The sequence below is a fragment of the Lepidochelys kempii genome, chromosome 24 (assembly GCF_965140285.1).
Source record: "Lepidochelys kempii isolate rLepKem1 chromosome 24, rLepKem1.hap1, whole genome shotgun sequence".
Classification (NCBI taxonomy): domain Eukaryota; kingdom Metazoa; phylum Chordata; order Testudines; family Cheloniidae; genus Lepidochelys; species Lepidochelys kempii.
Genome location: NC_136403.1, coordinates 13048759 through 13187885, shown reverse-complemented (window position 1 = coordinate 13187885; position 139127 = coordinate 13048759). Strand labels below are relative to the sequence as shown.

The window sequence follows — 139127 nt, the reverse complement described above, 5'->3', positions numbered from 1 at the left end:
TCTTCACTGTGGAGGGTGTGAGTGAGATTCCAACACCTGAGCCATTCTTTTAGGTGACAAATTTGAGAACTGCCCCAGACTGAAGTGTCAATAGAGGAGGTTTTGGAACAAACTGATAAAAGTCACCAGGATCTGACAGGATTCACCCAAGAGTTCTGAAGGAACTCCAATATGAAATTGCAGAACGAATAACTGTGGTATGTAACCTATTGCTTAAATCAGCCTCTGTACAAGATGACTGGCGGATAGCTAATGTAACGCTGATTTAAAAGGCTTCAGAGACAACCCTGGCATTTACAGGTAGATAAGCCTGACTTCAGTAGCAGGCAAATTGGTTGAAACTACAGCAAGAACAGAATTGTCAGACACGTAGATGAACACAATTTGTTGTGGGAGAGCCAACATGGCTTTTGTAAAGGGAAATCATGCCTCACCAATATACTGGAATTCTTTGAGGGGGCCCACAAATGTGTGGACAAGGGTGATCCAGTGGATATAGTGTACTTGGATTTTCAGAGAGCCTTTAACAAGGTCCCTCACTAAAAAGGCTCTTAAGCAAAGTAAGGAGTCATGGGATAAGGGGTCCTCTCATGTATCAGAAATAGGTTAAAAAAAGACAGGAAACAAAGGATAGGAATAAATGGTCAGTGTTCAGTATAGAAAGAGGTAAATACTGGTGTCTCCCACCAGGGGTCTGTTCTGGGACCAGTACTGTTCAACATCCATAAATGATCTGGAAAAAGGATTAAACAGTGAGGTGGTCAAGTTTGAAGATGATACAAAATTACTCAAGATCATTAAGTCCCAGGAAGACTGCAAAGAGCTACAGAAGGATCTCTCAAAATTGGGTGACTGGGCAACAAAATGGCAGGTGAAATTCAATGTTGATAAATGCAAAGTAATGCGCAATGGAAAACATAATCCCAACTCTACATATACAATGATGGGGTCTAAATTAGCTGTAACCACTCAAGAAAGATCTTGGAGTCATTGTGGATAGTTCTCTGAAAACATCTACTCAATGTGCAGCAACAGCCAAAAGAACTAAAAGCATGTTAGGAAGAAAAGGAAAGTAAATATCAAAATGCCACTATATAAATCCATGGCACGCCCACACCTGGAATTCTCTTTGCAGTTCTGGTCACCTCCATCTCAGAAAAGATATATTAGAAGTCAAATTGGAAAAAGTTCAGAGAAGGGCAGCGGAAATGAGGAGTTTGAAACAGCTTCCATATGAAGAAAGATTAATAAGACTAGGACTTTTCAGTTTGGAAAAGTGACGACTAAGGGGGGATATGATTGAGGTCTATAAAATCACGAATGGTGTGGCGAAAGTAAATAAGGAAGTGTTATTTATTTGCGTCTTCATGTAACACAAGAACTGGGGTCACCTGATGAAATTACTAGGCAGGAGGTTTAACACAAACAAAAGGAAGTATTTCTTAACACAATGCACAATCGGTTGAGGGGGGAGCAGGGGAATGCAACCTAGGCAGCAGTGACCATGAGATGGTTGAATTCAGGATCCTGACAAAGGGAAGAAAGGAGAGTAGCAAAATATGGACCCTGAACTTCAGAAAAGCAGACTTAGACTCCCTTAGGGAACTGATGGGCAGGATCCCCTGAGAGGCTAATATGAGGGGGCAAGGAGTCCAGGAGAGCTGGCTGTATTTTAAAGAAGCCTTATTGAGGGTGCAGGAACAACCCATCTCTAAGTACAGAAAGAATAGCAAATATGGCAGGCGACCAGCTTGGCTTAACAGTGAAAACTTTGGTGAGCTTAAACTCAAAAAGGAAGCTCACAAGAAGTGGAAATTTGGACAGATGACTAGGGAGGAGTATAAAAATATTGCTCAAGCATGCCGGGGTGTAATCAGGAAAGCCAAGGCACACGGTTTTATTCAATATCTTCATAAATGATCTGGAGGATGGTGTGGATTGCACCCTCAGCAAGTTTGCAGACGACACTAAACTAGGAGGAGTGGTAGATACGCTGGAGTGTAGGGATAGGATACAGAGGGACCGAGACAAATTGGAGGATTGGGCCAAAAGAAATCTGATGAGGTTCAACAAGGACAAGTGCAGAGTCCTGCACTTAGGACGGAAGAATCCCATGCACCGCTACAGACTAGGGACCAAATGGCTTGGCAGCAGTTCTGTAGAAAAGGACCTAGGGGTGACAGTGGACAAGAAGCTGGATATTAGTCAACAGTGTGCCCTTGTTGCCAAGAAGGCCAATGGCATTTTGGGAAGTATAAGTAGGGGCATTGCCAGCAGATCGAGGGACGTGATCGTTCCCCTCTATTCGACATTGGTGAGGCCTCATCTGGAGTACTGTGTTCAGTTTTGGGCCCCACACTACAAGAAGGATGTGGAAAAATTGGAAAGAGTCCAGCGGAGGGCAACAAAAATTATTAGGGGACTGGAACACATGACTTATGAGGCGAGGCTGAGGGAACTGGGATTGTTTAGTCTGCAGAAGAGAAGAATGAGGGGGGATTTGATAGCTTCTTTCAGCTACCTGAAAGGGGGTTCCAAAGAGGATGGCTCTAGACTGTTCTCAGTGGTAGCAGATGACAGAACAAGGAGTAATGGTCTCAAGTTCCAGTGGGGGAGATTTAGGTTGGATATTAGGAAAAACTTGTTCACTAGGAGGGTGGTGAAACACTGGAATGCGTTACCTAGGGAGGTGGTGGAATCTTCTTAATTAGAAGTTTTTAAGGTCAGGCTTGACAAAGCCCTGGCTGAGATGATTTAGTCGGGGATCGGTCCTGCTTTGAGCAGGGGGTTGGACTAGATGACCTCCTAAGGTCCCTTCCAACCCTGATATTCTATGATTCTATGAACTGGAGTTGCAGCTAGCAAGGGTAACAAGAAGGGTTTCTACAGGTATGCTAGCAACAAACAGAAGGTCAGTGAAAGTCTGGGCCCCTTACTGAATGAGGGAGGCAACGTAGTGACAGATGTGGAAAAATCTGGAGTACTCAGTGCTTTTTTTGCCTCGGTCTTCACAGACAAGGTCAGCTCCCAGACTGCTGCACTGGGCAACACAGTAGGTTGAGTAGGGTGAGCAGCCCTCTGTGGTGAAAGAACAGGTTAAGGACTATTTAGAAAAGCTGGACATGCACAAGTCCATGGGTCCAGATCTAATGCATCTGAGGGTGCTGAGGGAGTTGGCTGATGTGATTGCAGAGCCATTGGCCATTATCTTTGAAAATCCGTGGCGATCAGGGAGGTCCCGGACGATTGGAAAAAGGCAAATCTAGTACCCATATTTTTAAAAGGGAAGAACGAACCTGGGGAACTACAGGCCGGTCAGCCTCACTTCAGTTTCTGGCAAAATCATGGAGCAAGTCCTCAAGGAATCCATTTTGAAGCACTTGGAGGAGAGGAAGGTGATCAGGAACAGTCAACATGGATTCACCAAGGGCAGCTCATGCCTGACCAACCTGATTGCCTTCTCTGATGAGATAACTGGCCCTGTGGATATGGGGAAAGCAGTGGATGTGACATATCTTGACTTTAGCAAAGCTTTTGATACTGTCTCCCACAGTATCCTTGCCAGCAAGTTAAAGAAGTGTGGATTGGATGAATGGACTATTAGGTGGAGAGAAAGCTGGCTAGATCGTTGGGCTCAACAGGTAGTGATCAACAGGTCGATGTCTAGTTGGGAGCCAGTATCAAGCGGAGTGCCCAGGGGTCCGTCCTGGGGCTGGTTTTGTTCAACATCTTTATTAATGATCTGGATGATGGGATGAATTGCACCCTCAGCAAGTTCACAGATGACACTAAACTGCGGGGAGAGGTAGATATGCTGGAGGGTAGAGAGAAGGTCCAGAGTGACCTGGACAAATTAGAGGATTGGGCCAAAAGAAATCTTTTGAGGGTCAACAAGGACAAGTGCAGAGTCCTGCACTTAGGACGGAAGAATCCCATGCACCGCTGTAGGCTGGGGACCGACTGGCTAAGCAGCAGTTCTGCAGAAAAGGACCTGGGGATTACAGTGGATGAGAAACTGGATATGAGTCAGCAATGTGCCCTTGTTGCCAAGAAGGCCAACAGCATATTGGGCTGTATTAGTAGGGGTATTGCCAGCAGATCAAGGGAAGTGATTAATCCCCTCTATTCGGCACTGGTGAGGCCACATCTGGAATATTCCGTCCACCCACTACAGAAGGGATGTGGACAAATTGGAGAGTCCAGAAGCGGGCAACGAAAAGGATTAGGGGGCTGGGGCACATGACTTACGAGGAGAGGCTGAGGGAACTGAGGTTATTTAGTCTGCAGAAGAGAAGAATGAGGGGGAATTTGAGAGCAGCCTTCAACTACCTGAAGGGGGGGGTTCCAAAGAGGATGGAGCTTGGCTGTTCTCAGTGGTGGCAGGCAACAGAATAAGAAGTAATGGTCTCAAGTTGCAGTGGGGGAGTGTGACGTTCCCCTCTGATGTTGTCTGGATCTCTCCAATCCTTGACTCTGGGAGCCAGCCTTACCCTGCTCTGCTGTGAGAACCCCACTCCTGGGCTGTTCACGCACAGCCTCTAGCATGTAAGCTGCTCCCAGCTACTTGCAAGTGAATGGCACTAGCCAATATCTCCAGTCCCAGAAACAACCCTAGGAACCTCCGTCTTGCAGTGTCCAGTTATGCCCGCTGGACACTGCAAACTTATATGAGTTCATCAATTTAACAAAGAAATTGATATGTACCAGGTTTGTTCTCCCAAGGGGAGTCTCTGACACACTGAAAACAAAATGCACTGCTTCAGGTAGAATAAACAAACAGATTTATTTACTAGAAAGGTAGATTTAAGTGATTATATGTCAAAGCATAACAAGTCAGATTTCGTCAAATGAAATAAAAGCAAAACACATTCTAAGCTGATCTGAACACTTGCAATGTCCTTAAAAACTTAGATGCTTCTCACCAGTCTGGCTTTTCAGCCAGGCTCTCCCCTTTGATCAGCTTTTCAGTCATGTGGTGGTGGTTGTGGTGTCTGTAGATGTAGGTGAAAAAGAGTGAGCATGGCAAAATGTCTCTCCCTTTTATCATGTCCTTTCCTCCCCCCCTTTGACCCCCCTTCAGAGACAGGGGAGCATTACCTCATCGCAGTCCCAAACTGACCAAAGGAATGGGGGTGACTCTCTCTAGGGTCTAACACAGGCCTGCACAACTCGTAAAGCGGCGAGGGCCATATTACTCCAAAGAAAACAGCTGAGGGCCAAAACCCCCTGGCCCCGCCAAAATAATACTGCCCCCCTCAGCGCAGCCTGCCCCGCAGAAACAAACCCTCCTTCCCCAGTGCCACCCCACTGGATATGAGGGGGTGCAGGGGGGTCAGGGGTCTGGGAGTGTGTGGGGGGGGTGCAAGGGGCTGGGGAGGTGTGAGGGGGGTGCAGGGGTCAGGGTGGCCCCTGCACACTTCTCACATACACCCCTCCCCCTGCCCTGACCCCTGCACCCCCTCACGCACCCCCTCACACACTCCCAGCCCCCTGCACCCCCCACACCTCCCCTACCCTGACTCCTGAACCCCCCTCACACACACCCAGCCCCCTGCCCTGACCTCTGCACCTCCTCACACCTCTCCAGCCCCCTGCACCCCTCTCACAGATCCCCATCCCACTGCCCTGCCCTGCCCCCTGCACCCCCTCATACCTAGCCGGGTGGCGCTGGGGAAGGAGGGTTTGTTTCCACAGGGCGGGTGGCGCTGGGGGGTTGTGTTGTTTCGGCGGGGCCAGTGCGTTTCGGTCCTCAGCTGTTTTCTTTGGAGTAATATGGCCCTCGCCGCTTTACGAGTTGTGCAGGCCTGCTTTAAGCCATGAGGATACATTTTCAGCCTCATAACTATATACATGAAATTATAACCTATCACCTCACTATAACATTACTATAACATCCTATAACACCCATGCTCAGTGCATTATGAGCCTTCCGAAGACACCCAACATAACAAACTTTGCATTGGATACCACACAATCATATTATAAAGATGAACATGGGGGTGTAGGGTATTCCCCCAAGGTACAGAGCATCACAGGGAGGGCTAGGGCTAGGTTGGATATTAGAAACACTATTTCACTAGGAGGGTGGTGAAGCACTGGAATGCGTTACCTAGGGAAGTGGTGGAATCTCCATCCTAAGAGGTTTTTAAGGTCAGGCTTGACAAAGCCCTGGCTGGGATGATTTAGTTGGAGATTAGTCCTGCTTTGAGGAGGGGGTTGGACTAGATGACCTCCTGAGGTCCCTTCCAACCCTGATATTCTATGACTCTATAATGAGACTGCCCACAATGGCATGTCTACGAGTGGTAGCAGCAATGTCTCCAACAGCCAGTGTTGGGACACGCGATGGGGAGGGCTCTGAGTTACTACAGAGAATTCTTTCCCAGGTGTCTGGCTGGTGAGTCTCGGTGTGTTACATATTGGAGTTAAGGCTGCATTTTAGTCAGGGATATTTTTAGTAAAAATCAGGGGCAGGTCATGGGCAGTAAACAAAAACTCACAACCCGTGACCTGTTCATGACTTTTACTATATACCCCTAAATAAAACCTGGGCCAGGGGGCCGTGGGTGCTGGGCAGGGGTAGCCCGGGACCCCTGCTGGTGCTGGGGGGAAGAAGAGCAGCAGCACATGACCCGGGACCCCCACTGGTGCTGGGGGGGCAGGTGGTGGTGCGCGACCCAGGACTCCTGCTGGCGCTGGGGGAAGAGGGGTCTCAGGGCTGGGGCAGGGTGTTGGGGCGGGGGTGATGCTTACCTGAGGGAGGGAGCTCCCTGGCTCCTAATTATGGCCCTGAAGCTCCTAGGAGGAAGGGAAGCCAGGGGGGCTCCGCATGCTGCTCCTGCCACAAGCGCCGGTTCCGCAGCTCCCATTGGCCAGGAATCGCAGCCAATAGGAGCTCCGAGGGCAGCACTTGTGGGTGTGAGCAGTGCATGGAGCCCCTCCACCTAGGAGCTGCAGGGACATGCCAGTGGGAGCCAGGGGGCTTCCCCCCCACCCCAGGTAAGCGCCGCCCTGCATCCCAACACCCTGCTCCAGCCCTGGCCTAGAGGTTGCCTGGCTCAGGAAGTCCCTTAGCCAGCCACACTGGCTGCAGAAGTCGCAGAGGTCACAGAAAGTCATGAAATCCGTGACTTCCATGCATGGGCGGTGGGTGAAGCAGTGGCTTGCAGAGGCTAGCCCCCAGCCTGGCCCACCCCTTCCGACTGAGGCCCGTCCCTCCCTCCCCCTTTCCCCCTAAGCCCAGACACACCTCCTGCAGCCCCGAGCCCTGGATCACGGGACGGGTGGATGGCCCAGAGCCCCAGAACACTGGGCAGGCATGCACACCCCACAACCCCAAAGCATCAGGCCATCGGCCTACCCCCCACCCCAGCCTCAGAGCACCAGACACCGCGCAGAGCACCAGACATGCAGGTGGCATGTGGTCCCCCTGGTCCCCTCCCAGCCCTGGAGCACTGGGTGGTGCAGCCCCTGTGCCGGGGGCCCTGCCAGCACTGGGCAGCCCCAGCTACTCCAAGTCCCAGCCGCCCTAGCCCCAGCCCCAGCAGGCTTCCCTTCCCAGAAGAGGAGCAGCCTGCCTGGGCTGGGGCCAACTAGCAGCAAGAAGGGACCTCTGGACAGAACGTGGGCAGGATCATTCGGGGATGTTTGGGGAGGCACAGCCTTCCCCTGCCTGTTAGATGCACCACCCATGCTCCCTGACCTCTGTGACAGACACACAGTCTTAATTAGAGTCAAACAATGGGCACAGGTGCAGGCTGACTATGTGCAGTGCCATAGATGGCTGGCCCAGGTGGGTCCCTGTGCCGTCCTGCCTCACATTGCTGTTTTTAGGAGCCAGCTTCATTTCCAGCTCCCGCTAGCTACCACCCAAGTGGTAGGTTTTGCCATGAGCATGAGTGATTCTTCCACGGTGGCCTTTTCAATTAATTGTGTGTATTTTTCTTCCTCAGCTGCTGATCCCGAGCATCCCAAGCACCCAGATCCCTGCAGCGGAGTGCAGTGCCGAAGGGGGTACCAGTGCATCGACAAGAATGGAGAGCCAGATTGCATCCCTGACTTTCGAACCTGCAACTCAGTGTACTGCAAAGAAGGAACTACTTGCAATATTGTACACGGCTGGCCCAGATGCGTCCCCAACCCACCATCCTGCCATCACATCAAATGCAAACAGGGGACTGTGTGCAAACTTCAGAATGGCTGGCCCAGCTGTGTCCCTGTGCCATCCTGCCAGAACACCCATTGCAAGGACGGGACCTTTTGTCAGATGGCAGACAGTGGGCCCAAGTGCATCCCTGTACCATCCTGCCAGAACACCCACTGCAAGGAGGGGACCATGTGCCAGGTCATAGATGGCTGGCCCAAATGCGTCCCTGTGCCATCCTGCCAGAACACCCATTGCAAGGACGGGACCTTTTGCCAAATGGCAGACAGTGGGCCCAAATGCGTCCCTGTGCCATCCTGCCAGAACACCCACTGCAAGGAGGGGACCATGTGCCAGGTCACAGATGGCTGGCCCAAGTGCGTCCCTGTGCCATCCTGCCAGAACACCCACTGCAAAAAAGGAACTGTGTGCAAAGATATAGATGGCTGGCCCAAGTGCGTTCCTGTGCCGTCCTGCCAGAACACCCATTGTAAATCGGGCACTGTGTGCAAAGATATAGACGGCTGGCCCAAGTGCGTCCCTGTGCCATCCTGCCAGAACACCCACTGCAAGGAGGGGACCATGTGCCAGGTCATAGATGGCTGGCCCAAATGCGTCCCTGTGCCATCCTGCCAAAACACCCACTGCAAGGAAGGGACCATGTGCCAGGTCATAGATGGCTGGCCCAAGTGCGTCCCTGTGCCGTCCTGCCAGAACACCCACTGCAAAAAAGGAACTGTGTGCAAAGATATAGATGGTTGGCCCAAGTGCGTCCCAGTGCCGTCCTGCCAGAACACCCATTGTAAAAAGGGCACTGTGTGCAAAGATATAGACGGCTGGCCCAAGTGCGTCCCTGTGCCATCCTGCCAGAACACCCATTGCAAAAAGGGCACTGTGTGCAAAGATATAGACGGCTGGCCCAAGTGCGTCCCTGTGCCATCCTGCCAGAACACCCATTGTAAAAAGGGCACTGTGTGCAAAGATATAGACGGCTGGCCCAAGTGCGTCCCTGTGCCATCCTGCCAGAACACCCATTGCAAAAAGGGCACTGTGTGCAAAGATATAGACGGCTGGCCCAAGTGCGTCCCTGTGCCATCCTGCCAGAACACCCATTGCAAAAAGGGCACTGTGTGCAAAGATATAGACGGCTGGCCCAAGTGCGTCCCTGTTCCGTCCTGCCAGAACACCCATTGTAAAAAGGGCACTGTGTGCAAAGATATAGACGGCTGGCCCAAGTGCGTCCCTGTGCCATCCTGCCAGAACACCCACTGCAAGGAGGGGACCATGTGCCAGGTCATAGATGGCTGGCCCAAATGTGTCCCTGTGCCATCCTGCCAGAACACCCACTGCAAGGAAGGGACCATGTGCCAGGTCATAGATGGCTGGCCCAAGTGCGTCCCTGTGCCGTCCTGCCAGAACACCCACTGCAAAAAAGGAACTGTGTGCAAAGATATAGATGGTTGGCCCAAGTGCGTCCCTGTGCCATCCTGCCAGAACACCCATTGCAAAAAGGGCACTGTGTGCAAAGATATAGACGGCTGGCCCAAGTGCGTCCCTGTGCCATCCTGCCAGAACACCCATTGTAAAAAGGGCACTGTGTGCAAAGATATAGACGGCTGGCCCAAGTGCGTCCCTGTGCCATCCTGCCAGAACACCCATTGCAAAAAGGGCACTGTGTGCAAAGATATAGACGGCTGGCCCAAGTGCGTCCCTGTGCCATCCTGCCAGAACACCCATTGCAAAAAGGGCACTGTGTGCAAAGATATAGACGGCTGGCCCAAGTGCGTCCCTGTTCCGTCCTGCCAGAACACCCATTGTAAAAAGGGCACTGTGTGCAAAGATATAGACGGCTGGCCCAAGTGCGTCCCTGTGCCATCCTGCCAGAACACCCACTGCAAGGAGGGGACCATGTGCCAGGTCATAGATGGCTGGCCCAAATGTGTCCCTGTGCCATCCTGCCAGAACACCCACTGCAAGGAAGGGACCATGTGCCAGGTCATAGATGGCTGGCCCAAGTGCGTCCCTGTGCCGTCCTGCCAGAACACCCACTGCAAAAAAGGAACTGTGTGCAAAGATATAGATGGTTGGCCCAAGTGCGTCCCTGTGCCATCCTGCCAGAACACCCATTGTAAAAAGGGCACTGTGTGCAAAGATATAGATGGCTGGCCCAAGTGCGTCCCTGTGCCGTCCTGCCAGAACATCCATTGTAAAAAGGGCACTGTGTGCAAAGATATAGATGGCTGGCCCAAGTGTGTCCCTGTGCCATCCTGCCAGAACACCCACTGCAAAAAGGGCACTGTATGCCACATGATATATGGCTGGCCCAAGTGTGTCCCTGTGCCATCCTGCCATGACACACTCTGCAAAGAGGGCACTGTGTGCCAGATCATAGATGGCTGGCCCAAGTGTGTCCCTGTGCCATCCTGCCAGAACACTCATTGCAAAAAGGGTACCATATGCCAAATCATAGATGGCTGGCCCAAGTGCATCCCTGTGCCATCCTGTCAGAACATGCATTGCAAAGAGGGGACTGTGTGCCAGGTCGTAGATGGCTGGCCCAAGTGCGTCACTGTGCCATCCTGTCAGAACACGCATTGCAAAAAGGGCACTGTGTGCAAAGATATAGATGGCTGGCCCAAGTGTGTCCCTGTGCCATCCTGCCAGAACACTCATTGCAAAAAGGGTACCATATGCCAAATCATAGATGGCTGGCCCAAGTGCATCCCTGTGCCATCCTGTCAGAACATGCATTGCAAAGAGGGGACTGTGTGCCAGATCGTAGATGGCTGGCCTAAGTGTGTCCCTGTGCCATCCTGCCAGAACACCCAATGCAAAAAGGGCACTGTGTGCCAGATCATAGATGGCTGGCCTAAGTGTGCCCCTGTGCCATCCTGCCAGAACACCCACTGCAAAAAGGGCACTGTGTGCCAGATCGTAGATGGTTGGCCTAAGTGCATTCCTTTGCCGTCCTGCCATAACACCCATTGCAAAAAGGGGACTTTTTGCAGCATAGTAGATGGCTGGCCTAAGTGTGTCCCTGTGCCATCCTGCCAGAACACCCAATGCAAAAAGGGCACTGTGTGCCAGATCATAGATGGCTGGCCCAAGTGTGTTTCTGTGCCATCCTGCCAGAACACCCACTGCAAAAAGGGCACTGTGTGCCAGATCATAGATGGCTGGCCTAAGTGTGTCCCTGTGCCATCCTGCCAGAACACCCATTGCAAAAAGGGAACTTTTTGCAGCATAGTAGATGGCTCACCTAGGTGTGTCCCTGTGCCATCCTGCCAGAACACCCAATGCAAAAAGGGCACTGTGTGCCAGATCATAGATGGCTGGCCCAAGTGTGTCTCTGTGCCATCCTGCCAGAACACCCAATGCAAAAAGAGCACTGTGTGCCAGATCATAGATGGCTGGCCTAAGTGCGTCCCTTTGCCATCCTGCCAGAACACCCACTGCAAAAAGGGCACTGTGTGCCAGATCATAGATGGCTGGCCTAAGTGCGTCCCTTTGCCGTCCTGCCAGAACACCCATTGCAGAAAGGGGACTTTTTGCAGCATAGTAGATGGCTCACCTAGGTGTGTCCCTGTGCCATCCTGCCAGAACACCCAATGCAAAAAGGGCACTGTGTGCCAGATCATAGATGGCTGGCCTAAGTGTGTCCCTGTGCCATCCTGCCAGAACACCCACTGCAAAAAGGGCACTGTGTGCCAGATCGTAGATGGTTGGCCTAAGTGCATTCCTTTGCCGTCCTGCCATAACACCCATTGCAAAAAGGGGACTTTTTGCAGCATAGTAGATGGCTGGCCCAGGTGTGTCCCTGTGCCGTCTTGCCAGAACATCCAATGCAAAAAGGGGACCAGGTGCCAGATCATAGATGGCTGGCCCAAGTGTATCCCTGTGCCATCCTGCCAAAACACCCACTGCAAAAAGGGGACTTTTTGCAGCGTAGTAGATGGCTCACCTAGGTGTGTCCCTGTGCCGTCCTGCCAAAACACCCACTGCAAAAAGGGCACTGTGTGCAAAGATACAGATGGCTGGCCCAGGTGTGTCCCTGTGCCATCCTGCCAGAACACACAGTGCAAAAAGGGTACTTTTTGCAGCAAAGTAGATGGTTTGCCTAGGTGTGTCCCTGTGCCATCCTGCCAGAACACACAGTGCAAAAAGGGGACTGTGTGCAAGGTTGAAGATGGTTGGCCAAAATGTGTCTCTGTGCCATCCTGCCAGAATACCCATTGCAAAGAGGGGACCCTCTGCCAGGAGGAAGATGGCTGGCCCAAGTGTGTCCCTGTGCCATCCTGCCTGAACACCCGCTGCAAAGAGGGGACTGTGTGCAAGATTGATGATGGTTGGCCCAAGTGTGTTCACATCCCACCATCCTGCAAAGAAATCCAATGCAAAGATGGAACAACGTGCAAGATGGTAAACGGCTGGCCCAACTGCCTCCCTGTGCCATCCTGTCAGAACACCCTTTGTAAAGAGGGCATGGTGTGCGAGATGCTTCAGGGGTGGCCCATGTGTGTCTCCTCTCCACCTTCATCATGTGCTGCCTTTTTGTGCCAAGAAGGGACCATGTGCGAGATGGGGAAGGATGGCCCCAGGTGTGTTCCCGTGCCACCATCCTGCCTGAATTTCCAGTGCCCACCAGGGACTGTGTGCGAGATCATTCACAGCTGGCCAAATTGTGTCCCAGTGCCATCCTGCCACCACTTCAAGTGCAAAGAGGGCACTGTGTGCAAACTGGTGAATGGCCAGCCAGAGTGTGTGCACACCCCACCGGCCTGCGATGGAGTACATTGCAAGGAAGGGACTGTGTGTAAGGCCATAGATGGCTGGCCCAAGTGTATGCGATTTTTCAGAGCTGCCCCACTGTCTCCTCCATCTTGTGCTGAAACTGCCTGCAAACTGGGCACCGTGTGCCAGATGGTGAACGGCTGGCCCAAATGCGTGCCAAAGAAGCCCTCCTGTGACGGCATCCATTGCAAACCAGGTACCATGTGCCGGATGCTGGACGGCTGGCCCAAGTGCGTGCTAAAGAAACCCTCCTGTGACAGCATCCTTTGTAAACCAGATACTTTGTGTCAGATGGTGGACGGTTGGCCCCAGTGCGTGCCAAAGAAACCCTCCTGTGATGGCATCCATTGCAAACCGGGTACCATGTGCCGGATGGTGGGAGGCTGGCCCAAGTGCGTGCCAAAGAAACCCTCCTGTGACAGTGTGCATTGCAAACTGGGCACCGTGTGTCAGATGGTGGACGGCTGGCCTCTGTGTGTGCCAAAGAAGCTCTCCTGCGACAGCATCCATTGCAAACCAGGTACTGTGTGCCATATTGTGAATGGCTGGCCCCAATGTGTGGCAAAGAAACCCTCCTGTGAAACCATCCTCTGCAAACAGGATACCTTGTGTCAGATGGTGGATGGTTGGCCCCAGTGTGTGCCAAGGAAACCCTCCTGTGCCAGCATCCATTGCAAACCAGGTACTGTGTGCCAGATGGTGGATGGATGGCCCAAGTGCATGCCAAAGAAACCCTCTTGTAATGGTGTGCATTGCAAACCAGGCACCTTGTGCCAGGTAGTGAACGGCTGGCCCAAGTGCGTGCCAACCCACAAGTCCTGCGACACTGTCCAGTGCAGCAAAGGGATGGTGTGCGAGGTGGCAGGTGGTTGGCCCCAGTGCGTCCCAGCATCACGCTCCCAGCCCATCTGCTGGGCCTCAGGCCACCCCCACTACCACACCTTCGATGGGCACAGCTATGACTTCCATGGCACCTGCAGCTACACCGTGGTCAAGATCTGCAGCCATAAACCCAAGCTCCCTGCCTTCCACATCATCACCAAGAGCCAGAAGCGCGGCAACACACAGGTCTCCTTCGTCAGCCAGGTCACCATCAAGGTCTACCACTACAACATCACCATGGTCAAGTACGAGTACGGGCTCGCCAGGGTAAGGACTCAGCACAACCCACAGCCATGCCATTGGAGTCAATGGAGCCAAGTCCCCTCTCACTCACCTGGTGTAAATCCGGAGTGACTCCACTGGGGCTAATGGAGTTACACCTTTGTGTGTGAGAGGAGAAGCAGGTTCCATTGACTATAACAGAGTGGATCAGATGCATCCAGGGGCCACCCTTTTTTGCCGGGCACTGCCCAGACAGAGCGAAACCCAATTCCTGCCCCAGTTGAGATTGGAGCCCTGTTGTGTCAGGCACTGCCCAGACAGAGCAAGACACAGTCCCTGACCCACCTGAGATCAGGGCCCTGTTGTGCCAGGCACTGCCCAGACACACAACGAGAGACACTGCCTGTCCCCAAGACCTCACAATTTAACTCCAGTAGCTGAACAGGAGTGGGAGGACGTTGCAGCGCTAGCCTACAAGGTAGGAGACCTTAGTTTACAATTCCCTCCTGTGCCACAGATTCTCTGTTTGATCCCTGTATTCTGTGGATAATGGCCCTGCTCTCCCTCCCAGGGGTTGTGAAGTTAAATCCGTTAATACTTGTGAAGGGCCTAGATGCTCCAGTGGAGGAGGTCCCAGCACTGGGAGATTATGGCTGTGTTCTGCCAGGTAGGCTGCCTGGTTCCCAAGGGAAATTGGCATCCAGATCCCTTGCAAAGGGTGGTGGGGAAAAAATCCCACCCTAGTACAAGGAGTCTGGGACAGAGAAAGGAATCAACACTGCTGAGGCCTAGCCCAGCCCCCAAGCCAATGCTGAGAGAGAGCCCTAGTGGCACAGGTGGGACTTGAACTCAGGTCTCCAGAGACCCCAGCCAAGGCCTTAGCCACAAGGCTGCTCTTCCCCTCAGCCTGGTGTTCAGCATTTAGCCTGATGGAGGCTGTTCCCTTAACCCTCCCCAGGTGAACGGCCAGCGGACCCGCCTGCCCGTCTCCCTGTACGACGGGAAGCTCTGGCTCCACCAACGGGGAGGCCAGCTGGTCGTGGAGGCCGAGTTCGGCCTGAAGGTCTACTACGACTGGAACTACTACCTGGTGGTCAAGGTCACCAAGGCCTTCCTGGGCAGGCTGTGTGGCCTGTGCGGCAACTACAACGGAGACCCCAGTGATGACTTCCTCACCCCCTCGCGGCATCTGGCCACCAGTGCCATAGAGTTTGGCAAGAGCTGGAAGGTGGAGGACGGTGACAGACAGTGCAGGCATGGCTGCAAGGGGAAGTGCGGGGGCTGCTCACCCGAGTTGGTGAGGCGCTACCACGGAGAGGCCTACTGTGGTCTGATCACCAAGACAGCCCAAAATGGCCCCTTCCGACATTGCCATGTCCTGATCAACCCCAAGGCCTTCCTAGATGACTGCGTTGCCGACCTCTGCACTTATGATGGCTACAAGCAGATCCTGTGCCGGGCGCTCAAGACTTATGCGGATGCCTGCCAGCGGGAGGGCACAGTGGTGAAAGACTGGAGGAAGCAGGCCGGCTGTCGTGAGTAATGAGAGGAGATGGGGCCATGGGCAGCCATATCATTGAGTGCTGGGAGTGTGGGGAAGGGCTAGGACATGGGTGTTGTGTCCAGTGGGTACAGTTTGCTGGGTTGCAACCAGCATGGGGCTCTGGGTCCCAATATGATGGAATGTGGTGTAAATGTCTGGATGGAAGGATACCTATAGGTCCTGAAGAAGAGTGGATAGACAGAGTAGATTCATATATGGACAGACACATCTGTTAGATGGATGGGTGAATACCATGGATGGATGGAGAGGTGAACAGATAGATAGAGACAAATGGAAGATAGATGGATAGACTGAGGGATGGATGATAGATACCACAAATGGATGGAGAGATAGAGACAGATGGAAGATGGATGAATAGATATTGCAGAATAGAATAGAATATCAGGGTTGGAAGGGACCTCAGGAGGTCATCTAGTCCAACCCCCTGCTCAAAGCAGGACCAATCCCCAATTTTTGCCCCAGTTCCCTAAATGGGCCCCTCAAGGATTGAACTCACAACCCTAGGTTTAGCAGGCCAATGCTCAAACCATTGAGCTATCCCTCCCCCCAAAAATATAAAAGAAAGCAGGGCCAATCCCCAATTTTTGCCCCGATCCCTAAATGGCCCCCTCAAGGATTGAACTCACAACCCTGGGTTTAGCAGACCAATGCTCAAACCACTGAGCTATCCCTCCCCCTAAAGGCAGTTAGATGTATGCTGTAGATGGAGATGGACTGTAATTGGATGGATGGATAAATATTCTGTCTGCAGTGTGCATGTGTATAATAACTACCACCTCCCGCAGGATGTGTTGCACCTGGTCTCTGTGTGTGTGTGTGTGTGTGTGTGTGTGTGTGACCGCACCCACTGCTGGATGGAATCAGACTTGAACAGCTGTGTGTCATACCCCCCATACTGCTGTCAAAAGAGAGCGGTTCCCCTTTAGCTCAGGAGGCCCAGGCCTGTGTTTGCACAGCAGGAGGATCTGAGTGCCTCTGATGTGTGATAGAGACCCCGGGGCACCCTTATAATGTAGCAGAGATTCTGGTGGCCATGGCTTTGTTAGGAAACAGTAAACACTGATGCTGATGTCCTGTCCCTTTGACAGCTCTGCCCTGCCCAGAGAACAGCCAGTACCAGCTCTGTGGCTCTGCCTGCCCTTCCACATGCAATGACTTTGCAACCCTGAACAAGTGCCGCTTGCCCTGCATGGAGACCTGCCAGTGCAAGAAGGGCTACATGCTGGACGGGGGTCAGTGCATCCCCAAGGGGCGCTGCGGCTGCATCCACAAGGGGCGTCTCTACGCACCTGGAGAGCATTTCTGGGGGGACAAGAAGTGCCGGCAGAAGTGCCAGTGCAACCTGCACAGCAGGAAGGTCACCTGCCAGATCTCCCGGTGCCAGCCGGGCGAGGAGTGCCGGGTGGCCAACGGTGTCCGGAGCTGCTATCCCACCCTCTACGGAACCTGCTCCGCCCTGGGGGAGTCGCACTACATCACCTTCGACGGGCTTCGCTACGACTTCCGCGGCACTTGTGTCTACCTCCTGGCTGGCTTGTGCCACAAGAACTCCAGCCTGGTGAAGTTCCAGGTCCTGGTGCAGTACCAGAGGAAGGGCAGCAAGAGTGGCTCTGGCACCAAGGTGGTAGAGATCCAGGTCTACGGAGTGAAGCTTGTCATTATCCACGGAAAGATCCGGGTAAGTGTGCAGTCACTTCATGCAGCTGCACAGATGCAGGTGCCTTCCTTTGACATCAAGGAGTACTATCCAGTAAAGAGTGAGTAAATTCAGAATAAAGAATGAGTAAAGAGAAACTACTGAGTAAGGAATGAGTAAGAAGTTATTAGCAAGTAGCTAATAAGTATTGAATAAGTAGTGGGTAAGGAATATGTAACGAGTAGCTACTAAATAAGGAAGAAGCGTTGAGTAAGGAGTGAGAAAGTGAATAAATACTGACTAAGGATCAAGAAATGAATTTACTACTGAGCAACTCGTAGGGAATGAGTAAGTCATGAATAATGAATGAGTAAATAACAAGTAAATACTGAGAAAGAATGAGTAAGTACTGAATAAGGAGAAAGGAAGTAGTAACTACAGAGTAAGAGGTGAGTAAGTACAGAGTAAGGCATAAACATTAATGAAGGCATAACTTCTTAGTAAGTAGTGAATACCGAGTAAGGAATTCATAAGGCACAAATATTAAGGAGCAAGGAATTTATAACTTCTTAGTAGGTAATGAATAACTACTGAGTAAGGAGTGAGTAATCAACAGACAGCTCCATAATGTAATTTTCTAACACCGCATTGTTCAACGGAATTATTTTAATAGTGTTGATTTTGAAACAAACTTGTGTTGTTAACATAAGGAAGTGTTGTTTACTACTTCTCATAACACAAGAACTACGGGTCGCCAAATGAAATTAATAGGCAGCAGGTTTAAACCAAACAAAAGGAAGTATTTTTTCACAAAACGCACAGTCAACCTGTGGAACTCCTTGCCAGAGGATGTTGTGAAGGCCAAGACCATAACAGGGTTCAAAAAAGAAATAGATAAATTAATGGAGGATAGGTCCATCAATGGCTATTAGCCAGGATGGGCAGGAATGATGTCCCTAGCCTCTGTTTGCCAGAAGCCGGGAATAAGTGACAGGGGATGGATCACTTGATAACTACCTGTTCTGTTCATTCCCTCTGGGTGGCATTGGCCACTGTCAGAAAACACAATACTGGGCTAGATGGACCTTTGGTCTGACCCAGTAGGGCCGTTCTTATGTTCTTATGTCCCTGTTTGAACATGAATTGTTAGTTTTGTGAGCATTCATGGCCCGCCATACAATTTCCATACCCAGATGTGGCCCTCAGGCCAAAAAATTTGCCCACCCCTTAGTTACTAAGGGGTAAGGAATAAGTAAGTAGTGAGTAGGGAATGAGTAACTCCTGAGTAAGGAATGAATCATGAGTAAGTCATGAGTAATTAATAAATACTACTGACTAAATACTAAGGACTCAGGATTAGGCTCTGTGGTCAAAGATGTACAAGATGTTCCAGGCTCGGTCCTGTCCCCAATGAGTGGGATCTGTATTCACCTAGACACCGATGGGTGTTTTCTCCTGGGCTAAAGACGTTTCCATGGCCAAAGGTCAGTTTTAATCTTGCAGTATTCTCTCTCCCCTTGTATCCCACTGCTGCCCTCCACAGCTGAACGGCCTGCAGATCAACCTCCCCTACAATATCGACTATGACAAGATCTCGGCCTACCACCGGGGCTGGGACATAGTAGTGAAGACAGCCTTTGGCCTAACAGTGACCTTTGACGGCCAGAACCACATCCGGGTGAAGGTGCCAGCCACCTATGGCCGCTCAGTGTGTGGCCTGTGTGGCAATTTTGATGGGGAAGATGACAACGACATGACCATGAGCAACCTGCTGCCAGCGCCCACCCCATCAGACTTTGGGAGGAGCTGGAAGGCCCGGGACATCCCAGGCTGCATGGAGATGGAGAAGGAAGACTGCATGGACATAGCGAGAGTGGAGAAGCAGCATAGGAAGGACAAGAAGGAGTGCGGGCTCCTCCTGGACAGGGACGGCCCATTCAAGAAGTGCCACAACAAGGTGAACCCAGAGGGGTACTTCAAAGACTGCATCTTTGACCGCTGCTCCCACAAGGACAACCAGACTGTGGTCTGCCACATCCTCGCCTGCTATGGCGCAGCCTGCCAAGCAGCTGGTGCCAAGGTCTATGAGTGGAGGACCAACAAATTCTGCCGTGAGTGTGCTCACTGCATGGTGTGTCATCTCTTCCCGCCCCGCACCCCCAGGGCTCATGCTTTTAGATCCAAGGGACTCAGATTTGATTCCCACTGGGCACTCTGTATAAATACATTCCCACAGACAAGCCAGCTGGTGACACTTCCACTGTCCCAGCCGTCCAGGGATGGGGTGGGATCCAAGGGGCAGGTCCTCTCTCCAGTCTCTGGTTGGGTGGGAGAGGGGCAGGGGCACACGGGAGGAGGGGTTGGGTTGTTGGGGGATGGAGAAGAGGGGAAGGGGGTTTGAGAGCATAGAGGGGATGGGGAGAGGATCACGGAAATAGGGGTCAGGGTCAGCACTAGGAAGCTGGGACATCCACATCCCTCTGATGTTTCCCCATAGGGCCACCCTGCCCCCAGAACAGCCACTACGAGATGTGCTCCAGCAGCTGTCCGGCCACCTGCCGCAGCCTCTACACCCCGTCCCGCTGTCCCAGCAAGTGCCGGGAGGGCTGCGTGTGCGACGAAGGCTTTGTGCTGAGCAGTGATCAGTGCGTCCCCCTCTCCCAGTGCGGCTGTGTCCACCGGGGCTTCTACTACAAGCCGGGCGAGACCTTCTACCCCAATGGCTTCTGCAAGCAGAGGTGTTCATGCCAGGCAGGGGGGATCGTGGAGTGCCACCACTTCTCCTGCGGCCACAACGAGGAGTGCCGGGTAGTGGACGGCATCCAGAAGTGCCACCCAGTGGTGCCCAGGACTGGCACGTGCCATGCCGCTGGTGACCCCCACTACCTGACCTTCGACGGCTTCCCCTTTGATTTTCAAGGCAACTGCACCTATGTACTTGCCAAGAGCTGTGTCCGAAAGGGCTACCTGCCCTCCTTTGCCATCCACGTGAAGAATGAACGGCTGGGCAGAAGCAAGGCTGCTGTCACCAACACTGTGTCCATCATCGTCTACAGACGCACTTTCACCCTGGTGCGGAACAGGAACGGTGTTGTCCTGGTAAGAGCGCACACAGGGCTTTTGGGAAGCCTCTGTCTCTGATTGGCTGCCGAAGGTGGCAGGGCATGGGGGAAAGGCGGGATGGGGAAGAGGGGTGGAAGGATGCAGGAGGGTGGTAGGTGGAAGGATAAGGGGATGCTGAGAGAAGGGTGGAGAGATAGATACTAGACTGGTGAATAGGTGAATTAATAGGTGGATAAAGAGTTGCATAGATGGATATTAGTGGTTGAATGTATATAGCTCATTAGGTGGGTGGATACTGGTGGATGGATGGATGGATGGATGGATGGATGGATGGATGGATGGAAGGGAGTGTGTGTGGATGGATGGATGGATAAAGTGAGTGGGTGAATTGGTGGCAAGATGGATAAGGAGGATGGGTGGGTGGTTGGATCAGAGGGATGGATGGATAAGGTGAGTGGGTGGACACACAAGGGGGATGGTTGGATGGATGGATGGATGGATGGATGGATGGATGGATGGATGGATGGATGGATGGATGGATGGATGGATGGACAAGGGGAATGAGATGGAGAAGATAGATGGCTGAACAGACAAGGGGGATGGATGGATGGAAAAGGTGAATGGAATGGGATGGAGAAGGTAGATGGCTGGACACACAAGGGGGGTGGATGGATGGATAAGGTGTGCGGATGGATGCATGGATAGATGGACAAGGTGGATGGATGGATGGATGGATGGATGGATGGATGGATGGATGGATGGATGGATGGATGGATGGATGGATGGATGGGTAAGGTGGGAGGATGGAAGCATATGTAAGAGGGCCTATTATAGGCAGTAGCTACCTTACACAGTAAATGCCACAGTTCCTATTAAACCCACTCTCTCCCCTCCCCTGCCCCAGGTGGATGGCATCTCCTACTACCTTCCCTTCCAGCTGGAGAATGGCTTGGTGCGTGTCTACTACCATGGTGCCAATGTGGTGTTGCACACCAAATTTGGCCTGCACCTCTCCTTTGACCTGAACTACTATTTGGCCATCACTGTGCCTAAGAGCTACCATAGCCAGACCTGCGGCCTGTGCGGCAACTACAATGGCAAACCACATGATGATCTCCTGCGGCCTAATGGCCACCTAGCCCGAGACCTGCGGGACTTGGGTGTCTCCTGGAGGGTGAGAGTCCCCGGGGCAGTATGTGACCATGGCTGTGCCAGCCTGGTCTGCCCCGCCTGCCAGGAGTCCCGGAAGGCAAGCTACGTCCACAACAACTACTGCGGCATCATCCGGGCGCCCTACGGGCCCTTCAGCACCTGCTACTCTACCCTCAACCCCACCGTCTTCTTCAACAACTGTGTGCACGACTTGTGTAAGGCCGGGGGAAACCGGAGGCTGATGTGCAGGTCCATCCACAGTTACGTCACTGCCTGCCAGGCTGCTGGTGTCAAGATCAAGCCCTGGAGGACCAAGAAGTTCTGCCGTAAGTGTTGCCCATGGCTGAAACCAATCCATCCCTCCTCGATATCCCTCTGCTTGTGTCACAGACTCACAGGTCGTGCACACTCTTGGCCCCATACGGTCCCTGGGGGGAACCCCCTTCAGTGTGACAGCCCTTCTCGGGGGTCCACTCTCGGGGGTTAAGCCCCTCTGCCTCCTGGAACCACACCTCTCTGAGCCTTTAGCACACCTGTCTCTCATCGTGGGCCCTCTCAGGGAGTCCACTCACTCACCCAGAGCCCCCCGCTTTACAGCTGGGCATCCAATATCACCGGCCTCAACAGCTCCTCCCCGGTCCTTTGTCTTCCGTACCAAGTCTGATACTGGGTTGGATGGGCCCATTGATCTGATCTGAGGTTTGTCCAAGTCTGGGTTTACCAGCATCAGTCCCTGGGTTAGAGCCTCCTCCCTGGCACTGCTCGTTCCAGACCCCCTTGTCTGGCTTGTCCAACTTACCAATCTTCATAATGGGAGCTAAGGTGGGGTACAAACCTTCAGTGGTACCCGGCCATCCCATTAGAGGCCTGGGCTTGCGTCTTGGTTTGAGGAATGGGCCAATCTCTGGTTACCTTCACCTTGGCTGGCTCTGGCTTTAGGCAGCCGCTTCCCACCGTGTGGTCCAGGTACGACACCTCTGCCATCCTCATCTTACCCTTTCCAGCCTCTATTATCCATCCTGCAACCTGGAGGCATCCCAGCCCCCTCTTCACTGGGACACACGGTTCTCTCAGGTCGGGCTGAAGACACGGATATCGTGAACGTATGCCAGACACAGTCCTCCACCCCCCTCAGTAACTGATCCCCTGGCACTGGGGGCTGGCAGGCGCTCCCTTGAGAGCAAAAGGTAGGACCAGGAACTCAGAGCCCTATAGGGGTGATGGGAGCAGATTTCAACCTGGCAACTGGGTCCAAAGGCACCTGCCAGTAGCCTCTGGTGAGATTCACAGTAGTGAGGTAATGCTCCCCACCCTCATGTCTAGGATTTTGTTAGTCCTGGGCTTGGGGCAGGCATCAAACATGGTGACTGTACTGAGCTTCCAATAGTGCACATCGGATCTAATCGACTCATCTTACTTGGGGTCCAGCCCCACGGGTGAGTCCCAGGGGCTGGAGGGTGGCTAGATCACCCTAACGCCAGCATGTCACTACCCTCTCTTTCCGGATCCCAGGCTGTTTTCCCGGCGACTGTGAATGGGGAACACCTCCCCTCCCCGCAGAGACAGCTAGATTAGTGAGCCCAGGCCAGCTGGCGTCCGGCTGCGGGTACGAACGCAGCCCCTCTGATCTCAGCTGGCAGGGAGATGTTAGCTGGTCAGAGTGGGAAGTTATTCCAGCAGGAGGTCAGCTCTGGGTCAGGAGATATATTCCCTTTCCCCTTCTTCCCCTGCCCACACACAAGGCCACACTAACAGTCTCCCTGTCAAAGTACAGCTTCATTACGTCGACATGGTACAACTGCCCAATTGGGCATCTCCAGCACATGCATCTCCTCCTTCAGCTGGTTGCTGATTTCACAGGGCTCTCCCCAGGCGCTCTCCACACTGAGCTGAGACCCCTCTTCTGGTCCCCGATCAGGCACATTGTCATACCAGCCCTTTTGCAGTTCCTGGACCCCGGCTAGGTTCTTCCTGGCCAAACCCATGAGCTCAGTGAGCTTTCCCCAGAACGATAGTTCAGAATCCATCACCGAGTTCCCCTTTCTTTCTCATCAAGTCCAGGGGTCCCCTCCTTCTCCTTCCACACACCAACTCACAAGGGTGGACCTCTGTGAATTTCTGGGGCAGTAAACATTCTGCAGCAGCTCTCGCCGGGTGCGCTGAACCCCCTGATGTTTAGAAGACAGGACATCCCCCCAGTGGTACTTCTGGGGGACCACCTGACACCCCAAGTTCAGTTTTCCCTCAGGGAGCCCTTTCCTGGTACCGGGTCCCTTCTCTCACCTGGATCCTTCCCCAGGATCTCGCAAAACTGGGGCCCACAAGGCCCCTGCTTCTTCCAGAAGGGATCCTTCTGCGGCTAGGTCTAGAATTCAGCGGCTGGGTTTGGGGCCCAGCCCTCATTGCTGTGCCTTAGTTTTCCCATGTTAGGACAAGGCCTAGGTCTCAGCCCTGTTAAGTCCTGTCCCTGGCAACTCACTTCCCCGCACTGGAGGTTCCACGCCCCCCTACAGGGTGGATTGTCGGTGCTAGGCCAAGTGGCTCTCCCTGACCTCAGCCACAGGCAAGGACCAGGACACCGTCTGGCCAGTTCTTCAGTCCATCCCCCATCTGCACCTCTGCAGGTAGCTGATCATGCACCCCAACCTCTTTGGAGCCCCCATTCAGATGTGTCCTTACTACAGGATCTTAACTCGGGGTCCGACCACCCCCAGCACCCGTGTCCCAGTGAGGGTAGGGAGCAAGCCCACTGCTTTGGTTGCCGCATCAGAGCCAGTGTGAGCCACCTCTCCCCTGTGCAGGGCTGTTGTCCCACTCAGCTCCAGGGCCTGGCTACAGACAGGCAGGAAACCAGAGCTTCTCAGTTCTTCCCTTGTGCTACTTGCCAGGGGGAAAAGTACCCCCCTCCCTGCCAGCCAGGCCATTTATGGGCCATTCACGTGCTCACTGGCTCCTGCCCTCTGCACCGTCCGATCTCTGGGTTCAGCTCTTTGGCCGTTACAGTCACTTCCCAAGAGTACATCAAAGCTGATGTGCTGAAGGACCCCAACTAACAGCCCTGCACCCCAATCCTTCCTGTGTCTACACAGGAACCCTGGGTGAATGGCTGCCATCTGGGAGCCTTCCCCCAAGTTGTACAGCCCCATAGCAGCTGGTGCAGTTGCATCACACCCACAAGAGTCTCATCCCAGAATCGCTTCACTCCGTGAATGTCTCCCCACTGCCCCCCACTTGCCACTCCCACTGGGGATCAGGGGCCTGAGCCCGGGGGTCACAAGCAGACATATCTGCTGGGCTTGGAGGGGAAGCCCATCTGCCTTCCCCCTTCCCCTGGCCAGCTCTGCCCCAGGAGCCAGCTGGGTGACAGGTTCCCAGGTCACTCTCTCAGCCTCTGTTACAGGCTGTCTCCCCTTCGCCCGTTAACCCTTTGAGGGTTCTCTTGGGCGAAAATATCCTGTGTCTTTGGGCGTGACACCACCTTGGGTCCTTTTTAGCCACATTAATTACATTTCAGGTCCCTCAAGTCCCACGAGGGGCGTCGGCCCATCCTGGCCTTCATGGGCACCCCTGAGTTGGGCTTCCTGGAGTCTCACCTTTGAAAGGTCTCTGGGTGACTCCCCTTCTGAGTCCCCGATGTGGGTCTCCTGCCTGCCCCCAGTCTGCTGTCCACAACTCATCCTCCAGTGCCCCCGCACAGTGCAGATCTTTAGGCTTCCAGTTCACTAACCACACCTTAAGGTCTGGAGGGCAGATGTCATACAGCTGCTCCAACCCCACCAGGTTATACATGTCCTTGACAGTAGTGTCCCCTGTGCCCTTTCCCCACTTGCAGAGAGATGTTCCCCCAGTAGGTTGGTGACCCCCTTGTAGGTGATGCCTTATGTCTTGCATACACCCCAGAATTGTTTCCTGTACGCCTCGGGGGTCAGTTCAAACTTCAGCACCAAAGCCTGTTTGAACAGGTCATAGTCCCCCATCTCAATACCATCCATTTGGCTGACGGCATCTATGGCCTTGGGATCCAGCAGGGGGGTCAGACAGCGGAGCCTGTCTGCGGGGTCAGTCTGGTTCAGATCACAAGCCTTCTCAAAGGATGTGAGGTAGACATCAAAATCCCCCCCTTAAACTGGGGTAGCAGTTTGATGTCTAGATTCCCTGCAGAACTGGCGTCTCGGGGCCCTTCCCCACTTACCCCCCGGCAGGCCCTCTTGGCCCGCCGCTCCTCCAACTCCAGCTCATGTTGTCTCTGCTCCGAGCGGCCAGCTAGCCTCCGCTCCTCCAGCTCCTTCACTTCCAACTCCAGTTCCCATCTCTTCACACGCACTGGGAGGAACCCAGGTGGGAAGCCCCGATCCTGGCTGGGGAATTGGGTCCAGTGGACCCCCTGCCACTACCCCAACTACGCCCTGCTACTCCCAGGCTCTCCGGGCATCCCGGAAGCCCTGCTGGGATCTGGAACTTGGCCCTTGGACTGGTCAATCTCTACTAGCCAGGCAACCAGCTGCTCCTGGGTGAGCCTCCCAATGCTCAACACTCTTTCCCTGCCCTGATGTCCCAGGTCCCTCTTACAGAGCTGGTTATAGGCCATTTCCGCGCTGGTTCCTTTAATCCCCTCGTTTTATCACAGGCAGCCACTCACTGCAAAGCGCCTACACTCAGAGCTAACTGTCCACAGGGTGCATCCACAAACCATCCTCTGCCCACTCTTGGCCCCGTATGGTCCCTGGGGCGAACCCCCTTCAGTGCGACAGCCCTTCTCGGGAGTTATCTCTTGGGGGTTAAGTCCCTCTGCCTCCTGGAACTGCACCTCTCTGAGCCTTAGTACACCTGTCTCTTGCCGTGGGCCCCCTCAGCTAGTCCACTCACTCTGGACCCCTGGGGCCTCCACTCCCAGAGGGAATAATGTCCCCTGTTCTCTAGACCAGAGCAACTCTCAGCCAGCGTAAAACAGGAGGGTTTATTGAGTGTCTGAACCCAGCACAGGAAACTCTCAGGGCCTCAGGCCTGGCCTCCCTCAGCACAGCACATCTATGTCTCTCCTGCATCCAGATGGGCTCTGCCTGCTCTCTCTCTCCAGTCCAGAGACCATGCGCTTTCCAGCTGGGCAACGGATATCACCCGGCTCCAACAGCTCCTCCCCTGTCCTTTGTCTTCCATCCCAAGTAAACAGGTCGCTGGGGCCCTTTCTCTTCCGTCCTTTGTTCCCCTCCGGCTGGAACTGCCTGGTCAGGTCACCGGGGCCCTCTCTCCTCAGCCCTTTGTCCTCCCGCTGGCCAGAACCAGCTAACAGCCAGGCTTAGTCTCCAGGTCACCAGTTGTTAGGGTTCCCCATCTCCAGGCCGTTGTCTGGGAATCCCAGCTGCTAGGCGAGGTCACACCTGGTCCTCTGCAACAACAAACCCTCTCCCACCACCTTGTTAAACATGCAGCACACAGGGAAACTGAGGCGCGCACATGCTATTTATGTAAAACACTACAAAAATCCCCAACTTCATCACAGCTTGTCTCTGCATCCCTCCATCCACTTCTTTCTTGGTCCATCCATTCACAGCATCCACCTCTCTTCAGAATCTATTTCTCTCTCTTTCCACTCCACAGCATTCATCTATTAACAATATCTATATCTCTACCCAACTGTCCATCCATCCTTCTTCAGTATCCTTCCCTCTACATTCATCCATCCATCAGTTTGAAATCTCTCTCAGTCCCTCCATCCCTGGTCAGGATCTATCTCTCCACAGATCCGTCCATCCACAGTATTTATCCACCCATCAGTTCACAGTATCTATTCCACCATCCATGATATCTCTCTCCTCTCCTTTCATGCATTTGCAGTATACATCCAGCTAGCCACCCACAATAGCTTTCTTTCCATCTATCCACCAATTCATCCATCTATCCCTTTATTTGCAATATCTCTGTCCATCCAACCATCCATCCACAGTATCTGTCCATCCATTCATCCCTCCACCTATCCATCTGCAGTCTCTGTCCATCCGTCCATCTATCCACAGTATCTGTTCATCCGTCCATCCATCCATCAGCAGTATCTGCATCCACACATCCATCCATCCACAGTATCTCCATCTAAACATCAGCAGTATCTCTGTCTATCCATCCACCTATCCCTTCCTCCATCCATCTTAGTATTTGTCCATCTATCCATCAATCTACAGTATCTGTCATTCCTTCATCAGCAGTATCTCTGTTTAGCCATCCATCCCTCCATCCAGCAGCAATATTTGTGTCCATCCATCCATCAGCAGTATCTCTATCCATCCATTCATTCCTTCCTCCATCCATCAGCAGTATCTCTATCCATCCATTCATCCCTTCCTCCATTCATTCATCTGCAGTATCTCCACTGCTCCTTTCCTCCATCCATCCATCCTCAGTATCTCCATCCATCCCTGCCTCCATCCTTCCATCCATCAGCAGTATCTGTCCATCCATCCACCCATTCATCCAAGAGTAGCTGAAAGAGGACACTTATAAAACCCCTTCTTCCCCCTCCTGCTGCTCCATTTCCTCCCCACCCGTCCTCTATGTACTAACCCTCTCCATTCCCCTCTCTTCCCCTCTAGCCATGACCTGCCCAGCCAACAGCCATTACAAACTCTGTGCCAATCCCTGCTCCAGCGGCTGCAAAGGGGTGGCCAACATCACCAAGTGCCCCAAGATCTGTGCTGAAGGGTGCCAGTGCAACAAAGGCTATTTCTGGGCTGGCAGCGAGTGCGTCTCCATTCGGCACTGCCACTGCTTCCACAAGGGCAGGTACTACAAGGTGAGCCCTCGCCCGATAGGGCCAGCCCAGTGCGGTCGGCATCTGGAGGCAGAGAAGGACCCAAATGAGAATCCACAGCTGCCCCACACAGAGCTGGGGAACCAGGGGTTCAGCACAGGACTGATGTGTGAGGGGGGAACAGAGAGAGATAGGGGGCTGTGGGGAGACGGATAGATGGATGGAGGGGTGTGAATGGGGATGGATAGCTCAAAATACCCTAACATTGGAATCATCCAGTCTGAAGCTGCTACTATGAAATCAGAAAGGATGTAACATTCCTTTCTGGATATTCCCAGAGCTGTGGTTAGAACCCAGGAGTCCTGACTCCCAGTCTCCCTGGTCTAACCCACTGGACCCCACTCCCCTCCCAGAACCCAGGGCTCCTGGCTCCCAGCCCCTTCTCCCCCACTCTAAGCACCAGCCCCCACCCTGCTCCCAGATCTGGAGATAGAACCCTGGAGTCTGCTCTCTCGCCAACCATGTGCCTGTCTCTCCTGGCAGCCAGGTGCGCGGGTGCTCACGCCAAGGTGCCGGCAGCGGTGCAGGTGCATCCCGAGAGCGGGGGTGGTGTGCCAGTCATTCCAGTGCCCGGCAGGGGAGCTCTGTGAGCTGAGCCAAGGCCGATGGGGCTGCATGAGACGGGACGGGAACTGCACCATCACCCGAGGAGACGTCTTCACCTCCTACGATGGGGTCTCAGGGAAGGTGCCCCTGGACGGCACCTATGAGATCTCCTCGCTCATCGACACTAGGGCCGCCAGCTGGTTCCGAGTGGTGGTAGAGTTCCAGACCTGCAAAAAGTGCCGTGCACCCAGAGTCACGGCCATCACCATCTACTTTCACAAGCTCACCATCCTGGTCAACCGCAACGGCAGAGTCTTGGTAAGGGGCAAAGGTGGGGAGGTGCCACTGGGAGGCCTGTCGGTCTGTCTTCCTATTGCCCCTACAGTGTCTGTCCATCCGTCTGCCCATCCATGTCACGTACATTGTCCATCCATCAATCCATCAATAGAATCTGTCCGTCCATCTAACCCTCCATCTATTGTATCTCCCATCCATCCATGCCACCTACCATGTCCACCCACCCTTCCATCCATCCATAGCACCTAGCATCCATCCATCCATAACATTTATAGCATCTGTCTATCCATCTAACCATCCGTCTGTCTATTGTACCTGGAGTATCCATCCACCCATCCATCCCTTGCACTTACAGTGTCCATCCATCCATCCATGCCATCTGCAATGTCTGTCCATCCCTCCATCCCTGGCACTTACAGTGTCTGTCTCTGTACCCACCCAACACAGACCCTCTCTCCTCAGTCTGAAGTGTTTCTCTATCCCCTCTCTTTGTCTCTCTGGTGTCTCTGGCTGTGACCTCTCCATTTGTACATTCCAGGTGAATGGACGCCCAGTGCGACTCCCGGCCAGGCCCTCCAGAGTCGTGTCAGTGAGCCGGGCAGGAAACGTGGTGACCGTGGCCCAGGGCTCAGCACTGCAGGTTCTCTTCAGCACCAGTGGGGACGTGACTGTGAGAATTGATGGGAAGCTAGCCAGGAAGGTGCAAGCCGCCTGTGGGAACTACAACGGGAACAGTGCCGATGACCTGCGCCTGCCTGATGGGACGGTCCTGGACAACATCGGCGAGGTCCTCAGCTACTGGAGATTCTCCGAAAACCCCCAGGAAGGTACGTGGAGCAGAGCAGAACCAAGAGCCTGTGTCCGAGGGAGCTATGGGGCCAGTGTCCGAGATTGGTATCCCCTGCCCCAGACCAGATCAATGGGCCCATCTAACCTGGTATCCCGCCTCCACCCTGCCATCCAGGAGCCCATCTACCCTGGTATTGTTCCCCCAGCCCCCATCACCACCCCAAATCAAATCAATGGGCCCATCCAACCCAGTATTCCCACACTACGGCCCCATTTCAGACCCATGGGCCCATCTAGCCCTGTATTTTTGGAATAACAGAATTTTGACTCTCAAATGAAGAGGAAGTTAAGTGATTGCTTTTTTTTTGAACCCTCCCTCCTTTTTTTTTTGTTGTTGTTGTTTTAGAATATGACTGAAATACGAATTTCTGAAGCCCTCTAAGGATTCGGGTCACCCTCTGGAAATCCACCAGGCTCTGAGACACAACGGATCCCAGCTTAGCACAAGCACTAAATTCCCTTCCCTAGATCCCTGTGCAGAGCATCTGACTTTGTGGATTGCTTGCAATGCAGAGATGCTGTTTAAACGCTATGGCAGTGGATGTCCTCAGCTGCTGTCAATCAGCGTAGATCCAGCAATGGATTTCCACCAGCGGAAGATCTTAGTCTAGATTGCAAATTAATGCCTGATTTCAAAACTCTCCGTGTTTTTTACTTAATATTTCCAAGCCCTTTTTGTCTCAAAGTGTTATGCTAATTATTTATGTTGAGGTCACTTTACCTGCCACTGAGATGCAGCCACCTCTGGGGAGGCAGCTGGCGAACAGCCACACAGTGACGCTTCACAGGGATGATTCGCCCAGCACTGAGATGAAGCCACTTCTGGGGCGGGGCAGCTGGGGAACAGCCGCACAGGGATGGCTCACCCAGCTCTGAGATGCAGCCTCCTCTGGGGTGGGGTGCAACAGGTATTTAACACACAGATGCACAGCAACACTTTGGGACAGGAAGTGAAGGAGAATCCTGAATTCAACTGAAAGCTCTCTAAGAATCTATGAATCAATAAACGCTTCTGGCAAAGGCTTTGGATTTGCTTCTGTGCCGTTATTTTTCTCCCACCTACATCTTAGTTAGTTAGCCATTTCTCTTTGCACGTGGCTAAATAGACAAACAATCTCCTTCTGAGCCCCCGCTGCCCTGCTCCCAATAGCACAGTGCTCCCTACTCAGTCCCTGTCCTGCTCTCTGCACCCCAGTGCCCCCTACTCAGCCCCCATCCTGCTCTCTGCAGCCGGCGCCCCTACTTAGCCCCCACCCACGACACCCCCCACTGCGCCCCCTACTCAGCCCCCGTCCTGCTCTCTGCAGCCCGGCGCCCCCTACTAAGCCCCCGTCCTGCTCTCTATAGTCCGTCACCCCTTACTCAGCCCCCCCCACGACACCCCCTACTGCGCCCCCTACTCAGCCCCCGTCCTGCTCTCTGCACCCCGGTGCCCCCTACTCAGCCCCCATCCTGCTCTCTGCAGCCCAGTGCCCCCTACTCAGCCCCCACCCACGACACCCCCTACTGCACCCCCTACTCAGCCGCCATCCTGCTCTCTGCAGTCCAGCACCCCCTACTCAGCCCCCGTCCTGCTCTCTGCAGCCCGGCACACCCTACTCAAACCCCCCCCACGACACCCCCTACTGCGCCCCCTACTCAGCCCCCGTCCTGCTCTCTGCACCCCAGTGCCCCCTACTCAGCCCCCGTCCTGCTCTCTGCACCCCAGCACCCCCTACTGAGTCTCTGGATAGATAAATAGAGAGAGAGGGAGAGGAAGAGAGAGTAGTGGATGGTGGATGGAACAATAGGTTGATGCACCAAAGGATGCAGTGATAGATAGACTGGTGAAAAGCAATATCACACTGACCCCTGGGCAACACAGAAGGAAATTCAGGGAAATGCATCAAATAAGTGGGGAAAGCTTGTGCCAGGAGGCAGATTCATACTGTCACGAAGTCCAAGGCCAGAAGGGAGCATTGTGACCTTCTCGTCTGACCTCCTGGATAACACAGGCCAGAGACCTGCCCCACAATAAACCCTTGAGCAGATCTGTTTATAAAGCATCCAGCTGGGAGCTCAAAATGGCTAGTGATGGAGAATCCACCACACCCCTGGGGAAATGGTGTCAATGATTCATTCCCCTCAAGGTTGAAAATGTACACCTCAGTTCCAGTCTGACCTCATGAAGCTTCTTCCACTTCCAGCCATCAGATGGTGTTAGACCTTCCTCTGCTCAATGGAAGAGCCCATTACTAAATATTTGCTCCCCACTGGAGGAGTGTTTAGAGCACCAGCAGCCAGGGCACAAAGCAGAAACTTGGGAAAAGGCATTGTAGCAGGTGATCCAGAGCAGTTGTGGAATGGTTGCCCATGAGAGTTCAAGGTGGACACTCTGTATAAAGAACGTGCCACAGTGGTGGAGGCAACCGAATTGGCCAGTGTGCTGGAGAGCCATAGGGAGGCATCAGGGAGCAAGGAGCTGTTAATTCCTTGGAAAAGAGATTCAGGGTGACTGGGTCAAGAGAGGAAAGCCCAGGGAAAGTTGTCCCAAAGGAGAGCAGGATGGTAGGAAGGCAGACGGGAAATATGCAGCTATAGAAAAGAGATCAGGTTGGTTTGGCACGACCGACCTTATAAGAAAGAGTTTCCTCCCAGATCAGATTGGCAGAGATCCGGGGGGGCTTTTGCTTTCCTCTTAACAGGCCATTTGCTGGAGTAAATGGTGGAGTCCCACTAACTTGAAGTCCTTAAATCAAGATTTGAGGACTTCAATCCCTCAGTCAGAGGTTCCCGGGTGGGTGGGTGACATTCTGTGACCTGCAATGTGCAGGTGGGATGCAAACAAAGGTGTGGTGGATGGCGGGTACGTCACTGCTCCCAAGTTACAGAGAAACTCTCTCCCTTTAAATACATTTATACATCTCATTGCAATCACTACACATTGCATCACACAGTCTTGGCTTGGCTTAGTTACTTTGCAGGAACCAATCCCTGTGCAGCGTGCTCTGGGTACATATTGTCCATGTTCAACCTACTCTTTACCTCATCTCTACATTCCTAACTTATTGTGAATTTGTTCACAGTAAATATTTCCCTGGGAGTTCTCCCGCTTCTCTTAGCTAGCTCAGACATTCTGTCTTTTTGCTTACTGACAGATTTACTTACCTTGGTTAGCACAAACATTTGGTTTCCAGCCTGATGATTTATTTACCTCCCTAATCCTATCATCCAAAGACTGAGGCATCGCCCCACGTGTTTAATTTCACATGTCAGGCCAGGCAACCTCAGGCATGCCTCAGCCTTATAGCCCTATTCTAGGGGAAGCAATTTAACTCTTATAGACACCGTAGGTAACAGCACAAAGTTCGTGGTTAGGTACAGGGTCATACACATTGGTCATAAACATGGACAAGTAATAATGGGCTTAATCTGCAGCAAGGGAGATTGAGGTTAGACATCAGGAAAAACTTTTCAACTCTATTCTATCTCTGGGATAGGCTTCCAAGGGAGGTTGTGGGATCCCTGTCACTGGAGGTTTTTAACAACAGGTTGGACAAACACCTTGTCAGGGCTGGTCTGGGTTTACCTGGTTGTGCCTCAGCGCAGGGGGATGGACTTGAAAACTTCTCAAGGTCCCTTTCAGTTCAGCATTTCTTTGATACCATACTACAGAAATCTGTGATTCACACACACATAGAGGTTGATAGAAAGGACCTGTGGGGGTGGAGAAACGCCGGGTCTCGGTTTATCATGGTTCAGTCCAATTTCATAGAATCATAGAATATTAGGGTTGGAAGGGACCTCAGGAGGTCATCTAGTCCAACCCCCTGCTCAAAGCAGGACCAAACCCCAATTTTTGCCCCAGATCCCTAAATGGCCCCCTCAAGGATTGAACTCACAACCCTGGGTTTAGCAGGCCAATGCTCAAACCACTAAATTTAATAGAGCTAAAGATAGTTCTCCCCTGCAGGGGGATGTCTCTGACCGGCATTGAGTACACATTGTCCGTGGTCCCTCTGTCTCGTGTAGACATGGAATGGCCTGGGGATTCAAGTCTGGTTGAAGTTGAGTCGTCAGACACAATGAGTGTAGGTATTCTTGGGGGTAATGGTTTGACAATAGATCAGGGATGGGCAAACTTTTTGGCCCAAGGGCCACATATGGGTATGGAAATTGTATGGTGGGCCATGAATGCTCACAAAATTGGGGGTGGGGCCAGAAATGAGGAGTTCAGGGTGTGGGAGGAGGCTCCGGACTGGGCCAGGGGGGTCGGGGTGCGGGGGGGGTGAGGGCTCCAGCTGGCGGTGCGGGCTCTGGGATGGGGCTGGGGATGAGGGGTTGGGGGTGCAGGAGGGTGCTCTGGGCTGGGACCGAGGGGCTCAGAGGGCAAAAGGGGGATCAGGGCTAGGGCGGGGGGTTGGGGCACAGGACTGGGTCAGGGGTGCAGGCTCCAGGCAGCACTTAACTCAAGCAGCTCCTGGAAGCAGTGGCATGTTCGCCCTCCAGCTCCTACGCAGAGGTGTGGCCAGGCAGCTCTGCGCACTGCCCCATCTTCAGGCGCCACGCCTACAGTTCCCACTGGCTGCAGTTCCCAGCCAATTGGTGCTGCGGGGGCGGCACTTGGGGTGGGGGCAGTGTGCAGAGCCCCCTGGTTGCCCCTAAGCATAGGAGCCAGAGGGGGGACATGCCACTGCTTCCAGGAGCCACGCAGAGCCATGGCATGTTCGGAGAGGGGCAAGCCCCAGACCCCACTTCCCAGCGGGAGCTCGAGGGCTGGATTAGAATGTCTGAAGGGCCAGATGTGGCCTCCAGGCCGTAGTTTGCCCACCCCTGCAATAGATGCCAATATTGATTTTATGGTCACACACAACCAAAGGGAAAAGCTGGCTGCAAATCAGCAGAAAAATGAGCTCATGGTCGTTGTGACGTTGTATGGAATTGTGAGACACGTTGTATTAATTATTATTATTAGTATTAATACCAATATTATAAAATTGCAATGAATCATGCTAGATATGCCATGTAAGGTGTGAGTGAAAATGTTATGAACTGCCAAGTATGATAAACTTGTTTATATGTTTGTATCACCTTTGTATTATGAGTTATAGATATGTAGGATATATCTGTATTTCAAACTTATGCTGTGTTTCTGGGTGACACCCCAGACAGATTGGCATCAGCACTGCCTAGCCTGTTTGATGGCCAAGGGTCATCAACTGTACAATGAACCCATTGAAAGGAGCCAGGGGATACATTTAAGAGTTAGCAAGGCATGTAGGGGCAGGCCTGTGGACAGAGAACTCTAAGGCTTTTCTATGCCATGTGCTGTGAAGCTTGTGCCTGGGACACAGGAAGTACGAGCCACATGGCAAAAGGAATATAAAGGGCAGCTGAATCAGCTCCATTTTGTCTTCAATCCTGCTTCTTACCTCTGGAGTGACTTTTCTACAAACAAAGCTCTAAACAAAGAACTGAATGACCCACCCAAGCTATGGATGTGTTCCAGAGGGACTTTCAAGCCAGCAAACTCACCAGCACTGCTAAGAATCTGTTATATGGACTCTGAAGTCTCTGTATGTATGTGATTGCTTTACCATTTACCAACTCTCTTCTTCTTCTTTCTTTTTTCTTTATAATAAACCTTTAGTTTTCTACACTAAAGGATTGGCTGGCAGTGTGGTATTTTGGGTAAGATCCAAACTAATATTGACCTGGTAGGCCCTTTGGGGTTCAGAAGAATATTTTGTATAGTGAGCAAGAGTTTTTTAAATAACTTCTTACTGTACTGGACCTAGGTGCTGATTGGGAGCCAGAGAACTGGAATGCAATGAAGGGGGCTGTGTAATTTCTTTTTTTAGCTTCTCAGTAACCAGTGGTGGGATCAGGAGCACAGTCTGTGACTGGCTGGGGAGTTTAATTTCAGTGTGACCCACCTGTCTTGGGAGAATCTGCTCTCCTTTTTGCAGTCTGCCCTGTCATTGACATTTTCAGTGAGGGCTGCCCCAGGCACATAGGTGCACAGTCACGAAGCAATGTGATATGGCCTGCGATAGTAAATACATGTCCTAAAGGGAGCAGTGATTGAAAACCTCCCTTATAGTGATGGACTCAACACGCTCACTCTAGTTAGCGTAACAAAGAGAAGGCTAAGGGGTGACTCAATCGCAATACCTACACAGGGAACAAATATTTAGTAGTGGGCTCTTCAGTCTAACATGATCCAATGGCTGGAAGTTGAAGCTCAACAAATACAGACTGGAACTAAGGTGGAAATTTGTAACGATGAGAGTAATTAGCCATTGGAACAATTTCCCAAGGGTGATGGTGGATTCACCATCAGTGACAATTTTTAACTCAAGGTAGGTGGTGTTTCTGAAAGACCTGCTCTAGGGGTTATCTGGGGGTAGTTCTCTGGCCTGTGCTGTACAAGAGGTCGGCCTAGATGACCACAGTGGACCCTTCTGACCATGGACTCTATGAATCTGTGACGGGAACGATGTGACTTCTGAATGCTTTGAGGCTGAAGCGCAGAAAGATGAAGGGTGAAGCCCCAGCTCTGAAACAACCCCTTGAAGCGTTGGAGCACAGCGAGGAATTTAGAAAAGAATCATAGACTCGTAGAAGATTGGGGTTGGAAGAGACCTCAGGAGGTCATCTAGTCCAACCCCTGCTCAATGCAGGACCAGCCCCAACTAAATCATCCCAGCCAGGGCTTTGTCAAGCCAGGTCTTAAAAACCTCTAAGGATGGAGATTCCACCACCTCCCTAGGTAACCCGTTCCAGTGCTTCACCATCCTCCTAGTGAAATAGTGTTTCCTAATATCCTAGACCACCCCCACTGCAACTTGAGACCAGCAGAGGGATAGATCTCAGGCCCAATTCAGGGAACTAGCCACTGGGAAAGTGAATGTTCTCTCCCTGACAGCTGTAGGTGTCATGCTTTGGGGTGCTGTGACACACAGTCCGCACACAACAGCCAGTAGACAAGCATGCCAGTATCCTGAGTGCCCATGTTGTATGCTGCCCTGATTCAGCACTCGTGACCCCAGCAGCCTGCTGACAACACGACAGCCCCACCCTGCTTTCCACCAGCTTTGCGGGTGATCCCACCACCCTTCCAGTCCCGAATTCTTCTCAGCCCAATCATCCCCAAAGTGGCCAACCCCCTCCTGGGCCACTCAGAGAAATAACGAGGTTGGTTTGCTCCTTTAAAGAGACAATCCCCAGCAGCTTGCCATGTTGACTGGAATTAACAATCACTCCCATTCCAAGGCAGCACTGGGTTGGTTTAGACTAAAATATGACAAGTTGATTAACAAAAGGACATAGGTTCAGTGACACCGAGGAAACCCAAATGAAGGGGGAGATGGTGACAAAAAAATAAAAGTGAAAACGTGCACCGAAATGTCTAAAACTTACTCTAGCAAGGCCCGGCTGTTAGGGGGCTTATTCCTTCACCCACTTACTTCCCTGGTCCTTCTCGCATGAACAGAGAGCAACAATACCCGAAGTCCAAAGGTGCAAACAATTTGATGTTTATTGGGGTGAACGTCCAGCAAGCATGATTCCAGTTTCCTTCCTTAGTGTCCCCCTTCCCAGCTCTGACACCACAGAGCCTTACACCTGTGTCCCTGTTCCCATTCCTGCCCTTAGCCAAACATGATTCCAATTTCCCCACCCCCATTCCCTGTTCCCATCCCCCCCACACCCACCCACTCACTTCCTGATTGACTGCAGACTATATAGTAAAACTTGAGTTCTGCTTAGCTATACCTTAACCAATCATTTTCCTGAAATTTAACTAACCAATCCTAACATATTGTAACATGATTATTTAACCAATTATATCCCACCACCTTAATTAGTTTACACCCAGCAAAATTAATTATACAGTAGACAGGAACAATCACAGAACCAGACAGAGATTATACAGACAAACAATAGGAAAATGGGGACTACAGTGATAGAACAATACAGAAGTGAGGATTTCACATCCCAGCTATTGATAAGTGAGTTCTTACCAGACAGGATGCTATCAAACTAAGTTTCCTTTTACATTTTCGAGGCACTTCTCTTTCTCTGGAGGCGATCGGCATTATCAGGACAGGATTGTATTCCTAACAGCCCAATAGCACCTTATTTCAATGTGACTAGTTTGGAATGTGAGGAGGTGACTGTTCGCTTCCCATCTTATGGCTGCCTCTGCTGCTTAGCCAAAGGCCTTAGCCTAAGAACAGGGCCTCAGACTGTCACAGTAAGAGAAGGCCCTTACACCGGCAGACAGTGATTTTGATTCTTTCTTTTATACTTCTATAACTAGCTAAGTGATAAGAATACACCTAAATTCTTAGAGTATAGGCTTTTACAAACAGGCCTGAATATCTATATCCTAACACCGGCCTTTGGTTAAGATGGTTTGACTCACCAGTTACTCTTGGTCCATCATGGGTGACTGTCTGTCAGGTAGGGCCTTGCAGGGAAGTACGAGGCACTGGGTTTCCCTTATCTTCTTAGGTGAAAGGTAAAGCCAGAGTCTCTGTTCCGTCTATTCCCAGAGAATTGTCTTTGTTCTCAAAGTCAGGAAGGCCTCATGGGGATTGTGTTTCCTGTGTCTCTTGGGATGCAGGAGCCAGGTTAATTCTCTAGACTTGTCTATACTTACAATGCTACAGCAGCCGATGGGAGTTTTCCCGCCAGTGTATGTAATCCACTTCCCTGAGAGGCCGTAGCTAGGTCAAAGGCAGAATTCTTCCATCAACCTAGGGCTGTCTATACAGGGACTTCGGTCAGCTTAACTATGCTGCTCAGGAGCGTGGACACAGTTGGGTCGACCTCATTTTCTGCTGTAGATCAGCCCTCTGTCTCTCAAGTGAAAACTCAAGACAACCCACGCTGGTTTGCCTGATAGCTTGGCTTCTGGCTACTCGGTAAATTGAGGCAGACCCATATTCGGATAGCTTGGCTTCTGGCTACTCGGTAAATTGAGGCAGACCCATATTCCTTTGCCTCGGACAGCCCTGGTGGAGTAATTACTTCATAACTTCACATATGGGGCTAACGCTCACATTTTACAATGATATTCGTGACCAGGGTGCTATTAGTTTTCCAGGGGTGCCTTCCAAGGAATACTCAGGACAAATATCATTGCAGTAGCATGTAGTGTGAATACTGGGGGGCCCCGGTGGGCAAAGAGTGGTCTGGGATAAAAATCTGTTGTTTAGAGAATGGGTCTCTTAGAAGGCCAGGGCAGTATGAGGGGGCAAAGGTGGCTAAGAAATGGGCTAATTAACCTAGCAGCATCTGGGGGGAGATTTAGGCTGGATTGACAAGGACTAATTGAAGATGGAACCCATCTGTGGGAGGGCTCCTTGTATGAAGCCAGGAAATGACCACAGAGGCGGGAGTAGGAAGAAGCCCAGGGAAACGCCAGCAAGGTTTGGAACAGTGCAGACCTGGGGTGGGCTGGAACCCAGAGGAGTGGGCGGTCCCTGGTTCCCCTGCCAGCCAATGGGAAAGTGGCACACTCTTGAATCAGAAGACTGCCTGGGATGGCACCCAGATAGCTGGTCCAGTGAGACTTTGATACCCTGGCAGGGGAAACCTGTGTAGTGACTAAACCACGAAGAGGAAGGGCCAAGCCACAAAGAGGAAGCACTGCGACTCCTAGAGATCAAGAGGGGCCGCACCACGAGCTAAGTAGGGGGCATTGGACCCAGCAGAGCTAATCCCCAGACTCAGCCACCAGGAGAAGCTCCAGTGATGCACGTGTCACAGGCAGTCAGAAGGAAGCTTGTAATTCCCACGAAACCGAGGGAGCAGGCATTGCCAATAGCTACCTTTGGGGGACATATACTGACGACAAAGCTATTTACAGCAAAATGGGAGACTCTCCTCTCCCACATGTGCAAGCTGGCTTAACAACTAAAGTGGTAAGATCCAAACTGGGTCTGACCAAGTAACCAAGTAACGTATCTCAGATACTGAGAAGGAAATGAAGTTGTGAGGCAGGAGCGTAGTAAGGTAGAAGACATAACAGGCCAGTCTCCTCCCAAGACTCGTGGAGAATCGTGGACTCCCAAGAATCGAAGACTCGTCGAATCGTGGAAGTCAACGAATGGCTATGCAGATGGTGTCGGAGAGAAGGCTTTGGTTTCTTTGACCATGGGATGGTGTTCCATGAAGGAGGAGTGCTGGGTAGAGACGGGCTCCATCTTACGAAGAGAGGGAAGAGCATCTTTGCCAGCAGGCTGGCTAACCTAGTGAGGAGGGCTTTAAACTAGGTTCACCGGGGGAAGGAGACCAAAGCCCTGAGGTAAGTGGGAAAGCGGGATACCGGGAGGAAGCACAGGCAGCAATGTCTGTGAGGGGAGGGCTCCTGCCTCATACTGGCAATGAGGGGCGATCAACAGGTTATCTCAAGTGCTTATATACAAATGCACAAAGCCTTGGAAACAAGCAGGGAGAACTGGAGGTCCTGGTGATGTCAAGGAACTATGACGTGATCGGAATAACAGAGACTTGGTGGGATAACTCGTATGACTGGAGTACTGTCATGGATGGTTATAAACTGTTCAGGAAGGACAGGCAGGGCAGAAAAGGTGGGGGAGTAGCACTGTATGTAAGGGAGCAGTATGACTGCTCAGAGCTCCGGTACGAAACTGCAGAAAAACCTGAGTGTCTCTGGATTAAGTTTAGAAGTGTGTGCAACAAGAGTGATGTAGTGGTGGGAGTCTGCTATAGACCACCGGACCAGGGGGATGAGGTGGATGAGGCTTTCTTCCGGCAGCTCACGGAAGCTACTAGATCGCATGCCCTGATTCTCATGGGTGACTTTAATTTTCCTGATATCTGCTGGGAGAGCAATACAGCGGTGCATAGACAATCCAGGAAGTTTTTGGAAAGCGTAGGGGACAATTTCCTGGCGCAAGTGCTAGAGGAGCCAACTAGGGGGGGTGCTTTTCTTGACCTGCTGCTCACAAACCGGGTAGAATTAGTGGGGGAAGCAAAAGTGGATGGGAATCTGGGAGGCAGTGACCATGAGTTGGTTGAGTTCAGGATCCTGACGCAGGGAACAAAGGTAAGCAGCAGGATACGGACCCTGGACTTCAGGAAAGCAGACTTCGACTCCCTCAGGGAACGGATGGCCAGGATCCCCTGGGGGACTAACTTGAAGGGGAAAGGAGTCCAGGAGAGCTGGCTGTATTTCAAGGAATCCCTGTTGAGGTTACAGGGACAAACCATCCCGATGAGTCGAAAGAATAGTAAATATGGCAGGCGACCAACTTGGCTTAATGGTGAAATCCTAGCGGATCTTAAACATAAAAAAGAAGCTTACAAGAAGTGGAAGGTTGGACATATGACCAGGGAAGAGTATAAAAATATTGCTCGGGCATGTAGGAATGTTATCAGGAGGGCCAAATCGCACCTGGAGCTGCAGCTAGCCAGAGATGTCAAGAGTAACAAGAAGGGTTTCTTCAGGTATGTTGGCAACAAGAAGAAAGCCAAGGAATGTGTGGGCCCCTTACTGAATGAGGGAGGCAACCTAGTGACAGAGGATGTGGAAAAAGCTAATGTACTCAATGCTTTTTTTGCCTCTGTTTTCACTAACAAGGTCAGCTCTCAGACTGCTGCGCTGGGCATCACAAAATGCGGAAGAGATGGCCAGCCCTCTGTGGAGATAGAGGCGGTTAGGGACTATTTAGAAAAGCTGGACATGCACAAGTCCATGGGGCCGGACGAGTTGCATCCGAGAGTGCTGAAGGAATTGGCGGCTGTGATTGCAGAGCCACTGGCCATTATCTTTGAAAACTCGTGGCGAACCGGGGAAGTCCCGGATGACTGGAAAAAGGCTAATGTAGTGCCAATCTTTAAAAAAGGGAAGAAGGAAGATCCTGGGAACTACAGGCCAGTCAGCCTCACCTCAGTTCCTGGAAAAATCATGGAGCAGGTCCTCAAAGAATCAATCCTGAAGCACTTGCATGAGAGGAAAGTGATCAGGAACAGCCAGCATGGATTCACCAAGGGAAGGTCATGTCTGACTAATCTAATCACCTTTTATGATGAGATTACTGGTTCTGTGGATGAAGGGAAAGCAGTGGATGTATTGTTTCTTGACTTTAGCAAAGCTTTTGACACGGTCTCCCATAGTATTCTTGTCACCAAGTTAAGGAAGTATGGGCTGGATGAATGCACTATAAGGTGGGTAGAAAGCTGGCTAGATTGTCGGGCTCAACGGGTAGTGATCAATGGCTCCATGTCTAGTTGGCAGCCGGTATCAAGTGGAGTGCCCCAAGGGTCGGTCCTGGGGCCGGTTTTATTCAATATCTTCATAAATGATCTGGAGGATGGTGTGGATTGCACTCTCAGCAAATTTGCAGATGATACTAAACTGGGAGGAGTGGTAGATACGCTGGAGGGGAGGGATAGGATACAGAAGGACCTAGACCAATTGGAAGATTGGGCCAAAAGGAATCTGATGAGGTTCAATAAGGATAAGTGCAGGGTCCTGCACTTAGGACGGAAGAACCCAATGCACAGCTACAGACTAGGGACCGAATGGCTAGGCAGCAGTTCTGCGGAAAAGGACCTAGGGGTGACAGTGGACGAGAAGCTGGATATGAGTCAGCAGTGTGCCCTTGTTGCCAAGAAGGCCAATGGCATTTTGGGATGTATAAGTAGGGGCATAGCGAGCAGATCGAGGGACGTGATCGTTCCCCTCTATTCGACATTGGTGAGGCCTCATCTGGAGTACTGTGTCCAGTTTTGGGCCCCACACTTCAAGAAGGATGTGGATAAATTGGAGAGAGTCCAGCGAAGGGCAACAAAAATGATTAGGGGACTGGAACACATGAGTTATGAGGAGAGGCTGAGGGAGCTGGGATTGTTTAGCCTGCAGAAGAGAAGAATGAGGGGGGATTTGATAGCTGCTTTCAACTACCTGAAAGGGGGTTCCAAAGAGGATGGCTCTAGACTGTTCTCAATGGTAGCAGATGACAGAATGAGGAGTAATGGTCTCAAGTTGCAGTGGGGGAGGTTTAGATTGGATATTAGGAAAAACTTTTTCACTAAGAGGGTGGTGAAACACTGGAATGCGTTACCTAGGGAGGTGGTAGAATCTCCTTCCTTAGAGGTTTTTAAGGTCAGGCTTGACAAAGCCCTGGCTGGGATGATTTAACTGGGAATTGGTCCTGCTTTGAGCAGGGGGTTGGACTAGATGACCTTCTGGGGTCCCTTCCAACCCTGATATTCTATGATTCTATGATTCTAAGACCAAGAATCAGGCATCATTGTTCACAGGGCCAGCAGAATATTATGGACAATTTATTCCAAATTTCAGACCTGAAGAAGAGCTCTGTGTAGCTTGAAAGCTTGTCTCTCTCTCACCAACAGAAGTTGGTCCAATCAAAGATATTCCCTCACCCACCTTGTCTCTCTCATATCCTGGGACCCACTCAGCTATAGCAACAATGCAAAGTACACTGGGACACCAAGATGGGGTCCCTTCCCTATTCTTTGCAAACAACTTTCAGACCTAACAAATTCATTACACCAAACACGAGTTGCAGTACATTTATCCATAAAGAGTAAGCATTTTCAGGGGTTTTTTGTAAAAAAATTTGGAAACCTTTCAGTGTTTATTTTCCAAGCATTAAAACCAGGATTAAATCAGGTTAAAAATAAAAAATTAAAAAATTGGGAAAAATCGGGGGAAAAGAAAAACAAAAGAACATTTATAATATATACATTTTACTACAGTATAATTGGGAAAAAATGTAATGTACAAAGGTATACTTTCTCTCTCTCAGAGCTAGTAGCGTTTCCAGAAATCCTGATTTGCAAACGCTCACATAATTTTCTTCAGAGTATTCTCCCTCACGTTGAGCCTCTTGCTGTCTTGGAGGTAGTCCAGCTTTGAAAATAAGTGCTTTGCATCAACAGACCAAGGGAGTACACTCAAAGCTCACCATGCCCCTTTGCTGAAGTTGGAAAGTGTGTCTTGATGACTTCCAAAATTATGGGGAGTGGCTGGAGAGAGGCCTTGATCTGGTCTTGGGGCTTTCCGATCCTCTGGCACACCTCACCAGATCGGACGTAGGTAGAAACATTCTTGCCCATTCCCTCCCAGTGAAATGACTTCCCTGAATGGTCTTTGGTTCAGTTCATCCCAGAATGGCCACTAGGGTGATCGTGGGCTAAGCTCAGGAGATTTACCCTATACTTAGTTGGAATTACCATCTGTCTCTGAGGATGCCAGTCCTTCTTGTTCCCACCAAAAAGGGTTTCCTTGGATAAGAGTCCTCCTTCAACAACAAACCTGGACCTATTGGAAGAGCTGAGAGGCGGTGGGTTGTTCCGTGCCGCTGTCTAAGCTCAGGCTTTCATCTGCTTCCTGCTCTGCCTGGAACTGCTCCCTTGATGCTGGAGACATCAGTTCCTCTTGGGTTGTGGACTTGGGTGTGACGTCGCACTCCATATGTTTTATGGTGTGGAAGTGGAAAAAGGGATAAAGGGAATTTGAACACAGACATCTTAGTTTTCTTAGGAATAGAGCAAGAGTCAGGCTAACTCTAACTCTAATAAAGCAAGATGTTAAGGCAGGGCCTGGGCGAGTAGAAAGCGAGTGGGAAAACTGTAAGAGATGCTGTTTTGACCTTGTGTCAGATAAGAATGGAACGCAGACTGTAGCAGGAACTGCTGAGAAAAGTAAGATATCAGGAAGGAATATGTATAAACAAGATGCAGCTGTTGATCATTATTATGCAACAAAAGGTATAAATGCTTGCCCTAATTCTTTATCTGGCGGAGACCTGCTGAGGAAGGGGGAATCCCTGTCCGTGCGCACTCTCCCCCTTGCCATTGCTTGAGAATAAACTGTCTCTGATTTGTTGCAAACAAGCTAAGAGTGAAGACTGCATTTTTCTTCCGCAATTGAAATATGCTAATCATAGAATCATAGAATATCAGGGTTGGAAGGGACCTCAGGAGGTCATCTAGTCCAACCCCCTGCTCAAAGCAGGACCAATCCCCAACTAAATCATCCCAGCCAGGGCTTTGTCAAGCCTGACCTTAAAAACTTCTAAGGAAGGAGATTCCACCACCTCCCTAGGTAACCCATTCCAGTGCTTCACCACCCTCCGAGTGAAAAAGTTTTTCCTAATATCCAACCTAAACCTCCCCCACTGCAACTTGAGACCATTACTCCTCGTTCTGTCATTTGCTATCACTGAGAACAGTCTAGATCGATCCTCTTTGGAACCCCATTTCAGGTAGTTGAAAGCAGCTATCAAATCCCCCCTCATTCTTCTCTTCTGCAGATTAAACAATCCCAGTTCCCTCAGCCTCTCCTCATAAGTCATGTGCTCCAGTCCCCTAATCATTTTTGTTACCCTCCGCTTGATGTCTTCCAATTTTTCCACATCCTTCTTGTAGTGTGGGGCCCAAAACTGGACACAGTACTCCAGATGAGGCCTCACCAATGTCGAATAGAGGGGAACGATCACGTCCCTCGATCTGCTGGCAATGCCCCTACTTATACATCCCAAAATGCCATTGGCCTTCTTGGCAACAACGGCACACTATTGACTCATATCCAGCTTCTCGTCCACTGTAACCCCTAGGTCCTTTTCTACAGAACTGCTGCCAAGCCATTCGGTCCCTGTCACCGAGTCCCCGGGCGATGCTCTGGAACTGCTCCCTATGAAGCCAGGCAGGACTCTGGTGAGGTCTCCTCTCTGAGAGCAGACTATCTCCAGGACACACAGCTCACACAGCTTCCACCTTCCTGGGTCTGACCTCGCAGCATTCAGCATCCTCTGTCCCTCCATGCGCTTCCCACAGTTAGTCCACTCAGGCTGGGTCCTGGGGAAGCCAGAGGGTCCTGCCCCCAACTTCGCAGTCAGACGTGACTCTTAGCCAGCCAGTAAAACAGAGGTTTATTAGACGACAGGAACATTGTCTAAAATAGAGCTTGTAGGTGCGGAGAACAGGACCCCTCAGCTGGGTCCATTTTGGGGGGCAATGTTGAATTTCATCAGATTTCTTTTGGCCCAATACTCTAATTTGTCTCGGTCTCTCTGTATCCTATCCCTACACTTCCAGCGTATCTACCTCTCCTCCCAGTTTAGTGTCATCTGCAAACTTCCTGAAGGTGTAATCCACACCATCCTCCAGATCATTAATGAAGATATTGAACAAAACTGGCCTGAGGACCAACCCTTGGGGCACTCCACTTGATACCGACTGCCAACTAGACATGGAGCCATTGATCACTACCCACTGAGCCCGACAATCTAGCCAGCATTCTATCCACCTAATCGTCCATTCATCCAGCCCATACTTCTTGAACTTACTGGCAAAAATACTGTGGGAGACTTTGTCAAAAGCTTTGCTAAAGTCAAGGAACAACACGTCCACTGCTTTCCCCTCATCCACAGAGCCAGTTATCTCGTCATAGAAGGCAATTAGATTAGTCAGGCATGACTTGCCCTTGGTGAATCCATGCTGACTGTTCCTGATCATTTTCCTCTCCTCTAAGTGCTTCAGAATTGGTTCCTTGAGGACCTGCTGCATGATTTTTCCGGGGACTGAGGTGAGGCTGACTGGCCTGTAGTTCCCAGGATCCTCCATCTTCCCTTTTTAAAGATGGGCACTACATTAGCCTTTCTCCAGTCATCCGGGACCTCCCCCGATCACCATGAGTTTTCAAAGACAATGGCCAATGGCTCTGCAATCACATCCGCCAACTCCTTTAGCACTCTCGGATGCAGCACATCCGGCCCCATAGACTTGTGCTCGTCCAGCTTTTCTAAATAGTCCCGAACCACTTCTTTCTCCACAGAGGGCTGGTCACCTCCTCCCCATGCCGTGCTGCCCAGTGAGCTGACCTTGAGCTGACCTTGTTCGTGAAGACAGAGGCAAAAAAAGCATTGAGTACATTAGCTTTTTCCACATCCTCTGTCACTAGGTAGCATCCCTCATTCAGTAAGGGGCCCACACTTTTCTTGACTTTCTTCTTGTTGCTAACATACCTGAAGAAACCCTTCTTGTTACTCTTAACATCTCTTGCTAGCTGCAACTCCAGGTGTGATTTGGCCTTCCTGATTTCACTCCTGCATCCCCGAGCAATATTTTTATACTTCTCCCTGGTCATTTGTCCAATCTTCCACTTCTTGTAAGCTTCTTCTTTGTGTTTAAGATCAGCAAGGATTCATTCTTAAGCCAAGCTGGTCGCCTGCCATATTTAGTATCCTTTCTACACATTGGATGGTTTGTCCCTATAACCTCAATAAGGATTCTTTAAAATACAGCCAGCAATCCTGGACTCCTTTCCCCTTCATGTTATTCTCCCAGGGGATCCTGCCCATCAGTTCCCTGAGGTTGTCAAAGTCTGCTTTTCTGAAGTCCAGGGTCCATATTCTGCTGCTCTCCTTTCTTCCCTGTGTCAGGATCCTGAACTCGACTATCTCATGGTCACTGCCTCCCAGGTTCCCATCCACTTTTGCTTCCCCTACTAATTCTTCCCGGTTTGTGAGCAGCAGGTCAAGAAGAGCTCTGCCCCTAGTTGGTTCCTGCAGCACTTACACCAGGAAATTGTCCCCTACACTTTCCAAAAACTTCCTGGATTGTCTGTGCACAGCTGTATTGCTCTCCTAGCAGATATCAGGGTGATTGAAGTCCCACATGAGAACCAGGGCCTACGATCTAGTAACTTCTGTTAGTTGCCTGAAGAAAGCTTTAGGTGTTACTTGTAACAAGAGCAGGTACAAAATTTTTAGGCAGACAATCAGGTAGCCCTAACAGTCCTTCTCCGGGTACAGCTCCCCATTCCAAGAAATTCCCCACTTACAAGGTAGGCAATGATAAAGAGGCCTTCTTAGACAATTTCAAAAGGGTCTGCCTTAGGTACAGCATCCCTGCAGACCAGTATATGGTGGAGCTGAGGCCACAAATCAGTGGATCCTTAGCAAGGTGGCAGCTGAAGTGCCTAAAGAACACATGAACGAGCACAAACTTTTTAAACAAAAGGCCAGAATTCGGATGGGGCTAACACCCGAGTAGGCCTGTCAGTGGTTCAGAGGCCTACAATGGAAACCAGACGTGGCATTTCCCCGACATGCCGACCACATTGTGAAAAATTGGGATGTCTGGATATCAGGAGCACATGTTGAGTCTCGGGAAGATCGGTCTCTCCTAATGCAAACGGAGCCGTTCTCAGAGGGTGTTCCTGAGGAAATAGAAAGGTTCATCCTCAATGGGAAGCCCAAAACTGTAACTGAGGCAGGGGAGAGATCGGAACCAAACGGGTGGAGGTGGTGGAGAAAGAGAAAGCTAGTAGCAGTTGGAGCAGATACCAGAAGGGGCAATCCGAGACAACACCCCACCATCAGGGTCAGCCCAAGGCCCCACCTCGCAAGGAGGAGCCCTCCGTGCAGCCAGAGAGACCCCAGATGCCCTCTTGTCCCACCATCCCACTCTCCAACCACCCACCTCGCCCCAGCCCACAGTCAGCTGGGCGATGCTTCAAATGTAATGAGCTGGGGCATGTGAAGGCCAACTGCCCCAAGAGCACCAGCCAACTGCAACTCATCACCCCAGGGTCCCAACAAGAGCCTTCACGGCCAGATGCCTCACAAATATCCCCAGAGCGAAGGGAAACTGTGAGTGTGGGCGGGAGGAAGATTACTGCGTGGAGAGACAGTGGAGCACAAGTGTTAGCTACCCACCAATCTCTGGTGGACCCCAAATTCATTGACCCAGAGGCCCAACTTATGGTGCAACCCTTTAAAGCCATTTACAATCGACAGAGACACCCCCATCACCTACATCGCTTCCAGTGGGACCAAGTTCAATGTGACAGGTTCAGTCACAGAGACCCCCTTGGGATTGTCACCTGATGTGCTGAAACTACCTCTGAGCCCATTTTCCCTGCCAGCTTGGGACTTCAGAACCCTGACTTGTTGAGCGAGACACACAAGCCTGCTGCAACACAGACCCAGGGTCTGAACCATGCCCCCGAAGCTGCAGACTGAACTGGAAACAGCTCGGCAAGTACTCCTGTCTCCGGCACTCAGACACCCAGCTCCCAATGGGATCCAAATGCCAAATAAATCCATTTTACTCTGCATAAAGCTTATACAGGATAAACTCATAAATTGTCCACCCTCTATAACACTGATAGAGAGATATGCATAGCTGTTTGCTCTCCCAGGTATTAATCACTTACTCTGGGTTAATTAATAAACAAAATGGTTTTATTAAGTATAAAAAGTGTTTTATATACTAGTATATAAGTGTATAAGTGGTTATATACTAGTGGTTATTTAATAGTATAAAAGTATATAAGTGGTTTCAAGTAATAACAGTCAGAACAAAGTAAGTAAAACACGCAAGTCTAAGCCTAATACATTAAGAAACTGAATACAGGTAAATCTCACCCTCAGAGATGTTCCAATAAGCTTCCTTCACAGTCTAGATTTCTTCCTAGTCTGGGCCCAATCATTTCCCCTGGTACCGTTCTTGTTAGTGCCAGCTCAGGTGGTAACTAGGGGATTTCTCATGACTGGCCGCCCTTTGTTCTGTTCCACCCCCTTTTATAGCTTTGGCACAAGGCGGAAATCCTTTGTCTCTCTCTGGGTTCCCACCCTTCCTTCTAAATGGAAAAGCACCAGGTTTAAGATGGATTCCAGTATCATGTGACATGTTCACATGTCCTGTGAGACTTCATTACTCACTGACTGGCACCCAGAGGAAGACACAAGTAAACAAAACCATTTACAACCAATTGTCCTAGTTAATGAGAGCCATCAAGATTCCAAGCCACCATTAATGGCCCACACTTTGCATAGTTACTATAGGACTTCAGAGTAATACTTCGTATTTCTAGCTTTACATACAAGGATGATACATTCATACAAATAGGATAAATACATTCAGTAGATTATAAGCTTTGTAATGATACCTTACAAGAGACCTTTTGCATGAAGCTTATTCCAGTTACATTATATTTACACTCAATTCTCATAATGAGAAAGCAGGTATGATCAGTGAGTTAGCTTAAGTGCCTATACACAAATGCAAGAAGCCTGGGAAACAAGCAGGGAGAACTGGAAGTCCTGGCACAGTCAAGGAATTATGATGTGATTGGAATAACAGAGACTTGGTGGGATAACTCACATGACTGGAGTACTGTCATGGATGGATATAAACTGTTCAGGAAGGACAGACAGTTGGATCTTTATTCTCATTTACATAACCCCTATTCTGATTTATTGGGAGTGCTCACAAGTGCTACGTGGTTTGCAAGAGCAATGGTTTAAGGAAAAACTGATAAACTGGGGCACACTGCCCCTTTGGGTGCAGAGGATCTGGTATTTCTGGGAGTGGCTAGTGGTAGGGGCTTGATATCACACGGGAATGATTCAAAGGAACTTGGGGTACACCTACTGTTAACCAGCCAGGTAAAGACAGGGCTGGAATAGCCCAGAGGAGAGTGTTTGGCAGTGCCAGGGATCTGACTCCGAGCTGCCACAAGAAAGATGCCTCTCACTGAAGGAAACTACTGGGTAAGCCTGAGAAACATAACAGTGGTGTTGGCAGCAAGATTTGTACTCCATTTTCTAGCTATCCACATACCACACTCCCAGCACATACCCACCAGTTGCTGAGAGACTACAGAGCATGAAGGTGGGGAGTAAGTGCAACCCTTCTGCCACGCGGGACTGGCACCAACCAGGGCCAGGTTCAATATCTAGGGGTTACTTTTCAACAATACAACACAGAACCGGCTCGAGCCCCCACCCTGTAACCTGGAAAAATTACATACCACCCCATGGACACCTCTGTAACGATGCTGGTTCTGGCGGGATCCAACTGAGAGTGCCAGTTCAGGACAAATTGCTTCAAGCAGGGCAGTTACAGCCCAAGCTGGGGTTTCTATGCACACCAAGGCAAACCAAACCAGCCAGACAGAGAAGACTTTGGTTTCACCCCACTGGCTAAACACAAGTCACACAAGCAATTCCCTTAGACACTCCAGTTTCCCAGTATCACCACCAGTGCCACTTTATGAAAACCAATACCCCAGTAACAGAAAATAAGTTCTCTCGATCCCAAAGGACCAAGCCCCAGACCCAGGTCAATATTCAAATCAGATCTTACCCACAAATCGCGCTGTTGCCAATCCTTCAGAATCTAAAATCTAAAGGTTTATTCATAAAAGGAAAAAGATACAGATAAGAACTAGAATCGGTTAAATGGAATCAATTACATACAGTGATGGCAGTTCTTGGTTCAGGCTTATAGCAGTGATGGAATAGACTACATGTTCAAATCAAGTCTCTGGAGAACATCCACAGCTGGGATGGGTCTTTCAGTTCTTTGTTCAATGCTTCAGTGCAGCAAAGTTCCTCCAGAGGTAAGAAGCAGATTGAAGACAAGATGGAGGAGCTGCAGCAGGTTTTTATGTTCTCTTGCCATGTGGTCTTTCTTTCTTTGTTCCAAAGACAAGCTGTCCATCACATGGCCTGGAAAACGTCAGAGTTCTGTCCATAGGCATGTCCCTGCATACCTTGCTAAGTCGCAAGGTGTATCCACCTTCTCTCAATGGGTCAGTTTTATAGCTGATGGTCCTTAATGGGCCATCAAGCAGGCTAGGCAGAGCTGACACCAACTTGTCTGGGGTGTCACTCAGAAGCATAGCACAAGTTTGAAATACAGACAGTATAGAGCCAATAGTCATAACTTCAACTACAAAAATGATACACACATATAGACAGCATAATCATAACCAGCAAACCATAACCTTGTCTCAGACACCTTATTCGACCCCCTTCATACAAGATTTGGTGTCACTACAGGACTTTGGTTGCAACAATGATCTATACGGTCCCAGTTTATGTCAATAATGTCACATCCCCAACGCAAAATTGATGCAGGAAGGGATGACACAAACATCACTGACTGCATTCCAAGAGCTCCCCATCCTGGGTTGCTAGTATTGTATTAGAAGCTGTACCAGTGTATAACTGAAATGGTTTATCAAAGTCATGTTCAATAACATGATTGAATCTCTTTGCAAACTGAAGGTAAAACCTGGTTAGAGCAATAGTGGATTGGATCTGCTCTTGCAGCATGGTTCCTGTATGTCTTATGTGATCTTGCCAAGAGCTAAAGAACATAGCTACCTTATCCATACAAGCTCTGGCAAATGTTTGAAACCCAATTAACATCAAGTCAATGTAGACATTAATGTTGTCCATAGTATAGAAATCTTGGCATTTAGCCATGAAAGCAATATGGTAGTGTGCCTCAATTTCCCCTTTCATACAGCACATCAGGTTTGGAATATCTTTTTCACTGTGAAAAGTTCCAAGACTGTTTACAGGCAACATCAGTATAACAAGGCCTTTTAACATAAAATGTGATCTTACGTATCACATAGTCATAACATAGTCATAACATAGTCAAGGGATTTTCCAAAAGATTAGGCACATTTTACATTTTTACAGTTTTTGGTAATAGCAACACATCAGTTACAAGAATTACCATTAGCAATAACAACAAATTCATTGCAAGTGTCCATTTACAATCATTTTTGTCATGCCACACCTTTGGCTCAATACCATTGGGGTTTGGGCCTTCTAGGGTTAGCCTGTGGCTTCCCTTTGCAGAATTAAGGTCACTCTTTCCCCCTTGTCCTGAAGGATCAAACCCCGATTTTTCTTGCTTAACAGAATTCACTGGCTGATTGGGTGTGCTCTCTGTGCTAACAGCTATTAGCAAGTCCTTTTTCTCCCTGCCAACCAAGTAATTTGCATTACCACAGACAGGAGCCAGTTCACCAGTTTTCAGATCCTCAACTGCTACCAATTCCAATGCTGGACTCTTGTCTTAAAGAGATACCATCCATTTCCACTAACAAGCCAGACTCAAAGTTCTGTTGTCCTTCCCTTACCAACCTCTGCTTCCACATGGAATCAGATGTTAAGTTCACTGACAGAATACAAGTCATATCCAAAGTGTCTAGAGATGAGAGTATACCTGCCATCCCCTGCATTCTCAAGAGATTACCTGCACAGCTGTTCTGCTCTGCGCACTCAGCTACCCAGTCTTCCCTCTGAACCGTATGACTACACTATGAAATTAGGTCAAATTTATAGAAGTCGAATTTTTAGAAAACAATTTTATACAGTCGATTATGTGTGTCCCCACTTAAGACCATTAAGGCCATTAAGTCGGCAGAGTGTGTCCACAGTACCAAGGCTAGCATCGACTTCCGGAGTGTTGCACTGTGGGTAGCTATCCCACAGTTCCCGCAGTCTCCACCGCCCATTGGAATTCTGGGTTGAGATCCCAATGCCTGATGGGGCAAAAAACATTGTCGCGGGTGGTTCTGGGTACATGTCGTCAGGCCCCCGTTCCCTCCCTCCCTCCGTGAAAGCAAGGGCAGACAATCGTTTTGCACCTTTTTTCATGGGTTAGCCGTGCAGACGCCATACCACAGCAAGCATGGAGCCCACTCAGCTCACCGTCACCGTATGTCTCCTGGGTGCTTGCAGATGTGGTACTGCATTGCTACACAGCAGCAGCTCATTGCCTTGTGGCAGCAGGTAGTGCAATACAACCAGTAGCCATCCTCGTCATCTCCTGGATGCTCTTGGCCAGCCTTGGTCAGGTCGGTCGGGGCGCCTGGGCAGACATGAGTGCTCCTGGCGGACCTCGGTAAAGTCTGTCAGGGGCGCCTGCACATAAATGGGAGTGACTACAGTCATTTTCTTCTTTAAGTTTTGTCTAATGGAGAGTCAGTCCTGCCTAGAATATTGGCAGAGGGATAGCTCAGTTGTTTGAGCATTGGCCTGCTAAACCCAGGGTTGTGAGTTCAGTCGTTGAGGGGACCAGGCTGCTCTCCCAGCCAGCAGCACCATCTACTGCCAGCCTACCCCTCCGTGAAAGCAACGGCCGACAATCATTTTGTGCCTTTTTCCGTGCGGGCGCCATATTGCTGTCAGCATCGTCATCCACCCGCCGCTTCCACTGCCACTCTGCTCTTCTGCTCACGCCATACCACGGCAAGCATGGAATCCGCTCCAATCACTGTGGCAGTTGTGAGCACTCTAAACACCACACGCATTATCATGCAGTATATGCAGAACCAGAACCTGCAAAAGCAGGTGAAGAGACAACAGCAGCGAGGTGACGAGAGTGATGAGGACATGGACACAGACTTCTCTCAAAGTACGGGCCCCGGCAATTTGGCCATCCTGGTGGCAATGGGGCAGGTTCATGCTGTGGAATGCCGATTCTGGGCCTGGGAAACAAGCACAGACTGGTGGGACCACATAGTGTTGTAGGTCTGGAACAATTCCCAGTGGCTACAAAACTTTCGTATGCATAAGGGCAGTTTCATGGAACTTTGTGACTTGCTTTCCCCTGCCCTGAAGCGCAAGAATACCAAGATGAGAGCAGCCCTCACAGTTCACAAGCGAGTGGCTATAGCCCTCTGGAAGCTTGCAACACCAGACAGCTACCGGTCAGTCAGGAATCAATTTGGAGTGGGCAAATCTACTCTGGGGGCTGCTGTGATGCAAGTAGCCAACACAATCACTGAGCTGCTGCTATCAAGGGTAGTGACCCTGGGAAATGTGCAGGTCATAGTGGATGGTTTTGCTGCAATGGGATTCCCTAACTGTGGTTGGGCAATAGACAGAATGCATATTCCTATCTTGGGACCAGACCACCAAGGCAGCCAGTACATAAACTGAAAGGGGTACTTTTCAATGGTGCTGCAAGCACTGGTGGATCACAAAGGACGTTTCACCAACATCAACGTGGGATGGCCGGGAAAGGTACATGACGCTCGCATCTTTAGGAACTCTGGTCTGTGGGAATGGCTGCAGCAAGGGACTTACTTTCCAGATCAGAAAATAACCGTTGGGGATGTTGAAATGCCTATAGTTATCCTTGGGGACCCAGCCTACCCCTTAATGCCCTGGCTCATGAAGCGATACACAGGCACCCTGGACAGTAGTCAGGAGCTGTTCAACTATAGGCTGAGCAAGTGCAGAATGGTGGTAGAATGTGCCTTTGGACATTTAAAAGCGCGCTGGCGCAGTTTACTGACTCAGTTAGACCTCAGCGAAACCAATATTCCCATCGTTATTACTGCTTGCTGTGTGCTCCATAACATCTGTGAGAGTAAGGGGGAGACGTTTATGGCGGGGTGGGAGGTTGAGGCAAATCGCCTGGCCGCTGATTAAGCACAGCCAGACACCAGGGCGGTTAGAAGAGCACAGCAGGGCGCGCTGCTCATCAGAGAAGCTTTGAAAACCAGTTTCATGACTGGCCAGGCTACAGTGTGAAAGTTCTGTTTGTTTCTTGATGAAAACCTGCCCCCTTGGTTCACTCTAATTCCCTGTAAGCCAACCGCCCTCCCCTCCCCGCTTTGATCACCACTTGCAGAGGCAATAAAGTCATTGTTGTTTCAAATTCATGCATTATTTATTAATTTGTCACACAAATCAGGGGATAACTGCCAAGGTAGCCCAGGAGGGGTGGGGGAGGAAGGAAGCACCAGGTGGGGTGGGGGAGGATGGAAGGACAAGGCCAATACTGCACTTCAGAACTTACTGAATGCCAGCTTTTAGTTGCTTGGGCAGTCCTCTGGGGTGGAGTGGCTGGGTGGCCGGAGGCCCCCCCACCGCGTTCTTGGGCATCTGGGTGAGGAGGCTATGGAACTTGGGGAGGAGGGCAGTTGGTTACACAGGGGCTGCAGCGGTGGTCTGTGCTCCTGCTGCCTTTCCTGCATCTCAACCATACGCCGGAGCATATCAGTTTGATCCTCCAGTAGCCTCAGCATTGCATCCTGCCTCCTCTCATCACGCTGATGCCACCTCTCCTCTCACTCGTCCCTCCTCTCCTCTTGTTCATTTTGTGCTTTCCTGGACTCTGGCATTGTCTCCCTCAATGCATTGTGCTGGGCTCTTTCAGCGTGGGAGGCCTGCATGAACTCAGAGAACATTTCATCGTGAGTGCGGTTTTTTTGGCTTCTAATCTTTGGTAGCCTCTGGGACGGAGATGATAGGGGGGAGCATTGAAATATTTGCAGCTGCGAGAGGGAAAAAAGGGAGATTAGTCTTTAAAATGAGACATTTTAGAGAACAATGGGTAGATTCTTTCACGGTGAACCAAGCTGTTAACATGACATAGCATGTGTGCTTTCTTTACAAGGTCGCATTTTTCCTCTTATATCGAAGGCCTGCCGGTTTGGTGTGAGAGATCACACACACAGGGCCGGCGGGCAACAGAATTCGGCTTGCAGGCAGCCATGGTAAGCCACAGTCTTTTGGCTTCTTTAACCTTCCTAACATGTGGGAATGGTTTCAAACAGCAGCACCCTCATTTCACATACCAAGCACCCGTTGGGTTGGCCATTTAAAAGGAGGGGCTGTGATTTTTGGGTTAACGTGCAGCACAAACCCAACTGAACACCCCACACACACACACAATTCTCTGGGATGATCGCTTCACCTCACCGCATGGCTAACAGCGGGGATGATTTCTGTTCAGCCACAGGCAAACAGCTCAGCAGGAACAGCCACCTCTGAATGTCCCCTTAAGAAAATTCCCCTAGTTCAACCAGGTGACCATGAATGATATCACTCTACTGAGGATAACTCAGAGAGATAAAGAACAGATGTTGCTTGAATGCCAGCAAACACCGGGACCATACACTGCAATGCTTTGTTCTGCAATGATTCCCAAATACGTGCTACTGGCCTGGCGTAGTAAAGTGTCCTACCGTGGAGGACGGAATAAGGCTGCCGTCCCCAGAAACCTTTTGCAAAGGCTTTGGGAGTACATCCAGGAGAGCTTCATTGAGATGTCACTGGAGGATTTCCGCTCCATCCCCAAACATGTTAACAGACTTTTCCAGTAGCTATACTGGCCGTGAATGCATCCCAAGTCTTCAAGGCAAATTAATCATTAAACATGCTTGCTTTTAAACAGTGTATTATATTTACAAAGGTACACTAACCAGAGCTGCCTTCTCCACCTTCAAGGTCCAGGAGCCCGGGTTGGGAGGGTATTGGATCCAAGGTGATAAACAGTTCCTGGCTGTCAGGGAGAAAGGTTTCTCCGCTTGCCTGGTGTGCACTATCTTCAACCTCCCCCTCCTCATCATCTTCCTCATCCCCCAAGTCCTCATCCCTGTTGCGTGAGACTCCCCCTTGCAGGAGTCCACATACAGGGGTGGGGCACTGGTAGGGGCACCCCCTAGAATTGCATGCAGCTCATCATAGAAGCGGCATGTCTGGGGTTCTGACCTGAAGCAGGCATTTGCTTTTTGGGTTTTTTAGTAGGCTTGCCTAAGCTACTTAAGTTTCATGTGGCACTGCTGGAGGTCCCTGTGGTAGCCTCTGTCCTTCATGCCCTTGGAGATTTTTTCAAATATTTTGGCATTTCGTCTTTTGGAATAGAGTTCTCATAACATGGATTCGTCTCCCCATACAGCGATCAGATCCAGTACCTTCTGCTCAGTCCATGCTGGAGCACTTTTGTGATTCTGGGACTCCATGGTCACCTCTGCTGATGAGCTCTCCACACTGGCCAAACAGGAAATGAAATTCAACAGTTCACAGGGCTTTTCCTGTCTACCTGGCCAGTGCATCTGAGTTGAGAGTGCTGTCCAGAGCGGTCACAATGGAGCACTCTGGGATAGCTCCCGGAGGCCAATACCATCGAATTGCATCCACGCTACCCCAAAATTCGACCCAGCGAGGTCGATTTCACTGCTAATCCACTTGTCGGGAAGGAGTACAGAAACCGGTTTTAAGAGCCCTTAAAGTCGGAAAAAATGGCTTCGTAGTGTGGACGGATGCAGGGCTAAACCGATCTAACACTGCTAAATCCAACCTAAACTCGTAGTGTAGACCAGGGTTAAGAGAGCAAGATGACTGCTTAGAGCTCCGGTATGAAACTGCAGAAAAACCTGGGAGTCTCTAGATTAAGTTTAGAAATGTGAGCAACAAGGGTGATGTCACGGTGGGAGTCTGCTATAGACCACCAGACCAGTGGGATGAGGTGGAAAAGGCTTTCTTCCGGCAACTAACGGAAGTTACTAGATCGCAGGCCCTGGTTCTCATGTGGGACTTCAATCACCCTGATATCTGCTGGGAGAGCAATTCAGTGGTGCACAGACAATCCAGGAAGTTTTTGGAAAGTGTAGGGGACAATTTCCTGGTGCAAGTGCTGTAGGAACCAACTAGGGGCAGAGCTCGTCTTGACCTGCTGCTCACAAACCGGGAAGAATTAGTAGGGGAAGCAAAAGTGGATGGGAACCTGGGAGGCAGTGACCATGAGATGGTCGAGTTCAGAATCCTGACACAAGGAAGAAAGGAGAGCAGCAGAATATGGACCCTGGACTTCAGAAAAGTAGACTTTGACTCCCTCAGGGAACTGATGGGTAGGATCCCCTAGGAAAATAATAAGAGGAAAGGAGTCCAGGATTGCTGGCTGTATTTTAAAGAATCCTTATTGAGGTTTCAGGAACAAACCATCCCGATGTGTAGAAAGGATAGTAAATATGGCAGGTGACCAGCTTGGCTTAAGAGTGAAATCCTTGCTGATCTTAAACACAAAGAAGAAGCTTACAAGAAGTGGAAGATTGGACAAATGACCAGGGAAGAGTGTAAAAATATTGCTCAGGCATGCAGGAGTGAAATCAGGAAGGCCAAATCTCACCTTTAGGTGCAGCTAGCAAGAGATGTTAAGAGTAACAAGAAGGGTTTCTTCAGGTATGTTAGCAACAAGAAGAAGGTCAAGGAAAGTGTGGGCCCCTTACTGAATGAGGGAGGCAACCTAGTGACAAAGGATGTGGAAAAAGCTAATGTACTCAATGCTTTTTTTGCCTCTGTCGTCACGAACAAGGTCAGCTCCCAGACTACTGCACTGGGCAGCACAGCATGGGGAGGACGTGACCAGCCCTCTGTGGAGAAAGAAGTGGTTCAGGACTATTTAGAAAAGTTGGACGAGCACAAGTCCATGGGGCCATCCAAGAGTGCTAAAGGAGTTGGCGGGTGTGATTGCAGAGCCATTGGCCATTATCTTTGAAAACTCATGGCGATCAGGGGAGGTCCCGGATGACTGGAAAAAGGCTAATGTAGTGCCCATCTTTAAAAAGGGAAGATGGAGGATCCTGGAAACTATAGGCCAGTCAGCCTCACCTCAGTCCCTGGAAAACTAATGGAGCAGGTCCTCAAGGAATCAGTTTTGAAGCACTTAGAGGAGAGGAAAGTGATCAGGAACAGTCAGCATGGATTCAAGCGCAAGTCATGCCTGACTAACCTAATTGCTCTCTATGATGAGATAACTGACTCTGTGAATGAGGGGAAAGCAGTGGATGTGTTATTCCTTGACTTTAGCAAAGCTTTTGACACGGTCTCCCACAATATTCTTGCCAGCAACGTCAAGAACTATGGGCTGGATGTGTGGACTATAAGGTGGATAGAAAGCTGGCTAGATCATTGGGCTCAACAGGTAGTGATCAATGGCTCCATGTCTAGTTGGTGTCCGGTTTCAAGTGGAGTGTCCCAAGGCTCGGTCCTGGGGCCGGTTTTGTCAATATCTTCATTAATGATCTAGAGGATGGCGTGCATTGCACCCTTAGCAAGTTTGCAGATGACACTAAACTGGGAGGAGAGGTAGATACGATGGAGGGTAGGGATAGGATACAGAGAGACCGAGACAAATTAGAGGATTGGGCCAAAAGAAATCTGAGGAGGTTCAACAAGGACAAATGCAGAGTCCTGCACTTAGGACAGAAGAATCCCATGCACCGCTACAGACTAAGGACCGAATGGCTCGGCAGCAGTTCTGCAGAAAAGGACCTAGGGGTGACAGTGGACGAGAAGCTAGCTATGAGTCAACAGTGTGCCCTTGTTGCCAAGAAGGCCAATGGCATTTTGGGATGTATAAGTAGGGGCATTGCCAGCAGATCGAGGGATGTGATCTTTCCCCTCTATTTGACATTGGTGCTGCCTCATCTGGAGTACTGTGTCCAGTTTTGGGCCCCACACTAGAAGAAGGATGTGGAAAAATTGGAGAGTCCAGCGGAGGTCAACAAAAATGATTAGGGGGCTGGGGCACATGATTTACGAGGAGAGACTGAGCGAACTGGGATTGTTTAGTCTGCAAAAGAGAAGAATGAGGGGGGATTTGATAGCTGATTTCAACTACCTGAAAGAGGGTTCCAAAGAGGATGGATCTAGACTGTTCTCAGTGGTGGCAGATGACAGAACAAGAAGCAATGGTCTCAAGTTGCAGTGGGGGCGGTTTAGGTTGGATGTTAGGAAAAACTTTTTCATTAAAGGGTGGTGAAGCACTGGAATGGGTTACCTAGGGAGGTGGTGGAATCTCCTTCCTTAGAGGTTTTCAAGCTCAGGCTTGACAAAGCCCTGGCTGGGATGATTTAGTTGGTGTTGGTCCTGCTTTGAGCACGGGGTTGGACTAGACAACCTCCTGAGGTCTCTTCCAACCCTGATATTCTATGAAAACTCCATCCCAGGGCAGGGGGGGTCCAACCCGCAACTGTACCTGCTACCTAATGGCCCCCAGAACAACTGGCCCCATTGCTCACTCTGGGACTATCTTCCCACCCGGCCCTGACGCCTCCTCTTAACCACCTATCCAAGCTAGAAATGCCCTTGGTTTGTCTTTCCAGGGAAGGGAAGGAAGCATCAGACTTGGGATGTGAAAAGCAAAGGAGCTTCCTGCAAACAAACAGACCTGGTCACCTGCCAGGGGGTGAAACAAGGAAATAACCCCAAACCCATGCCTGAGGCACCCCCAGCATGTACCTCAGACACCAACCCCTACCCCCAGACCTCCCTGGGCTGACCCAAGCCTGCAATCCTTAGGTTCCTGCCAGGTCACCTACTTGTTGTGTCTGATGCTGCCCTGAGATGGGAGTTTCCCTGCGGGGAAGGGACTGTTGGTGCAACAAAAACAAGTGGGAACAGAATAGCTGGTACTCCGGCCAGTGGGTGTTTGTGATCTAGTTGGCACAGGCTGTCTGTGCACCGGGACCCTGCAAATCCCAGCTGGTTTGCAGGGCTGAGGGCTTCCACAGAAATCTCTCTGCTCCATGGGCACCAAATGGCTCCTGGAGGAGGTGGTTAAAGGAAAGTCACCAGACACCCTGTCATAACCATAGGGGTAGCCTACATTCCTCCTTACCTGTAAGGGGTTAAGAAGCTCAAGTAACCTGGTTGGCACCTGACCAAAGGAACCAATGGGGACAAAAGATACTTTCAAATCTGGTGGTGGGGAGAGGTTTTGTTTTTGGGTTCTTTGTTTCTGTGGCCGTTCACTCTTGGGACTAAGAGGGACCGGACATCAATCCATGTTCTCCAAATCTTTCTAAACAAGCCTTTCATATTTCAGACTTGTAAGTAACAGCCAGGCAAGGCATATTAGTTTACCTTTGTTTTCTCAACTTGTGAATTTTCCCTTTGCTGAGAGAGGTTTATCCCTGTTTTGTTGTAACTTTGAAACTAAGGCTAGAGGGGGTTCCTCTGTGCTCTTTGAATTTTCTGCTACTCTGTAAGGTTAACTACCAGCCTAACTTTACAGAGGTGATTCTTTTACCTTTTTATCTTTAAATAAAATCCTTCTTTTTAAGAACCTGACTGATTTTTCCATTGTTCTAAGACCCAGGGGTTTGGGTCTGTAGTCCCTTTGTAACCAATTGGTGAGGATATATGCTCAAGCCTTCCCCAGGAAAGGGGGTGTAGGCTTGGGGGAATATTTTGGGGGAATAGGACTCCAAGTGGTCCCTTCCCTGATTGCTTGTTAAACCACTTGGTGGTGGAAGTGACCGCAAGGCAAGAAAGGAATCTGTGCCTGGGGGAAGTTTTAACCTAAGCTGCTAAGAATAAGCTTAGGGGGTCTTTCATGCAGGTTCCCACGTCTGTACCCTAGAGTTCAGAGTGATGAGGGCTCCTGAATGAAACCCCAGTGCTCTGTCTCTCAGAACAGCCCAGCCTGTTCTGGTTCTAAAATCCTGTTTTCTTCTCTCTGCTTCAAAACCAAGCTCCTCTGGGCCCTCATACCTGTTCTCACCCCCCTAGACTAACACACCCCCGTCTTTGAAGAGCTCTCCCTGGCTTCTCTTTGCACCCAGCTGGGCTCTGCAGACAGAGCGTTATCGCCACCTGCTGGCAAAACCCAACCATTGCTGCACCCTCACAGGTACCCATCTCCACAAACATGCCCTCAGCTCTCCCGTCAGATCTGCCCTCCTGTGACCCACCCCCCTCCAGCTCCACACACCATCCTCCCCCACAAATCCCTCTTCTGCATTCCCTGCCAGCCCCAGAGCCCAGCGCTCACAGCTGGCCCCCAGCCCACTCTGCGATGGCCTTGGCTGGTGTCAGGGTGGGGGGGTGCAGTGAGACCCTGTCAGCGACAGGCCTCAACATTCCTGTGACTCAGCGTCGCCCCACATCCCCCGTCTATGGCACAGGGTTAGAGCAGGACTCCAGCCCCTGAAAAGAGTGGAGACGGTGCTCAGTCAGGCTTTGGGGGGGCACTGGCAGAGCTGTGCGAGGAATGCAGGGCTGGACAATGGAGGGCTGTGGGTCAGGATTGAGGGCCTCCAGCAAAGCTGCTGGGGGAGGATGGACCCCAGGACTGGGATAGCAGGGGGCTGCAGACCAGGATTCAGCAGCACTGACAGAGCTGTTGGGTGGGGAGCAGACAGCTGCGATAGCAGTGGGCTGCCGGCTGTGGGTTAGGATTGAGCTCAAGAGGGAAAATTTGGGTTTTAATGTGAAGATTCCTCTTTGATCTCAGCCTCGGCCTGTTCACTGCCCACACGTGATGTAAACCTGCCCTTTTACTACAGTCGAACCTCAGAGTTACGAACTGACCGGCCAACCACACACCTCAGTGGGAACCAGCAGTACACAATCCGGCAGCAGCAGAGAACAAAAAAAAAAAAAGCCAATCCAGTGCGGTGCTGTGTTAAACGCAAATTACTAAAAAACAAAGGGCAAGTTTAAAAAAAGACTTGACCAGGTAAGGAAACTGCCTGTGCTTGTTTCATTTCAATGAAGATGATTACTTCTGCCTAGTAAAGTTTCAGAGCTGCATTAGGCCAATGTTCAGTTGTAAACTTTTGAAAGAACCAGAGTTATGAACCCCTCCCTTAAATCATAGAATATCAGGATTGGAAGGGACCTCAGGAGGTCATCTAGTCCAACCCACTGCTCAGAGCAGGACCAACACCAACTAAATCATCCCAGCCAGGCCTTGTCAAGCCTGACCTTAAAAACCTCTAAGGAAGGCGATTCCACCACTTCCCTAGGGAACCCATTCCAGTGTTTCACCACCCTCCTAGTGAAAAAGATTTTCCTAATATCCAATCTAAACCTCCCCCACTGCAACTTGAGACCATTGCTCCTTGTTCTGTCATCTGCCACCACTGAGAACAGTCTAGATCCATCCTCTTTGGAACCCCCTTTCAGGTAGTTGAAAGCAGCTATCAAATCCCCCCTCACTCTTCTCTTTCGCAGACTAAACAATCCCAGTTCCCTCAGCCTCTCCTCATAACTCATGTGTTCCAGTCCCCTAATCATTTTTGTTGCCCTCCGCTGGACGCTTTCCAATTTTTTCACATCCTTCTTGTAGTGTGGGGCCCAAACCTGGACACAGTATTCCAGATGAGGCCTCACCAGTGTCAAATAGAGGGGAACAATCACGTCCCTCGATCTGCTGGCAATGCCCCTACTTATACATCCCAAAATGCCATTGGCCTTCTTGGCAACAAGGGCACACTGTTGACTCATATCCAGCTTCTCGTCCACTGTCACCCCTAGGTCCTTTTCTGCAGAACTGCTGTCGAGCCATTCGATCCCTAGTCTGTAGAGGTGCATTGGATTCTTCCGTCTTAAGTGCAGGACTCTGCACTTGTCCTTGTTGAACCTCATCAGATTTCTTTTGGCCTAATCCTCCAATTTGTCTAGATCACTCTGGACCCTATCCCTACCCTCCAGCGTATCTACTTCTCCTCCCAGTTTAGTGTCATCTGCAAACTTGCTGAGGGTGCAATCCACACCATCCTCCAGATCATTAATGAAGATATTGAACAAAACCGGCCCCAGGACCGAGCCTTGGGGCACTCCACTTGATACTACCCGTTGAGCCCGACAATCTAGCCGGCTTTCTATCCACCTTATCATCCATTCATCCAGCCCATCCTTCTTGAACTTGCTGGCAAGAATACTGTGGGAGACCGCAGCAAAAGCTTTGCTAAAGTCAAGGAATAACACATCCACTGCTTTCCCCTCATCCACAGAGCCAGTTATCTCATCATAGAAGGCAATTAGATTAGTCAGGCACGACTTGCGCTTGGTGTGTCCATGCTGACTGTTCCTGATCACTTTCCTCTCCTCTAAGTGCTTCAGAATTGATTCCTTGAGGACCTGCTCCATGAGTTTTCCAGGGACAGAGGTGAGGCTGACTGTCCTGTAGTTCCCAGGATCCTCCTTCTTCCTTTTTCTGAACATGGGCACTACATTAGCCTTTTTCCAGTCGTCCGGGACCTCCCCCGATTGCCATGAGTTTTCAAAGATAACTTCACGGTGCCCGTAACTCTGCGGTTCTGCTGTACGTGTGTAACCCCCACACGTCCTGGATGTGCTGTTCTGTCCCATCTAGTCGCACTGAGACCACTTAGAGCACTGGTTCTCAAAGTTTTGTACTGTGATCCCTTTCACACAGCAAGCCTCTGAGTGCACCCCCCCTTATAAATTAAAACCACATTTTTATATATTTAACATTATAAATGCTGGAGGTAAAATAGGGTTTGGGGTGGAGGCTGACAGCTCGTGACCCCCTGAGGGGTCCTTATCTCCAGTTTGAGAACCCCTGACTTACAGACAGAGTGAGAGAAAATGAGTCTGCTCTACAGCCTTAGCTAACAGCCAGGTGGCTTTTAGCTCATGTGTAGAGGCTCCAGGTTCGATCCCACCTGACGACAACTGGGGTCTGTCAGGGTTACACATGTTCTCAGGAGAGCTGAATTTCCAGACTCAGCATTGTCTCCCTCACCTTCCTGACATTACAGTGGGGATGTTTGCGGTCCCAGGGTGTGCTACCCATAGTGGTGTGAGGACCCAGGCACATGGGCTGCGACAAAAACATTTTCATATTGCTTGAAACACTGTGACAGTGTGTCTCAGCCGGGGGAGCCGGGAGGGCCACGTCCCCCCGACTTGTTACCAAAAGAACCATGCCTTGGGGCAGGCGGGTGGGCTGCCCGGGGCACCTGGCACAGCGCAGCCCTGGGCAGTGGGTGCTGAGACATGTTGGCCTGGGAGAGGGGAAATTTTTAAAAAATGCTTGCACCCTATTTTTGCAAACCCAGCAGGTGCCCCTCCCCCATGCCACGGCTTTGCCCCCTGCCACTCTCTGGTCTGAACCTCATCCCTGGGCTGAACCCCCGGGTCCTGTTCCCCCCTGGCCCCTCTCCTGCCCCTGCCTCCAGCTGCTTCACCCCCCCACCCCCCAGACCCTGCCCATCCTCCCCACTCCAAGTAAGGGCAGAGCGAGGGCAGCGGCTTCAGCAGGTGTTACCGAGCATGCTCGGTCCGGACGCGCATGCTCAGTACAAGCCAACCGCCCCGTCTGTCTGGGGGCCTATGGGGTGGGGACTACAATTCCCAGCGTGCCTTGGGGCGGGTGGAAGAGGGAAGATGGCCGAGTATCTGGCCTCCATCTTCGGCACCGAGAAAGACAAGTGAGTGGGGGGAGGGGGGCAAAGGTCAGATGACCAGGACTCCTGGGTTCTCTCCCTAGCTGCGGGGCTGGGAGTCAGGACTCCTGGGTTCTCTCCCTAGCTGGGGGGCGGGGGTGGGAGTCAGGACTCCTGGGTTCTCTCCCTGGCTGGGGGGTTGGGGGGGGCTGGGAGTCAGGACTCCTGGGTTCTCTCCCTGGCTGGGGGGTTGGGGGGGCTGGGAGTCAGGACTCCTGGGTTCTCTCCCTAGCTGGGGGGCGGGGGTGGGAGTCAGGACTCCTGGGTTCTCTCCCTGGCTGGGGGGTTGGGGGGGGCTGGGAGTCAGGACTCCTGGGTTCTCTCCCTGGCTGGGGGGTTGGGGGGGCTGGGAGTCAGGACTCCTGGGTTCTCTCCCTGGGTGGGGGGGCTGGGAGTCAGGACTCCTGGGTTCTCTCCCTGGCTGGGGGGGGGGGGGGGGGGCTGGGAGTCAGGACTCCTGGATTCTCTCCCTGGCTGGGAGGTTGTGGGGGGGGAGTCAGGACTCCTGGGTTCTCTCCCTGGCTGGGGGGTTGGGAGTCAGGACTCCTGGGTCCCAGACACTCTGCGGGTTGCTGGCACCACCAGCCCCTCGCTCACTAAACGTCTCTGGCCCTTTTCCAGGGTTAACTGCTCTTTTTACTTTAAGATCGGGGCTTGTCGGCACGGAGACAGGTGTTCCCGCCTCCACAACAGACCCACCTTCAGCCAGGTGAGCCTGGCAGTGGGGCTCCGGGGCACAGAATCTGGAGGATCAGGAAACCACCACCTCTGGGACGGGGCGGGCAGGGAACAGCCACACATAACGCCACATGGGGACTGCTCACCTGGCGCTGGGACACGGCCATCTTCGGGCGGGGGGCAGCTGGGGAACACAGACACCTCACTGTGTCTCCATCTCCATTTGTAGACCATCGTCCTGCTGAATCTGTATCGGAACCCACAGAACACGGCCCAGTCGGCAGACGGCTCGCACTGTGAGTACCCGATACCCCCTCCTGGCCCAGCTGCATGAGACAAGGTCTGGGGAAGTGTACGGCCTCCCAGCCCTTCCCGTCCCTTAACGCCCTTGTTGGGCCTCCGTCCATGGTCCTGGGCACCGCCTTGCTTGTGAGGAAGCTCGGTGCCTCCTTCTGGAGACGCCCCTCACTCCTGGCGACAGGAGGCACAGGGGGTACCGCATGCAGCTTGCCCATTGTCCGACAGCATAGTGAGTCTGTGTCTCTCTCCTCCAGGTCATGTCAGCGATGTGGAAGTGCAGGAGCATTATGATAATTTCTTTGAGGTAAGTCACTGAAAGCAAGCTAGGAATAGAACCCAGGAGTCCTGGCTCCCCCCTCCCAGCTCTAACCGCTAGACCTCACTCCCCTCCCAGAGCTAGGATAGAACCCAGGAGTCCTGGCTCCCAACTCCCCCCACTCTACAACCAGCAAACTCCACTCCCCTCCCAGAGCTGGGAATAGAAGCCAGAAATCCTGACTCCATCTCACATCAGGCAAGCCATCCTGATGTGGTATCACCTTGCGGCTGTTCCCCAGCTGCCCTGCCCCAGAGGTGGCTGCATCCCAGGGCCAGGCGACCCATCCCTGTGCAGTGTTATGTGCGGCTGTCCCCCAGCTGCCCTGCCCCAGAGGTGGCTGCATCCCAGGGCAGGTGACTCGTCTCTGTGCAGTGTCGCTGGGTATTCGCCCCATGAAGCTCATTCTGTCCCTGTGCCAGGAGGTCTTCACGGAGCTGGAGGAGAAGTATGGGGAGATAGAGGAGATGAACGTTTGTGACAACCTCGGGGACCACCTGGTCGGCAATGTCTATGTCAAGGTAACCGCCAGGCCCTGCCCTGGGGCCAGATCAGGGCCAGCGCCTCCTGGAAGGGAAAGGTCCTGTGCCCCATTCCTCCCACCCTCCCCAAGCCAGCCAGTACCCGCCCTGGGGCCGGATCAGGGCCAGCGCCTCCTGGAAGGGAAAGGCCCTGTGCTTCATTCCTCCCACCCTCCCCAAGCCCTTAGAGGCAGGCCCTTTTGACTCTCGTTCCTCCCCAGTTCCGGCGAGAGGAGGACGCCGAGAGGGCCGTGGGGGAGCTGAACAATCGCTGGTTCAACGGCCAGGCCGTGCGGGCCGAGCTGTCCCCAGTCACCGACTTTCGCGAGTCCTGCTGCCGCCAGTACGAGATGGGGTAAGTGACCGGACACAGGGATGGCACCTCTGGGACTCTGCCCTCGTTAACCCCTCAGGGATCCCCCTTTCTGGCCGGTACCTGCTGGGCGCCCAGGCCCCATAATCCCTCGGAATCACCTCTCCCCAGGAAGGTACCTGCCGGTCACCCCAGCCCTCTAACCCCTCAGGGACCCCCCTCTCCCCAGGCCAGTACCCGCCAGACTCCCTGGTCCTGTTAACCCCTTGGGGACCTCCCCTCCCCAGCAAGTACCCACTGAGCGCCCAGACCCCATTAACCCTTGGCAGTGTTCCCTCTCATTTTTTCCACCCATGTGCGGAATGAATTTTGTGTGACACGTCCCCTCCATGTTGGCGCACCTAACAAAATTCATGTGGTGGGGAGGGGTTGAACCCACATTCAGAGTGTGGGAGAGGGCTCAGGGCGGGGGCAGAGGGTTGGGGGGCTGGGAGTGTGGGCTCTGGGGTGGGGCTGGAGATGAGGAGGGGTTTGGGGTGCAGTGGGGCTCCCTGGGGCTACCGTGGGGAGAGAGGACTCCCCCCATCTCTTTGTCCCCACAGCAGCACCTGGGCTGGCGGGGAGAGGTGCCTTTCCCCCAGCCGCAGCAGGTCCGGGCGGGGCGGGGCACGGCGCCTGTCCCCCAGCCGCGGCAGGTTCGGGGCCGGGGGAGGTCTGGGCCTTGGGGAGAAGCATCTCTCCCTGTCTTAGCCCTAAGCACCTGTGTGGCACTTAATAGGCAGCTGTGTGGCCACGCAGGGAGGGAACTGAGAGCCTTGGGGATTCTTCTCCCCAGGTAGGTACCCACCAGGCGCCCGGGCCCCGTTAACCCTTGGGGATCCCTCTCCTCAGGCAGGTACCCGCCAGATACCCCGGCCCCGTTAACCCTTCAGGGTCAGTGCCCCCTGGGCAGCACCAGCTGCCACAAGGTGCCCCCATCGCCGACCATCACACCCTTGCTCTCTGCCCCCCAGGGAGTGCACACGTGGAGGGTTCTGCAACTTCATGCACCTGCGGCCGATATCTCGAGAGCTGCGCCGGCAGCTCTACGGGCAGAGCCGGCGCCGGCGGTGAGTGGGGGTAGGGGGCCTGGGCTCCTGGGGCGTGACTGGAGGGCAGGGGCAGCTCTGCAGTGTCAGCTGCTGTCCCGGAGCAGGGGGGCACAGGGGTCCTGCGGGGGCAGGGTAGGGAAGTCCCTGGGCTGTACAAATGAGGTTGTGGGGTGCTGGGGCAGAATGGGTAGCAGGGGTCAGGGGTGCTGGGTGAATGATGATGGCAGGAGGAGGTATAGGGGCTGAGGGGCAGTGCCCCCGAGAGGGAGCTCAGGAGGGAAGAGAGGGTGACACAGCACCCCCTGGGGGGCAGGGGGAGCTCTAGGGGCCGGGGGGTGACGCAGCGCCCCCTGGGGTCTGGCCATGGCCATACTGACTTTGTTCTCTCCCCCAGAGCCCCATCCCCCTCGCGCTCCCACGACCGGCCCCGGGGCAAGAAACGCCAGCGCTCACCTGACCATCGCTATGGACGCTTCTGACCCCTCCCCGGGCTCCTTGCCTTCCCTAGCCTCCCCCAGCCACCAGGTCAGCCCCCCGACCTGCCATAGACCCAGCGGAAGTGCGGCAGCTGGAGCCCCCACAGTGGGAGGGTTTGGGGATCCCTAAGGCCCCTCTCTATTTACATTCTGCTAGTCTAACCCTGCATAGCCCATGATTGTATTGGGGGGGCCTGTCCCCAGCTGTGGAGTCGATAGCACCCAGGCATCTGGGGAGCAGTGCTCAGGGAGTGATGGTCTGAACTTTCTCCCTCCACCTGTGTGGGATGTAATGATGAGAGCTGGAATACAGTAGACATGATCCACCCCACTCCTGTCTGCTTCACTCTGGTTGCAGCATGAACTAGGGGTTAGGTCGATTGGCAGCAGGAGGCGCATTGCCATGGGGAGGGGGCAGGGGACCATTAGGGGGTGCTGTGCTGCAGGGAGCGGGGTTGGGGCACTGTGCTGAGGGGTTGGAGGCATGGCAGGGAGCGCTGTGCTGCGGGGAGTGGGGGGCTGTGCCATGGGGTGGGGGGCATGGCAGGAGGCACCATGCGGCAGGGCTGGGGGCTTGGCAGAGGGCACCGTGCCGTGGGATGGGGGGCATAGCAGGAGACGTGCCATGCTGGGGGGCAGGGGGGCCATGCTGCAGGGTGGGGGGCATTGTGCTGCAGGGCGTGGGGTGGGGAGCCTTACGCAGGGCAGGGAGTGCAGGAGGGGAACTGAGTCTTGGTTTGCATTTGTCCTGTTGAGTTCCGTTCCCGAAATGAGCTTCGTCCCTGTAAAATGTGTTGTCTTGCAGCTACGTCCGACCTTCCCGCCGAGCCTGGCGCTTCCCCTGGCTAAGCAGGACGCTGCCCGTCTCCGGGCCTGGCTATTTCCCCAGCTGTCGAGCGGCTCAGCCACGAACAAGCGTCTGCATTTTGACCTTTTTAACGGTGTTAGAAAACCGGGCCAGCTGCTTTTCCTTGGTTCTGCGTCCACGCTTTGTACACCGGAGTCGTGTTACGCTGCCAGGTTACTCCGGGGGATTGTGCGCTACTTCGTGTGCGCACAATTAACGAGTCCTGCAGATCGCCAACATTTTGAGCAGAAAGAAGCTGCTGCAGTTTTCTTGCTTCAGTGCCGCCTTTTTCCCACCAGAGGGCGTTGTGGTGCTAGAACAAAGCTGCAGCTCCCCACCAGTGAGGGCAGAGTAAGAGCCGGCCTTCTGCACAGTGCCTGCCAGGCCAGGCCAGAAGACAGGGGCTATGGGGAGACAGACCGCGTGGGGTGCTGGGGGGTCAGACAGGGGCTCACAAGGGCTAGTGGGGGAGGACAGACTGGGGCAGAGGCTCAATGGGAGTGGAGGCACAGAGCCATAGTGGGGAGGGAGGTGCAGGGCCACATGGTGATGGGGGGGGGCAGAGCTACATAGGGACGGGAGAGGTTGGGTGGGGGCAGAGAGAGACATGGGGAAGGGGTACAGGGACAGATGAGGGGTGCAGGGCCACTTGGGGATGGGGGTAGTGGGTGTCTTGAGTGGTGGTGGAGGGACACATAGGGGTGCAAGAACACATGGGGATGGGGCAGATGTGCCTGACTGAATGGGAGAGGCTCGGGGTCAGCCAGGGTCTGCATGAGGGAATCTCCTGAACAGTCCCGCCCCACCCCACCCCCCAAAAAAACCCCTCCAAGTTCACATGTAGGCTCCTTCCCAGCAATTTACTTCCCTCTCCCTCAGCAACTCCGTTACACCGGATTCCCCCAAGCTTTTGCACCGCTTCTGAGGAGTGCGGGAAATACGGTTCTGTATTGTAGTTTAAATGAATTATTACTCAGAGGTCTGTATTAATATGCCTAGTAAGGAATCTATTTGTCAAAAAACATTTCCTAAATATTTTCTGTTGTCTGTAGGGTTACAAACATACTTGCTGACAAGTATTTTGAAATAAATGACCAAAAATAATTGAAACTGGTGTGATTATATTGTGTTATGCAGAATTTTAAAACGTGTGCAGAATTTTTAATTTTTTGGTGCCGAATTCCCCCAGGAGTAGCAAGGGCAGTTCTGGTAACAAGGCACAAACACAATATTTTCCAAGGGTTTCTTCTTTCTTCAAGAAAACGCCCTTCAATAGGCTGGAGCCAGATGTGAAACAAAACCTTTGGCCTTTAAAACGACCTGCTGCAGTAAGTGTGAACTGCATGTAGTGACTGCGGGGACTGGGCGCTCAATGAGCCAGGTTTGGAGATCTAACAAGGTGGGTAATTATAAACCTTTGCTTTTAGCTAGCACTTCCCAGCAGCGCATCTCCAAACTTGTCACAAAGCTGGCCTGTTACAACACTGGGGTTGGTGTTTAACTGTCACGCTGTCCGAGGTGGCTCCCGCAGATTGTCACAAGCAGAGCAGATACCCCCAGGCTGGTGGTGTGGTCTGTAATTAGATTTCCCTGATCCAGTAACAGATGAGAGCGCCTGGATCGTGGCACCCGTCTCACCATAGAGTCCCAGACAGTCTGTGGGTTCTCCATTCTGTCTCGCCACCCAGACAAGCTGGACTTCGTGATCAATGGTCACTGACACATTCATGTCACGTCTGGTCCCAAGAGACTGCTCACCCCAGATCCATGGGACCCTATATCAGTGGGTTTCAGCCTGTGTCCGCAGATGTCGTGTGGGCCGCAGACTATCCAAACTCCATTCAAACTTTTTTAGGGGTCTGCAGATGGAAAAAAAGGTTGAAAACAACTGGCCTAGATCTTCCCCCAAAGAGGATGTCTATAGTCTATTACAGGATCAGCCATCTATTAATTAGGAATGAGCGAGTTATTTACAAGTTAAAGCAAACCTATGTATGTTGGCAGGGGTCCAGCTCCCTCCTCCCTTACAGTTCCCAGACCCACTTTGCCGAAAAATAGCTGTCCAGAGTCCCGTTTGCAGGCAATTGGATGGGTTTATTGGGGCTAAACAAACAATCTTCTTCCGAAGCCCATCGCACCAGTCGGGCTATCGCTAGACACCGATAGTTTTCCTCTTCCTCTCCCCCAGCTATAGTTCTATAAGCTGCCAGAACCCCCTTCTTCTCCTGACCCCGAGCTTCGCCCGCCGACCTTGGCAAACATACTTCTACTGGTAGTGCCCCTCCCCGCTACCTCCCCTTTCCATACATAGTCGTGTTCTGTTCTGGGGGGTCCTGAGGCTGGGGTCGATAAGACTGCCTCTTTTGTACCTGAGGCGAGGGGTAAAGAGCAGGGATTCTTTTGGTCACGGTCACTATTCTGCAGCCTCTGCGTCTCCTCCTTACACCCTCCCCTGCCCTCCAGCTACTTGGTAACCGTTGCAACCCCTTGCTCCATTAGCCCCTTATCTTCCAGGGTACCAGCTGTGGGGGAAGAAGTGGGGGGCAGCCTGGTGCTTTCACTTACATTCTCTTACTTGTTTATTTAGCCTGTTTAAAGCAAAGCCAGAAGCAAGGTTATTATTGTTTAGTCTCTACCCTATTTACTTTACATTCTCCTAACAACCAACACACTGATGAGTTACCATCTGATCTGAAGAGTGACTGAGGTTGTAGTGATCTGTCTTTTGGGGTGGACCCCCTGGGATCTCTGGCTTCAGTGAGAGCCTCTGGCCCTGTCCGACGTGCCCAGATGGAAATTGTTCCTGTGACTTTCTTTGATTTCCTTCATTCAGCTTCTAAGCCCCCAGCCGAGCTTCCCTGCACAGAGCAGTTCTCCAGTGGGACAATCCTTCGCATTGCAAAACGTTTTCAGAGGTTTAAAGCAAAACTCATGTCTTTCCTTCTCGCCGGGAATACCGACATTGCAAGTGAGATGAACCCAGGCAGCAATTTACGAGCATGTCATAGAGGCTAACCACTAAATCCGTCCTCATTAGACTAATACCTATTCTGGGCAAAACTAGCAAACAGGTGACCTGGTCTGGGCTTCAGCTATGAGTCCGTTAGGTCTTCGCTAATGCCTGCAGCCTGGGCGTGGGCTGGCATCTGGCCTGCCAGCGTCACGAATGTAACTTGGGAATCTGTGAAATTTCCACAAGGCGACTATCTGCACTTTTTGATTCTTACACCCCTGTCGAACTCTGGCCTTGTGGCTTTGCAGAACTTGTAGCTCTCAGTTTCTCCCGACTGCTCTGGATTCACAGAAAGAGGGAAAAGAAGCTTCTGGCTTTTTCAGCTCCCAAGCAGTGGTGCGATTTGGAATGAACTGGGCCCAAAAGACAAAAAATGTGCCCTTTGCACCTGCCCCATAAACTGCATCCCAAATGCTGATGGTAAAAAGCTTTTCTCCCGCACAGGAACTGTAACAGCCACAGGGGGATGGCATGCCCAATGCTGAGATGCAGCCACCACTGGTGTGGGGCAGCCAGGGAACAGCCACACATAATGCCACACAGGGACAGCTTGCCCGACACTGAGATGCAGCCACCTCTGAGGGCGGGGCAGCTGGGGAACAGCCGTGCAGCACCAGCACCAGGCTTATAGGAGTGAGAGCGTTCCACTCAGTGACCTTCATTCTACCAAGAACCATCTCACCCCTTCTCAGTCCTGCCCATTTAGTGTCACTGGCTTTTCCTGCACTCACATCCCCTGTATTTTATCTAGATTCATCAACTGCAAGAACCTCAGAGCTGGCCGTGTCTCAGTGCCGGGCGAGCCATTCCTATGCGGCAATACATGTGGCCGCTCCCCAGCTGCCCCCCCCGACCCCGGCAGAGGTAATTGCATCTCAGCACCTGATGAGCCTTCCCTGTGTGGTGTTCTGTGCGGCTGTTCCCAAGTTACCCTGACCCAGAACTGGCTGCACCTCAGTGCCGGGCAAGCGGTCGCCATGTGGCGTTATGTGTGGCTGTTCCTTGGCTGCCCCGTCCCAGAAGTGGCTGAAGCTCAGCGCCAGGTGCGCCATCCTGTCTGGTGTTCTGTACAGCCGTTCCCCAGCACCCCCGCCCTGGTGGTGGCTGGGTAATCCCCAGGCGGTTCGCAGTGCTGAGTTGACTGGTTATATCAGCCTCAGCTGACTGCTGTTTTTCAAGCTGGCAGGAAGTGTGCAGGGTGGAGACGGGAAATGGGGGACAGGCTGGGGTAGGGGAGGCCAGCACCACAGAGTCCACATGCCTTACAGAGGTGAGCAGTGAAGCAGACACGTGCAACTCACCAGCCCAGATGAACGTGGTGGGATAGCAGGAAAGAGCATACACACGCCAGGCAGGGGTGAGAGCCTGGGGACAGCTGGGGCTGGTAGGGGATCGGGGGGGGGGGCACAGGCTGGTGGGATTATGGAGGGTGTGTGGGGAAGGGGTACAGACTAAAGGGGTGAGCTGGGAGGGGAGGGGTACAGGCTGTAGGGGTAGGATTAGTGGGGTGGGGGCTGAAGCAGCCAGGGGCCTGTGGGGAAGGGATACAGGTGGGGTGGGTTGACGTGAGCTGGGGGGTTACGGGCAGCTGGCTGGGGGCGGGAGGGGTGGAGAACGGGGATTTAAGGACCTGGATGTGGTTGGGCTCAGGGTCAGCTGTGGGGGGTATCAGTAAGGCAGGGGCTGTGGCTGGGGGAGGGAGTAGCTGGATGTGGGGGGGTTACTGTGGGGTGAGCTGGAAGATGTGGGGGGCTTGTAGGTGAACCCCCCCATCTCCCCTCCCCACATTCCCCCCTCTCCCAGGTCCCAGCACATCCCAGCCCCCCTCCCCTCCCCACGGTCCTTGCCATGCTGCTGCCCCTGCTTCTCTGTCTCCTGCCGCCCCCCGGCGCCTGGGCGAGGGCCCGGGGCTCCCTGTCCAGAAAGTGCGGCCACCTGCAGTATTGGCACCAGGAGGTCCAGGCCTGCGTCCCCTGTGAGATCGGCTATGCACACCTGGTCCCGCTGCGTGGTGAGTGGGAGGGCAGAGAGGGGTCAGCAGGGGCACCGCGCTTCGGGGTGGGGGGCTCATCAGGGGGCACCATGCTGTGGGGTGGGTGGCTTGGTAGGGAGTGCTGTGGGGTGATCAGCAGGGGGCCCTGGGGTGCGGGGGGGGGAGCGCCGTGCTGCAGGGAGCGGGGCGGGGGCTCTGTAGGGGGCGTTGTGCTGTGGGGAGGGTGGACAGCTGGGGGCCCTGGGGTGCAGGGGGGGGAGCGCCGTGCTGCAGGGAGCGGGGCGGGGGCTCTGTAGGGGGCGTTGTGCTGTGGGGTGGTCAGCAGGGGGCCCTGGGGCGCATGCTGTGGGGCACTGTGCCATGGGGCTCTGATCCACTCCATGGTCTCCCCAGGGCAGGAGTTCACCGTGAACTGTGGCATGAGGGACACAGGCGGCCGTTTCGCAACTCCCAGCCAGGCGTGTCCCCCCTGGTCCTTCAACAATGGGCAATTCCTGCTGTGCCAGCCCTGCTCCCAGTGCCCGCCCGGCACCCAGCTCAGCCCCTGCACCCCTCTGCAGGACACCCAGTGCTGCCCCCCCGGGTATGACATGGACCCACCTTGGCTAGAGCAGGGGCTGGGAGTCAGGATGCCTGGGATCAATCCCTGGGCCTGGGAGGGGAGTGGGGTCTAGTGGTTGGGGGGGGTTGGGCACCAGGACACCTGGGTTCTCTCCATGGCGGGGGGAGGGGTGCTGCTCTCTGCCCTGTCCGACTGGCTGCTCTCGGCTCCACAGGCAGCGGTGGGGGCCGGCTGGCAGGTGCCAACCCCGGTGCTGCTTCCCTGACGAGCAGTGTCACCCCGAGGTCCGGGCTTACCTCGACTGCAGCAGCCCAGCGGAGGTAGGTGCCGGGGGTGGGGAGGCCGTATCAGTTAGAGCAGGGGTCTGGAAGCCAGGACTCCTGGGTTCTATTCAGACTTGGGCGGGGGGGGGCGGTGTCAGATGTGTTCATTCCCAATTGCATGGCTCTGCCTTTCAGGCTCCCGGCGCCGAGTCTTCTGCCTCCCCTAGGTCCCCCACTTGGCTTCCACCTTCAGAGATACCGGGGCGCTCTGGCCATGCCCCAGGCTCTGCTTTGGCCCCCACCTCTGGGACCCCTCAGTGCCCTGGAGGGCACGAATCCCGCAGGGACACGGCAGGTATGTGGGGTCTGTCAGCGCCCCAGCTGGGCCAGACCGGGTCTGGAGTCACAGGGAGCTCCCCCCACACCAGTACACCCACCCTGTGCCCACAGCGGCCCCTGCTGGCCAAGGCCAGAGTAGCCAGGAGCTGTCCCCGTGACTCACTGTCGCCCCCTTGCAGGCTATGGTGGGTATGTTGCTCTTCTGATGCTGCTGCTCGTGCTGCTGGCTGGGGCCTTTGCCCTCCTGGTCTGGATGCAGCGTGGCCTATGCCCCCACCAGGGTGAGTAGCCAGCCAGCCCCACGGCTGCCCTGCAGCACTGCCCCCCTTCTGCCCATGCTGCAATAGACCCCCAACTCCATCAAGCTCCTCCCGCTGCTGAGAGCCCCCCCACTGCCCATCAGGCTCCTCCCCCATACCCCAGCCTCTCCATCCCCCACTCCCATTCTCATTGAACTCCTGAGGCAGAGACTAGGAGGAGCCTGCCCCCTTGGGAAGGGGTGGGTCTGCTCTGTTCTGCGAGGAGCTCCTTGGAAGAGTGGGAGGGGCCTGCCCCCAGAGAAGGGCTGCTCTAAGCACTCGAAACCCATATCCTGGGGGCAGTGCTCCTTGGACAGCAGGTGGGGGCCTAGCCCCTCAGCTGATGCTCCTTGGACAGCAGGTGGGGGCCTAATGCCTGGGGGGTGAAGCTCCGCTCCATGAGCGGGGGGCAGGGTTCTGGTAGCTGCTCAGTGCTCCCCTCGGGCTGGGGATCCAGGGCCTCAACCCTCACCACCTCCTTCTGCCCCCCAGCCTCCAGCCCCATGGCTAAGCCCCATCGGCTGCTTCCCCCCCAGAGTACAGACAAGACATCTGGCAACATAGCACCCCCCGCTGGCCATGCAGGTAGGTGCAGCTCCCTTCCCCCACCAGCCATGCCTACACCCACACCTCCCCGGTCCCAGCTCACCCCCGCTCTGTGCCCCACAGGCCTGTGGGGGGCACCGCTGCAGCACCTGCTGGACAACGTGGACGTGCTGGAGGAGCTGATCATGCTCCTGGACCCCGAGGGCAAGGCCGGGGGGGGGACCCGGCACCTGGCTGCGCGCTACGGCCTCTCGGCCACCTGGATTGACTACGCCTATTCCCTGCGCAGCACACGGAGCCCCCTGCGTGCCACCCTGGAGACAGTGGCTGCCCGCCAGCCCGATGCCACGCTGGGGCAGCTGGCCGGGCTGCTGGCTGCCCTGGGGCGCAAGGATGCCCTACAGGTGTTGGAAAGGGCACAGGTGGGGGTGTAAGCTGCCTGCCTGGACTGACGCTCAGACCCCCCCCACCAACCACAGGAAGGAAACAAGCCAGGACCTCGTTCACGTTGCCCTCCGCTCTCTAGCTGCGCAGCCTCACTGCTACAGCCCCCCTGCCCGGGGGAGGGAAGGGGGGCAGGCCACTGGGGTTCCCATCTATCCCCCTCGGCCAGAATCACAGAGAGCACAGGACAGCTGGTTTTCCGCTGCTGGCCTCTTCCCAAGGGGGGCTATGCACCAAGAACCATCAAGGAGCGTCGTTACAGTGAAGGCCAGGACACCTGGGTTGCCAGGGGACTGGGGGCAGTATTTGCCCCCATGCTAGAGGAGGGTTGAGGGGCAAGCAGCCAGAGGGGCTGCCCTCCCCAACTAGTCTCAGAGCCCATGGTGCAGCTGGTCACATCAAAGGCCAGCAGGAGGCGCCAAAGCCGCACTGAAGACCTTGACACCACCACCAAGCCCAGGAGACCGAGTCTGATGCAGGCCAGGAGCGTTTGAGGCAGAGCATCTGAGTAACTGCCACACTGCAGCAACCCAGGGGGACAGCTCGCCCAGCACAGAGATGCAGCCACCTCCGGGATGGGGCCAGCCCCTGCAATGAACCTGGCCCGAGCAGCAGGCACAAGCCCTGAAGGTGTCTCGGGAGCCAGCGGACGCTGCCCAGTGGAACTCTGCCTGGAGGCGTGAGACGAGGGAGGAACGGAAATATGTCCCAGAGTCGCAGAGCACCCCCTCGGCCAGCATCCTCCTCCTGGTGTCAGAGATGGTGACTTTGGCCAGAGCCAGGTTGAGGCGGCTGGGGAAGCAGCAGGGAGCTGTGGCTGCCCCAGGCCTGAACCAGTGGAACAGAGGAGGCCCTGTTGCAGAGCAGGAGGGAGGAGCTGGGGCAGGCCTTTCCCAGCTGGGGGCAGTGTGCCCAGACCCCCCCTCAACCTCTGGGCATCTCAACAAAGCCCATTTCCTCCCCCCCCCCCGCATGAGAGCGCCCCCCCCTTCCCCAGGCACTTATGCGAGGAAGAGCACAGCATGTGAAAATGACCATTTATTTAAAATTATACCAACGGGGCGGGGCCGGGGGGCACAGGGCCGACTCACCGCTTTAAATAAAAAAGTGCATAGAAAATAAACAGGTTTAGAAACATCTGTACAAATATCTACAGGGTTGGGGGGCCGTTGGGGGGCCTGCCCTGGCCCCCCACCCCCCACTCACACCCTCCCCGTACAAAAAGGAAAACAGCCCCTGGGCCAGAGCTGGGAGTTCAGTCTCAGGAGGCGGCAGCTGGGCAAACTCCCCCCTCCCCACACACCCCTCATGCCTCTGCTAGTGCAGATCAGCAGGGGGGTTATTGTGCACCCCTGCTCTGGGGGGAACCCCACTAGTCCAGCCCACATTGGGGGCTCTGAAAAAGGGGGCAAGACCCTGTTCCCCAAGGGGCCTGCCCCAAGTCAAGTCTTGCTCCTCCCCGCCCAGGAAAGGGGGTCAATTGAGGGGCAGGAGCCACAAGCTGCCCTGGAACCAGGGGCGGGGGGGGGGGAGAAAAGGGGGAGATCACAGCAGAGGAGTCTGGGGCACCGGGCCCTGCCCCCAGCACTAACACTAGGGGCCCTCCCTCCTCAAGCCAGTGTCTGGGGGGTGCTGAGCAGCTGGGCTTCCTCACCCCCCAAAAACCCAACCCCGGGCTGTTGGGGGCCTGGAAGTGGTCAGGGGATGGGGAGAGGTAGCAGGAAATAGGGGGTCCCAGCGAGGCTGGATCCCAGCCCCCAAAGGCTGGGCCAGGCAGAGCAGGGAGCGCTAGTTGAGGAACCGGCGGCAGCGCTTGGCCCCGCAGTTGCAGGGCAGCTTGGAGCCGGCGTCCTCAATGGGGAACTTGTAGTCGTAGGTGAGCTCCTCGCCGCGGAAGATGCGCCGCAGGGCGAAGATCACGATGTGCTTCTGCCCCTCCACGTGGATGACGCGCGAGTAGCAGTTGGGCTCGCACGAGTGGTTGATGAAGCGGGCGGCGTTGCCGTGCATCGTGGCATCCACCACGTCGAAGTCGTCAATGCGGAACATGTAGCAGCCGATGCCCTGCGGGGCGGGGGCGGGTCACGGGAGGCTCCATGGCCGCTGCTGGGCCCCCGAGCCGGCAACCCCCCCAGCCGCTCTTCCGCACCCCCTGAGCCAGCAAACCCCCCCCAATCTTCCAAGCCAGCAACCCACCCCCAGCCACTCCTCTGCACCCCCTAAGCCAGCAAACCCCACCCCCCCCAGCCTCCAGCCCCCCCCCCAGCTGCTCCTCTCCTGCCCCCAGCCACCTCTCCCGATCTCCAGAGCCAGCAAACCCCACCCCCCCAGCCACCCCTCCCAATCTCCCGAGCCTGCAACCCCCCCCAGCCGCCCCTCCCGATCTCCCGAGCCAGCAACCCACCCCCAGCAACCCCCCCTCCGCCACTCCTGCCCCCGCAAGCTGGTAACCCACCTCACCGCAACCCCCACAGCCACCAACCTCCACTCACCTACCCCTCTCCTGCCCCCCCCCCCCGCCCTCAGCCCCTATGGACCAGGTCCCAGCAGCCCACCTCCTGTTCCCCCAGTGCTGACAACCTCCCCCCACCCCCAAGACTGAGACTTTCGCAGCGAAGCTCCCCCAGCCCAGCCCCCCCACACCTTGCCATCGTAGTACTTCTCACGCTTGTCGGTCAGCACCGAGCGGATGACGATGCCCGAGTACTCAATGACCATCTCGCCCGCATCAATGGTGCGTTTGCAGAACAGCCCACGCCCGTGGATGGCCGACCTGGGGGGGAGGGGGTGGGCACACAGGGTCAGCGCAGGAGCCAGGCCTGAGATCAGAGGCAGCGCACTGGGGGGAGGGGGGAAGGCAGGCAGCACTAGCCAAGCACCACAGGGAGGCGCCCCAGGAAGCAGGGCAAGCCAACAGCAAGTGTCCCCAGGGCAAAAAGCAGCAGAGTGAGAGGGGGCGCCAGCTGTAGCCAGATGCCCATTTCTGCCCCCCTGTACATGCCGTGTAAGAGCGGGGCCATGTGCTGGGCCCTGGGATGGGCTTGGGGGGGGGCAGATGCGTTACCTGTACACGCCCACAGCCTCCTTGGAGGTTCTCTTGAGGTGCCGGAAGCGCATGGCCATGGGCAGCTCCAGGCTGGTGGCTCGCCTGGGGAGAGAGCAGGGCACAAAGCGGATCAGAACCGAGCCCACCCAGGGCCCCCGCCAATAGACACAGGGCAGCCCTCCCACAGCTGGACACAGAACCCAGGAGTCCTGGCTCCCAGTCCCCCCCCGCTCCATTACCTGGTGGATTTCAGCTGCACCTCATCCTCTTCCTCGTCATAGGTGCCGCCCTCGGGCAGCGTGCGGTGCTGCGACGCCAGGAAGTTGAACATGTCAAAGGTGCATTTCCTGGGTGAGGGGGGGTGGGAGGGCAGGATTAAAGCACCATCGACCCCTCCCCCATTCCCACCCACATCCCCACCCCGATCAACCCTGCACCCCCCACCCCACTCCTGACAGACCCCTCACTCTCCTACCGGCCAGGTCGCAAGCCCCACTCCCAATGGCATCCTCACCCCAGGGTGGATTCCCAATTCCGGGGGGTCTCCCCCACTCCCTGAGACCAGACCTGCTCCACCCAGGTCCACGTCCCCTCGGCCCCACCTGACGTAGACCTCGGCGCGGGCGCAGCCATTGGGGTTCAGGGGCAGTGACTCCGACTCCTCCTCATGCTGGTGGTAGCGGAATTTGTACTTGTGGCAGGACTTGGCGCCGTGCAGCTGCTCCACCAGGAAGGTGACTGCATCATGGTGCATGCCCAGCAGGCGCACCCCGTTCATGCCTGGGGAGACCCCCAGGCATCAGAGACCCGCATGGCCTTGAGCCCCGCCCCGCCCCAGAGCTGGCAGAGAACCCAGGAGTCCTGGTTCCCAGCTCTGCCCGCTCTAACCACTAGACCCCACTGCCCTCCCAGAACTGGGAGAGAACCCAGGAGTCCTGGCTCCCAGCCCCCCTGCTCTAACCCACAAGACCCTAGGCCAGGGCTCCCCACACTCACCAGCGAATGACAGGTGCTTGAGGCGGGCATTGGCTCGTGCCTCCTGCACCTTCTCAATCACAGCCTTCCAGGCACCTGGGGAGAGAGCAGGGGAGAGCATGAGCCCCTAGGCTGCCTGGCACTCCCACAGCCCTGTGCCCCATTCCCTACCCCTCCCTCCGCCTAAGCCAGCCAGTCCCCTCCCTGAGGCCTGATCAGAGCCGGTGCCCCTTGGAGGGGAAGGCCCAGTGTCCCTTTCCCCCACTAGCCAGTCCCCTCCCATCGGGGCTGCTCAGAGCCAGCATCCCCTGGAGGGGAAAGGCCCCATACCATCAATGCTGTCAGCCTGCACGCTAAGGCCATCCTCACTGCTGATCTCGAAGCATAGGTGCGGCTGGCTCTTGGGTGGCGCCTCATTCTCCTTATCCTCGCAGTACAGGGCGTCCTCATCGGAGCTGGACAACTCCCCTAGGGGTAGAGAGTGAGAATGGGGCAGGGTGGGGCAGGGCACAGAGTCCTGGCTCACGTCTCCACGCCGCCTCCCACCCTGCTCCAGTCCCAGGCTCCCCTCTGCCTACCAGCCAAGCCCTGCAGCACGGCATCCCCCAAACCCCCTCACAGGATGGCATGATGCCCCAACCCCCCCGCCCCCCCATGGCACAGCACCACACCAGTCCCACTCCCCACACTGGCTGCCCAGGCAGTACCTGTGTAGCGGTGCCACGTGGGCTCTGGCGGAGGCTCCAGGCTGGGATCCGGCATGCGGGGGCTGCACTCCGGGACGAGGGAGGGATCCGAGGGTGACCTGCAGGGGTCAGGCAGAGAGAGCTCAGCACGGACAGGCCACCGGCCGGGAAGGTGGGGCAGGGCGGGGGGCCAGCAGGGCTCACACTCACCCTGTGCTGCCCCCATCGCTCAGCTCCGCCTGCTCCTTCAGCGCCGCCAGCTCCAGGACACTCTTCACCGAGGGGGTCTTCATCCGCACCCGGCCGGGCCTACAATGCCAGCACAGCAGTGGACTTAGGGGGCAGGCAATGGCAGCTGTGGGTTGGGATCAAGGGGCCCTGGCAGAGCAGGGCAGGTTGTGGGGAGCCCAGGGCTAGGACAGGAGGGGGCTGTGGGTCAAAATTGAGGGGTACTGGCAGAGCTTGGGGGGGGCGGGGTTAAGGCACCCCATGGCACAGATCTGACATGTCCTTACAGGGAGACATGCACTGGGCGGCCATGTCCCAGAATGCACTACTCCCCACAGCTTATGGGGTTGGGGTCACCTACCTGGGGCCCTGCGGGGGGCTGGTGAGGCCGTTCCTGCTCTGGCTGTCAGGGGTACCAGCTGGCAATGCAGGGGGCAGCAGCTCTTCCTCTTCCTCCAGCTTGGGCCTCTTGGGGTGGGCACCAGCGACGGCAGAAACCCTCTTGGCACTGCTGGGGAGCTGGTGGGCATGTGGCTGGGGTGGGGGGACAGGCAGGTGGAGCAAGCCTGAGTTGAGGGCCAGGCGCTGCAGCAGGCAGGGCTGGGGCAGCCCCAGCGAGGGCGTAACCAGGGCTGAGGGGCCCAGGGTGAGCTGCCCCCCAGCACCTGGTGGCCGCAGCACATTCATCATGGGCACCATGCTGAGAACAGGCGCTCGGATGGTCCAGGTGGGCACTGGGCTCCTGGCCACGCCCAGTGGGGCTGCAGCACGGAAGATCACTGTGCCCAGGCTGGCTGGGGGCTGTGGGGGCAGAGCCGGGCCTGGCTTGGCGGGGGCACCCGGCCCCTCCAGGCTGCCCCCTGCCAGCGCCTCCTCCCCGCCCTGCATCTTGACGAACACCTGCCCCAGCTTGTTGACCAGGATGACCTTGGAGCCAGGCTTGGGCGGGGCGGGCGCCTCGGGGCCCAGCACCCGGACGCCCGGGCTGCCTGGCACCCAGCCCAAGGCACGGGCTGGCTCGGGTGCAGGGCCTGCCTCGCTGCCATTCACGCTGGGCTCCGGGGCCTTGCCCTCGCCCAGGTTCTTCAGCACAAAGTCCACGATTTCCGAAGGCAGGTCCTCGGGTGGGGGGGCGGGGCCAGCTGACCCCTGCTCTGCCCCTGGCTCCACCCGCTTGCCATTGGCACCCCGCCCCTCACCCTCCCCATCATCCACCCCATCCAGCTGGTCGATGTGGGGTAGCGGTAGGTCCAGCGGGTACGGCGCCAGGTCTAGCTCCCGTGTCACCACCGTGCGGGAAAAGCGGAAGTAGCGCCCAGTGCCCCCAGCCCCTTCCTCCTCCTCGTCTTCGTCACTGGGGCCGGCCAGGGGCAGGCCAGGCGAGGAGCAGGGCCCCCGCCCCTCACCCCCCACCTGGAAGGGCTCATCCAGCAGGCTGTCGTCGAACTCCAGGTCCGAGACGTTGAGCTCATCGAAGGTCAGTTCGGGGGGCACGCCGGGGGACGAGGGGATTGCCGGGGGGGAGGTAGGTGGGCCGGGCCTGGCTGAGGTAGGGGGGTGCTGTGGGCTGCTCCCCGGGGGAGCGGCTCCTGCCCTGAGAGAGGTGGGGCCCGGCGGCCGAGTCCTGGTGGGGCGCGGGGGGGAGGGGGCCCGGCGCGGGGGCGGCGAGAGGGGGCTGTGGCGCCGGGGGCGGCGCAGTGGTGTGAAGTCCGGGTCGCCCACCGTCAGGATGTGGTGGGCCATGGACGACGTGCTGCCTGAGGGGGGAAAACGGGGGGGTGAGATGCTGGCACCGGGTTTGGGGGGACCCCGCACACCACTCCCAGGCGGGATCAGACCACCAGCCCCCAGAAAGCATCTCACAACCCTTGGCCCACAACACTGCCCCCAATTCCAAACCCCAAAGAGTGCATCCCAGAACCCCCTAGGCCACAACTCCTCCCGCCACCCCCCACCCTCCACAGTGCTTGTTTCCCAGAATCCTTTGAGAGACCAGGCCACGAGCAGCAACCCACCCTTCTCCCTCCCCCCACAAGGCAACCAGCCCTGCCCCTCATGACCAGGCAGGGGGCACTTACCGGGTGATGGCAGCGGCCGGGAGGAGACCCCAGCCAGGGGCCGGCGCGTCGGAGAGTAGTTGGGCACTTTGATGCGAGCTCCAGCCAAGGAGCGGGGCACGGAAGTGGTGGCCGGCTCCGGGGGAGGCAGGGGCCCCGGGTTGCAGGAAGGCGAGTGGCACTCTGGTGCCAGCATGGCAGGCGCTGCACTCGGGAGGTGCAGATCCCAGAGGTGAGCGTCTGAAACCGGAGCAAAAACAACATGCTAGGTAGAGCGAGGAGCCGCCTACGGCACGGAGACCCGACTGCATGGCCCTGGAGACAGCACCAGGACACGCGCCTGGTACAGAAATGCAGCCACCTCTGGGGCAGGGCAGCAGCCACACAACGCTGCACTTTGAGCTGAAAGGAGTCTCCCCTAGCTGCAGCAGCGGGTATTTTATCCTCTGCCAGGGTGAGAGGACAGCTCCCAGGCAGGACACAGGGGCTGGTGCACCAAGGACAGCCCCGCCCCCGAGGATGGGAGCCCCCACCCAGAACACGCTTGGCTTGTGCAGAGCCCACAAAGCCCCCTTGTATGGTGGCAGAGTGCCTCCCCCTTCAACCGGGTCAGCCCCCCACCCCATCCCTCACCTGTGGTAGGGCTGTGCACGATGGTCTGGTTCTCCTCCTGCCCCACCAGCGGGTCTGGCTCCTTCTGGTTCGGCTGGGGCCGGCACTCCAGGATTCGGCACTTGTACCAGCAGCGCCTCCGGGCATCTACGGTGCTCCAATACAGCCGAGTGCACCTGGCAGGAGAGGGCACCGCCCAGAGCCACCTGAGCTCTGGGACAGCACAAGCCAGAGACTCCACCCCCGCCCCAAGCCCAGCCACAGGTATCTGGCTAAAGCACCTCCCCGAAAGGTGGCTGGCCCAAGTCACTGCACCGTGCCCTGGCCACTCCCTCCACTGGTTGCCCCTATCCCGCCTGGTGCGGCCAGTGAGTTGCAATGAACCTGCCAGGGAACCGTCCCACGGGCTGGACGCCTGCGGCCAGACGGGTCTCGACATTGGCTCGGCACCATATGCGTCCTTGCCACCTTTCCCTTGTGCTGATAGTTCAACCCTCCCTGGCTGCTCCGGCATGGCCCCAGCCGCCCACTTAGCCCCCCGAAGAGGGGCATGGGGGGCTGGAAATTGGGGTGGGGTACACAGGCAGCCCCAGGGCGGGGGAGGGTTGGGGATGGGGTCATCCCTGTAGTGCACACACTGCAGGGCAGGGAGCCAGGGAAGCCCCGCGCCGGGGGCCAGATACTCACTGGTAGCCGACAGGGAAGAGGCATCCCTCGCACTCCGACAGGTCCGTCAGCAGCCCCAGACTGTCTATCTTGATGGAACCTACAATAGGAGATGAGGTGAGGACATCCGCACGCACCTACGGCCAGATGAGAGCTGGCACCCCGTGGAGGGGGAGGCCAAATGCCCCATTCCCTGCCCGCCTCTTCCCCAGTCAGCCAGTCCTCCGCTCTGGGGCCGGATGAGAGCTGGCGCCCCCTAGAAGGAAGAAGCCCCCCCGCACTCACCGATCATCATGTTGACTGTGTCGGGTTCGAGGCCAACCATGAATTTCCTCTTGAAGCTGATGCCCTCGAAGTCCACGTAGACCCGGCGCAGCACATCGAACCCGTCCTCGGTGACGATCTCCTGGAGCGGGTGGGGGTATGGGTCAGCAGCTGGGCAGTACCCCCTTGCCTGGAAGCACTTTAGCGGGGACCCCCCGCAAGGGCCAGCCTGGCCATAGGGACCCCGCAAACACACCATGGGGCCCTAGCCCTCAATCTCCAGGGGAGTAGCACCCCACAGCCCAACCCGCCCGGCTCGCAGCCCCCGCCCCCCGGCAGGTGCATCCGGCACGGCCCCTCACCGTCCCATCCAGCAGGTCCGTGTGCTTCTGGCAGAAAACCTTCTTGTCCTCCTGGAAGGTGCAGCGGCGCAGGCGGGCGCACATGAAGTGGTAATTGCTGAGACAGGCCGACAGGCAGCAGCCCACTGTGGCGCCGGTACGCTGGCAGTGCTCGCAGCGCTGGGGGCACAGCGGGGGTAAGGGGGCAGCGCTCGCAGCCTGGCCTGCGCCAGTGCAGAGGGCAAACAGCCGGCCTCAGGCGCCCCCCCACCACACCCCGGCCTCAGCCTGCCCCCGCACTGGCCAACAGCTGCCCCGCCCCCACAGGGGGAGACAGGCCCCACCCCCGGCCCTCAGCCCTGCCCCCCACCAGGAGACAGGCCCCACCCCCGAAGGCTTCAGCCCCACCCACCCCAACCCCCCAGTGGCAGACAGGCCCCACCACCCACCTCAATGGGAGAGCAGCAGCCCTTGCCCCAAATGCAGACACACCTGCTCCCCTTCAGCCTTACCCCACCAGCACCTCAGCCTCGCCCCCTCACTCAGCCGAGGCCGACCCCCCGCCTGCAGGGACCTGCCCCCTCACCATCTGGCGCCCCCGCACCACGGCAGCATGCACGTTCTTCAGGGACCCATCGTTCTCCTCAAAGACCTCGGCCGACCAGATGGCGCAGTTGACGTGGGTCCATTCATTCTGGCCGATGTACAGGAGCCGCCCTGCGTCCTGGGGAGGGGTGGAGAGCGAAGGGGACAGGGTCAGCATCACCAGCCAGAGGGGGAGCAAAGGGCAAAAAACTCCAGCAGTGACCTGGGACAGAACCAGGAGTCCCAGCTCCTAGCCCCCTCTGCTGTAACCTTTAGCCCCCACTTCCCCCACCCTGAGCAGGGGACGGAACCACACTCCATGCTCCCCTGGATCCCCAGCGGCCCAAGGCCATGCGTTTGGGGGTTGATGACTCACCCAAGCCCTGGTGCAGCCTTGGGGTGGGCCAGGCCTTACCTTGGACGGGGCGTCCCCATACTGAAGGCACAGGGCGCACTGACGCTTGTCCTCAGCACCGCTGCCCAGCCCCTGCTTCGACAGCGCCACCTCCTGGCCCTTCCCACCTGCCAGGAGAGAGGGTGAGAGCTGCTGGGGGCAGAGACCCGATGGTGGTGATGGGGTGGGGGCGTAGGAGAGAGGCCTTAATGCACATGGAGAGTGACCACCAGCTTCCTTCCCCCATCACCCCTACCAACTCAGCAGCTGGCCCAACTTCCAGCCCCCATTCTCCCAGTCTAACCCACCAGACCTCACTCCCCTCCCAGAGCCAGGGACAGAACCCAAGAGTCCTCTCCCCCAACCACTCGCCCACCCCTGCCCTAACCACTAGACCCCACTTCCCTCCCAGAGCCCGGGAGAACACAGTTCTGGCTCCCAGCTCCCATCCCCCTACTCTAACCCATCAGACCGCACTCCCCTCCCAGAGCAAGGGACAGAACCCAGGAGTCCTGGCTCCCAGCCCCCCTGTACTCACAGGTGCCCACGGTTCCGGGTGCCAACTGGCCATTCTCTGTGGCGCTGGGCTCCTCGGGCCGGCGCCACTGCGCATACATGTGGTCGGAGGAGGGGGGCAGCACAGCGTCAGGCAGCATGCCACTGTGGGGGGGGGGGGCAGAGTAACAGCGTGAGGGCAAGGGAGCCGGGGCCCTGGGAGTCACCCCAAGCCCTCCCTGAACCCCCCAGTGTCCCTGTTGCCAGTCCCCCCCACCTCCCAGTACTCACTTGGGGAGGCAGCTGCGCCGCTGCCAGCGCTTGGCGTCCTGGGCGTTGAACCAGCTGAACGAGCGCGCCATGAGCTGCAGGAGAGAGCCAAGTGGTGGGGGCTGCACCGGGGAACGCTTGCCACATCCACAGGGCCCCCCAGCCACCCCGCCCACCGCTGCTGCCCCCCAGCCACCGCCACGGGGGCCCAGCATCCGCCCCCAACCAGACCCACAGTGGGCCCAGCTGACCAGAATCCTGTCTCGCCCCCCATGTGCAGCGCCCCCCCGAGTGCCCTGGCACGCACACCATGCTTGCCCCTCGTGCTCCCTGCGATACCTCAATGTAGAGCGCCTTGGCAGAGGGACCGCCCTGCTCCTCCTCGAGGCCCTCATGCTCCTCCAGGTGCCGCAACAGGATGCCCACCACGTCCTCGCTGAACCCGTGCTGGGGGGAGAGCGACCGTGGGGGCAGAGCCTAACCACTACCCCGCCCTGCCCACCACCCCCTCTGAGCCCCCCTGCACTGCTCTGTCCCCCACCTCCCTTGCCCATCCTTCATGCTCCATCCGTGCCCTGCACGGCCCGCGGCCCCCTCACCACGGAGCTGTAGTGGCCCTGTTCGAAGAGCTTGCTGATAGTGCGCAGGTTGCAGGGTCGCCGGTGCACCTTCACGCCGTCATCCGGGCAGCACTGCAGGGAAATGGGGGTCAGCACCCAGGAAAACCACAGGTCGCTGGTGGGGAGGGGTCTGCTCTCCCCAGAGTCTGCACCCTGCCCCCGTCTGTGTTCCACTGTCCCAGACCAGGGTCCATCCCCCCCGCAGGCAGGGACTCATCCACCTGGCATGGGCCTTGTGCGCCTTGCAGCCAGAAACGCCCCCACAATCAGCTCCCAGCCAGCTGCCAGGAGGGGGGGGCACCAGACAGTGTCACTGCAACAACATGGACTAACGGGGGCTAGGAGCCAGGACACCTAGGTTCTACCCACAGCTGAGAGGAATAAGGGGACTCATGGATTCCAGGGGGCGCTGGGAGCCAGGGGGCTGAGGTCTCTCCCAGCTGGGAGTGCTGTGGGAACTAGTGGGTTAGAGCGCAGGGAGAGGCCGAGAGCCAGGGGGCGGGGGCTCTCCTGGCTCCGGGGCGCAGGGCCGTACCTGGGGGCACTACAGCAGGGGCTGGGAGCCAGGGGGCGGGGTCTCTCCTGGCTCCGGGGCGCAGGGCCGTACCTGGGCGCACTGCAGCAGGGGCTCAGCATGCTGGGAGGCCAGCATTCCCTGCAGCACGTTACGCAGCCCCTTGCGCAGCTCCGAGGTGAGGACATCCCGCCACTTGGCCCGGTCGCTGCCAGAGCAGGGCCGGCAGTTGTAGACCACGCTCTCTGGCAGGCTGGACAAGATCTCGTAGTCCTCGTCTGGGGAGAGAGCATAGCAGCTCAGGCAGCCCCAGCCCCATGCAGCCAGGGGCAGGGGGTGCATGGGCCAACCATGGCCAGTAAAGCAGGGCCAGGGCTAAGATGGCAGCCCAAGGCAAAAGGGGTGTGCTGCAGATACTGAGGGGACACACTAGGGGGTGCTGTGCCAAAGGGGTCATGGCTCTCCCCAACCAGCAGGGCCAGCCCTGAAGCCCCAGGGCAGCGCTTGAGGGCACTGTGGGGGTTCTGTGCTGCAGGTGGGCATGGCTCTCCCCAGCTGGCAAGACCAGCACCGAAGCCCCAGGGCAGCACTAGGGGGCACTGTGCTGCAGGGGGCAGGGCTCTCCCCAGCTGGCAGGGCCAGCCCTGACACCCAGCGCAGCTCACTGGACAAGCCCGCAGACTGACCTGAGAGCCCCTCACATTTGGCATGAACCCAGTGCTCGCACTTGGCGCATTGCATCATCTTGCTCTCGTAGTCGTTGTCCTCGTAGCAGTGAGAGCAGATGGGGCAGTAGTTACCTGGGGGGCAGAGGGGTTAGTGCTGCACATGGGGCTGGCACCCCCAGAGGGAACAGGCCCCATTCCCCATCCCGAGCCAGTCCCCTGCCCTGGGGCCAGATGGGAGCCTGTGTCCCCTAGAGGGGAAAAGGCCCATGCACCATTCCTTGCTGCCCTTATCCAGCCAGCCCCCAACCCTGGGGCCGGATGGGAGCTGGCGTCCCCTAAAGGAGAAAGGCCCCGCATCCCATTCCCCACCCCCCTGAGCCAGCCAGCCCTCCACCCTGGGGCTGGATGGGAGCCTGCATCCCATAGAGGAGAAAGGCCCTGTGCCCCATTCCCCACCACACACACCTTTGTCATAGAGCAGGGAGCAGGGGGGGCAGAAGCTGTAATCATGGGACCACTCTGTGTCCCAGTTCTTCCCTGGGGCAGCCCCACAGCTCTTGCAGCGGATGCAGGCAGAGCAGATCTGGGGAGCCAACAAGAGCGTTAGTGTGGGAGAAACGCCCCCCCTCACAACACCTCAACCCTGCCGATCCCAGGATAGACCCTGCCCCCTTCCTCCCCATCCTGGCACGGCCCTGCCCCTGTGCTCACCCAGCCCCTCTTCTTGCGAATGGGCTTGCTGGGGTAGTTGGGGCCCAGGCAGGCCGGGTGGTAGCAGTTGCGGCAGCGCTCGCACTCCAGCAGGGGCTGTGACAGGGCAGAAAGGAGAAGGCAGGCATGAGACACGGATGGAGACCCCCTGCCCCACCCCGAGATGGCGAGGGCTGAGATGCAGCTGCCTCAGGGTGAGGCCAAAGGCTGATCACCCAGGGCCCCCTCACCTGGCACTGAGGAGGAGGGGCTGGCAGGGGGTGGAGGTTGTCGGGCCCCTCTGGAGGCTGGCAGGTTGCCACCCCCTCCCTCAGGTGTCCCACCACTCCCTGCCACCCGTCAGGTGTGCCCAGTGGCTGCACTGGGGGTGGGGAGGCTGGTCCACTCTCGGGTGGGGCAGGTCACCCAGGGCCCCTCGCCCGGCACCCTCTGGGGTCGGGTGAGTAGCTGGTCACCCAGGGACCCCCTACCTGGCATTAAGACACAGCCCGGCTGGGAATTCCCAGCTGCTTGGCATTACCAGGTTTGGGCAGGAATGAAAGCCGAGCCCCAGTCACGCTGCCCACGTGGGTGATTTTGGGGAGCAGAACGGAATCACCCGAGGGGGACTAACGGGCCGGACACTGGGGTTCACACCTGGCTTTTGGCGGCAAAGAACTGTACAGAACCCAGAGGAGTCAGGAGGTGGGTGTACAGCGCAGGGGGAGGACAGACCTCAACGCTAGGCATTGGGGCCAGCCCCGACTGCCAGGGAGAGCCCCCCACCCGCGCTCCCTGCAGCACAGCGCCCCCTAGTGCCGTGCTAGGGCACAGGCTAACGCTGCCTGGCGGGAAGGGCCCCGACCTCCTGCCAGGGCACCTACCTTGGAGACCTTGTTCTTGCGCCCACACACGTGGCAGAACTTGCAGCGGCGACAGCACCAGTTCGCTTCCTGCTCCCGCTGCGGCTGCTCGTCCTCCTCCAGGCAGAACACGTGGAAGGGGTCGCAGCAAACCTGGCAGAACACCAGCTGGGGAGGGGACGGGCCGATGAGATGGCTCCGCCCAGAGCCAGGAGGGAACCCTGGAGTCCTGGCTCCCAGCCCCCCGAGCTGGGAGAGAACCTGATCTCTGGGTTCCCAGCCCTCCCCACAACCACTAGACACCCCCCACCTCCAGAGCAGAAGGGGAACCCCAGTGTCTGGGCTCCCAGCACCCCCTGCCCCCAGAGCGGGGGGAGAACCCCAGCATCCGGGCCCCACGCTCTCACCTCATGGAAGCCCTTGCTGGCGCAGAGCAGACACACGAGCTGGGCTGTGACAGGTCCAGAGGTCAGGATGCTGAGCCCCCCCATCAGCCACACGTTCTCCAAGTCACAGTCTTCCTGCAAGAGATGGTGCCCACCCCACAGCTATGAGCCTCTCGCCCTGCCCACAGACGGCTTGCTGGGACCCTGGAGACAGACATGGGCTGGGGCCGCAGCCAGGGACACAGAGCCATGCCACCCTCTGTTCCCACCCACCCCACAGGATCCTAAGTGGGCAGGCCAGAGGGGACCCTCACACCGTGGGGCACAGGCTGGAGATTCCTCAGTGGTGCCTCCCAGCTCAAAGGGAAGCATGGGGACCAGCCTCCCCACCCCCAGTGCAGCCACTGGGCACACCTGACGGGTGGCAGGGAGTGGTGGGACACCTGAGGGAGGGGGTGGCAACCTGCCAGCCTCCAGAGGGGCCCGACAACCTCCACCCCCTGCCAGCCCCTCCTCCAGCCCTGCCTGGTGGGGGGGGGGGGGCTCCAGCACCAGAAAGGGGCTTAATTCCTTTGCCCCACCACCTGTGTGGGACTGAGCTGCCCTGTGTCCTCAGCACCTCAAGGGGAGGGGGCTGGAGGCTCGCGCTGAGATGTGGAGCCAGTGCTGACACCCCTCCCACAGCAGGGCCGAGTTGGGTGTGGATTCTGCCCAACACTGGGGACCAGAGAGCGCTGCCCCCTCACCTTGAAGTCAACACGCAGACGGTGGACCCCGTCAGTGGATTTCTGCTTCCCGTTCCAGCCATTGGGGAAGGAAGGGAACGAGCCAGAGGAGAGTGTGTCCTGGGGGGAGAAGGAGGTCAGTGGGAGGGAAGGCAGGGGACCTCCACCCTCTAAGGGGCATCAGCTCCCATCTGGCTCCAGGGCAGGAGACTGGCTGGCTCATGGGGGTAGGGAAGGGACACATGGCCTTTCCACTCTGGACGGTGCGGGCTCTGATCCAGCCACAAAGCAGGAGAATGGCTGGCTCAGAGGGCAGAAAACAGGACACGGGTCCTGGAACCAGCCAGTGAGAGCTGTGCCAGTCATGTGGAGGCCTGGATGGAACAAGGTGGGGTTCCCCATCCTGGCAGACCCCTGCCTGCCCACCCATGATGGTGTTCGCACTGGAATCCCTGGGCCCCATGCAGGCTCCTCTCCCTCTGCTCTGGGCCTGGGTCCTTCCAGTGCTGGAGCATAGGTGCATCACACCCCATACACTGCTCACTCCATGCCTGGGGCCACCTCACCTTCTCCAGCCTCCTTCTCGCCTTGAGCTGCACGACGGGCTGCAGCGGCGTCCTCCGCGGCCGGCTCTGCTCCTCTGCCTCCATGGGGAGCAGGTCTGGAGGGGCAGAGAGACTGTTAGAGGGCCAGCAGCCCCAGCCCACCTGCTGGCACGGCAACATCCCAGGCCCTGACCCCTCTGCACCCCAGGTACCCAATACACAGGTGGGGGAGACAGCCCAGGGAAGCCAGCAACCTGTCACGGGGAGAGGGGAGCCGGCCGCCACGCAGTGGGGGGCGGGTGGGAGCCAGCTCAGGCGCAGGGGGGACGGAGGTCCCAGCAGAGCGGCTCACCCGAGTCACGGGAGGGCTTCCTACGGGGCGTGGTGGAGCCAGGCCGGGGCTCAGCATCCGAGTCATCCGTGGACTCGAAGATGTCGTAGGAGGGTCTCTGCTTGACGCAGCGCCGGGCCGACTTGCGCTGCAGCAGGGCCTCCTGCTCTGCTGTCTCTGTCGCCCCCAGCATCAGCTCCCAGGGCGCTGGGAACTCCTCCTGTGAGTCCTCCGAGTCCCGCGCCACCACCGGCTTCACCACCGTGCGACCTGTGGGCGGCCGAGAGTCACTGAAACACGGGGCCCATGGCACTGCTGGCCCCATCACTGTGTGACCTGCAGGCGCCAGCCCCATCGCAGGGTAGCCAAGAGATAGCCCCCACCATCCCCACAACCACACAAACCACAGGGGGCAACCAAAACACACAGACAGCCCCAGGTGCCATGGGAGCAGCTCAGAGACACAGACGGGTCCTACAGCCCCACCACCAGGCAACCTGCCAAGAGACACTGATACACAGCAATGCAGCAGCTGCCCCCCAGCCCGGCTCCTCTCAGTAGGTCGCAGACCCATCCGCCCCACTAAGCGCCACATACGCAGTGGCCTCCTGAACTGTCCCACTATGGCTTCTCGCAGCACCCACCTCCAGTCAACACAACCCACCAGCTCATGCCTGCCCCCCATGCTCCAGATCCACCCCCCACATGGGACCAGGCACCCAAGTGAACACGGCATGCTGGGCTGGGGCCAGAGATCACACCCCACCCCACTGTGCTCTGCACACCCCCCACCCCAAACAGACCCAGATGCTGTAGGGATGGGCCCTGCCCCAGGGGCCTGTGATCTGCAGACAGAGCACAGAGGGGGCAGGGGCCCCACAGGGGGGAGGAGGGAGAGAAGGGGCAGGATAGAATGCAGGAGTCCTGGCTCCCAGCCTAGTGCTGGAGCAAGTCTGGTTCCGTGAATAGCTTCCTCCCCTCCCCCATCCCATTGACACACACCCCAGGGCTCCCCTCCTGCCCCCCACACACCCAGCACCACAGACTCCACCCCACCCATTCCATCTCTCCCCCCAGCCACATATGGCTCACGACCCCACACACACACACACCCCTCCCCCACATACATGCAGCACCCCCCCCATTCCACTCCCCCTCCCCAAGGGGCTGGGACCTTTCCCCCACACACAGGCCTTGAGCCTTCCCAGTGGCAGCAGCACAGAGCAGCCTGTGTGCCCCCCAGCTCAGGCCCCCGCCACAGCCTCCTCCTGCCCCACCATGCTGGCTGCAGAGCAGGGCCGGCTCTGGGTGAGCTGGGGGCAGGGAGCGGAGGACAAAGGACAGGGTGGTGGGGCTAGGCCAGTTTCCCTCCTCAGCCACAGAGCAGGTGAGGAGGGCTGGCCTACCCACAGCAGGAGGAGCTGGTGCAGCGTCCACAGACCCTGCCCGAGCTTGGGGGCTGCCTCCTCCCCTGGCAGGCCAGGTGTCTCAAAGATGCAGCAGGCCCCTCCAATCTAAGCAGGCAAAGGGGGGGTCCCAGCAGCACTGAGGAAAATATCCGGCTCTCCTCCAGTGCCCCCATCCATAGATCTCAAAAGCACCCCACACAGTGGGGAAACTGAGGCACAGGGCGATGACAACTTACTCGCTCACCCAGCAAGCAGAGCTGGGAACAGAGCAGAGGTCTCCTGCGTCCCAGCCCAGGGCTGTATCCGCTAGGCTGCGCTGCTTCCCCAAGCTCAGCAATCCCTGGCCTCAGAGCAAACACCCACTGGCGAGTTTCACCCTGGGCAGTTTCCCGGCCATTTCCCAGCTCAGCAGCTATGCCATGGTGAAGACACGCAGCCCTGCTGGGCCCAGCAGTGCCACAGGGACTCATCCCTTGGCCAGGGCGCCCGGGGCCTTTCCCCCACAAGGATTGTGTGGGACATGTGGACAGGTTAACCCTAACCCTTACTGGCCACTCATGTGCCATCCTTGCCAGCAAGCTCTCTCACAACCTTAAGGAAGGTGCATCAACTTCTACACTACGTTAACTCTGAACCTTAATAACAATATGTGTCAACCTTGCTGTGTTCACTCTGAAACCTAACAACTCCATTATAAATGAACAACACTAGACTGGCAACCTCGGGTTGTGTTAACCCTGATCCTCAACTACTACCCCACAATTGTTGTTGTGTTAACTCTGAACTCTAATGAGATGCCACTGCAGCCCTTGCTACTTACAACCTCTGAGCGTTTCCCGGACAGGATCGGGGAATGGAGCTAGCCAGGGAGGTTAGACGTATGCAGAGCAGGGGGGTGTCCCTCCTGAGGGGGACTGGGTCCTCTCTGTGAAACACATGAAGAGGACACTGGCGAACTAGCAAGGAGGCAGCAAGTGAGAGCTGTGACTCCATTCCAACCCCACCTTGCACCAACATCCACCGAACCCAGGAGTTCTGCAAGGACAGCTTCTAGATTCACACCGTGGCCCGCAGCCAGAAGAGGGCATACAGGCTGCTCCCCCAATGCCCCTGGCTCCAGCAGTCAGACAGGAACACCCCAGATATTTTCAAAAAGGGTTGCTATGGGCCAGGGGAGGGACACTGTGGCGAAGGCAATGGGGGGGGGGGGTCACTCAGTAGGGGGAGCTCTCCCCTAAGCCACTGATGGCCCCAGTGCCGCACTAGGGGCTGCTGTGCTGCAGGGAGCACGGGCAGGGCTGGCCCAATTTCCCAGGGCGATGCTGGGCTACAGGGGACAGGATGGGGAGCTCTGAAGGTCCCTGGAACATGCAGCTCAGAGCCTCAGAGGACTGGGTGAGCAGGACCCAGCTGAGGGTGCCCTCCAGGCTCTGCCATGGCGGTTTTGCTGTAGTAGGATGGGGTATGGGCCCCAGATGAGAGTGGGCAGGAAGAGAAAGCACTCCACCACCCGCCCACCCCCACTGCCTGCAGCGCTCAGTGTACAAACCCAGCGTGTGCGGGGGTCTGCAGCACACAGGAAGCCCCAGGACATCTAAAGGTTACTCAGCAAGACACTGGCAGAGCCAGGGAGAGAACCCAGGAGTCCTGGCTCCCAGCCCAGGCCCCTGCCAGGCTGCAGCAGCACTGGCTTTACCTTTCTTGGAGAGCCGCTCCATCTTGCGTGCCTCGATTTTATCGCACTTGCGGTACCTGCCAGGGCAGAGAGCCGGTCAGAGTGAGGGGGCCACAGGCGCGGGATCGCAGAAGGGGGCAGCAACACGCATGGGTATGTGTGTGTTGTGTCCATCACATGTGATGCGAAGGGGAGCTAGCAGGAGGGTGAGTGCATTCACACAGTGCTTTAAGGGGAGCTGGAGGGGTCGGGGGAAATAATACAGGGAGCTCCGGCAAAGTGACATGACTTGCCTTAAGCCACACAGGGGCACAGTCAGGGGGAAAGCATAGGAGTCCTGGCCCCCAACTCCCCACTCTAACCACCATGCCTCACTCCCTGCCCAGAGCCAGCCTGGCAGTCGGGCGCCCGGCCCCCTGCCCCGGGGACACTCACACACAGCACTGTTTCTTGGTGTTGGGTCCCCCGAACTTGGGCTTGTCCAGGCAGTTGACGCAGGCCCCGCAGTCCTGCAGCTTCAGGCAGCCCTTGCACTTGCCACAGCGTGTCATGCGGTTCTTCTTGCCTGAGTGATGGTGGTGGGGGACGGGGCGGCGCACAGGGGGCGGGGCCTTCACCGCCACTGGCTCCACCTTCCCCCGTCGTGCTCGCCCGCCCTCGCTCTCTGAGGCGGAGGAGGTCTCTGTGGGGGAGATGGCAGCGGGGTTACCATGGGGTGCCCCTGGGCCCACCATGTGAGGCATGGGGCCGCCTGCAGGACAGCACCCCGTAGCACAGTCCCCCCCCCCCCCCACAAGCCCTCTCACCCTGCCCCTGCAGCACATCACCCCCTGCCAAGCCACCTCATAGCGCAGCCCCCCACCCCACTGCCATCCCTGCAGCACAGCAGCCCCCTCCAAACCCTCCCACACGGCACCCTGCTGAGCCACCCTATAGTGCAGTCCCCCACACCCCACCCCACCCCTAAATGCAGCCCAGCACTCCCTGGCGTCACCCCAAAGCCAGCACCGATGGTGATGGAAGAGTCACCCACAGGGACAGCCCTGCATGGAGGCACCGCCCTGAGTGGGCACCATCTCCATACTCACCCTCGGCGGCCGGCGAGGCAGCGATCTCCTCCCGCTCGCGCAGGGGCAGGGCACTCAGGCGGGGCATGTCCTCGGGCACCATGGCACGCGACTGGCCCAGCGCCACTGCCGCATGCCGGCACACATGCTTGATCCGGGGGCCCTGCACTGGGGACTCCTGGCCCTGTGGAGATATCACAGCAGGTTGGGTACCAGAGGCAGAGATGCTGTCCTGCAGGAAGTGCCACGAGGCCAAGAGGCTGCCTCGCTCCCCAACCACTGGGAGGGGGTGTGCGGAGCAGGGCTGGAGAAGATATATCCTCCCCCCACCACTGTGTTCCTCCTTGTCCCCCATCACCTCTGCACAAAGCCCCCCACCCCACACACAGTGGCAACGATCCAGCTCCCAGCCCAGCATACCAATTTCTTGATCTCGTTCCTGTCCACGCTGGCCAGGTCTGGCACAGCCTCCCCTGGTGCAGCCTCTGCATTCTCCTCCGATTTGACGCTGGGTGATGGCTGCAGGCGGGACACAGACAGACACAGCTGTGACAGCACAACCAGAGCTACGGGGACAGACCCCTTTCCCTCTCTGGCTCTGGGACATTGGTGGGCTTGGTTAAGGCATCAGGTACCCAGCACTGCAGGGTTCTCTCCCTGGCTCTGGGAAAGGAGTGGGGTCTAGTGAGTTAAAGAGGGGGCTAAGAGCCAGGATTCCTAGAGCCATGGATAGAACCCAGGAGTCCTGGCTCCCAGGTCCACCTTCATGCTCTAATAGATGCCACTCCCCTTCCAGAGCTGGGGACAGAACCCGGGAGTCCTGGCTCCCAGCCCTGCCCTTCTCTAACCACGCATCTCCACTCCCCCTCCCAGAGCTGGGGAGAAAAAGACAGTTACTAACCTTCCCTTATCTGTTGTTCGAGTGCTTCCTCATGCCCATGCCATTATGGGTGTGTGCACGTCGTTTGCACCGTCGCTGGAAGACTTTCCCCTAGCTGTTTCCGTGGGCTTGGCTCTGGTGCCCCCTGGAGCAGCACCTCCATGGCACGGTAGATAGGCACCAGCCACCTCCTCAGTTCCTTCTTGCCAGCAACTCCAACAGAGGGGCAGGTGGGCAGGTTGTGGGATGGACGTGAGCAACGCATCCTGAAGAACAGGGGTTACGGAAAGGTTAGTAACCGTCTCTTCTTCTTGGAGCGCTTGCACATGGCCAGCCCAATGTAGGGGACTCCCACACAATCCATCAATGGGGGGGGGGTCAGAGTTCCTGTGAGACTGAATGAAGGAGCACTGCCCCAAAGACTGCATTGTTCCTTGCCTGCTGGGTAAGGGATAAGTGCCCATGAATGTGTGGCTAGAGGACCAGGTATCTACAAACAGAGCATGAGCCACGAACGCTGCTGGTGAGGCCTGTGACCGTGTGAAGTGCGCTGTTAAGCATGGGGGAGCCATCTTTGCCAGGCCATAGCATGTGCAGATGCAGGACATTATACAGAAGGAGGTCCTCCACAACAAGACCATGCTGCCTTTCATCCTTTCTGCAACAGCAACGAATAACTGGGTGGACTTTCAAAAGGGTTTGGTCCTTTCTATGTAAAAGGCCAGAGCACGTCTAACGTCCAGAGAGTGCAGCCTCTGTTCGTGTCTATTAGCATGAGGTTCAAGACAGAAGATTGGAAGATGTCCTGACTATTGTGGAAATGGGAGACCACTTTCAGAAGGAAGGACATGTGATGACACACACAGACTTTGTCTCAGCCATGAAGTTGCCAAGCGGTCAGATGCAGGGACTGCATGCGGCCACGGCCCTGGGAGATCAGAACTGGCCACACTGGGAGACCAACTGGGGCATCTATTGAGAGGTCCAGCAAGATTCTGAACCAATGCTGGCGCGGCCATGCTGGTGCTAGGAGAATCATGTGGGGTTTGTCCCTTTTGACCCTGAGGAGCACTTTGCAGATGAGGGTGTGGGAGGAAAGGAGTAGAAGGAACCGGCCTCCCCATGACAGATAGAAGGCATCTGAGAGAGACACCAGGCTGTGTCCCTGGTACGAGCAGAACTGGGGTATTTCCTTTTGCTTCTGGTTGCAGACAGGTCCACCTAGGGAAACCCTCACTTCTAGAAAATAGCCTCCAGGACGTCCAGCCAGAGAGACCACTGGTGATGACTGGTGAAGGACCTGCTCAGGTGGTCTGCAAGCCCAGAAGCTAAGCAGCCTCCAGGTGAATGGAGTGGGCTAAGCAGTAGTCCCAGAGTTTCAATGCCTTAGACACAGGGGAGAGGATTGGGTTGCCCCTTGCTTGTTTATATAGAACATTGCTATGGTGTCCATGAGGACTGACACATCTGCCCCAGAGCTTGCAACAGAAGGCTTGGAAGGCAAGGCGCACTGCCCTTCGCTCCCTGACACTGATATGCAGGCAAACCTCCTGTGTCCGGAGAGGCCCCGGGTGGGCTCCCCACCCCATATCTGGGGCATCTCACACCAGCTCTACAGCTGGTGTGGGCCTTGCAAAAGGAACACCAGCACACACACTGTCCTCACCCAGCCACCACTGAAGGGCGTTGAGCATCGTCTGGGGAAGAGCCACCACTCGGTCTAGTGAGTGACACCTGGTAAAATGTACACCGCTGCCAGCCACAGCTGCAGAGGGTGGAGTCTGAGACGTGCACTTACATGGTACAGCGTGCAGGAGGCCATGTGCCCCAGGAGCTTTAGGCAGCTCCTGACTGTAGCGGTGGGGTATGCTGTCTGGCCTGGTATGAGGGCTGAGATGGCCATGAAAGCGGCTCTCCGGCAGGCAGGCCCTTGCTTGAGTCATGTCGAGGATTGCTTCTATGAGTTCTACCCTCTGGGCGGGAGTGAAAGTTGACTTCTGCTCATTGATCAGGAGTCCCAAGCTCTTGAAAGCGGATAGAACAATTTCCATGGGTTGTTCCACTCGCACCTTGGACTGACCTCTAACCAACCGTTGTCCAGGTCAGGACAGACATGTGCCTCTCTCCTCCCGAAGAAGCTGCCCCCTCTGCCATGCATTCTGTGAACAGTCCCGGGGAAGCTGAGAGGCCGGAGGGCAGAACAGTGAACTGACAGTGGTTCCAGTTTACCACACACCGAAAGTATCTGTGTCCCCGGAAGAGAGCTATAGGTCAAGGGCGGCATACCAGCCCCCTGGATCCAGCAAAACCATGCAGAACTTTAGCTTCTTTAAGAACTTGTTAAAGTTTGAGGTCTCGGATAAACCCGAGATCCCCACTGGACTTTGGAATCAGGAAGGAGCAGGAGTAAAACCCCTTGCCACTTAGTTCCCCGGGAACCTCCTCCACTGCCCCCGCCCTTAGGAGCAACTGCACTTCCTGGGCCAGGAGATTTTTGTGAGGAGGAATGGGCAGGTGGTGTGGGGAAGAGACAAACTGCAAGGCTTCTCCTACTTTTGCCGCGCAGAGCAACCACCAGTTGGACATGATGTTGGCCCAAGCTCTGTAAATGTGGGACAAACGGTCCACAAATATAAGGCCAAGATCCAGGTACTGGGCTGGTGCCCTGTCCTCAGGTGCCCCCTCAAAAGCATCGTCTGTTCCCCGACAGTTGTTTCATGTGTGCAGACGTTGAGGCTGCAGAGGAGTGAGAGGCTGGTCTCTTCCTGAAACCCCTATTACTCTGTCACCTGAAGTCCTGCCTCTAGTGGGACTAGTAAATATGGCCCATGGGCTGCGGCTTATCCAGGATGGGACAGTCCAACAATGTCAAGGTCACCCTTGAATCTTTCAGGCTGTGCAGCTGGGCGTCAGTTTGTTCTGAAAATAAGACTGCCCTTCGAATAGGAGGTCCTGAACAGTCTGCTGGACTTCATGGGGGAGGCCTGATGACTGAAGCCAGGAACTTCTCATGACAACTCCAGTAGCCATTGCCCGGGCTGCTGAGTCCACGGTGCTTAGGGCCGCCTGGAGGGATGCCTTGGCTATGGCGCTGCCCTCTTCAGTCACGGCAGCAAATTCTGCCCTAGGCTATGTCTACACTGGCAATTGAACGACAAAACTTTGGTCTTTCACAGGTGTTCAAAAAACCCACTCGTTGGGGTGGAAGATTTTGTCGGCAGGAGAGCTGACAAACAGCAGCTACAGGACCCTACTTTTGGCTGCAAGGCTGTAGCAACACAGTCACTTTGCTAAAAGCTGGGTAGTGTAGACGTAGCCCTAGAGTCAGAGGGCAAGAGCTCTCTGAATTTTCTGGACCGCTGACCAGGAATTAAAATTGTGACAGCTAAACGGAGCCTGGTGTTTCGCGACCCTAAGCTGGAGGCGGCTGTGGAATAGATTTTCCTCCCCAGGAGGTCCAGCTTCTTTGCCTCTCTGGCCCCCTGCTGCCTCGCGTCTCCTTCTTGTTGGCTGCAGTGACAACCAGGGTTACAAATACCTTTATGCTGGGCTCCTTTAGGGGCAGGAAATACTTCCTCTTCACCCACTTGGCCTTAGGCTGGAGAAAGGCTGGGGTCTGCAACAAGGCCCTCACAGGCTGCAGAATGGCCTTGTTCAGGGGCAGCGCAATTCTTGCTGGCCCTGAAGCAGTCAATGTCCACCAACGCTGGCCTGACTCTGTGATCTCCTCTATCTGGAGGTTAAGGTTCTGAGCCATCCGACACAGGAGCTCCTGGTGGGCTTTGTAGCCATCCTGCGTCGGGGCTGCAGCCATACCCACCACTGTCTCATCGGGGAGGGTGACAAAGTGGTCTGGACCATTGCCGGCACCTGGTTCTCCTCCAGCCCTGGCAGTCTCCTGCCGGTGTGGCTTGAGAACCCCTGATCTCTGCCCCAGGAACCAATCCTCTTTCCAACAGGGATGGAGGGGGTGCGCTTGTCTCTGAGGGTGCCAAAAAGGAGTGTCCCCCATGGGAGCCCTGGACCTGTGCGGCCAAGGGGTCCAGCATCTGCCATTGGACGGAACCCCACCCTGGTGGGAAAAGTCCCAGGGCCATATCCGTGGGGGGTCTGATCTGCCTAAGGTCCGGTCCCTTGCAAGGCACATGACTCTGCCTGAGATTCGGAGCGCAAGGACTGGCTCCTAGGTGACAGGATGGCGCTGTGCCTCATGGGGCCCAATGACTGTCTTGCTGGGGGCGGCGCCACAACTGCTAGCGGCGTAGGGATTGCGACCGGTACTGGAGACGAGACAAGGCATCGCTGAAGCAAGCATGGCCTGGGTGCTGAGTCTCCCAACGACGAGTGGGATGGAGGGCAGTGCCTCGCCATAAGAACATAAGAATGGCCATACTGTGTCAGACCAAAGGTCCGTCCAGCCCAGCATCCTGTCTACCAACAGTGGCCAATGCCAGGTTCACTCCCTCTGGGGCACCTAACAGGTAATGATCTAGTGATCTTTCTCCTGCCATCCATCTCCACCCTCTGACAGACAGAGACTAGGGACACCATTCCTTACCCATCTTGGCTAATAGCTATTAATGGACTTAAATTCATGGAGGTTATCGAGTTCTCTTTTAAACCCGGTTACAGCCATCTTCATGGGCTTGACCAGGACTGGTGCTTGCCCTCTTAATGACTGTCTTGCTGGGCCCCGCAATGCCTGACTTGTCCCTCGTAGACTGCAGTTTGGAGACAACGGTGCCGGTAGGGGTAAGAGGTTTTGCACTGCCCCATAAGCCTCTGGTGCTGCCAGGTTCATGTCCTCTTCTTGAGGAGCTCCCCACGTGGGGAGCTCCTCAATACTGGACTTGACAGGTCTCCCATCCCTGGGGCTGGAGTCAATGGGCTGGTTGAGATGCACCCGGTTGAGAGTGGTTCACCACAGCTCAGTCATCCCCCAACGCCCCGATCAGACTTCTTTTTGGCCCCAGTGATGTGGGAAACAGTGCTGTGTCATCAGTGCAGACTTCTTGGGTGCCAGAGATGCGTGCTGGGGACCCGACAGATGCCAGCGCGCACCTGGTAGAGGGAGCGCTCAGTACTGGGTCTGGTCACCGCTCTGAAGCGGGACAGAGTGCCATTTCCGTAAGTAGGAACTTCAGTTGATTCTCTATATTTGGGTTCTTGAAGTTCCTACAGATCTGGCACTTACCCTAGATGAGACCCTCTCCTGGACACTTCAAAACATTGCTCGTGAGGGTCACTAACTGGCATGTGCCCGGCACACTGTTTAAACTAAGTCCTGGGACCAAGGCATGCCCTGGGGCCAGGGCGGGTGCTTACTAGAAAACTAACTAGCTTTATACTTATGCTAACGAACTATTTACGCTTATCTACCATCTATTTACAGGAAGACCACCATGAGGGGATCTATTGCTGAGCAAGAAAAGATAGTTCCAGACAGAAACAAAACAACTGAGGAGTCAACAGGTGCCCACCAATTGCGCCGTGGAGGCGCCACCAGAGTCAACCCAACAGACACCACTTGCGATCAGGGGGAAAAAGCCTTACTTACAGTGACCGTGCATGCAACACACGCACACCCATATTGGAATGGGCATGAGCAAGCACTCGAAGAAGAAACCAGGAGTCCCAGCTCCCAGGAGTCCCAGCTCACAGAGCCCCCTGCTCTAACTGCTCGACCCGACTCCCCTCCCAGAGCTGGAGAGAGAACCCAGGAGTCCTGGCTCCCAGCCCCATCACCTGGCCCCATGGGAAGCACGGTCATTAAGGCAGGCTGACAGGTCAGCATGTACAGCGCCCCCCACTCTCCTCCCCGCCCAAGGCACCCGGAGACCCAGTGCCCGCTTCCCTTCCCCCCCCCGCACGGGGGCTTGGTCTCTCACCGGGGCCAATCTGAGCAGTTGCTGCTGGTCAATCTTGAAGAGCTGCACCTTGGCACGAGTCAGCAGGCTGTAGACTTTGTCCATGCCCGACAACTGGGCTGGCTGTGCAGCCGGCGCTGCCTCCTCCCGGGTGGGTGCCACAGCTCCCTGCTCCTCGGCCTCACACCCAGAGCCCTCCTCCTCGGACTCATGGCTGGCCAGCGAGGCCACGCGGCGGATGGCTACCTTGCGCACCACGCCTGGCGCGTCCACATCCTCCATCTTGATCAGCTCTGTGTCTGGAGGGGCAGGCAGGTGCTGGGGGGGCTCCCCAAAGAGGGGCAGGGTTAGGTGATTCGTTCGGCCCAGCAGCCGCTTGCCACTGCGGGTCACCACAGGCTCGTAGTGGGGGGAGGGGGGCTCCGGCCGAGGCACGGGGGACAGTGGGGGGTCCTTCCCGGCCTCGCTGAGGCACATGGGCTCCGACTCCTCAGCCGACACGGTCAGCGACTCGTAGATCTTCAGGTGGGCTTCACTGGGGGTGAACTGAGGGGCCCGGAGCAGCGGGAGCCGCCTGGCTGGTGGGGAGGGGGCCAGGAGGGGGCCAGGCGGAAAGATGTGGGGCTCCTCAGGGGGCAGCCGGAAGAGGGACTTGCCCGCCTCGGGGGGCAGAGGCGGCGAGGTGCTGAGGGAGGTCCAGCGGAAGGTGGGCTCCCGCAGGATAGAGCGTCGCTTGCCAGGGAGGGTGGGGAGGGGGGAGGCTGGGGGCGAGAGGCCAGGGGAAGGAGGGGATGACGAGAGCGGGGAGGGGTACTCGTCAGGTGAGCGGGGGGGCTGGCCAGGCACCACCTCCTGGCCAGGGGCCTGCTCTGGGACCGGGGGCTCCCTGCGGAGCAGCTCCCCTGCTTCAGGGACCTTGGCCCGGGGCGCTCGCCGGGGGGGCTCATCCATGAAGCGCCGGGGAGGGCGGATGAGGCGGCAGGAGCGGGCGCTCACCACAGGCATGATGAACTGGCGGATATTCTTCAGGAATGTGGCCTTGTGCCCGGGGGGCTCCTCGCCCGCCGCGCCAGCCCCCTCCCGCTGGGCAGCCGCCACCCGCTCGGCCCGCTGGCTGGGGGTGAGGGGCGGCCGACCCCGACCCCGCTTCAGACACTGTGCCCGCGTGGACTGGGCGATGGAGGCCGGGGCAGCTGACTCCTCCTCTGCCTGGGCCGGGCATGTCGGGGACACCGGCCTTTCCTCCCCAGCACCCTCGCCCTGGGCCGGTGGCTGCAGCCGCCTCCGCCGCTTCCACCGAGCTTGAGTCGGAGAGGCCGGCTCGGCTGGTGCCTCATGGGGCCGCTGCTCCTTCGGGGGGTCAGGGGAAGTGGGGGAGCCCCCTGGCGAAACATCCCTCCTCTTTGGTGGGCTGCTCTTCATCCTCTTGCTGCCCTGCTTCCTGCCCATGGGGGGCTTTAGCCTGGCACGGGCCAGCGCCACCCGCCCCGACTTCAGCCGCTTGGCTTTGGAGACGAACTTGAGCAGCAAGGGCAATTTCTTCCGCCCACGCCCAGGGCCCTTCCCCCCAGAGCTCGGCCTGGAAGCCGGGGCCGGCTGCTGGCTCTTCCTAGGTGGCGCAGGGGCAGCAACAGGAGCCTTGGCACCCCGCCGAGGAGCTCCCGGCTTCTTCTTGAATGAGCCGCGGGGGCGGCCCCGTGGCCGGTGGGGCACCATGGAGTCTTGACTCTGCCCCCTTGGGGGGCTGCTGGGGGATGGGGAATGGGGCTTGACCTCAGAGGGCCCTGGGTCCTGCTCGGGAGGCGTCCTGGTGGTTTGGACAGGGCTAGCACCCGGAGGCAAGCTTGGCCTGGCCAGTGGGGGCCTAGATCTCTGGAGCAGCTCAGCCAGGGCCTTGACCATGCGCTCCCGCTGGGCCTCGCCCTTCCTCGGCTTGGCCAGCACCTTGGAGGGGGCAGCAAGCAGGGAAACGCCCCTCTTCTTCCTACTGCTGGCTTGGGGCGACATGCCTGAAACGAGAAAGGGGAGGGGGTGAACCGCGGGGGTGGGACTCGGGACCCCACCCGTGCACCACCACACACCCGGCCAACCAGCTAGTAAGGGTGGTTAACATGTGACAACTCCATCCCAGCCCCCCAGTGCTGGGGGGAAAAGCAGCCATCACCACAAGACCTGGCTTAACACTCGGGGGACAGCAGCCATCAACCCAACCAAGGCCTGGCTTAACACTAGGGGTGGCACTGTGTGCCTTGCAGTATAGAGATAGGACCCCCTCCCCCCCCACCATTCATACCAGGGCACCCCAACTGAGATGAGATCCCCTCATTGTGCCAGGCACTGCACAGACACCCCATATCCATTAGTGTGAGTGCCAGCCGCTGCCGAGACAGACCCTGCCCCAGCTTACATCAGAGCTCCATTGTGCCAGGCACTGCACAGATACAGTGAGAGACAGGACCTGCCTAAACAGCCAGAGGCGTATTACCCCCATTTCACAGATGGGGAAACTGGGGCCCAGGGAGAAGCAGTGAGCTGCTCAGGATGATGCCAGGAGTCAGCGGCAGAGCCCTAGCTTGTCTGGCATCCCTCCTCCCAGCCACCCCCCACTGCACACCTCTCCCTCCCCTTCCATGCTGGAAACGTGCTGGGAACAGACAGCAGGGAAGCCAAGGCTGGCAGGGGGTCTGTGGGCACTGGACAAAGGGAATCCTGCATCCCCAGGAGGGGCCCTCACCCTGACCGGGCACCCTGGGTACTGCAGGAAGCTGGCGTGGCCAAGCAGTTTCAAGCAGAAGAGAAGCATGTTCGCAGTGGGAAGCGGTCTCAGTTTATCCACACCCAAGTTAACTCTGCCAGGAGAAGCTGGCACCTAGACCCCAGCGGGACCGCCGTTATGCGGCGGGGATGAAACAGCAATTCCCTGTTGTCTGCGGGCATGAGCTATGGCTGGTGTAACTGGGCCCACCCTATGGCGGGAGGTAGGGGTAGCTATTTTAGTTAAGTTTCAGAGTAGCAGCCGTGTTAGTCTGTATCCGCAAAAAGAAAAGGAGGAATTGTGGCACCTTAGAGACTAACAAATTTATTTGAGCATAAGCTTTCATGAGCTATAGCTCACTTCCGATGAACTGAGCTATAGCTCACAAAAGCTTATGCTCCAATAAATTTGTTAGTCTAAGGTGCCACAAGTACTCCTTTCCTTTTAAATAAGATTCCTTCCCCCCCAAGATCAGTCTTCATGCCAGGCCTTGTGCTGCGATGCGAAGGGACATTGAATGGGGAGGCCCAGCTGGGAGAGCTGCTGTAAAGTCAGTGCAGAGTCCTGGGGGGGACAATTAACTCAGTGTCAGAGCAGCAGGTGATGGTTCAGCTTGAATCGTGCCCTGGTCTGCCCCAGCGAGATGAGTGCATCCCCGCGGGTGTGCCCTTTGATTTCACACCGTGCCTGGTCCTGCAGGTTGGTGCCCTTGGGCCCACCACCCCACTACACCCAGGACAGAGGGAAGTGGATTGTCTTGAGTGTTCAGATTTGAGTCGTAACAGGACCAGAGCCCCACCCATTGCGCACTCACGACACATCCCCTTCACCGTCAGCAGCCTCAGAAAATCCTACAGGTCCTGCAGGCTGACCCCTGTGGGACAGAGGTAGCCTCCAGACAGCAGCCCCATTGCAATCAGAGACGGCCAGGCCCCTGTGCAGCGGTGCTCGGCCAAAGGGGGCTGGGGAACCCCAAGGGCCCCATGGAGAAGCACAGCGCAGGAGACGTGATGAGGGGCTGGGGACGTGGGATGCCAGTGCTGACACCTCCCTGGTGCCGGATTGAGGGGGTGTCCGTGTGGGTCGGGCCGGCCAGTGCCCTCACCTCTCTGGGAGCGCAGGACGGTGCGCAAGGAACTCTGGGAGACAGGCTCATCGGGAGGGAAGCCCTGGAACTCTTCCTGCAGGGAGGGAACAGAAAAGGGCTGTGGTTAGATGGAGGGTACAAAGCTCCAGCCCCAATATGAGCCCTGCCCATACCTGGGGATGGCTCCAGCCACCCCTTGCTACATAGCTACATTCCAAGCAGCACCAAGCTGGGCCTACCCATAGCCCCAGGTCCCACTCTCCCACTTGCCCCCAGGATGACCTCACCCACCTGGCCCCAGCCATACCCCCTAGGCCCCATCCAATACACCTATTCAGAGCAACTAGAGGTGGCCATGTCCACACCCTTTAGGCTCCACCCACCCAGCAGCTGTCCCACATACACCCCCTCCACAGGCCCCACCTACTGACGTGCCACACAGCTGGAAGCAAGTGCCCAGGCAGGTAGGCTGGCACAGCCCCACCGTGGGACAGTGAAGGATCAGGATGAGCAACTGCGGCACTGCCATGCCAGCAATGGGGGGATGAGATAATCCCAGTGGGCTCCATGCTACGGCTATGGGGCGGGGGGCTCCCCATCACAGGGACACAGACTCCCCTTGAGCCAGTAGGTGGGGTGGGCTCCTCCCCCATTGCCAGCGGGACTGTACCCAAGGTGAGGCCTGGACAAGCCACTGGGACCAATCCCTCCTCCAGCAGCCCTCTGCTGAACCCAGCCCCACAGCCGCCATGCGTTCAGCAGCCCCGAATGGGGCAGGCAGTGGAGCCCACCCAGCAGCTGCAGTGATCTAACCAGCACTAACCCCTAAGTAACTCCAACTTGCTGGCTTCCTCCTGTACCGGGTCGCCCGGCTTCCATACTGCACACGGAGACACGGCCCATAGGACCCTTGCATCAGGCACAATCGGGGACCCTCAGATGCCCAAGAGTCAGCACTGCCCCAGCCAGCGTGCAATCCACCACGAGGGGATACCCTGCCCCAACATATGTTGCCCATTCCCTTGCAGCTTTGATAGAGGCCCCAAAGGATAGCAAGGGCCTTAACGGATTGCACTCCCCCAGCTCCGAGATGCAGCTGCCTCTAGGGCAGGGCAGCTGGGGAAAGCCGCATACAATGCCACCCAGGGAGGCTTGCCCAGGACTAGATGCAGCTGCCTTCACCAGGGCTTTGGAGCTGTATTCCGGCACCGCTCCAGCTCCAGGCAAAATCCTGCAGCCCCACTGCTTCGGAGCTGCTCCGCGCTCCAGCTCCGGGCTCCGCTCCAAAGCCCTGGCCTTCATAGTGGAGTATGGCAGGCACACAATACATGAGCACTTCATCATCTTGTAGCCGTACCCAGCTACCCGACCCCAGAAGCAGCAACATGTCAGCGGGGTCAATGAGAGACTGTTCCTCAGGTGCCCCATCTCAGCGCCAGATAAGTCATCCCCATGTGGCTGTTTCCCAGCATCCCCCAGAGTTGGCTGGATCTCAGTGCTGGACGAGCCGTCCCTGCACAACATGCTTCAGCTCAACTAGCCCCAGCAGTTGGGTACGTTGGGAAGCTAGAAGCAGCCCTGGGGCATGAACCCTGCACAACAGCGCCCCCTCCTCTCTGCCAGTCAGGTGGTGCTGCCCCTCTGTTGCAGGCTCTTCACAATGGGCTGCTTTGCCAGCTCAAGGGCACCCAGCATGAGCTGGGTCCAAGCCGCAAGCATGCAGGGCTATGCAGGTTCATACCACCAGACTCCCCCTCTCCACATGCCGCCTCAAGCAGCGGCCAGCACTGGGGGTGTCTCACGCACCTGGAGGAGGCGGTGGCGATATTCACCTGTGTGCTGGGGAAGAACCAGGGCCTGCCTGAGGTCAGCCTGGGCACGGCGCTGCAGGTGCACCTGACGGTTCGCTAGGCAACAGAGCAAGGCCAAGCTACGGCAGGACAAACTCCTCGGCTCAGGTGCCAAGAGACCACACCACCCACTGGTACATGGGTAACTCCACTCGGGAGGAAACAGAACCAGCCCCTCTGCTGGCACAGCAGGAGACTGGCAGCCACCTCTACATGCCCCTTGAAGGATCTCCAGCTAGGTCAGGAACCAGCAACCTTACGCTGGCAGAACTGCAGCAAAATGAGCCAAGGAATAGCGAGAGCAGGGAACAGAGCAGGAGAGCTTTTCCTCTAGGGGCTCCAGCTGTGAGTAGGCCCCAGGGCAGGGACTGGCTGGCTCAGGGGGGCAAGAAATGGGTCATGGCACCTTCCCCCTCTAGGGGGCACCGGCTCCAATTGGGCCCCAGGTCTGTAGTGGCCTTATCCCAAGCGCCTTTGCTGGAGTCTGCAGCTCCCAGCACCCCCTGCAGAAGACAGCTGCACTCCACTGTCCACAGGCCCCTGCAACCGGACAACCCAAGGCCCATGGGCTGGGAACAACCAGCACCCCATACCCACAGGAGACAAATAACCCATTCTGCAGGGCAGGCTGATCCAGCGCTGGCCTTCTCCCGCCCCGTGGGATCCCTGCCAGCTGGCTGCCCTCACCGCAGCTGGCCCAGCCCAGCAATGTTGGCACCTCTCTCCAAGGCCGGGCTCCTGGAGTCCCGTGACCAGGTGAAATGCAGCGCTTTCCTCTCCAAACAGGAAGGGCAAGTTCCCCGACCCAGTGTACACAGAGACATACAAGAGTGACGGCTCAAGCTCTGGGGCAGAGATTGGCATGTGCAACATCTAGCAAAGAAGGGTCTGTTCAGGCCAGGACCCTCATGTGCTAGGACAGCCCCACATCTCCATCCATAAACTCCAATCATTTCCAAAGAGAGCAGAGTCACCAGCCCCCTTAGACAGGTGGGGAAACTGAGGTATGGAGGGGGGAGTAAGCCAGTGGCAGAGTTGGGGCTGGACCCTAAGTCTCCAAAGTGCCAGTGCTCCATCCACTAGGCCGCACCACCTCCCCAGCATTGCCTATTCCCTAATCCGGGGGTTTGACTCCTGATTCCAGTGCAGCTCCCGCCCCATGCACAAGACCAGCAACGTTCTCTATGCTGTGCTATGTGGGAGGCCAGCTCAGAGCCAAACCCAGCTCCCCAGCACCAGCCAGCCTGCCCACAGCAAGAGCCCATCCAGACCATACTAGCCTCTGGCAGGAGAAGCATGAGGCATGACAGCAAGGGCTAGGAAGGCTGGTGCCAGAGACTCGCCCCAATCCCGAAACAGGGCACCTTCCTGGCCACTAGCCGCAGCAGCACGAGCCAGCTGGCCGTTCACTGAGGTCCCTCAGGATGAGGAAACCCCCCACCCCTCACTGCACGCAGGCCCACTTGAAGAAGGTAAAGGGGGAGACCATCTGTATGTACCCACAAAGAGGGGCCCATGCACTGAGGAGGGGGCGGGCAAGGAACCAAACATGACTCCAGGGCAGATGACGACTAGTTCACAGCGACTTTCCACCACTGATTGTGCAGGGAGGGCTCCGAGCAGTGCCATGCCTGGGGCAGGTCGGGAAGCTGCTGGGGGTGGCATTGCCAATTGCCACCCAGACTCTGAAGCCAAACTCCGGAGGGGAGCATGGAAAAGCTGAGCCCAGTGCCGGCTACAGCCAGCCAGGGTGAGATGGCCACTACATGTGCCTTCTGCTGCCCAACGCACACCATATGGGCAGGTCTCCCCACAGACCCTCGTCTGACCCACCCCAGCCCAACAGAACTATTCAGGCAGGGGGCACCCAGAACTCCTACAGGATGGGCTCCCCTGGCCAGGTGTCACTTCCCAACATGCAGCATCAAAACTCCTCTACATGTTGATAGGCTACACCCCACAACTCCCTAGCCCCACAAACAATGACACCTACCCCCAAGCAGAACCCCAACACTGTCCCAGCCCCACACAGGGGCCACCTCGACCCAGCTCCATAGAGTCCACTGACCCCCCTAACTTTCCCCTCTCCCACCAGCAGCCACACATAACACTCCTACGGGGACCCACCCCCACAGGTCACCCAGCTCACCCCCAAGATACCCCCTGCCCCAGAGTCTCAGACCCTCCATGATATCCCACCCATCAATCTTCCCCACACCTCCAGCCCTGGGGCCCCAGATCCTTTCCCCATAGGGATGCCCCCCATAGCTTCTCCCTATACTTCCCAGTTCCCCCAGAAACTGTTCAGTCCCCTCTCAGCCCTAGGGTCCCAGCACCCCATTCCCCAACCTCACCAGCCCCCCAGCCCTGGGGCCTCAGTTCCTACCCCTTGTCTCAGCAGCCCCCCAGGCTCCCAGCCACCCAACTGCTCCCCCAAGCCCCCACGTTCTCCTCAGCTCCACCTCCCACTCCCCCATAACATCCCCCAACCTCTCCTGCACATGCTCCCAGACTCCCAGCTCCAGCCCTCTCCCCACAGCCCCCCCATGAGTTTCCAGACCCCCAGTTCCCTTCCTACACGATCCCCCCAGCTCTCCCCTCCCCCCAGGTTCCTATCCCAAGGCCCCTCAACCCCCAACTTAGTTCATCTCCCCCATGCTGTAGCTCTAGCCCTTGCCCAAGCCCAGCTGCTCTCCCCAGCCCCAACCCCACAAGCTCCTATGTCAAGCCCCCCAATCCCCAGCTCCTCCACTCAAATTCCCCCCAATCCTCCCCCCCGCTCCAGCTATCCACCCCCCAAGTCGCTCCCCACACACCTCCTGCCCCCCAACTGCTCCACTCAAATTCCCCCCAATCCTCCCCCGCTCCACCTCCTGCCCCCCACAGCTCCTGCCCCCCTACAGCTCCTGGCCCCCACCGCTCACCGGCTCCTCCTCGCTGCTGCCCCCGCCCAGCAGGCCCCGCAGGCGGCGCAGGCTCCAGCCCAGGCCCAGAAGGCTCCGAAGCGCCGGGTCCCCCAGGCCGGGCCCGTCCCCGCTGGACCCGCCGCGCAGGGGCAGCCGCGCGCGCAGCCCGGCCCGGGGCAGAGGGCGGCCCCCGCCCGGCCGCCCGGGGAAGCGGCCCCGAGCCCAGGCGGAGCCGCCACCGCCGCCCGCCGCAGCCGCCGCCGCCGCCGCCATCTTTAACCGCTGGGGGGGGCCTGGCCCGGGGGGGCGGGGCCGCCGCAATAACAGCCCGGCCCGGCCGCGGGGCACCATGGGGGATGGAGTCCGAGCAGGGGCGGCGCCGATCGGCCACAGCGGGGCCGGGACTACAGCCCCCAGCAGGCATTGCGGCTTCGCTCCCCGCCCAGCCCAGCTGCGGCGCACCCCTGGGGGATGGAGTCCGGACGGCGGCGGCGCCCATTGGCCACAGCAGGGCCGGGACTACAGCCCCCAGCAGGTAATGCGGTTCCGCTCTCCACCCCCCCCCGGCCCGGCCGTGGGGCACCGTGGGGAATGGAGTCCAGGCAGAGAGGAGCGCAGCATGGAAGGAATAATAGCTCCCAGCAGGCATTGGTGCTACCCAGCCTCAGAGAGAGACCCCGTTGCATCATGGGGATGGAAATCCATGGTGAGGGCAGTTCTTCGATGCACCATGGGAGTTGTAGTCCTCTCTGGCCTGCAGGAAGGGCAGAAAACTTCATCTCCCATGCTCCACTCGGAGAAATACTGTGCAGCCTGGCATAGGTGGCCCCAGCTCCTCTCTTCCTGTCACATGAAAGAGCTAGATGTAATTAAATGACTACGACTCCCAGCAGGCACTGCGGCTCCCACTAGCCGCAGGGCATCATGGGGCATGGAGTCTGGGGAGGGAGGTGCCATGTAACTCGATCGAGACAATAATACGGGGGACTACAGTTCCCAGCAGGCATTGCAGCTGCCAAGGTGGAGAGGAGGGGGAATGGTGTCCAGCAATTCCGCAATGCACTGTGGGAGTTGTAGTCCTGTATGGCACTTAGAACAAGAGAGGACTACAGCTCCCTGAAGGCATTGCCAAGGTAGGAGAGATGCAGTGCATGCTGGGATATGCAGCCCCAGCTCCCTTTCCATCCCCATGCAGCATTGCGAGGTCAACTCCCAGCAGGCCCTGTCTCCACACAGCTGTGTCAGCCATTCAGGCTCAGCAGCAATGTACCATGGGAAACGCTGTCCTAAATGGTCAGTTCCCTCTCACAATGCCTGGGGGGGGGTGGCAATTAGCCTACAACTCCCAGCATACATTGGGCTCATCCTGCCCACTCTTAGCCCAGGGCACCATGAGAAATGTAGTTCTGAGACACTGATCACAACCACCCCATAGGCTGAAGGGGATAAAAGGTTACAACTCCCAGGAAGCATTGTGCTGCATGATATTGCAATGCACTGTGGGAAATGTAGTTCTGGGCTAGGCAGCCGTCTGCCCCAGATTTTGCAGTAGTTGTCCAGCCAGCAGGCATCACACTGATCCATGTGTGATGTGCCCCATACGGCTATTGGGGATTCTCCTTGAGGAGTCCCACTGCAGGGGGATGGAGCAGCAGGGCCTGCACACAGTGGCAGAAGATCCTTTTACTGGAGACGTCCCGCACGGCAAATGACAAATGCCCCTTTTAACCCGCCTGCTGGGGGCGCTGGACAAAAGCAGCAGAGACCCCGCGGGGCACCTTTCTCAACTGCATTCCCTGCTGCCCGGCTGGCGAGAAGTGATCTATGAATGGATTTGTGAGACCCTCTGCAGTCATGCGATTTTCCATGTCCAAAGTGCCGCCGGGTAATGTCCTGCAGGCAGGGGCAGGACAGAACTTTTGTGATCAACAGAAAATAACAGAGCCCTTCAGTATCCCTGAGACATTTAATAGAAAATGAGATCCCGCCCCCACCCCACCACACATACAGCTTGTGGGGCCTTGCCACAAAGGGGCAAGGGACGGGACACAACATACAATGGCAATCGACACTGCAACACAGCTGGCAAAGCCAGACTGAGAGCGGAACGTGAAGGGCTGGCTGGTGAGTGGCCTGAGGCACTCTGGTTGCTGTGGCTTGTTGGTCTTCGATTTCCCCAGCTGTGTAATGGGAGACTCTGCCTGTCCAGATAGGGAAAGTCTTTGGGGCAGGGAGTGTCTCTGACTCAGTGTTTGTGCAGCTCCCAGTGTGATGGGGGCGGTCTGTGCAGCGCCCAGTGCGATGGGGACCTCAGTCTTGTTGAGGGGTCTGTGCAGCACCCACAGGGACAGGGGAGTCAAAGCAGGCAGAGGGGGTGTGGGAGCAATGGGCGTGTGGGGCAGGATAGAAGGAGCAGTGCCGAATGAACTCCAGCTATTTGTCCCCGTCCCCCAGTTCTCCAGTCCCTGGCCCTGGGGCCAGTTCTTACCCCCACCCCCCACCGCAGATAACTTCCCAGTTCTCTACTTTTGGCTCCGGACCATTTAGCATCGCCTGGATTCCCGCGGGCTAATGAGTCCCACCCCGCTGCCAGGTAATGAGTGACCCACGGTAATCAAGGTGGGCCTTTTCACAGCCACTTTTGACTCTGCGACATTGCAGCCCGGGACTGGCAGAATCCCTCCCCTCCAGTCTCAGCTCTCTGGCTTGCGGCAGGTTCATGCCCTCTGAAGCAGGCTGGCCATGGTGCCCATGCCACACGCATGACTCCCAGCCAGTGGGTGGCGCTCCCAGTGCACCGTGTGTCACAGGCAGGGGAGCGAGCCATGGATCTGTGTTCTGCGGGTCCAGCCATGGCCAGTGGTGCCCACTCCCCATGCCAGGTGCTGCCACACCGATGCTGGACCCCATGCCCTCCCCGTGCCACACACCATCGCAGATCCGTCTGCCACACTGATGCTGGTCCTCGCGCCCTCCCTGTGCCATGCACCATCGCAGATCCATCTGCCATGCCGACGCTGGTCCCCGCGCCCTCCCCGTGCCATGCACCATCACAGATCCGTCTGCCATGCACCATCACAGATCCATCTGCCATGCCAACGCTGGTGCCCACGCCCTCCCCGTGCCATGCACCATCACAGATCCGTCTGCCATGCCAACGCTGGTCCCCATGCCCACCCCACCATTGCAGATCCATCTGCCACGCCAACGCTGGTCCCCGCTACCTCCCCGTGCCACACAGCAACACAGATCCGTCTGCCACGCCGATGCTGGTCCCCATGCCCACCCCACCATCGCAGATCCATCTGCCACGCCAGCGCTGGTCCCCGCGCCCTCCCCGTGCCACACACCATCACAGATCCGTCTGCCACGCCGATGCTGGTCCCCGTGCCACGCACCGTCACAGATCCGTCTGCCACGCCAACGCTGGTCCCCGTGCCCTCCCCGTGCCACACACCAACACAGATCCGTCTGCCACGCCGACGCTGGTCCCTGCGCCCGCCTTAGGCCACGCATGAGTCTCCCAGTGCCTGTACCAGCGCGGGCGGCTCAGGAGGAGGAGGTGGAGGAGGAGTAGAGGTAGGTGGTCTCGATCGTCCAGTCCGAGGGCAGCTCCTCGGGGCAATGGCCCTTCATGTGCTTCTGCATGGCAGCCAGGCTGGGGCAGAACTGGCAGCATAGGGTGCAGCGATAGGGAGCCGCGCCACCGTGGGTCCGCAGGTGCTTGATCATTGCAGAGTAGTCACGGGAGCGCTGGGGGCAGAGCTTGCACTGGAACGGCTTCTCGCCTGCAGGGGGCAATGGGCTGTGAGGGGGGGGGAGTACCCCAGCCCCTCCCACCCCTCTCCCCTGCCCTGGCCCCCCAACTCTCCCCCAAAGCCCTCCCTGCCCTCCCCCCAGCCCTAGCCCGCCGCCCCTCCCCCCAAATCCAGCCTCACTTTCCTGGGGGAAGCACGGGATTAAGGCCATGGCAGGGTGGGGGGCAGGAGGGGTAGGGCTGCCCCCCCAGGACCCAGGGAGGTGGGGGGACCAGAGCACCCCCGACTCCCAGTGGGGGGAGGGCTGGGGGTGATGGTGTGGGAGCGACACCCCAGCCTGCAGGGGTAAAAGACAGGTATGTACCTGGTTCCCAGGAGTTAGGAGGGGTGCAACACAGTCAGGGAGCACCAGGGGCTGAGGTCCGTGGGGGAGGGACGCACAGCAAGGGGGGGATGACACTCATGGGGGAGGGGCACGCGGCACTGGGGGGCTGGCTCCTGTGGGGGAGGGACGCACAGCAAGGGGGGGATGACACCCATGGGGGAGCGGCACGCGGCACTGGGGGGCTGATGCCTGTGGGGGAGGGACGCACAGCAAGGGGGGGATGACACCCATGGGGGAGCGGCACGCGGCACTGGGGGGCTGATGCCTGTGGGGGAGGGACGCACAGCAAGGGGGGGATGACACCCATGGGGGAGCGGCACGCAGCACTGGGGGGCTGATGCCTGTGTGGGAGGGACGCACAGCAAGGGGGGGATGACACCCATGGGGGAGGGGCACGCGGCACTGGGGGGCTGGCTCCTGTGGGGGAGGGACGCACAGCAAGGGGGGGATGACACCCATGGGGGAGCGGCACGCGGCACTGGGGGGCTGATGCCTGTGGGGGAGGGACGCACAGCAAGGGGGGGATGACACCCATGGGGGAGGGGCACGCGGCACTGGGGGGCTGATGCCTGTGGGGGAGGGACGCACAGCAAGGGGGGGATGACACCCATGGCGGAGCGGCACGCAGCACTGGGGGGCTGGCGCCCCACACGGGGCGGGGGGCATTGGCACTCTGGCCGGCAGGTCCCACTCACCAGTGTGTACCCGATAGTGCGTCTCCATCTGATGCTTGAGGGTGAAGCGCTTGCTGCACTCGCCGCACTCATAGGGCTTCTCGGGGGGCGCCCGCCGGGACTCCCGCAGCCTGGCCTCAGCCTGGAACCCGCGGGCACAGAACTCCCGCTCCAACAGCCGCTGGCCTGCAGGGATGGCAGCGGGGTCAGTCCTGCACGTCAGGAGTGAGGGGTGCCAGCTGGACAGGGGCGGGGCAGGGGCGCTCACAGCCCAGGCTGTACCCATGCGGCTGCGGCTGCGCAGCACCATCTGGCTGGGGAACCGCCGCTGGCACAGCTGGCAGACGTAGCTCCAGGCGCTGGCCGGCTGGGCCCGTGGGGGGCACCGCAGGCCATACATCAAGTACAGCATGGGTGACGCCATGGGTGACGCCGCTGCGGCTGGCTCTGGGGAGGAGCAGGAGAGACACGGCTCAAAGATGGGTCCAGCCCACCCCACCAGCCCCTCCCCATTGAGCCCAGCTGGCTCCCACCCTCCACCCCCCCAATCAGACCCATGGGCCATCTAACCTGGGTTTTCCAGCCCCGCTGCCCTTGGGTGACCCAACAATAACAACGTGCCCAGTTGAAACAACTGAAACATCCACCCCCACACTGACACTGCCTCTCAGGGACCCCCCACTGTCAGTGCCCCCCTGGTCTCCCTTCTCCTGCCCCTCTCACCTCCAGGGGGTGCCGTGCTCAGGGGTGGCAGGTCCTTGTCACAGCTCCGCCGGGCCCGGCAGGGTGGGAGGGGGAACGGATGCGGCCCTGGGGAGAAAAAGTGACTGTCAGCTGGGGTGTGGGGTGGATGGGGTGAGGGGTCTGGGGCAGGGGCAAGTTACAGGGAGGGGAGCTGGAGGAGGGGCAATGAGGAATGGGATCAAGGATCTCGGAGGGGAGGGGATAGTTGGGGTAGGACTGGAGGACTCAGGAGACAAGGGCAATGGGGTGGCTGGGAGGTTGGAGGGGCCCGGTGGAGCCGGTGAGGGGCAAGGTAGGAGGAAGGGCCAGGGGAGGTAATGGGGCAGTGGGTGGTTGGGGTCAGGGGTCCAGGAGCTCCTAGTGGGAGGAGACGGGTCAAGGTGGGGCAGTTGGCAGGGTCCATACCTGGGTGGCACAGTGAGGGGGGTGGATGGTGGGGGGTCTATACATGGGTGGTAGAGTGGGGGGGCAGGGTGGGGGTCCATATATGGATGGCATGGAGGGGCAGAGGGGTACATACTTGTGTGGCACAGTGGGGACAGGGTGTGGGGTTAGTACAGGAGTGGCACAGCGGGGTGGCAGGGGAGTCCTTATGTGAGTGGCACAGTGGGGAGTAGGGTGGGGGGTCCGTACATGGGTGCACAGCCGGGGGGGGCAGGATGGGGGGTCCATACAGGGGTGACACAGCCAGGGGGGTAGGGTGGGTGGTCCATATGTGGGTGGCACAGTGGGGGGTGTACATGGGTGGCACAGTGGGGGGGCAGGGGGCTTTTTACATGGGTGCCACAGCTGTGTGGGCAGGAGGGACAGGGGGGTCCTTACGTGGGTGGCAGAGCAGTGGGAGGCGCAGGGCGTCTGAGCCCTGCTGCGGACAGAGGTCGTATGCCGAACTCTTGACCGGAGCCACCAGCAGCCTGAGAAGAGGAAAACAAGGGGTTAAACGGCAAGTGACCCACAGGACTCAGGATGGGGCCAGGTGAATCTCCAACCAGAGCCCCCCATCGCCCCCCAGTCCCCCATAGCTCTGACCCCATTGCCCCTGTGATGCTCTATACCTCAGGGCAACATCCTACACCCCCAGGTTTATCTTTATAAAATGATTGTGTGGTATCCAATGCAAAGTTTGTCATGTTGCGTGTCTTCAGAAGGCTCATAATGCACTGAGCATGGTTGTTATAGGATGTTATAGTAATTGTTACAGTTATTGTTGCATCCGATGAAGTGAGCTGTAGCTCACGAAAGCTCATGCTCTAATAAATTGGTTAGTCTCTAAGGTGCCACAAGTCCTCCTTTTCTTTTTGCAAATACAGACTAACACGGCTGCTACTCTGAAACCTGTTACAGTAATGTTATAGTGAGGTTGTAGATTATCATTTCATGTATATAGTTATGAGGCTGAAAATGTATCCTCATGGCTTAAAGCAAGCCCAGGCAAAAACTCTCCAAGAGCAGAGGGGCAGTTCACATCTCATCAGGGCAGGTATGGGACAAACCCAGCCCAGCCTCAGAGGAACAAAAGGGCGCTGGCCTAGGTAGCAACAAAAGAATCTGTTAGACCCTGGAGGGAGTCACCCCCTTCCTTTGGTCAGTTTGGGACTGCGATGAGGTAATGCTCACCTGACTCTAAGGAGGGAGGGCAAAGCCAAGAGGAAAAAAGCATGTGATAAAAGGGAGAGACATTTTGCCATGCTCTCTCTCTTACAGCTACATCTACAGATACCACCACCTGAAGTGCTGATCACAGGGGAGAGCCTGGCTGAAGAGCAACCAGCCAGCCTGTGGTGAGAAGCATCTAAGTTTGTAAGGGCCCTGAAAGTGTTAAGATCAGCTTAGAATGCATTTTGCTTTTATTTCATTTGACCAAATCTGACTTGTTATGCTTTGACTTATAATCACTTAAAATCTATCTTTATAGTTAATAAATCTGTTTGTTTATTCTACCTGAAGCCGTGTGTTTGACTTGAAGCATGACAGAGACTCCCCTTGGGAGAACAAACCTGGAACCTATCAATTTCTTTGTTAAATTGACAAACTCATATAAGCTTGCAGTGTCCAGCGGGCATAACTGGACACTGCAAGATGGAGGTTCCTAGGTTTGTGTGTGGGACCGGAGATATTGGCTAGTATCATTCGGTTGCACAATCCAAGGAGCAGCTTATATGCCAGAGGCTGTGTGTGAACAGCCCAGGAGTGGGGGTTCTCACAGCAGAGTAGGGTAAGGCTGGCTCCCACAGTCGAGGATTGGAGTGACGTAGCAGATCACCAGTCCGGATAACCCAGAGGGGAACATCACAGTGACGCAGCAAGCAGGGTGTATGTGCAGTTTGTTACCCCAAGTGAAGTTTACACTTTAAGCACTGATGTTTGTGATTTTAAGTGAGTCTTAAGTGCAGTGGCTAAGAGCAGTCAGGAGGAAGTCACCGTTCTGTTATCTGCTGTTTGTTTATTTCGGGTGAGGGAAATAAGCACAAGAAAGCAGAAAAATGACTATGAGTGAGGCAGCTACAAAACCAGAGCTGACCAGACTGGAAGTGGAAGAGAAGGCAAAGGACCGTGAGTCTCAAATGTGGCAGGCAGAAATGAGGCTCAGAGAAGTGGAGGCAACACCACATCAGGAAGGGATGGGGGCGTAAAGCCTGCCAGGAAGAGAACTGTCCAGGTTGTTAGCTGCCAGCTGAACCAGAGATAAACCCGGCTCTAGATAAACCCCCATTTCCCCCAGCCCCCCACTGCTCTAACCCTACCACCCCCTGGCCCCCAACGACTCTGACCCCATCACCCCCTGACACCCCACCGCTCTACCCCCATCACCCCCTGACACCCCACCGCTCTACCCCCATCACCCCCCGGCCCCCCACAGCTCTGACTCCATTGCACTCTAGCCCCCCACCACTCTGACCCCAACCCCCTGGCCCCACCACTGCTCTGACCCCATCTCCCCGGCCCCCCACAGCTCTGACCCCACTGCCCCCCGGCTCACCACCGCTCTGACTCCATCACCCCTAGCCCCCCACTGCTCCGACCCCCATTGCCCCCTAATCCCCCACCACTCTGATCCCATCGTCCCCCAGCCTTCCCCCTGATCTGACCCCCATCACCACCTGGTCCCCCACAGCTCTAGCCCCATTGCCCCCAGCCCCCAACTGCTCTGACCCCCATCGCCCCCTAGCCCCCAATCGCTTTGACCCTCTTGCTGTGTAAGCTTCTTGCCCTGGAGACAGTATGCTCAGAGAGAGGAGGCTCCCCCAGAGTCCTGACTGGCTTCATAGGGAGTAGTTCCAGAGCATCGCCCGGTGACTCTGTGACAACTGGTGGTAAAGGTGGGATAAACTGCACACTGTGGACAGAGCATCCTGCAGTAAGTGACTGGGGAGCAGTAAAACGAGGGGGAATTAGCGAGAGGCAGGCAGGCTGGAGGCTCTGAGAGGTGCGGTTCTAGGAGGTGGAGGAGCCTACAGCTTAACCCCGAGAGAGCGTGGACCCCCGAGAAGGGCTGTTGCATTGAAGGGTTCCTCCCAGGGATCATGGGAAGCTGAGAGAGCACAGGCCTGTGAGTCCGTGACCACTTGGGAACATTGTGGAGGTGCCCTATAACCATCTCCTTAAGAAGGACATTGTAGAACTGTGCAGAGAGAGGGACGCGCATTGGAAAGTTCACTAAGGCACAGCTGATTGCTCAGCTGGAATAGAATGATCAGCTGGTTCCAGAGGCCGGGGTGGACGGGGAGGTGGCTCACACTGGCTCTGGTGCTGTGAGAAACGCCTGCATTTGCTGCCTGCCCTCACTGGGACAGCAGAGGCAAAGCAGAGCTCAGGGGGACCGGAGACCCCAGCTGAGTGTGGGGAAACACAGCCAGAGCGGGACAGCTGCCAACCAGGGCTGACTTGTCCAGAGGTGCAAAAGGCCTGGGAGAAGGGTAAAGCAGCCTTCAGACACATGCCTGCCACAGAGGAGCCTTTTCAGAAGGTGGCCCTCAACTTGATGAAGGACGAATGGGAGGGGAAGGCCTCCTCCAATGGAGAATCAGGGTGAAGCATGTCCTGACTTTCCGGGAAAAGCTCGCTGAGAGTGCGGCCAGGGCGAACCTAGCCAGAGCCCAAGGGAGGCAGGTCTGGTAGGATCATTCAGCCTATGGCACCGGGGACCAGCTGAGGGTTCTCATCCTGGTGAGGAAGAATAAGCCACAAGCTGCATAAGACAGGCCCTTCAAGATCATCAAGCAGCTGAATGGGGAGAACGATGTGGTGGAACTGCCCAACGGGGCTCACAGCCACCAAGGGGACCAGGTCAACATGATGGAGCTGTACTGTGACTGGGAGAGGCTGGTACTGGCCGTGTGTGGCCGGTGGGAGAATGGGAAAGATCCCCTGGTGGGTCTCTTCCCTGAGACAGGAGCCAGCCCATTACTGGAATCAATTCCTCTCTGACCAGCTAACCCAGAGGTGGGCAAACTACAGCCCACAGGGCACATCCAGCCCACGGGACCATCCTACCTGGACTCTGAGCTCCCGGCCAGAGAAGCTCGCCCCCAGCCCCTCCCCTGCTGTCCTCCCTCCCCCGCAGCCTCAGCACCCTGCTCGCCAACGCTCTGGCCCACCACTCCTGCCAGGCAGGGCGGTGGTGTGGCTGTGAGCCCCTGCCGCTCTGAGCGGCATGGTAAGGGGGCGGGGAGGGGTTGGATAAGGGGCAGGGGATCCCGGGGGGGAGTCAGGGGACAGGGAGCAGGGAAGGTTAGATGGGGTGAAGGTTTGGGGGGGCAGTCAGGGGACAGGGAGCGGGGGGTTGGATAGAGGGTGGGGTCCTGGGGGGAGGTTAGGGGCGGAGGTGTGGATAGGGGTCAGGACAGTCAGGGGACGGGGAGTAGGGGGGTTTGGATAGGAGGTGAGGTCCCGGGGGGCAGTCAGGGGGCGGGGGTGTGGATAGGGGTCGGGGCAGTCAGGGGACTCGGAGCAGAGGGGTTGGATAGGGGGTGGAGTCTCAGGGGGCGGTTAGGGACAGGGGTCCCAGGAGGGGGCAGTCAGGGGACAAAGAGCGAGGTGGGGTTGGATGGGTGGGGGTTTCTGAGGGGGGCAGTCAGGGGGCAGGAAGTGGGAGGGGGCAGGGTCCAGGCTGTTTGGGGGGCACAGCCTTCCCTACCCCGGCCCTCCATAAAGTTTCGCACGCGGATGTGGCCCTCGGACCAGAAAGTTTGCCCACCCCTGAGCTAACCCCTGCCCAGCAGGCAGAGATCAGAGAGATCCTGCATTCGTACCACAGTTGTTTTCCAACCAGCCTGGGTTCACTAACTGAGCTGACCACTGGGTGGAGACGGGAGCCAGCCCTCCCATCAGGTGTTCCCCATTCAGAGTAACTGGGAACCCAGCCCAGGCCCTGGAGGGAGAGGTCAGACACATGCTGGCTTTAGGGGTGATCCAGCCATCCGCCAGCCCCTGGGCCCTCTCCCGTGGTGCTGGTCCCCAGGAAAGATGGGTCGATCTGATTCTGTGTGGCCTATTGGAAGCTCAGTGCCATCACCACGTCTGGTGCCTGCCCATGTCTAGGCCTGATGAGATCCTAGACAAGTTGGGGCGGGACTCGGTACCCCATGACCAGGGATTTCACTAAAGGCTACTGGCAGGTGCCTTTGGATCCAGATGTCAGGTTGAAACCTGCTTTTGTCACCCCTTTGGGGCTGTACAAGTCCCTGGTCCTACCTTTTGGGCTCAAGGATCAGTTACTGAGGGGGATGGAGAATTTTACCCTAGCGTACATTGATGATATTTGTGCCATTAGCCAGACCTGGGAGGACCATGTGTCCCAGGTGAAGAGGGGACTGAGTCACCTCCAGGATGCAGGGCTGACTGTAAAAGCTGGGACGTGCAAGGTGGGGATGACAGAGGTGTTGTACCTGGGTCACAAGGTGGGGAGCGGCCACCAGAAGCTGGAGCTAGCCAAGGTAGGGGCGATCAGCGATTGGCCTGCTTCCCAGACTAAGAAACAGGCCCAGGTTTTTATTGGGATGGTGGGGCACTACCAGAGGTTTGTGCCACACTTTAGCTCTGTGTCAGGTCTCATCACTGAGCTATGCAAGAAAGGTAAGCCAGACAAGCTGGTCTGGACCAGGCAGTGCCAGAGGCCTCTCTGCACACTGAAGGAGGATCTGGTCAAGGGCCTGGTGCTGGGAAACCCAGACTTTGACAAGCCCTTTATGGTGTTCACCAGTGCCACGGACACAGGGCTGGGCGTGGTGCCGAGGCAGGCCAATGCAAAGGGGGAGAAATACCCCATCATGTACCTGAGCAGGAAGCTGCTGCCCCGGGAGCAGGGCTATGCAGCCATAAAGAAGGAATGCCTGACCACGGAGTGGGCTCTTAAAAGGCTGCAGACGGATCTAGTTGGGCGGTGCTTCACTGTATACCGGGACCACTCGCCCTGCCATGGCTGCACCAGATGAGAGGGGCCAATGCCAAGCTCCTGAGGTGGAGTCTGTCCTTCCAGAATTATGACATGAAGGTGGTCTACATTAAGGAGAGTACAAATGTTATAGTTGATGCTTTATCCCAGAGAGGGAGGCCTGAACTTCCCCAGGTCACTGGCTAAAGTGACCCCGGTCAGTTCAGTCTCAAAGCGGGGAGACGGGACGTAGTGTTATGATGCATAGGCGCCAACTTCCCCTCTGCCTCATGGGTGCTCAACCCCCACCCCTGTTCCGGTCCCTGTCCTACCCTCTCCCCGCCCCAATTTCACACCCTTCCCCCAAGTCCCCGCCCCTGCCCCGCTTCTTTACTCCCCCCCCTCCGCCAATGTCCCTACTCCTCCCCCTCCCTCCCGGAAAGTCCTAAGCTCTGCCAAACAGCTGTTAATCAGCAGGGCGGGAAGCGCTGGGAGGGGAGGAGCGGGGACACAGAACACTCAGGGGAGGAAGAGGCGAGGACAGAGTGGGGGCGGGGGGAACTTGGCTGCTGGTGGGTCCAGAGTACCCGCTAATTTTTCACCGTGAGTGCTCCAGCCCTGCAGCACCCATGGAGTCGGCGCCTATGTTATAATATATGTGAGTCTTACTGTTTTGCATGAATGCTGTGCGTGCCTCAATTTCCCTATGTATTGCACCAATGTCTAGGTGGTGGGAATAAGGGGGTGTGACTTTTGTAGGGGTTTCTCCAGCTGCCTTCATAGATGCTATGGTTGCCCCTTCGTAACCTGAGAGCCAGGAGGGGGATGCAACCAGGTAACTCTTGGCCCAGGTGCGAGACAAAGGCTGGAGGAGGAGCAATGGGCAGGGCAGGGGCCAGGCAGCTGGAAGCAAGTCAGTCTCAGCGGGACAACCAGAGCCCTGGCTCTGGGCTCCCCTCCCCCCAAGATGGACTTGGCTGAAAGTCACTGATTTCTGTGCTAACAAGTTCTGTTCTACGCTGTGTTTCTGTCGACTAATAAACCTTCTGTTTTACCGGCTGGCTGAGAGTCACGTCTGACTGAGGAGTTGGGGTGCAGGGCCCTTTGGCTTCCCCAGGAGCCCCGCCCTGGCGGACTCGCTGCAGGAAGCACACAGAGGGGCAGAGGATGCTGAATGCTCCGAGGTCAGACCCAGGAAGGTCGAAGCTGTGTAAGCTTCTTGCCCTGGAGACAGTGTAGGGCGCAAAGAGGAGGCTCCCCCAGAGTCCTGACTGGCTTGATACGGAGTAGTTCCAGAGCATCGCCCCAGTTACGCCGTAACACTCCCATCGTCCCTTACCCCCCCACCACTCTGACTTCCAACTGCTCTGACTCCCATTGCCCCCTAGCCCCCCACCGCTCTGACCCCCATCACCCCCTGGACTCCCACAACTCTGACCCCATCACCGCTGGACCCCACCATTCTGACTCCATTGCCCCAGCCCACCACAGCTCTGACCCCATTGCTCCCTGGCCCCCCTACCGCTCTGACCCCCATTGCCCTCCAATCCCCCACCACTCTGACCCTCTGTGACAAAGTTCATGCCTCAGGTTTCTTGCATGTCCCATTGCTCCCCAGCAGGGGCTGAAGGGTTGTGTCCACGCTCAGACGCCCAGGCTGACCCATAGTGATGGACAAGCTGAGAAGACAATGGAAACCCCCCATGGCCAGAGGACTCCCCGAGACCCTGGCCCAGGGCTAAGCATGGGAAGTTGGGGTGGGACCGACATGGGGCAAAGCCTCAGACTTAGGGGCAGGGACTGCCCAAGGGGGGCTGGGATGCTGATGGGTTCATCCAAGGGACAGGTTAAAAGCAGGGGCACAGCACCAATCCTGTGTATCCGGGACCCCCTACATCATCTCATCGCAACCGCTGCCCTGAACCACAAGCGACAGTCTCGCTCCATCCCAGCACTGGGAGCTCCCACACCTCACTCTGGACCATGTGGTTATGGCTGGCGCGTGCCAGCGGGCAGCTGTGCCGAAGCTCCAGGGCTGTTTATACACGTGCAAGCTGCCCTGAGTCGTGGGCATGTCCCTGAGCTGGGAAACCCCAGCTCGCAGCATGGAGGGAGCTGGGCGCCAGATCAAAAACCCGATTGTGCACCGTCCCCTGCAGGTCCCCATTCCCCCACACCCCCGGCGCAAGAATCTGCTGGCACTGCTGGCCTGTGCCCCAGCATCTGGGGGTGTTGGCTTGCTGTTCTAGAACCCGGCAGCCCCCCACAGTTCACCCTGCAGATCCCATCCCCCTGGAACATGGCAGCCCCCCACAGTTCACCCTGCACATCCCATCCCCCTGGAACATGGCAGCCCCCCACAGTTCACCCTGCAGATCCCATCCCCCTAGAACCTGACAGCCACCACAGTTCACCCTGCAGGTCCCATCCCACTACAACCCAGCAGCCCCCACAGTTCACCCTGTAGTTCCCATCCCCCTAGAACCAAACAGAACCCACAGTTCACCCTGCAGATCCCATCCCCCTGGATTCCAGCAGCCCTCCACAGTTCACCTTGCAGATCTCATCCCCCTAAAATCCAGCAGCCCTCCACACTTTATCCTGCAGGTCCCCTGTAACCCGGCAGCCCCCCACAGTTCTGCCTACAGAGCCTCAACCCCCTAGAACCCAGCAGCCCCGATGTGACATTATTGACATGAACTGTGACCATATAGATCATTGTTGCAACCAAGGTCCTATACTTGCACCAAATCTCATACAAAGGAGGTCACGTAAGATGTCTATGAAAAGGTTGTAATTTGCTGGTTATGATTATGCTGTCTGTATGTGTGTATCATTTTTGTATTTGAAGTTATGAATATTGGCTATGTACTTGTTTCTCAATGTGTTTGATTCTAAGTAGCATCAGTCAAGCCTTTGGTCAGCTTCTTGAGAAAGGACTATTCTGAGTAAGTGCCCAGTCAAGAAACACTTAACTGACAATGGACTTTGGAAGACTCCAATCCACATCTGAGGAGCCTTCCTGGGAACATTCAAGGTAGCATGTGAGCAATGGCTGCCACCTGCAAACTGAGTCATGCATGGACATGTGACTTGCCCATGTGACTCCAAACTCCATCTTGCTGCTGTGATTTTCCACAGTAAGAACAAAGAGGTTTCCTTCCACATGGCAGAGAATATAAAATGCCCTGGAAACCCCTCCATCTTTTCTTCAATCCTGCTTCTGACCTCTGGAGGAACTGTGCTACAAACTGAAGCTCTGAACAAAGGACTGAATGACCCATCCCAGCTGGGGATGTTCTCCAGAGACTTGATATGAACCTGCAGTTTATTCTATCACTGCTACAAGCCTGAACCAAGAACTTTGCCATTACTGTGTGTAATTGATTCCATTTAACCAATTTTAACTCATCTATATTTCTTTCTTTTTATGAATAAACCTTTTAGATTTTAGATTCTAAAGGATTGGCAACAGCGTGATTTGTGGGTAAAATCTAACGGGTATATTGACCGGGGTCTGGGGCTTGGTCCTTTGGGATTGGGAGAACCTTTTTTTCTTTTACTGGGGTATTGATTTTCATAACCATTCATCCCCATAAGGAGTGGCACTTATGGTGATACTGGGAAACTGGAGTGTCTGAGGGAATTGCTTGTATGACTTCTGGTTAGCCAGTGGGGTAAAACCAAAGTCCTCTCTGTTTGGCTGGTTTGGTGTGCCTTAGTAGAGAAGGAACCCCAGCCTTCGGCTGTGACTGCCCTGCTCTAAGCAATTTGTCCTGAATTAATACTCTCAGTGTGTCCCGCCAAAGGCCGCTTTGTTACACCCCATAGTTCACCCTACAGATCCCATCCCCCTAGACCCCGGCAGCCCTCCACAGTTCACCCAGCAAATTCTGTCCCCCTTAAACCTGGCAGCTGCCCACAGTTCACCCTGCAGGTCCCCATCCTCCAAGAAGTCAGTGGCTCCCCACAGTTCACCTTGCAGGTCCCCATCCCCCCAGAAAACCCCAGCCCGTGACAGTTCACCCCTGCAGTTCCCATCCCCCTAGAATCAAGAGGCACCCACAGTTCACACTGCAGGTCTCCGTCCTCCTAATATCTAGCAGCCCCCCACAGTTCACCCTGCAGATCCCATCCCCCTAGAATTCAGCAGCCCTCCACAGTACACCCTTGAGATTCCATCCCCCTAGAACCCAGGAACCCCCCCACCCTACATTTCACCCTGCAGATCCCAATGCCCTAGAACAAAGCAGCCACCAACAGTGCACCCTGGAGGTCCCCATCCCCCCAGAACCCAGAAGCCCCCACAGTTCACCCTGCAGATGCCATCCCCCTGGAACCTGGGAGCCCCCCTGTGAGGAAGTTGGGGATTTTTGTAGTGTTTTACATGAATAGCATGTGCGCGCCTCAGTTTCCCTGTGTGCTGCATGTTTAACAAGGTGGTGGGAGAGGGTTTGTTGTTGCAGAGGACCAGGTGTGCCCTCACCTTGCAGCTGGGACCCCTAGACAACGGCCTGGAGATGGGGAACCCTAACAACTGGTGACCTGCTGACTAAGAGGCCCACCCCAGCTTGGCAGTCAGCTGATTCTGGCCAGTGGGAGGACAAAGGGCTGAGGAGAGAGGACCCCGGTGACCTGACCAGCCAGTTGGAGTCAGAGGGGAACAAAGGCCTGAAGAGAGAGGGCCCCAGTTACCTGTTTACCAGGGACAGAAGACAAAGGACAGGGGAGGAGCTGTTGGAGCCAGAGATATCGGATGCCCAGCTGGAAAGCGGCAGGGTCTCTGGACTGGAGAGGGAGAGCAGGCAGAACCCACCTGGATGCAGGGCAGACTTAGATGAGCTGTGCTGAGGGAGGCCAGGCCTGAAGCCCAGAGAGTTTCCTGTGCTGTGTTCAGACGCTCAATAAACCCTCCTGTTTTATGCTAGCTGGAAGTCGCTCCAGTCTAGAGGGTAGGGTTGCATTATTCCCTCTGGGAGTGGGGGGTCCTGGGCATCCAGAGCGAGTGGACTCGCTGAGGGAGCCCATGGGCGAGAGACAGGTGTGCTAAGGCTCAGAGAGGTGCGATTCCAGGAGGCAGAGGGGCTTAACCCCAGAGAGAGAGTGGACCCCCAAGAAGGGCTGTTGCCCTGAAGGGGGTTCCTCCCAGGGATTGTATGGGGCCAAGAGTGGGCACGACCTGTGAGTCCATGACACCCCCACAGTTCACACTGTAGATCCCATCGCACTGGAACCCATTCCCCTAGAACCCAGCAGCCCCCCATATTTCATCCTGCAGATCCCATCCCCCTAGAACTCAGCAGTCCCCCACATTTCACACTGCACTTCCCCATCCCTCTAGAAACCGGCATCCCCGCACAGTTCACCCTGGAGATTCCATCCCCCTAGAACCTAGCAGCCCCACACAGTTCAGCCTGCAGGTCCCCATCTGCCTAGAAGCCGGCAGACCCCCCCCCCAGCTCACCCTGCAAATCCCCATCCCCCTAGAATCTTGCAGCCCCCATCAAATGATCTGGAACCCAGCTGCCCTCAACATATGCCACAGAACCTAGGCCATTCCAGAACCTAGGCACCTCCAATTCTTACTCTAGAGTGAAGCTAGTATCTTCCCACACTTCTAGAACTTGGCTGCATGTATCGCTCTAGAATGTGGCAACACTTCCCCCACCATCCACATGAGAACCCATCTGTCAATACCACCAGGGAACACTCTAGAACCTCACAGCAGATGATCAGAGTGACTCGAGAAAACCACCTAGCCATACATTTTCCTCCAGAACGGGGACATCAACATGCTGAAGCAATCTAGAACCCAGTTGCTCCTGTGTCTACTGTAGAACAGTCTCCAGTTGTGTGGTGCTCTAGAATGCAACCCTGCTGTTCCTGCATGCTCTAGAACCCCACCTCACCACATTCCACACCACACCCAGGCTGCCTGCATCCTGCTGCCTGGCCCTCTACATCCTTGGCTTGCTGGTGCTCTAGAACTCTTGCTGCAGCCGGTTTTGGTAGATGCAGGTAACGGGAGCCCCGGAGGCCAGGGCTGAGAGGCACCCATTCCTGCCTGTCTGGGTAATGCAGGCCCCACACACGCCTGCTAGACATGCAACACTGTGGCAGCCAAACCCTGGGGGGTTGCCGGGCTGGGGGCACCACTCATCAGAAGAAGAGATGCAGGGAGCATTCCCCTGTGACAACGTGGCAATTTTCATAATATATTTATGACCCCAATAGGTGCCTCAGTTTCCCCTATGCATGGCTGCCTGGTGTGGGGTAAAGGTCTGTTTTTACTCTCAGGGCAGGCCGGGAGACAAAGCTATAAATGTCACCTGGCTGGCCAAGGTGTGATGGGGTTGTTAACGAGGTCATGAAAACAAACTCACTGACCCCATGTCAATGGGCAATTGGAGAAGACAGCTGCAAAACTGGTCACCAGGACGTAGTCCCTGGCCAGCCCACGACTCAGAGGAGCTAGGATTCCCCTGCCTCACCGCAGGAGAGCTGGGCAGAGACCCCAGAACAGGGAAGGTGCATGGTGGGGGCACAGGAGCTGGCATCAGTCCTGCAGAGTGGACAAGGCCCTCCAGCGCGTCAGGCTCTGTTTGCCATGCTGAACAGAGTGAAGAAGAAGGGCCCGAGGTGCAGCCTAGAGGCGCTGAGGCCATGTGGCAGAACAATGTGAGCCACTTGGGGGGTCTGGCACATCACAGGGGCTATACCAAGGAACTGTTCCAAAGCTGGGGGCACAGCCCCAATTCTGCACTCCCCAATTCCCCAATCCGTGACACTCCCACAACCCCGGCTGGTGCCCAGCTCTGAGCCTAGGGCTGAGCAATGCGGTGCCCATCCCCAGCTGGGCACTAGGGGGCTCCATGCACCAACAAGTCTTATCTGGGAGACAGGATTTCAGCAGAAAAATGTGAGTGACCCTTAGGAATTGTTTGAGAACACTTTTACTAGGTGCCAGGAAAGCCAAGCTGGAGAACGGCTATGCCGGATCTGAAACCAACCTGGCTTACAGGGGAAGTGCAGGTGGCTCTAAAACACAAAAAGGGAATACATAGCAAATTGGAAAATGGGGGAATGGAGAGCAATGACTATCACTCAGAAGCTTGGAATTGTAGAAACTGGATAAGGGAAGCAAAAGGATGCCAGATGCAATCTGTGTCCAGCAGAGAGTAGGACAATGAGAAGGAGTTTTTGAAGTATATTGGGAACAAAAAAGAATCCTAAATGCTCTTGGCCCTGCACTATTTAACATCTTTAACAATGACCTGGAAGAAAACATAAAATCATCCCTGATAAACTGTCTGATGATACAAAAATTGGACAAATGGGAAATACTGAAGAGGGCATGTCACCGATTCAAGGAGATCGGGGTGGCTTGGTAAACAGGGCACAAGCAAACACTCTGCATTTTAATACAGCTAAATGTCAATGTATCCACCTGGGACCGCAGAATGTTGATGGTGGACAGCTCCAAAAGACAGGTTTCAGAGTAGCAGCCGTGTTAGTCTGTATCCACAAAAAGAAAAGGAGTACATCCGATGAAGTGAGCTGTAGCTCATGAAAGCTTATGTTCAAATAAATTTGTTAGTCTCTAAGATGCCACAAGTACTCCTTTTCTTTTAGCTCCAAAAGAGGCGACCCCGGCGTCTATAAATAGGGGAATCTGGAGAAGCCCAGAGGTTATTTGACCTCTGTACTTGGCCGTGGTGTGAGTGCAGCTGGGACCCTGTGGCCAGTCCTGGAGCCCCTCTTTCAGAAGGGATGTGGATAAATTGGAGAGGGATCCTGAGAGGAGATACTCCAGGCACAGGATCAATTTAGCTGGACACGGGCCAGGTTGAGGGGCAACTTGGCTGCAGTCTGGCATGCTGACAGGGGCACGGCTTGTTAATAACTGGATCACCAGAGGAAGATCTGCACCATGGAAGGCTGGAAACTGAAGCCAGACTCATTCAACCCAGAAAGCTTTGGGACCTGGCCCAAGTGCCGAGGGTGCAGGCTGGGCTGCTGTGCGGGTCGAGGGGGCTGGTCCCATGGTGAGGGGCAGGGCTGAGCAGGGGAAGGGCGCACAGTACCCTGTGTGCAATGTATACACTTCCTGCCCCACATCTGGGAACAGGAAAGAGCCGCCACGCGATCCCCGGCCCCTAGTGCACCCCACATGAGGGTGAAAGGTTCAAGTCTTCAAACCACGGCAGCTGCTCAGCCAGAGGCTGTAGGTCGGTACAGGCGGATGGAAGGGTGAGGCTCTGGGGGTGAAGCACGGGAGGGTAGAGCATGATCACAATGGGCCCTTCTGACCTTACAGTCTCTGGGTCTAGGAGGCTGAGAACTGGGGCTGCCCAATGTCCAGCCCCCGTATGTACCCCGACATCCACCCCCACAACCCATATCCCCCCGCCCACCAATCCACCCCTACAACAATAGTCTCCCTGCCCACAATCCACCCCTACACCCCATATCCCTCACTGCCCCCATCTAGATCCACCCCTACACTCCATATCCCGCCTGCTCCTCCCAGATCCACCCCTACACCCCATATCCCACACCCGGATCTACCCCTATACTCCATAGCCCTCCCTGCCCCTACCCAGATCCACCCCTACACCCCATAGCCCCCTGCCCCGATCCACCACTAAACCCCTTATCTCCCCTGCTCCCCAAACCAATCCTATACCCCATGTCCCCATGCTACTCCCAGATACACCCCTACAGTAGCCCCCTGCCCTCCCGAGCCAACCCTACACCCCATAGCCCCCGGTCCCCAATCCAACCCTAAACCCCATATCCCCACTCCTCCCCAATCCACCCCTACACCACGTATCCCCCACTTCTCCCACCCCAGATCCACCCCTATACCCCATATCCCTCCTGCTCCCCAAACCAACCCTTCATCCCATGTCCCCCTGCCCCCAATCCACCCCTGCACCCCATTGCTCACTGCCCCACCCCTACACCCTATATCCCACTGCTCCCCAATCCACCCCTACACCCCATAGCCCCCACTTCCCCACCCCAGATCTACCCCTATAGCCCATAGCCCCCTGCCCCAGTCCACCCCTAAACCCCATATCCCTCCAGCTCCCCAAACCAACCCTACATCCCATGTCCCTCTGCTACTCCTAGATCCACCCCTACAGTAGCCCCCTTGCCCTCCTGATCCAACCCTACACACCATAGCTCCCTGCCCCGATCCACCCCTACACCCTGTAGCTCCCTGGCCCCACCCAGATCTATCCCTACACCCCATAGCCCCCTCCCCCAATCCACTCCTAAACCTCATATCCCCACTTCCCCCCACCTAGATCCACTCCTACATCCGCTGTACCCCGATCCACCCCTACAGCCCCCTGATACCCGTTCACTTCCCCACCCTCTGAATTAAGGTAATTTGCCGAGAGGAAAATGTGAACGGCGCGGGGGGGAAGAATGTGTCATCTAGGAACAACTCAGCCCTTTGAAGTCGGGCATGTGGGTGTGGGGCCAGCTGGGGGAAACCCCACTGGCGAGTCACCCGCCCACCCCCTCCTGTGGGGACCGTTTCATCTCAGGCTCCTCTGCTCTCTGGGGCAGCAACCTGCTGGGCTCAGGATCTGTGTGTCACTGAGGGAGCGGGGGGCCCTGAGCCATGACCGGCATAACTGCAAACCAGAGAGATCGGGGGATTTCCCCCCACAGCGCCAGGCCAGAGCTGGGGTACCCAGGAGCTCCCCTCATGGACAATACTTTCCCTCCCCTCAGCTCCCCCGGGCTGCAGTGCCCCTACCCCAGGGTTAATCTAGATGGCCTGGTGCCGGAGGCGAGCGGCTTCCGGCCACAGGTACAAAAGGTCAGCGGTGCTCAGCAAGGTGCCTGCCCCTCCTGCCCTGCTCAGAGCTGCAACAACGCCTGCCTTGCCTGCCTTCAGGGGGAGGGTGCCTCAAGGAGACCAGGCAGGAAACAAGTGACGAGGCCAGTTCCCATGGAACAGGAGCCTCGGGCGAGAGCCAGTGTGCCCCGGAGCCACGGGAGGAGGGGAGGGCAGCAACCTCATGGCCTGAATCATCCCCCCTGGTCCCCTGCTTTAACCACTAGGCCCCACTCCCCTCCCAGGGACAGGGTTAGAACCCAGGAGTCCTGCTCCCAGCCCCCGCCCTGCTCTAACCCATTAGACCCCACTCCCCTCCCAGGGACAGGGATAGAACACAGGAGTCCTGGCTCCCAGCTCCAACCCACTGGACCTCACTCCACTTCCAGGGATAGAACCTATGAGTCCTTCTTCCAGCTCCCCCTGCTCTAACCCATTAGACCCCACTCCCCTCCCAGGGACAGGGATAGAGCCCAGGAGTCTTTCTCGCAGCCCTCCCTGCTCTAACTCACTAGACCCCACTCCCTTCCCAGAGCCAGCCAGAGATAGAACCCAGGAGTCCTGGCTCCCAGCTCCCCTTGCTCTAATCCACTAGACCCCACTCCCGACCCAGAGCCGGGGATAGAACCCAGGAGTCCTGGCTCCTAGTCCCCCCTGCTCTAACTCACTAGATCCCACTCCACTCCCAGAGCCAGCCAGGGATAGAACCCAGGAGTCCTGCTCCCAGCCTCCCACAACCCACTCCCATCACCTATGGCTTCTCTACCACCCCCACCCCGCTCACCTCTGGTCTTCCAGTTGCTTCTCTCTGCCCGAGATCCCAATGGGGGTGCCCGGCTTCCCCGTCTCCAGCCCGCAGGGGAAGGGTCGGATGTAGCCATGGAAACCCACGGACGCCGAGAGGGCCATGTGCCCGGGCCCCAGGTCACCCAAGGGCGAAGGCAGCGACCGCAGCTGGTAGCTGAGCAATGGCGGGCAGGGCTGGTAGCCAGCAACCACCCCTTCTGGCCCCCAGAGCACCTCTGGCGGCCAGGGATGGGCGCGGCGCTCCTGAGGCAGTGGCCGGGCCGTGATGACACTTTCCCGTGGCTTGAGGGAGGACTGTTCAAACAAGACCCAACTGGGTGCCAAGCTGCCATCTTGGATTTGGCTCCCCTTACTGTCTGGCCTAGCCAGGGCCAGGCAGGGCCCATCGGCCAATAAAACTAGGTTGTGGTTGCCTGGTGCTACAGTCTTGCCAACAGGGCTGGTGACCACAGACTTCATCTGGGACATCCCAGCCACTGTCTCCTTCCTTGTGTCTTGGGCGCCAACCCCATCATGGCTGCCAGCCCTGTCGCCATTGACAACTCTATCATGGCCACCATCCCCGTTGCCAGTCCTGTCGCAAATGCCCACTTCGTCAGGGTCACCAGACCTGTCACCAATGGCAACTCCATCATAGCCACCAGTCCTGTCGCCAGTGGCAACCCCATCATGGCCACCAGTCCTGTCACCAATGCCAATTCCATCATGGCCACCAGTGCCGCCACCAATTGCAACTCCATCACGGCCACCAGTCCTGTCGCCAACGCCAATTGAATCATGGCCACCAGCCATGTCGCCAATGCCAGTCCCATCGGGGCCTCCAGTCCCCAGTGCCCTGAGGCAAGCCTGCTCTAGCTCCTCCATCTCCAGGTCCCGGGCAGTGGCCAGGAGGCTGGTGAGCTCCTCAGGTGCCACCTCAAGGCTGCCAGTGTAGGCGAAGTCCAGGGCGTGCTTGAAGGTGGCAGGTGCAAGGAAGTCCAAACTGCAGAGCTTGCTGGGGCCCTGCAGCAGGAGGAGCCGGGCCAGGGTGCGGCTGGCGCAGGCCAGCACCAAGCTGTGGGCCGGGAAGTCCCGCTGGCCCACACGCACCAACACATCACACAGGGCCTGTGCATGCCTCAGCTCACCAGCCCGGTGCAGCAGCAGGTCTGGGTGTGAGGGGCTGTGCAGCCTGATCCGCCGCGCCATCTCCCTGCTGCGGGGCTCAGGGGCGCTGCCGGTCAGGGGTCAGCTCCTCCATCAGCCACGGGGCTCTTCCTCCTGGGGACAAGACAAGGAGATCATCAGTGGGGGTGGGCTGTGCAAGATGGCTGCCGGGCTCTCAGACCCAAGGGTCAGGGATGGCAGGAGCGTGGGGGGCAGGGGGACTGCACAAAATGGCCACCAGGGTCACAGACCCAACACTCAGGGATGGCAGGAGTGTGCGTGGGGCAGGATGGGGGAGGACTGCAAAAGATTGGGGTCACAGACCCAATGCTCAGGGATGGCGGGAACATGCCCGTTGAGAGGAATTTGGACCCCCACTTCCTCCCATTTCACTTTAGTTACACAGACATTTGGGGGCTACAGTTGTCCCTCGTTCCGCTCCCTTCTTGCCAGCCCTGGGTGGGACTGTGCCTGGGGGGAGGGGCTGGCAGGAGGGGTGCATGGAGGGGGATGGTTGTGGGGGAGGGCAGAGGGTTGCTGGGGGTTGCGTGGAAGAGGTGGTGGCCTTGCAGGAATTGGGGGCATTGGTGTGTAGATGAGGAACAGGCAGGAGTGGGGGTTTGGGAACAGTGTGTTGGGGGAGGGAATGGCGGGAGCGGAGAGCAGAGGGGCAGATGGGAAGGAGAGGTTGGCAGGAGCAGTATCTCAGTGGGGGCATGAGTGTGGGCCTGGGCCAGCTGTGGGGGTCGGGCAAGGCCGTGAGCCTGTCCCACAGGGGGTGGGGCCTGGGCCAGCTCGCGGGGCCATGAGCCCATCTCGTGGGGAGGCAGGGCTTGGGCCAGTTGCGGGGACCATGAGCCCGGCTCGTGGGGGGCAGGGCCTGGGCCGGCTCGGGGGGCTATGAGCCCGGCTTGCAGGGAGCAGGGCCTAGGCCAGCTGTAAGCTCATCTCACAGGGGAGCAGAGCTTGGGCCGGCTCGGGGGGGGCAGGGCCTGAGCTGGCTGGGGGGGGCCGTGAGCTCGGACCACGGGGGCAGGGCCTCCGCAGCGCAGTGCTGTGGGGTTTGGGGTTTTCGCTTTGTTGTCTGTGAGGCAGGAAGCTGGATGGGAGACGGGGGCGGGGGGTGAGCACCCAGGTCTCTCAAGTGCATGAGAAAGTGTCTGTCTCCCCCCACTCGCTGGCTCTGCTCCCACAACAAAGGCAGCGAGGCTAGTGCAGATTCGGCACATGAAAGAGGCGGCCCCGCCAGAGAGTGCTGGGGGGAGTGGGGCCCTCCAGATTGGGGGTTGACTGGGAGCCAGCACAGGGATTCCCTTCCCCGTCCAGTGCATCCTGAGCCCCTCCAGTACTCCGCCCGGGGAGAGCTCCCCTCAAACTCCTGTGTGCAGTGGTGAGCGCTCAGTGCAACATTGTACATATGGAGCAAGCACTGGGCCCCACTCCCCTCCCAGTGCCGGGGAGAGAACCGAGGAGTCCTGGCTCCCAGCCCCCCCACTCTAACCACTAAACCCCACTCCCCTGCCCGTGCCAGGGGGAGAACCCAGGAGTTTTGGCCCCCACACAGAAGCTTTTTAAAAGATGCCCTGAGCTACTCTTCTCCCACAGTCCCCTGAAATTTGATCCAAGATATCCAGGTGCCCAGATGTCTTAACGAGACCCCTGATTTTTTGTGCCGGGAGCCTGGTGCTTCCTGGACACAGGACCCCCTTTGGGGTGTCAGGCATCAGCATCTAAAAGCACTAGCCCCTTTTCAGAAGCAGTGGCCAAACATGCCCCCCAGACAGGGCAGGGGACAGGGCAGAAGGGAGTAAGATGGGGCCGTTCCAGGGCAAAGCTATAATGGGCACCGCACTTTATGGGGACACCGGTGGCCAGCTCCACCTACACCCTATGCCTGGGTTTGTGGGGGCGCCTCCTGCCCTCTGCTGTTCTCGCAGGGACACTCTGCGGAGGCCGAGGGTTCTGGCCAAGTTCGGATGGATGCTTCTAGCCCCATCAAACTGCTTCTAAGTCACTGCAGCAGGGTGGCCCTCCTTGGCCAGCCGAAAACCCAGAGGCCTCCACTGAGATCAGGACCCCCTCACCCCCTCGATTGTGCCGGGTGCTGCATAGGCCCCAACCAAGATCAGGACCTCCCTCCCCCCACCTCCAATTGTGCCGGGTGCTGCCCAGACCCCAACTGAGATCA

The 139127-nt window shown here is 56.4% G+C and overlaps 5 protein-coding genes across 9 annotated transcripts; 3 read left to right on the top strand and 2 right to left on the bottom strand.

The window, feature by feature from the left end:
- Window positions 1-7894: 7894 nt before the first annotated feature.
- Window positions 7895-30304, top strand: LOC140902924 (uncharacterized). Its single transcript, XM_078850392.1, has 15 exons — window positions 7895-10724; window positions 10764-11889; window positions 12088-12123; window positions 12265-12471; window positions 13000-13130; window positions 13212-14083; window positions 14997-15573; window positions 16691-17280; window positions 18782-19349; window positions 19736-20337; window positions 21206-21779; window positions 28038-28237; window positions 28739-29119; window positions 29637-29925; window positions 30294-30304. Exons 1-15 carry the CDS (start codon window positions 7895-7897, stop codon window positions 30302-30304), a joined length of 8994 nt encoding a protein of 2997 aa, XP_078706518.1.
- Window positions 30305-65657: 35353 nt separating this feature from the next.
- On the top strand, window positions 65658-70800 carry U2AF1L4 (U2 small nuclear RNA auxiliary factor 1 like 4). Of its 3 annotated transcripts, XM_078850487.1 has the most exons (9): window positions 65658-65723; window positions 66360-66447; window positions 66646-66712; window positions 66971-67020; window positions 67455-67553; window positions 67775-67908; window positions 68880-68975; window positions 69352-69482; window positions 70239-70325. In XM_078850487.1, the coding sequence occupies exons 1-8, from the start codon at window positions 65680-65682 to the stop codon at window positions 69434-69436; spliced, it is 663 nt and encodes a 220-aa protein (XP_078706613.1). In that variant the 5' UTR covers window positions 65658-65679; the 3' UTR covers window positions 69437-69482; window positions 70239-70325. The 3 variants fall into 3 exon arrangements, with proteins under 3 accessions (XP_078706613.1, XP_078706611.1, XP_078706612.1); XM_078850485.1 differs by lacking the exon at window positions 69352-69482 and having other exon boundaries at window positions 70239-70799; XM_078850486.1 differs by lacking the exons at window positions 67455-67553; window positions 69352-69482 and having other exon boundaries at window positions 70239-70800.
- A 3625-nt stretch (window positions 70801-74425) lies between these two features.
- Window positions 74426-78853, top strand: IGFLR1 (IGF like family receptor 1). Of its 3 annotated transcripts, XM_073323399.2 has the most exons (8): window positions 74431-74650; window positions 75097-75304; window positions 75680-75869; window positions 76063-76168; window positions 76307-76466; window positions 76630-76731; window positions 77242-77334; window positions 77419-78853. In XM_073323399.2, the coding sequence occupies exons 2-8, from the start codon at window positions 75142-75144 to the stop codon at window positions 77727-77729; spliced, it is 1125 nt and encodes a 374-aa protein (XP_073179500.1). In that variant the 5' UTR covers window positions 74431-74650; window positions 75097-75141; the 3' UTR covers window positions 77730-78853. The 3 variants fall into 3 exon arrangements, with proteins under 3 accessions (XP_073179501.1, XP_073179500.1, XP_073179502.1); XM_073323400.2 differs by lacking the exon at window positions 76630-76731 and having other exon boundaries at window positions 74426-74650; XM_073323401.2 differs by lacking the exon at window positions 74431-74650 and having other exon boundaries at window positions 75193-75304; window positions 75685-75869.
- On the bottom strand, window positions 78763-113490 carry KMT2B (lysine methyltransferase 2B). Its single transcript, XM_073323398.2, has 37 exons — window positions 113215-113490; window positions 108459-108534; window positions 104620-106607; window positions 98272-98370; window positions 97873-98035; window positions 97220-97466; window positions 96806-96861; window positions 93722-93970; window positions 93391-93485; window positions 92846-92944; window positions 92121-92234; window positions 91735-91881; window positions 90872-90967; window positions 90626-90743; window positions 90179-90292; window positions 89586-89770; window positions 88958-89050; window positions 88698-88805; window positions 88380-88453; window positions 88132-88253; window positions 87615-87721; window positions 87201-87338; window positions 86636-86794; window positions 86295-86415; window positions 86031-86109; window positions 85365-85519; window positions 84753-84971; window positions 83036-84431; window positions 82657-82755; window positions 82468-82565; window positions 82091-82228; window positions 81782-81856; window positions 81388-81565; window positions 81025-81132; window positions 80804-80887; window positions 80383-80512; window positions 78763-79803 (listed from the first exon to the last, which is right to left on the bottom strand). The coding sequence occupies exons 1-37, from the start codon at window positions 113467-113469 to the stop codon at window positions 79528-79530; spliced, it is 8058 nt and encodes a 2685-aa protein (XP_073179499.2). The 5' UTR covers window positions 113470-113490; the 3' UTR covers window positions 78763-79527.
- Window positions 113491-116745: 3255 nt separating this feature from the next.
- ZBTB32 (zinc finger and BTB domain containing 32) lies at window positions 116746-136981 on the bottom strand. Its single transcript, XM_073323403.1, has 5 exons — window positions 135771-136981; window positions 119580-119671; window positions 118737-118823; window positions 118035-118199; window positions 116746-116984 (listed from the first exon to the last, which is right to left on the bottom strand). Exons 1-5 carry the CDS (start codon window positions 136979-136981, stop codon window positions 116746-116748), a joined length of 1794 nt encoding a protein of 597 aa, XP_073179504.1.
- Between the last annotated feature and the right edge of the window lie 2146 nt (window positions 136982-139127).

Excerpts from the sequence above, each read along its gene's own strand:
- LOC140902924 (XM_078850392.1), top strand. The coding sequence starts at position 7,895 with ATGAGTGATTCTTCCACGGTGGCCTTTTCAATTAATTGTGTGTATTTT. Across the intron at positions 13,131-13,211 it reads CGGCATCCATTGCAAACCAG|ATACTTTGTGTCAGATGGTG; the intron begins GTACCATGTGCC and ends TTTGTAAACCAG. Across the intron at positions 28,238-28,738 it reads ACAAGGGCAGGTACTACAAG|CCAGGTGCGCGGGTGCTCAC; the intron begins GTGAGCCCTCGC and ends CTCTCCTGGCAG.
- U2AF1L4 (XM_078850485.1), top strand. The coding sequence starts at position 65,680 with ATGGCCGAGTATCTGGCCTCCATCTTCGGCACCGAGAAAGACAA. Across the intron at positions 66,713-66,970 it reads GTCGGCAGACGGCTCGCACT|GTCATGTCAGCGATGTGGAA; the intron begins GTGAGTACCCGA and ends TCTCTCCTCCAG. Across the intron at positions 68,976-70,238 it reads GGGCAGAGCCGGCGCCGGCG|CTACGTCCGACCTTCCCGCC; the intron begins GTGAGTGGGGGT and ends GTTGTCTTGCAG.
- IGFLR1 (XM_073323399.2), top strand. The coding sequence starts at position 75,142 with ATGCTGCTGCCCCTGCTTCTCTGTCTCCTGCCGCCCCCCGGCGCCTGG. Across the intron at positions 76,732-77,241 it reads TGGCCTATGCCCCCACCAGG|CCTCCAGCCCCATGGCTAAG; the intron begins GTGAGTAGCCAG and ends TCTGCCCCCCAG. Across the intron at positions 77,335-77,418 it reads ACCCCCCGCTGGCCATGCAG|GCCTGTGGGGGGCACCGCTG; the intron begins GTAGGTGCAGCT and ends TGTGCCCCACAG.
- KMT2B (XM_073323398.2), bottom strand. The coding sequence starts at position 113,469 with ATGGCGGCGGCGGCGGCGGCTGCGGCGGGCGGCGGTGGCGGCTCCGCC. Across the intron at positions 88,254-88,379 it reads CGGCGCAGCTGCCTCCCCAA|TGGCATGCTGCCTGACGCTG; the intron begins GTGAGTACTGGG and ends CCCCCCCCACAG. Across the intron at positions 86,416-86,635 it reads CGGACCTGCTGGATGGGACG|GAGATCGTCACCGAGGACGG; the intron begins GTGAGGGGCCGT and ends CACCCGCTCCAG.
- ZBTB32 (XM_073323403.1), bottom strand. The coding sequence starts at position 136,981 with ATGGCGCGGCGGATCAGGCTGCACAGCCCCTCACACCCAGACCTGCTG. Across the intron at positions 119,672-135,770 it reads AAGCAACTGGAAGACCAGAG|GCTGCTGGTGGCTCCGGTCA; the intron begins GTGAGCGGGGTG and ends TCCTCTTCTCAG. Across the intron at positions 116,985-118,034 it reads GCACTATCGGGTACACACTG|GCGAGAAGCCGTTCCAGTGC; the intron begins GTGAGTGGGACC and ends TGCCCCCTGCAG.